Source organism: Carya illinoinensis, chromosome 5, assembly GCF_018687715.1.
Source record: "Carya illinoinensis cultivar Pawnee chromosome 5, C.illinoinensisPawnee_v1, whole genome shotgun sequence".
Lineage (NCBI taxonomy): Eukaryota > Viridiplantae > Streptophyta > Magnoliopsida > Fagales > Juglandaceae > Carya > Carya illinoinensis.
The window spans coordinates 13,225,917-13,370,095 of NC_056756.1; the positions used below are offsets into that span (position 1 = coordinate 13,225,917).

The following is a 144,179-nucleotide window of genomic DNA, read 5'->3' on the forward strand; positions in this document are numbered from 1 at the left end:
CATACATCCATAAATACATGCATATTACATAGTCATCCATACATACATATATATATATATATATACACATACATACATACACCCATACACAGCTAAACAGAAAGATATGTACACACACATACATACACACACTCATACACATACAATATACATACATACATGCACTCATACACATACAATACACATACATACATGCACTCATACACATACATACACACGCACACACTCATACAAACTTATAAACACAACTACATACAAAACAAACAAACATACACACACACACACACACACATCCATGCATACATACATACACATATAAACATAAATACATACAGACACAGATACACACATATACAAATACATTTGGGTGAGTGAAAAAATTTGAACAAGTGGAAATTGGAGTAAAGGTATGGTCCTGAAGATATTTGAGTTATAGATATATTTTTTTATTTACTTTTTATGGAAAACATGACTTGGTTTTTTTTTAGTTTCAGACAAATAGTCGAGATTTTTATTTTATCTGTCTTTTTCATTTGGTTTCTTTGCAGTCTCATGTCATCTCTTGTACACTATTACTACTCAAGTTATATTTTTCATCCCAAACAAATTTACCTTAGTTGTTTGATTTATTTCATTTCAAATTTTTTTACCATAATCAACTATTTTAATCCTTTTAATTTTTTACAATAATTCAAATGATCGAAACTGTAATGAAATTTATAGTATCAATTAATCTAAAATATTTTTGTTATTTCACTTATAACAGAAGCACCTTTATATTATATATTATTTAAAATGTTAGAATTAATAAATATTATCTTATACCAAACATTTTATATTAATAGATGCTATTTTTTCAAGATGTTAGGGAAATTTAATCGCAAAAGCCTTGGATAGCAGAATGAAAGACAGTATATATATATTTAATCAAATTACAATATATTTATAAGAATCAACTCATTATATTGTGCATTGCAAAGTTAATAACTTACGACTTTTTTCTTTGCTTTTTCTTTGTTTTACCCATATTTTGGTACAAACGTCTAATTCGATTTTTAAGTTTAATGCTAACATTATTTTAGAATAAATGAAATAAATGTGATTTACAACAAAAAACCAATTCTTGAAGAATGAATGATCATCCAATGTCAGTAATTAATCTCTCTCTTCAACTTTTGTATTTTATAAATGACACATACAAACATACACACACACAAATATACATACACAAATATACATACACACACATACATAAACACGTACATACATACATACAAACACACATGCACATTTACATATATACTTTCATGCATACATACATTATACACAAACACATATACATACATAGATGTACACACATACATTGTATACAACATACAAACATAATCACACACATACTTGTATACATATATACATAGATGCATATATACCTATAGACACACATACACAAATACTTACATACATGCATACATACAAACATATACATATGCATACATATACCCATGCATACATACCTACAGACACGCATACACACATACACAAACACATACATACATACATACATACATTTCACACATACATGCATTACATACATGCATACATACATACATACATACACACACACATACATAAAACATACACATGCTTACATACATACATGCAAATGCATACAAACATGTAATACATGCATGTATGCTTGCATCCACGCATACATTCATACACACATACATACATACAAACATGCATAAATACATACACACACACACACACAAACATATATACATACATACAACCACATACATATACACACATTCATACATACACACATAAATACAAACATACATACATACATACATGTGTACATACATACCTATAGACACACATACACAAAGACACACATACATACATACACATACATTTATACATGCATGCATGTATACACACATATAGACATACACACATACATATACATCCACATACATACATGAATACATACATACCTACAGACACACATACACAAAGACACACATACATACATACACATACATCCATACATGCATGCATGCATACACATATAGACATACACACGTACAAAAACACATACATATACATCCACATACATACATGAATACATACATATACACATACACAGATACACACTGATACACACATGCATACAACATACATACATGTGCATACATACATTTATACATACATACATACATATACATACATAGAAACAAACATACATAAGTACAGATATACATACACAAGCACAAACACATACATACATATACATACATCCATCCATACATGCATGCAAATATACGCATACACATATAAAAACACATATATACATCCACAAACATACATACATACATGCATGCGCATACATGCATACACACATACATATACACATACATACTTGCACATACTTTTTTTTTTTAAGAAGAGGACGAAACTATAATTTTATTAATATCTCTTACTTATGGTAGAGAAACACCGTGGTAACAATCTCGACACCTGGGGTTTACATATAGATATGAAAACCACCCAGGCATCCAAACTAATATAAATCAAAAATTATTTTACACATTCTAAATAAAACTATTATACTCGAAAATAAGGTAAAATTCATCTATCAGTACAAGACTCTAAATTTGACCTAGACCATCATTCTCCCTATTAAAATCCAAAGACACCCCCTAGTACCTTTCTTGGCTAAAATATCTGCCATCATATTTGCTTCATGGAAAACATATTGTACCTTTGCATTCAACAAAAATAAAAGCTCCTGCACTTCCTCCCAAAACTTCCAAAGATACCAAAATCCATACATTCAAGGCAAAAACCAACCTACCACAACCTGTGAATCTGACTCCACCAAAATATTTCTCAAACCCAACTCCAGATGCATCTTCAAGGCATCAATTAGAGCTTTACATTCAGTAAGCTTGTTAGTAGCATGGCCAGTCAAGACTCTGCCATGATGGTCCCGAACAACACCCCCACCTCTAGAAGGCACCGAATTTCTGGCAGAACTTCCATCTACATTAAGTTTATAAAATCTCATTTAAGGCCGAGTCCATGCTACCCATTGTACAGGTTTGAACATGATTGGAGCCATTGGACAATTTAAGCCTTGCAACAATAAAACATCTTTTGAATTCAATTTTTTAAAATGTCAAAAAGAGTTAAAAATATCCATGAAAAAACCTTTTACAACCCATATGACTGCCTTCCAATCAAACGAAATTCCTTTCATCCGAGCTACACATCTAGCTCGCCAAATTGCCCAAGTAATAATAATAGGAGCCACACCACCCTACTTGAGAGTTTAACGATGCCCCTAACCACCAAATATTAATTACTCCCTGCTACAACCTTACTTGTGGCAACCGAACGCCAAAAATAGCAGCAAAATAGTTCCCAACATTTCTTGCTCCCTCTCCATCACATAGCACATGGACTAAAGTTTCAACCTTAGGCGCTGCACAACAATCATATTTTGAAACTATCAACACATTGGGACCTTTGATAGTCTCATCAATTGGTAAAGCTTTAAGTTGCGCTTGCCAACAAACAAAGGACATTTTTTTTTGGTACATGTTGCTGCCACAACCACTTTTTCCAAATACAAACTGCCCCATATTGCCTGATTAAATTCCACGCAAATTTTATGCTAAAGTTCCCATCCGTCAATTTCATCCATATTAATACATCATCTCCTCCTTGAAAATGGACCTATGTGCCTCTAATTTTCTCTACCAAATCCTTACTAACCAGTTGACGCAACTTACCAAAATCCCACCTAGCTTCAAGCAGCAACTCACCTAGTGTGATCCCAAGATCACCCACCACATCAACTGCATCACCAATCGCCCCATCTCCCAACCAATTGTCAAACTAGAAATTGGCATCCCCTCAACGAATCAACCATCTCGTATTACTTAAGACGTGGTAAAACTCGCAACACTCCCTTCCAAAACTGAGAGCCTCTAGAAGATGAAGCTAAAGCCACAATATGAGAATTTTCCACATATTTAGCTTTGCAAAATTCAAACCAAATAGAGCCTCCCTTCAACATTTTCCAAGCAAACTTCATGCATAATAAACCTTGAACATCCAACAAATCTCAAATTCACAGCCCTTCCTCTTCAACCGATAAACATACTATCTGACAAGGCACCCACTTCCTTTTTTTCTCCCTTTATTCGTACCCCAAAGAAAATTGTTTTCAACCCTTTGAGAACACCTTTCGACACATTCATCGCTGAAAGCAAATGTGTCGGCATACCATTTAGCAGATGCTTTAATAACACAATCTCTCCACCAAATGGTAATAATTTACTTTTCCAACCAACAAGGTTTTTTTGTACCTTGGCAAAAAAATGGTCAAACATTCTTTATCTCAATCTCCCCACATGTAATGGCACACCCAAATAAATACACGGCCAATTCCCTTCCATAAAACCAGAAATTCTCATTACATCCTCCTTCCTTTCTGATGAAAAAAAGAGGAAAAATAAATGGAAGATTTACTCGGGTTCATCCTCTGACCAGACATATAAGATTTCAGATGGATTTCTTACCTCCGTTGGAGAACAATAAAAGATTATCGGCATATAAGAGATGGCTAATCACAGTCCCACCACACGACTTGAAAGGCTGAATATTTCCCCCTAGCAGTTCCTTTTGAATCATACAAGATAACACTTCCTCCGCCAAAATAAACAAATATGGGGACAACGGGTCGCCTTGCCAAAGACGCCTAAGCAGTCTAAAAAAAACCTTTCGACTTCCGATTTAGCATAACTGAACACACCGGCAAAGAAATGCAATTAAAAATAATTGACCTCCCTTTCTTACAAAAACCCAAGCTCCGCAACACTTCCACCAAGAAACTCCAACTAACACGGTCATAACTCTGCCATATCTATCTTTATCATCACATTACCCTCCCCCCAACCCCCCTGACATTTTCTATTCATCCCATGAACTAGCTCCTGTGCAAAAGTGATGTTATCAAATATGCTACGGCTACGCACAAATGCAACTTGTTCCGGAGATACAATTTCTTCAATAATTGGGGCCAAGAGATTAACCAAAATCTTCGATACTATTTTGTAAGCTATTGAACACAAACTAATAGGGCAAAATTGAGTGAAAGAACTTGGAATATCCACTTTCGGAATAAGAACAATATTAGTAGCTTCAAAGAAATTAGTCATAGGTATCTCTTAAAACAACTATATGCAAGCTGCAAAAGATCATCTTTAATGATGTCCCATACGAGAATGAAAAAACATGCCGAATATCCATCCAGCCCCCAACTACTATCCTGCGAAATGGACCAAAGAGTTTTCTTCACTTCCTCCATCATTGACACCCTGCACATTTTCTCATTTTCCAATGCAGATATCATCGGCTGAAGCAAATTTAATGCCTCATTGTCCCACTCGACCGGCAAAACTGTCAATAACTCTTGGAAAAAATTAACTGCACCATCATGGACATCCTTGGCTGAATCAAGAATCTATCCATTATCCAGCTCAACCCTTTCAATCACCTTATTTTTCTTTTTGACACCCAATGAAGCATGAAAAAAACTTATGTTTGCATCTCATGGCAAAAGCCACTTTTTTTACACCCCAAAATCTCCTCCTATGCAGCCATTGCACATGTTTTTGTTTATAGTATAATAATTCCTGATCTAACTCTAGAGAATAATTCGAAATGATTGATTCTTCCAGGTCTAACAACCTGGTTTCAATACTTTATTCCACTTTGCCAAACACTTCCACATTCCACTCTTGTAAAATTCTTTTTAAAGTCTTCAACTTTCCACTGATATGGACCATAGCACATCCCTCTCTCGACTCACTCCAACATCTTTTAATTAGACTCAGAAAATCCTCATGTGTGCCCCCACATTCTTTGAAATCTAAAAGGCTGAACCCCACTTATTCGAACACATTGCAAACTGGTTAACAATGAACAATGATCTGGCAAAGTTCTTGGGAGATAAGTAACTCAAGCATCAATAAAGGCATCTAAAAACTGAGTATTAACAAGTACTTCTATCCAGTTTAGCCCAAATTCGACAGCCACCTAACCTTCCATTACACCAAGATAGACGGTGTCCCTCACACGACAATTCAACAAATCCACAATCTTGGATAGATATATTAAAATCTGACTTAGCACGAGGAGCTCGAAATAATCCACCCACTTTTTCCTCATCACTATGAATAATATTAAAATCTCCCAAGACAAACCAAGGCAAATTCCTCGCATCAAGGTTACACAAATAATTCCACAATTCCTTCCTTTTACACTAGAAACAACTTGCATAAACCATAGTATAAAGGACTTGTACATCTCCACACACCAACCAACTAGTAATAGCCTAATCAGAGAGTGAAACTACCTCAAAATCAAAGTCATCCACCCAAAAAAGCCAAACTTTGCCACCAACAGCATTATTATTAACATTATTGGAAGTTGCATCCATCTTGCCCATCTCCCACATTTATTAGCTAAAAGAAAAGGTTCTAAAATTGCAACCACCGAAGGGTGATATTTATTTAAAATGTACTGAAGCCTACTTTTTGACAAAATAATTCTCCTAATATTCCAAGTATGAATATTCATTACTATTAATGAATTTTATTGGAACGAGTAGTCCTTCTCGAGACTACTAAAGAATTTTTCTTCTTTATCTCGATTTTTATCAAAGTCAAATTCATTTCCAGATCGGATTTATAACACTTCAAAGCCATGTCCTCTTTTCCCTGCACTGACTATATTCAATTGCTTCATCAATAATCTTCAAAGAACTCCTTGGTAAAGGCAGATCAACAATAGCCTCAATAAACTCAACATGTTCTTCCTTCGCTTGTGCAAGATCATACCAATTACTAACATTCTCCTTAAGTTGGCCTACCTGGGACCTATGCCCCAATTCCCATCACCCGTTCCTTCCCCCACCTTTTTGCAAAGCAACGGTTCCTTCTCAATAAATGTTTCATTCTCACAAACCAAATTCACTTGATCAGGATCCTCGATCACCTGTAGTTGACAATGATCTAGAATATCCCCTTTTAAATCCATATAAAGCACAAGTGAAGGATTTTTCTCGACTTCTCTCTGACATAAACTGATACCCTGCAGCAAAAACTCACGTCAATCATTTCTCACTAATGTCCCCTCCATCTCTTCAAGCTATGGATTTTTCTCTGTATTCCTAACGCCTACCACCTTCCACTCCTGTTTAGAATGGTCCTTCTCCCCCTCACCCTTACCACCATCCTTTGCAACAGATTTACGAAACTGCTATCTTCTACCACACCTTTGTTCTACATGTCCTTGTGTCCGACACTGTAAACAGTATGTGGGCAAAGCCTTATAGACCACCTCTTGAAAGTTTCTATTTTCAAGACCCAGAATACCCAGCTAGAACGAGCATCTCAAAGGCTTTGACATATCCATTTCTACGCAAATACATGCTGCCTCCAGCCTTGTCGCACATGTCGTATCATTATCCCTTTTCAAAAACCATCCAAAACCTCAACCAATACTCTTCAGAATTGAAGCATGAAAATAATTCAGAGGCAACCCTAGAAGCATAATCCATACTGTAACCAATGGAGAGTCCTCTTCTTCACTGAAATCTGACGTCCAATGGAACACCCTATATGGCACTCCCTCCATCTCCGCATTACCCCGAGCCATCACTGCCACAAAATCCTCTTCGTTAGACAATCACACCAAAACATTCATGGGATTCAGAAGTTGACCAACCACAGGCATCAATTTCAGCTCCCACCAATTTTTAATGAAACCCCTCACATGACCAATGATGGACGGTGTCTCAAAAATTTTAAAACAACTGAAAATCTAAAAGGTTTCGCCAATTGTTTAATCTAGTAGAAGTTCAGTCCTTGAGACAACCATATCAACAAACGGCGTGGAATCCCCTGCTTGTCCCCAACTCCTTCCTATTTTGTTTGTATTTTGCATCTCCAGACTCTCTTGAGGGCCACTAGGGCCCGTCACCAGCCCCTGGTGGGCGATAGAATCCACCATAGAAACCCTAAGATTAGGGGTGTAATCTGTTCAATCCATTCTAGTTTTGGACAAAATTTAGGACCAAACAGGTATGCACCGGTTTTGCATTTTTCAAAATCGATTACACACCAGTTACCCTCTTAAACCGATACTTTGGTTTTACCTGTTTTTCAATTTTAATATAACATATATAATATAGTATATAATACTATAGTGATAATATATTGTAGTATATTATAATATATAGTGATATATTATTAGTATAACTATTAACATGTATTATATAATATTAGTATAACTATTAATACAATAAATTATAGTGATATAAGATTTTAAAATTTAATATTATATTAATTAGTAATATATTACATAATACAAAACTATTTTATATACAATTATATATTATATATGAAAATTATATACAGTATAAAAATTTAAAATATATATATGAACCGATTCGGTCTTGTTTTAAAAAATAAAAAATTAGAACCGTACCTATTTTGATCGGTTTTAAGAAAAATAAAACCGGTACCAGACCAAACCCGTCCGGTCCGTTCATTTTACTATTCACTAGTTTTTTTACACCCATACGTAAGATAATCGCCTAGGCGGAGAGAATAATCGCCCCTGCCACTTCAGCACAATATAAAACTCCCAGTATGTTACGAATATATACATAAACACATACATACACACATACGTACATACATATATACACACACAAACAAACATACACATACAAACAAACACATACATACATACATACATCCATACATACGTGCATGCATACACAGTAATGTATACATACATACATAGACCCATACACAGATAAACACATACATACATGCACAAACATACACTCATACAAACATACACACACAACCACATACAAAACATACACACACACATACACATACATATGCATGCGTACATACATACAAAAATAAATAAATACAAATATAGATACACACATACAAAAATACATTTGGGTGCGTGATAGAGTTTAAAGAAGGAAATTGGAGTAAAGGTAATAATCTTGAAGATATTGGAGTTATGGTTATATTTTTTTTGTTTACCTTTTATAGAAAATATGACTTGGTGTTTTTTTGAGTTTCAGACAAATAGTCGAGGCTTTGTGGTTTCTCTGTCTTCTTCATTTGGTTTCTTTGCCGTCTCATGTTATCATCTCTTGCACACTATTACTACTCAAGATATATCCTTCATCCCAAACAAATTTACCTTAGTCTATTGATTTGTTTCATTTCAAATTTTTTTTACAATAGTTAACTATTTTAATCTCTTTAAGTTTTTTTACAATAACTCAAATGATCAAAGTTTTAATGAAATTTATAGTATCAATTGATCTGAAATATTTTAGTTATTTCACTTACAAAAGAAGCTGTAACACCCTGATCCCATAGGGGTCAGAGAGTTACTTCCTATAACTTAAAACTCATTTCAGCAAGATATTTACAAAGTCTAAAATATAAAGTCATTAGAATCTACTAAATCTATTAATAAAATCTGCGAATACTCAAATATCTTCTATGAGTAATCCACTATACTTAAACAATCATCTCACCCATACTTCATAATCCTGATCGTTAGCTGAACTATTCCAAAATCATCTGAAAATATTGTTGAGATAAGGGGTGAGTTATCAATAACTCAGTAAGCAGTGAACATATACCAGTGTGCAAACACGAGCATTTACACAGTTTAGAGTGCAAAACAAAGTATTTTTACTTTCAGAATGCAGAATCAAAACATGTTATTAAAAATATTAAAGCCAAAGTTTTAGAAAATATTCTTATTCAAAGTTCATTTAGCATAGCATAACTGAACATCTTCATCTTATCATATCACATTAGAATAGAGACCATGCTTAACTCCCGTGATAGGGTTGCGCAAACCCTAGTAGCTAACCGAGCATAAACAGAATGTGAATCTTTCTGTTATTATTCTCGAAACCTTGAGTGTGCACACAGGAAAGACCATACAAAAAATCATTTTGCTTCCAAAGTGGTATACCATAAACATAAAAGTTGGTACCAACCCAAAAAGATGCCACAATTTTACACCCGTGGTAAGGTCAAAAACAGAAATAGAATTCCATTCAAAGGTTTTTAAAAATGACATCATTTTATATCAGAGTATAGGCATCTTTAGAACAGAACAGAATCAGATCACAAAATATAATTTATGCACAAAATTTTATATCCGCTCTATTTTGCACAGTTTAGAATAAAATGCCAAAATAGCTCATGTCACTAGTCATGCCAAAAATTACTTTATCCTTATACATAATTTCATGAGTAATGCAAAATAAATAACTAAGATTGTTTTACAATTCTTTTCATAACAAAATATGCATATTTTTCAATGTCAACCTCGTTTCATTTTTTTTATACAAAGTCTAGCGTAGGAACCTTACTTACCTGAACTTCTTAGCTTCTCTAAATTTCCTCACAACAGTATTAAATGAATATCAATCGTCACCAATAAAAATTCATGTAACTTGAGTAAATCTTCAATTGAATAGTTACCTCGTATTTACGCCTAAAATACTTAATTTAATTCGTCATCACCTAAAATTCCCTTAACTCTAAATCACCATAATCTTCTAAATTCATCAGTATCCACTTAATAGAATTCACTAGAATAGCTTCTTGACAAAAAATTGTAACTTAGCCCAAAACTACTTTTAAAACATAAGTCTAATACACCTTAAAGCTTATAACAAACTTTTCAAATAAACCCAGCCCTAATTAAAAAATAATCCCAATCCAAATTAAGCCAACATAAGATTAAAATACTTTTAATAATCGGTCCAATCCAAGTCATAAAATTTTCCAAGAGTTGAACCTAAGGGCAAGACGTTAAATTTTCACCTACACCTCATGAAAACCTAAAAGCAACACACATAAATAGATGATCCTCAAGTGTGGTTGTGTTTATAGAGAGAAAGAAAAAGTTGTGTGGCAGCTTACCTAGCTAACTAGAACTGAGACCCTCCAGTTGCTGAGTGCAAAAACAAAGATGGGTTGATTCGGCGGCAACAAGAATTACTCAACGTGGATGTTGAGTCTGAGGAAGGTTGTATGCGGCAGTGGTGCTTGGTGCATTTGGGAACTTGGGATGGGTGTTTCTCGAAAAGCAAGGGCTACAGGTGGTTGGGTGTTTCCTGGATGTGGACTATGGCTACAACAACTTTGCAGGAGAGAGATACATGTGTGTATTTATAGAGGTGATTGGGAAAAACCCTAGAGGAAAAAGAGAGACATACGTGCATGGGAGTGGAACTAGATTCCTGCTTGGTTGAAATTTATAGAAGGCAATTTGGTAGCTAGGAGTTTTATTATGAAAAGAAAGGTAGTAACGTTTGAAGTACTCAAGGACTTGGGCTTTTGGGGTGGTCGAGTAGGGCCCATTTCAAATATTTGAACCCACAGTTTGGATATTGAAGGAAATTTATAAAAGGGTTCTTCCCAGAATTTTGGATCTCAACTCAATCTAAAAAAGAAATAATCCAACTTGTTTAAAACAATATATCAGCCCATAAAAAGATTTTTAACCAAAATATCAAACCCAAATGAAATAATAATCCACCAAAACAGAGATTTTAGGCCCATAGTTTACTAAAAAACAAACATATTTGAAAACTCAATTGGGCTTTTCGTATATATAAATCTATTTAAAAAAAAAAAATAGCATGACATTGGACCCAAGTGTTACAGAAGCACTTTTATATTGTATATTATTTAAAATATTAGAAATTATAGATAGTATCTTATACCAAACATTTTAGATTAATAGATGCTATTTTTTCAAGATGTTGGGACAATTTAATTGCAAAAGCCTTGGATAACAGAACAAAACACGGTATATATATGTATATATCTTTTAAGCAAATTACAATATATCTATAAGAATCAACTCATAGTATTATGCATTGCAAGGTTAGTGACTTACAATTTTTTTCCTTTTTTATATTTTGCTACCCATATTTTGGTACTCTTGTCTAATTCGATTCTTAAGTTTTATGCTAACGATATTTTAGAATGAATGAAACAAATGTAATTTACAATAGAAAGTCGACTGCTGCGGAATGAAATATTCATCCAAGGTCAATAATTAATATCTTTCTTCAACTTTTGTATTTCATAAACGACACACACACAAACATATAGACACACACACAAATATACATACACACACACACACACATACATATAAACACACACATACATATACATACATACATACACATACATGTTTCATACATACTTTCATGCATACATACATTATACAAAACATACACACACATACATACATATATGTACACAAACATACAAACACACTCACACACATACTTACATACATATATACATACATGCATACATACACAGTCATACATACCCACACACAAACAGATATACATACATACAACCACATACACACACACACACACACACATTCATACATTCATACATACACACATAAATACAAACATACATACGTACATACAAACAAAGATACATACCTATAGACACACATACACAAACCCATACATACATACACATGCATCCATACATATACACATACACACATACAAAAAACACATACATATACATCCACATACATACATGCATACATAGTACATACATATACACATACACACATACATACGTCCATACACACATGCATACATACATCCATACATTTATATGTACATACAAACTTACATAGATAGATACAAACAAAAATAGATACTTACAAACACACACACACAATCACATACATATACAAACATCCATCCATACATGCATGCATATACACACATACAAAAACACATACATATACATTCAAAAACATACATACATACATGCATAAATACATATACACATACACACATACATAAATCCATACATACATGCATACATACACAGTCATGCATTCTACATACAAACATACATAAATACACACATACATACACACATACCTACAGATAACGCCCGTCTTTGCGGTGGGACCTATAGAAAATGATTTTATGAAAGGCTACAGGAATTACCATTCATTTTAAAACAACTTTTCATTTCATGCCAGGATACAAAAAACTCTATATTTATAAAATAAAACATGTTTATTAATTTAAAGAGAGTTACAGTGAAAAACATTAAACTTTATAATCAAAAGTCTTTCATACAAAATATTGTACCTATGCTTCCGGGCTCTTTCCCTTCTGCCATGTCTTTCTTGACATGTAATGCTCATCTTGTCACTGGGAGGACACATATAAAACTAAAATGAGAAGAAGATTTGATGCAGATTGGATGAACTTTAAGACTGATTTTATAGAGATAGCATAACAAACAAGATAAGCTATCATTTAAGTCAAGAAGTAATGTGATTTCTTTTTGGTATCCAATGGATGAAAATGATCATTTTTTCAACAACATTAGGCAATTTTTTAAAATACCAAGCCACACTTGTCGGGTCATAGGCGGCTCCTTTTTTTCAACTATCTACAGTTTTTTTACTAACACACTATTTTTTTTAGTCCATTTACTTGTTGTGGATCCTTTTTAATGATATCAAAATGGGAAGAAGTTTTAGGCTAGAACATTAATATTATCTGAATTGCTAAACTTGTTATATATGCTTGGAATTATATTTATACTTTTGCTTGAAAAACTAGCACACATTCTCAGGGAGAGCTTAACTATTAATACAGGTTTCAGGTTCTATCAAGTATTTGTCATCATAAAAAATGGGGAGTATGTTGAATCCAAGTTTCAACTTTCATGTAATTATAAATATCTACACATGGATTTTGATAATAACAAATGAATTTAAATAATAAAAGAGTCTCAAACTCAAATTGTCTACACAAGATAGTCAAGCACATCAATTAATCAAGCATGAGTAAGAAGGGAACAAGTTGACATTAAAGTCATAGAGTAATGTTATAAATCTCTTAAAAATTTGAAATTATGATTAAGGCTAAAAATTAATATTTTATCATAAAACATTAAAATACATTTTCAACATATATATGCATAAAACATTAACAAATGCATAAAACATTAAACTACTAGACCACTGCAACTAATACACATGGATCTTTTTGGACCAAATAGAGTTGCAAGTCTAGGAGAAAAATATATGCATTTGTTATTATTGATAATTTCTCTAGATATACTTAGGTCATCTTTCTTGCTCATAAAGATGAGGCACATAATGTTTTTACCAAGTTATGTAAGAGAATTCAAAATGAAAATGGCTATACTATTTCAAGTATCCGAAGTGATAGGGGAAAAGAGTTTATTAATAAAAATATTAAAATATTTTGTGATAAAAATGGTTTTGTGCATAATTTTTCTGCTCTTCAAACTCCTCAACAAAATGGGATAGTAGAGAAGAAAAATAGACCTCTTCAAGAGATGGTAAGAACAATACTCAATGAGAACAACTTGCCTAGTTATTTTTTGGCCGAAATGGCAAGTACTGTATGTTATGCTATAAATAGAGTTATGTTAAAGTCTAAATTAGATAAAACTCCCTATAAGTTTTGGAATGAGAAAAAACCCAACATTTGTTATTTTCATGTATTTAGATGCAAATATTTTATTTTAAATTATAGGGATAATTTAGGCAAGTTTAATGCAAAATCTGATGAAAGTATCTTTCTCAAGTATTCTACTAATAGTAAAACTTATAGAGTATTCAATAAAAAGATTTTAATTGTACAAGAATCTATGCATATGGTATTTGATAAATCTAATTCTCTACTCTCCAAAAAATCCATTAATGAAGAAAAGAAGGGATAAATAATATGGAAAGTTTCAATCTCAACAAAGAGAACACAATAGAGAAAGTCCAACATGGAGAAATCAAGAAAGATCATTAAAATTTAATACAAGATACAACCAAACAGTGAAAATTTATGAAAGATCATCCAGTAGAACAAATTCTGGGATAACCTTCATGAGGTATAAGCACTCGATCTTCTCTTAGAAATATTTGCAATCATACTGCTTTTCTATCTCAGATTGAACCTAAAAATATTGATGAAACACTTCTTGATGAATCTTGAATTCTAACTATACAGGAAGAGCTTAATCAATTTGAAAGAAATGATGTTTGGACACTTGTTCCTAAACCCAAAAATCACACTATTATTGGAACAAAATGGATTTTTAGGAGTAAGAAAGATGAGTCTGAATTCATTACTAGAAATAAGGCTCGACTTGTAGCAGAAGGTTTCAATCAAGAAGAAGGAATTGATTATGATGAGACATATGCACCAGTCGCAAGATTAGAAGCTATTCGAATGCTACTTGCATATGCTTCTTATAAAGATTTCAAACTTTTTCAAATGGATGTTAAAAGTGCTTTCTTAAATAGTTTTATAAACGAAGAGGTATATGTTAAGCAACCTCCAGATTTTGAAAATCATATTTCTCCAAATCATGTTTTTAAAGTCACAAAAGCACTATATGGACTCAAACAAGCTCCTAGAGCTTGGTATGAAAGAATCAGTGATTTATTGATTGAAAAAAGTTTTTTAAGAGAAAAAATTGACACAACTCTTTCATTAAATACGAAAATGATGATATTTTTTTTATTTAGATTTATGTTGATGATATAATATTCGGTGTTACTAATGAAAATATGTGCTAAGTTTTTGCTAAGACTATGCAGGAAGAATTTGAAATGAGTATGATAGGAGAACTTACATTCTTTCTCGGATTGCAAATTTAGCAAACAAAAAGTAGGACATTCATCAATCAATCAAAATATATTAAAGAATTACTGATGAAGTTTGGGATGGAAGGTGCTAAGGAAATTGGAATACCAATGAGCCCATCCACTAAACTTGATAAAGATGAATCCAGTAAGCCAGTTGGCACAAAGATATTTCGAAATATGATTGGTAGTTTATTATATTTGACAGCCAGTAGACTAGATATTATGTTTAATGTGTGCTTATATGCACGCTTTCAATCATCTCTAAAAGAATCATATTTAATTATAGTTAAGCGCATTCTTAAATATCTTAGTGGTACAATTGGTCTAGTATTATGTACCCTAAGCACACATCTTTCGATCTAACAGCTACACAGATGCCGATTATGCTGGTTGTAAAATTGATCAAAAAAGTACTAGTGGAGCATGTCATTTCTTAGGTCATGCATTAGTTTCTTGGTTTAGTAAAAAGTATAATTCTGTTGCATTATCTACTGCTGAGGCAAAAAATATTGCTACGGGTAGTTGTTGTGCTCAACTTCTTTACATGAAGCAACAATTTGAAGATTTTAAACCCATATATAATCACATTCCAATCAAATGCGATAATACAAGTGCTATAAATCTTTCAAAGAACCCAATACAACATTCTAGAACTGAGCATATTGAAATAAGATATCATTTTCTTCGAAATCATGTGCAGAAAGACGATATAGTACTAGAGTTCAAAAACACCCACGATCAGTTAATAGATATTTTCACAAAACCTTTACCAGAAGATAGATTATGTATCATTAGAAGATAAGTAGGTATGATGCATGCTATGAATATACCTTAAAAGACACACCAGAGTCAATAAAAATAGAGAGATAATTTTTATAAATGCTTTTAAATAAATTTGATATTCTTAGCCTCATATTTGATACGCTCATTCTCTTCATACAATATCTTGTCATTTTTATCCATGGGAACTGGCAAACGGAATGAAGAATCTAATAGAGATTTCAATTGTTTATTCTTCTGCCAAAGGATTCATTCCCTTGTGTGAGACTCTTGAACAATTCACTGAAGTACAACAATTTGTTCTTTACGCTTTTCAACCTCATGGTTTCTGACTTGTAGTCGCTGAGAAAAAGCAACAATAGAGGAGGAGTAGCAAGTCCCGAGACTCACCAAGTCGTAGATAGCATCGGAATCTAACTTATTAGCTAAATTATTATTTTCTTGCTGCAACATGGTACTAATGGCAGCTGCAGAAAGGACATGAGGTTGAGGTGCAGAATACATCAATGATGGATTAGAGAAATGTTAGAAGAATGAGCCACTGAGAAAAGAATTGAAAGTTTAAAGCGAGAATGTTGAAGGAATACATATGAGTTATAGAGATGAGAAGAAGATTTGATGCGGATTGAATGAACTTTAAAACTGATTTTATAGAGATAGCCTAACAAACAAGACAAGCTACCATCTAAATCAAGGAGCAATGTGATTTCTTTTTGGTATCCAATGGATGAAAATGATCATTTTTTCAACAAAATCAGGTGATTTTTTAAAATCTCCAGCCACACTTGTTGGGTCACAGGCGGCTTCATTTTTCCAACTATCTACAGTTTTTTTACTAACACACCGTTTTTTTCAATCCATTTACTTGCTGCGGATCTTTTTTAACGATGCCAAAAGGGGGAGAAGTTTTAGACTAGAACATTAATATTATCTAAATTGTTAAACTTGTTATATATGCTTGGAATTATATTTATACTTTGGCTTAAAAAACTAACGCACATTCTCAGAGAGAGCTTAAGTATTAATACAGGTTTCAGGTTTTATCAAGTATTTGTCATCAACAAAAAGGGGGAGATTGTTAAACCCAAAATTTCAAGTTTCATGTCATTATATATCTACACATAGATTTTGATGATAACAAATGAATTCAAATAATAAAATAGTCTCAAACTCAAGTTGTCTACACAATAGAGTCAAAGACATCAAGGAACCAAGTATGAGTAAGAAGAGAACAAATTCACATTAAAGTCATAGAATAATGTTGTAAATCTCTTAAAAATTTAAAATTAAGATTAAGAACTAAACTTAATATTTTATCATAAAGCATTAAAATACATTTTCAACATGTGCATAAATATTTTGAAAAATTTGAAAGATGATTGATTGTCATCTTTCACATGTGCATGACATAATTAAGGTTTGAAATTTGAAAATATTAAAGATAATTGATTGTCATCTTTTACATGTGCTTGCTTTATTTGAATATTTTCAAAAGTGATTGATTTTTCTTTTTACTTATGCAAAAGGTAGATGATTTGTTTGAAAATTTTGAAAATTAAAGTGTGCTCCTTTTATCATATGCAAAAAGTAAAAATATTAGGTTTGAAATTTTTAAAAAGTAAAGTGTGCTCCTTTTGTCATATGCAAAAAGTAAAAAGATTAAGTTTGAAATTTTTGAAAAGTGAATGATGTTGTTTTTGACACGTGAATTTTTTAAGTTTGAATATGAAATCTCATATGCCTATAAATAGATCATTTAAGAGCTTCACATTTACAACATCAATAGCATACAACATTCATTCAAAGTTTTCATTCTCTCTTCTCTAAGCATTGAGCCTTAATCCTTTTTCATTTTGAAAGAGATATAGTTTACACTGTATTGTTCTTATTTCACTCATTGAGGAGTATTTTCTGATAACCTACCCACTATCAGCTCTTGTATCAATAAAAGGGTGTATATAACTCTTGTGCGTGTAGAAAATATTCTACATAGGGAATAGTTTGAATCACCACATGTTAGGTGATTGCAAGTGTAGATGGTGTTCTACACGGATCTTTTGTAACGGTGTTGTTCAAATGTGTAATAAGTTTCTATCTCCACTTGAAATGGTTGAATAGTGAATTTGGGGATTCTTAAAGGGTAGTTTGAGGCGAGAACGTAGGTAGTAGAGCCGAACCTCTTTAACATACTGAGTTTGCTTTTCTCTTACCTTTACTCTTTATATTTATTGTAATTTCATATTTTATTTGTATTTTATATTTTGTATTTAATTTATAATTGTTAATTTTTAAATACAACTCAATTCACCCCTTCTTGTGTTATTCATCTGGGCAACAATATACATCCATATACATACATACATGCATGCGCATACATGCATACATACATATACATATACACATACACATGCATACACACATACATACATGCATACATACATGCATACATACATAGTCATGCATACATACATACATGCATACTTACATACTCAATTCACCCTTTTTTAATTAACCCACGTTTTTTTAAATTTTCATTGGTCAGAATTTTGTCATGAGAAACAAGCCAACAGAAGAAAGCAACCTTATTTGACACTTTGAATTTCCAAATACTTTGCCAGGGGGAGTCACTTACACCATAATTGGTTAAGACATTATAATAGGAATGAATAGAAAAATTGAAATTTCTCTCGAGTATCCACATCAAACTGTCTACACTGCCTTGGACTAACTTCAACCCATATAATATGCAGAGAATGTCTAAAAATGCAGTAACATTCCGATCATTTGCATTTCTCACAAAATCAACAATCCATTGCATGCTATTGTTCAAAAAAGAGAAAGAATCTGCCACTATTGCGTCTTGCTGCCTTGAATCTAAAACAGAAAAGGAAATTCATTCTTGAGGGTTAACTCTCCACACCAATGATCATGCCAAAATCAAATTTTTGATACATCCCCCACCTTAAATATGACATGTTTAACAAACTCCCCCTAGCCATACAAATAGACTTCCATAGTCCCATCCCATGAGCACCTTTTACGTCATTTGTACACCACTTACCCTTCATATCCCCATATTTAGCATCTATTCATAAAGCATCTCTTTCAAAGTGGTATCCCAATAACCATTTCCCACAAAAGGCTTTATTAAACAACCTCAAGTTACGCACTCCGAATCCACCATTTGAAATCGGTTGACAAACCTTATCCCAACAAATCAAGTGAAATTTCTTTTCCTCCTCTTTACCTCCCCACAAGAAATTCCTATAAATCTTTTCAATTTTCAAAGAGACCCTAGCCAATAAAGGGAAGAGAGAAAAGAAATATGTTGGAAGATTGCTCTACGTACTCTTGATTAATGTAATTCTGCCCCCTTTAGACAAATATTTTTTTTTCAACTAGCTAATCTCCTCTCAATCTTCTCAATCACACCTTCCCAAATAGAAACTGATTTATGCTCTGCACCTAGTGGAAGATCAAGATATGACATAGGCAGTAACGATATTTTACACCTTTGTATATTAGCCAAATCAACAATATTAGGAACAGAGCCCAGTAGAACAATTTCAAATTTGAATAAGTTAATTATCGACTCCGACATAGCTTCAAAACATAACAAGAGAGCTCTTAAAGACTAAAGTTGTTATGGATTGGCTTCACTGAAAATTAATGTATCGCCAGCGAAAAGATGAGAAACAGTCACACAATTCTAATTATCATGGCCCACTTTAAAACCTGACAAAAAACTTTCTCTGACCACCACTTCAATCATTTGACTCAAAGCATCCATGAAAATAATAAAGAGAAAATGCGAAATCGAGTCTCCTTGCCTCAAACCACGAGAACTTTAAAGAAACTCGTTGGGTTACCATTCACCAAAATATAGCATCTTGGTAGGGGTGTAAAAAAAAAATCGATGAACGAGTCAATCGGATCGAATCAGTGGATTTGGTTAGGTACCGAGATTGGTTTGATCTAGTACTCATTTTGTTTTTCTTAAAATTGGTCAAAATCGGTCCAATTTTGATTTTTCCTTTTCTAAAACCAAACTGAATAGGACCGGACCGGTTCATATATATATATATATATATATATATATATATATATATATATTAATTTTTTATATTTTATATAATTTATATATAATATATAATTATATATAAAATAGTTTTGTATTATATGATAAATTACTAATTAATATAATATTAAGTTTTAAAATCTTATATCACTATAATTTATTGTATTAATAGTTATACTAATATTATATGATGCATCTTTATAGTTATACTAATACTATATCACTATATAGTATAATATATCACTAGAGTCTATTATACAATTATAATATATATTATAATACTATAATATATTATCACTATAGTATTACATACTATAATTGTAACGCTCCGGTCCTGTAGGGGTTGGAGAGTTACTTCATATAACTTAAAACTCACAATTCATCAAGATAAAATGCCAAAAATACACTCTTTTTGCATACTTCAGAAAATAAAATGCCAAAAATAAGCTCATGCCTACATCAGTCATGATAAAAATATTTTCTCTTTCGTCAAAATTTATGAGTAATGCCGAAAAAATAATTCTTTTAAAAAATAAACATGCATATTTTCTAAAATCAACCCCGTTTCATTTTCCTTTTATACAACGTGTAGAATAGGAACCATGTTTACCTGAACTTCTTCAAAAATTCCTCACAATAATACTCAACAAATAATTTTTTGTCACCTATAGAAAATCATATAACTTGAATAAATTTTTAATTGCACACGTAACTTATAATCACACCCAAACTACTCAAATTGCCTATTTTAATTCCTCAAAAACTTAAATTTCTCTTAACCCAAAAATATCATCACTTCGCAATTTTCTCAATATCCAACTTAATCTTTGACTAAAGTAATAAATTCTAGCTCACTTACTATTGAGGTCTAACTATAAAATATCAAATTCATTATAAGTAGAAAAGTAGAAAAATATAATTTTGATTAAATTAAAAAAAAAATATTCTTTTAAAAGGATTCAAAATAAAATTTTGTACCTACTATCCACTTCAAAAATTCCTATTTAAAAATATATATATATATATATATATATATTGCTAAATAATATAATTCAACTCTAAATTTATTTGCTTTATAAGCTATATACTTAAAAAAATAAATATATAAATAAAAGTTAAAAACTCTATAAAGCGAGCACTAGACGTATAAATATAAAAACTCACCTAAATGGATGTTTTAGGAAAATAAATTGGGAAGTTAAACAAAAAGACTTACAAACTAAATTTCTGAAACAAAAAAGGACCCAAACATACCTAAAACTAGGCTCACCAAGAGAGGGATGGATCTACTACGATAGGGACGGAGCAATAGCAGAACAAGAGGCAGTGTCTTGTGGCTGGACAACGGCGAATGAGTGGCAAGTGGCGATGACGCTAGACCTCCATCGCGCAAGGGGCTGAGAGCACAACCCGTGCTCTGTTTCGGGGGTAGAAAAACAGAGGCTTAATGGTAGTGGAGAGGGAACCGAAGTCTATTTGGTGATTGAGTGGGTGGAGGCGTTGGGCTGTGGTTCAACGGGAAGGGGGCAATGCTCTACTTTTATGTGTGCAAAACAGGGGCTGTTGTGGTGGATAAACCATGTGCTGAGTTGGTGACCAAGAGGGGGTGTAGTGGCTCATGGACACAGGAAGAGCATGCAACGTGTAGGTTGCTGCCGTGTGGTGGACGTGTAGGGTGCTGCATTTTTGTGTTGGTTGGGCATGGAGGGGTAGAGCAACGTTGTGGCGGCTGGGCTGCTTTCATGGTGTTTCTGAAGATGGGCACGGCTGGAGTGGTGAACTCTTAAGGAGTCCGGGTGGCTGAGGTTCCGTGCGTGGACTAAGCAGTGGCTACCTTAAGGTGGTGCGGCGGCAACCCTAGTCTAGAGGAAAAAGATGAATACGAGATCTAATGTGTACGTGTTCTATATATGATGGGAGTTGTTGCCGTGAATATAAATCTGTCGTGACTGTAGGGGCCGTGGGAAAAGGAATGTGCATGGTTTAGGAAGTGCATGAGAGACATGCATGTGTGGTGAACAAGGTGATGGCAACCAAGAACTAACTAGGGTTTCAAAAATAAAATATCACGTGGCTGAATAATAGGTTTAAGGATTTTAATGGAAATGAGACTCTGGAGTTGTAACCTTAAACCCTTTGAAATTGATAACAAACATTTGAAAAAAAAAAAAAATCAAAGTTTAGGTCCTCGTAAATAAATTAGGCCTCGATTTAAAACTTAAAAAAAAAACTAAACTTGTTCAAAAAAAATTTATCACGCCCATAAAAAGATTTTTAACTTAAATATCAAACCCAAAAAAAAAAAAAAAAAATCATAATCCACTAAAATAGAGATTTTAAGCCATAGTTTTCCATAAAAAAAAAAAAAAAAAAAAAAAAAAAAAAAAAAAATTGAAAACAGCTTGGCATCGGACTTGGATGCTACAATAATATAATATATAATATAGTATATTTAAACTGAAAAATCTGACCAAATTAGACTGAAAATCAGTAAAACCGGAATACCAGTTTAGGAGGATAATCAATTTTGAAAAATACAAAACTGGTGCATATCAGTTCGATCCTAAATTTTTTCCAAAACGAAACCGAACCGAACTGGTTACACCCCTACATCTTAGTATAAAAATACAATATTTTATCCACATGCACCACCTCTCACCAAAACCATAATGGCCAACGAGATACAATAAAAAATCTCAACAAACATGATCAAAAGCCTTTTCCATATCCAATTTAACCAAAACTCCAGATTCACCCATTTTAATTATGTAATCGAAACATTCATTTGCTGTTAAAACAGAATCTAGAATTTGTCTATCCCTCACAAAAGCATTTTGAGACTTCAATATAGTTTTTCTCATAAAAATACTCATCCGATTGGCCAGTACCTTAGAAATAATCCTCTAAATTCCATTAATCGAACTAATCCTAAAATTCCGCATATGAAATATTGCCCCCACCTTTTTAGTAATCAAGGCTATAAAAGTAGTCTTGATACTTTTTTCAAACTTCATAAAAGCATGAAATCCCATAAATACCTTCATGATGTCTTCCTTTACAATGTTTCCACAAGCTTGAAAGAAAACCTTAGAAAACTCATCCGGCCCTGAGCCTTGTCTTTAACCATTCCATTAACAACATCTAGTACTTCATCTTCTTCAAAAACTCTCTCCATCCATGCTGCACTTTTAGGGTTGATTACATAAAAAGATAATCCATCTAGCTTAGGTCTCCACAAATAGTCTTCCTTAAACAACTTCTCATAAAAACTTACAACATGTTCCTTGGTAGCCTCTTGATTTGAAAGCATGTTTTCATCACCTTGAATAATTTCAATAGCATTATTCCTTCTGTATGAATTCACCATTTGGTGAAAAAATTTTGTACACTTATCATCTTCCTTCAACTAACGAACCCTAGATTTTTACCACCGTGAAATTTCCTTCATTAAAGATAACTTTTCCAATTTAGCGACCACCCATTTTTTCCTCTCCAAATCCTCTTATAAAATAAGCCTTGAAAACTCCTTTTCCTCCGCACATACATACATACATACATACATATACACATACATATAGACGTACATACATACACACATACACACACAAACACACACACACACACACACACATACACAAACATCCAAACACACACACACTCAGATATACATACACACACAACCACATACAAATCTACATACACACACACATACATATACACACATACATACAGACATAAATACATATAGACAGATACACACATACATAAATACATGTGGGTGCGCGACAGAGTTTGAAGAAGAGGAAATTGGAGTAAAGGTAATGATCTTAAAGAGATTGGAGTTATGGTTATATATTTTTTTTTTTTGTTTACTTTTTATGGAACACATGGCTTGGTGTTTTATTGAGTTTCATACAAATAGTCAAGGTCTTTTGGTTTCTCTATCTTCTTCATTTGGGTTCTTTGTCATCTCATGTCATCATCTATTGCACACTATTACTTCTCAAGATATATCCTCCATCCCAAACGAATTTACCGTAGTCGTTTGATCTATTTTATATCAAATTTTTTAACCATTGTTATATATTTTAATCCTTTTAATTTTTAACAATAACTCAAATGATAGAAATTTTAATGAAATTCATAGTATCATTTAATCTGAGATATTTTAGCTCTTTTGAGATATTTTAGTTCTTTCACTTACAATAGAATCACTTTTATATTATATATTATTTAAAATATTAGAATTAATAGAAATTATCTTATACCAAATATTTTATATTAATAGATGCTATATTTTTCAAGGTGTTGGGGCTATTTAATTGCTACAATCATGTACGGCAGAACGAAAGGCGGTATATATATATATTGCATCATATTGCAATATATCTCTAAGAATCAACTCATTATACATTGCAAATGTTAGTGACTCATGATTTTTTTCTTTTTTCCTATTTTGCTACTCATATTTTGGTACTCTCGCCTAATTCGATTCTTAAATTTATGCTAACAATATTTTAAAATGAATGAAAAGAAACACGATTGCTGCAAATTAAATGATTCATCCAAAGTTAGTAAGTAATCCCTCTCTCTATAACTTTTTGTATGCCATAAACGACACACACATATATACACACACACACAAATATACATACACACACACATACATACATACACATACATGCATACAAACACACACATACGTACATACATAAGCATACAAACATACATATACATACATACATGCATACATTCATGCATACTTTCATACACACATACATGTAAATACATCCACATACATACATACATCCATACATGCATACATACATACACACACAAACATATATACATACATACATACAACCACATATATACATACACACACACATACATACATAGATACATACATACATACATACATACATACATACAAACATACACACACATACATACACACACAAACATAAATGCATACATACATACATACACACAACATACATACGTACATACATACATACAAACAAACATATATACCTCCAGACATGTACATAAACACATACACACATACATGCATACATACACACATACATGCATACATACATATATATACACATACACACATACATACATGCATACATACATGCATATACACAGGGGTGTGAGAGTGTTTGAAGAAGAGGAGATTGGAGTGAAGGTGAAGATGCTGAAGAGATTCGAGTTGTGGTTATATTTTTTCGTTTACTGTTTGTGCAGTATTTAGCCTGATTTTTTTTTTTTTTTAACTTTAGGTAAATAGTCGAGGCTTTTTGGTTTATCTATCTTCTTCATTTAGGTTTTTTGGCCGTATCATGCCATCATCCCTCGTGAGCTATTACTTCTCAAGATTTATCTTTCATCCCTGATAAACTATTTACCATAGTCTTTTGATCTATTTTATTTCCATTCCAATCTATCAGTGTAGTTGAAAATATAGAGTATTTTAATATTTTTACTTGTTTACAATGATTCAAATGTTTGAGATTTTACTGGAATTTACAGTATTATCCACCCAGTTAAAGTTTACTAAAATTTTAAGTTATTTCACTTACAATAGATGAATCACCTTTATTTTATATATTATTTCAAATATTAGAATTAATAGATATACTATCTTATACCAAACATTTTATATTGATAGATGCTATATTTTTTCAAGGTGTTGAGGCATTCAATTGTTGAGCCCAAAACTGATCTCTACCACAAAAAGACCAAAAATCTAATAAATAAACGTTTCTAATTACTTTTTCTCATGCATGAATTTATTTAACTAGTATTATTTGTTTTTATGATCAAGTTTCACAAAGACGAATTATAGAACAATCTTTTAATCTATTTCTTTTTAAATTTATCAGGGTAGTTGAAAATATGGAGTTTTTTTATTTTTTTTCTCATTTACAATGACTAAAATGTTTGAAATTTTAATGAAACTTATAAAACTATCCACACAGTTAATAATATAAAATATTTTAGTTATTTCACTTACAATAGAATCACTTTTATATTTTATAGTATTTAAAAATTGGAATAAATAGGTACTATCTCATACCAAACATTTTATATTAATATATCCTAGCGCTATCTTTTTCAAGATGTTCACATTCATTTGTTGCAGCCTTGGATAAGAGAACAAAAGAGGTATGTATTTTGTTTTGTTAATTATGGCAATATATCTGTAAGGATCAACTGATTGTAATATCATGTATTGGAGGCCGGTTAGTAACTTGATCTTCTTTCTTTTTTCTCATTTTTGATCTCCATATCTTGGTACTCTCATCTAATTTGTTTTTTAAAACTTTATGTTAACGATATTTTAGGGTGAATGAGAAGAAAGTAATGTACAACATAAGGACAATTGCTGCGGAAGGGAAGCTTCATGCAAGGTCATTCTTTAATTGAAGATCTCTCTCTCTCTCTCTCTCTCTCTCTCTCTCTCTCTCTCTCTCTCTCTCTCTCTCTCTCTCTCTCTCTGAGTGCATTGTTGGGTACAATTGTGCACTTGAGGAGAAAAGAGTGGTAGGATAACCAAAGAGGTATGGCAATGAAGCCCAGGTGAAAGAAGGTAAGAAATCATTATAACTAGGTTAAATGCACCATTTGGCAAGACCCTTTCTCGAATTTTGACGAATAGGCCGTAAAAGAGATGCAGGTTTTAGGAGCTTCCTTTGATTTTTGTAAGGCGCCCATACATATACATATATATGGGTGCGAGAGTCATTGTGGGTTTAACTAATATGAGATTGGAGTGAAGGTGATGATGCTGAAAAGATTGAAGTTGTGGTTATATTTTTCGTTTACTATTTTGGTTCAATGCTTGGTCTAGTGTTTTTTTGAACTTGAGACAAATACCCAAGACTTTTTGGTTTCTCTATCTTCTTCATTTAGTTTCTTTGGTCGTTTCATGCCATCATCCATTGTGGACTATTACTTCTCAAGATCTCCCTTTCATCCTAGACGAATTATTTATTATAGTCTTCTGGTCTATTTCTTTTGGATTTATAATTGTAGTTGAAAATATGAAATTTTTTAGGTGCCATTTGGATAGTGAATTGCACTACAATAAATCAGGCTTTTTCCAGTGCTCAAAATTGTTGCAAAAACTTATCAAAATTGCTGGATATGACTATTTCCAGCAATGAGATATTCCTTGCACGTTCGCTGCAATTATCTTGTCTGTTTTCCTCAAAGCAGCGATAAAAAAATAATCATTGCTGAAAATGCTTTTACTAGCGATTTTTTCCTTGCTAATAATCCAAACATCGCTGTAAATGTGTTTATGCCTTTAAAGATAAATCGTTGAGAAATCTCAATTGAAGCATGTCATATCGTCACAAATACTCTAGAAATTGTTGCAATAGAGCGGCGGTTATTCTAGCGAAAATTAAAAAATTGTTGCAAAAGAACTTTTCCAGCGTAACAGTGACGTTGCAAATATAACCAAAATCCCTGCAAATAATCAGAAACTACTGCAAATGGGGTAATCCATTTAAGGAAAAATCGTTCCTAAAATTTAATTGCAGCATTTTATATCGTCGTAAAAACTACAAAATCGCTGCAAAAGAGTTTCGGTTATTTCCAGTGAATATTAAAAAATTGTTGCAAAAGAAATTTTCCAGCGTAGCTGTGATGCTGCAAATAATCAGAAACTACTGCAAATGGGGTCATCCATTTAAGGGTAAATCGTTGAGAAAGATTTATTGCAACAATTTATATCGTTGCAAAAACTGTAAAAATCACTGCAATTGAGTTGTTGTTATTTTCAACATAATTAGAACACTGCAAATTTACAAAAAAGCGTTGGAAATACTCATAAATTGCTGCAAATGGTTCGATCCAACTAATGAAAAATCATTGCAAATATGTTATAAATTGCTAAAATTGCCTTTTTGGTGCTTTTTTTTTTTTTTTTTGTTTCCCCACTCTCGCCAAAGACGATGGTTATATATCTAAGTGTGTCATTTACACACTTGATCTAAAATATAATATTTATCTTATTAATATTTTTTTTATCTTGTTCATGTTAGTCACTAAATAATTATTTAATCAATTTAGTGACTAGCCTAAAATAATAAATTAACTGTTTTTTAATACCTTAAATTGCACTTAATTTAAGTCATTTAAAATAAGATTAATTCATCATTCATTGTGGAACACTTTTTAATCATAATCTACATTATAATAATCACATTGTAATCTCGCAATTTAGACCTTATAACCAATTATCCCCAAGAAATTCAAGCCCATGCAAAAGCATTAGTAGTGTATACTGTAAAGGCTTTGTATTGAAGTATTGATTGAGTTTCTAAGCCAATAAATTACATAAATGGTTTCAGATTTATATCCTATGGAAGATAAAAGAAATTAATAAAACACAGGAACTCAATCAATGACAGAAGCATAAACTAAGTGAAACTAACCCAACAATAAAGGCACAATCATCAACTTGGCATGAAAGAAAAATCTAAGGAAATACAGAACATAATGCACAAAACCTCACAATATAGATCCCAAACTATTTAGGCAGCACATTCTGTTGCAACGACTTAACACAAGTTAGAAAAGACATTCATTCCAGTCAAGCATTTTCAAGACCAATAAATCTGGTCACATTCTAGAATATTGGCTTGTGAGAGAATGAAGGAATATTAGACAGATATCATGCAATGAGTGGAGAGTAGATTTGATTCAGATATTAAAAGATGTCTATAAATATGAAAACAGATTTTAATAGCGCAAAATGAGAAAATGAGAATAATAGCAAATATCATCATCTAATATCAGTGTGGCTTTTATGCAAACAGCTTGAATCCTTTCATGTGCAACAGTTTATATATATGTCCCATTATATAATAGAGAGAAACATTACAAGTAATTTGATTTTTTAGAATGAATTTCAAAGGGTAATTTGTCGATAACAACGAAGCTAATATTGTTTATTAAGCAACTTTTGGGAATTCTTTACCCCAAATTTAGTGAAACTTGGACTCAAGATATATAAGAGTTACCCATCAACAAGTTATATGCATGCCAGAGTAAATATCAAAAATCTCTATAAAGCCGTCACGATCTTCCTTTCATCTCCATTTGCGTCACCTGTTGAACAGCTCTTAAAGTTAGTGTGCATGCCAATAGGACTTGTAATACGTCCTTAAAAAAATTAAATGTAGATACTTACGTGCTTCTCTTACCAACTTTGTTAATGACGGTACCCCAACTTTCTTAATTAACTTCGAGTCCTAGCTTATATAAAGAGATAAATTTGGGTATTACAATGATAAATTTGTAAAATTACTCAAAACAGAATTCCTTAAAAAATGAACGATCTTATGAAAACAAATCATTACGATGAGCATAAGGAATAAACACAAAGAAGAGTTAGTATCGAATAGAAGAAAGACTTGTATGATCTATAGAGAACAAAATATGCATGAATCATATGGTGCTTAGGGAATTGAAGAGGAGAGGAAAAATCTTGCCTTATGTCCTATGGCACCATAATTGGCTAGGCTGTCAACTAATGCATTACATTTGCTGTAAACATTTCTAATACTAAATGGATAGCCATGTTCTTTAATTTTTTTGGGAAGAGAGATGGTACCTCCAGATTTATTAATAGTCCTCACATTTGGTGAGAGAGTACTATGTACGAAGATAAGAACTTGGGGTTACAACCAAGTACTAAAACAAATGGAAAAAAAAAAAAAAACTATACCAGCTAACTATCTATACAACATTGAAAACTAAACTATATTAATAAAACTTTACAATGTCAAACATGATTAAAAATTACAAAGTATGACTAAACTTTGGCAATCCATGTTAAATGATCTAATTTGAATTTTGTCCATGCTAATCTAGGCAAAAGAGAGGTATCTTGAAAGAAAGCTTTAGACAAACCTTTAGCGCGAACCAATTTTTGCTACCTGGTCAACAATAGAGTTACCCTCTCTATAGGTGTGCAGCATAGAAAAAGTGATTATGTCATTCCAAACCACTCAAGAAGCGCTAATAAAGAGCCAACCTTTGGAATTACTCATGAGCTAGCCTTAAAAAAGAAGAAAATCTTGCCATGCAGATCTTGTTACTCATGGGCTTTTCTGTGTGTGGATTTGAACCAGCTAGTCTTGGGGCTATTTAATAAATTTCTAAAAATCAGAAAAAGGTAAAAATCATTCTATAGTATTTTACAATTTTGGTACTAGTATATTCAAAATTTTGTACCATCAATTGAAATAGAGATTTTATTCACTTTCTGCTTACATCCATCACAATGGATGTTCACTTTGAGAATAGATTTTTGCATGCACAAGCAAGCAAAAAAAAAAAAAAAAAAACATAAAGCAAAGGTAACTACTATTAATACCTTAAACCCAAACCCAATTCAACTCCATGATTCTTATGAGATAAAAGCTGTATGCTTGAATCTTTTTACATGATTTGGAATTAAGCTGAAAAGACCCACTTGGAGATTCAAAGAGAAGCAGCCATATATATTTTTAGAAAGAGGGTACTCATGTTTACCTTACTTTATGTGGGGGAGGGGGAAGGTGGAGCCTCCCCATGAAGGTTATTATCTACATCATTCCAAAACAGGCACCGTTTGTATCCATGAGTTATAATGTAATGTAAGAACTAAAATAACTCAACTAGAATGGATTATGTAGGTATTTAACAGATAGAAATTGTTTACAAACAGTAATAACTATCATCATGATAGTCTGAGTTCCAAGTACATATATGCATGGACGACTTCATCAATTTCAAATTATTTTTTATTTGCATTTTTGTTAAGTAGTCTTTCTTAGTACTAACAAACACGAGGTGTAGACTATTAGTCAAAACCAAGAGATTGCTATAGCCACCAAGAAGTATTTCACTCTTTTATATTTCTTCATTCATTCTTGTAGACCCTCTCCTAATAATAACATACCCTCACTCCATTAAAATCTCACAGGTCATCTCTTAATTATTCACTTATTTTTAGCTTATCAACTACACAAATCCAATTTTAGTAGAACCAACCTAAAAAGGAAAGACTGATCAATGAGAAATTCAACACAAGCTAGGCATGCAACCAAGAGGAGAGGTGAATAAATTCTAGAATTGAAAATACCACAGTTTCATCAACAAATCAAAGTTGTACTTGTTCAGCCAACCCATGAAGAATCCTTGACCCAACGTTGCTTCTGCTCAAACTTGGAAAAAGATTAGACCTGTTGCCCAGCAAATGTCATGCAATCCAGATTTTTACAACTAAGTCATACACATACCATTTGCTGATCCTGTATAACAAGTTGTAAAGTTAGGGTACATGCCAATAGACCTTATAATCATAGAAGAAAAGTGGTGGTTGAGAAACACTTACATGCTTCCTTTTTACCAGTACTGCTTAATTCCGTCACAACCATATTTTCCCTCCATTAGTAGTAAAAGAAACATGTTTCTTGATAACCCAAAATAAGAACCATAAAATCCCATATGCCTATATAAGGATATGTCAAAAGCCCAAAAACAAAACACCTGCCCAAAATCTCCCACAAAACATAACTATTTAACCTTCCAGTGAATATATATATGTATATATATATGCAAATATATATATTTATTGGCCACCCACCATCTCCTACTACCAATTTTTTTTTTTTTTGTATGTATCTCCTACTACCAAAAATGACCCTAAGAGTCCCCCAAAAAGCTATTCTCAGCATTTCTAAAGGTAAGCAGCTCAAACTAAGTCTCTGTTTGAGACGAGAAATTGGCGAAGAAACTCCTCAACATCTTGTCGGTTTCATTTTGTCTCTCCAAAAGTACTTTCATTTCTCCCCTCATTTCATCTAGCTGACTCTTGTAATAGTCAACTTCTTTCTTGTGTTTTTCATTGCCCGCAAATGTGAGATGACTTTTTTTTTATATGGAAATATGCTTTATTGCATTCATTTATAAATGAAGTTACAACTGTGACTTATCAATACAGGATAACCAGACTATAAGTCAACTAATGCAACTACTCAGGAGCTTCCCTGCCAACAAATTTATTTGTGACGGACATTATCTAAACTTTTACACCCTCTCTCCTGACAGCAATCAAAAGAAAAAGCGCTCTGTCAAACTAGAGCTAAAACAACCTTTCTTCTGAAGAAGAGAGGTGCACTCACGCTCCATCCTCCCCAGGAGGAGGAGTACAACCACACTCTCTCCTCCCAAGGAGGAAGAGTACTAACACATACCTTCCTCCAAAAGACGAGTAGGACAAACACCCACATTCCTCCAAAAGAGAAGTGAGACACTAGCCTATTTTTATTATTTATAAAACTAAAACAGACTAACTAAAAATACAAAAAAACTGATAATGGGCTATAAAGCAAATGGGCCCAGCCTGTAGGTATATAGGGGCCCAACCCGTTAGGGTTTTATCTCAACACTCTACCGCCGCCGCACATCTTCATCCCTTCTAGCCTCTGCATCTTCCCCCGCCCCTTAAAACTTGGATTTGGTGAATTAATGGATCAATTGTATTACCTAGCCCCTTATATAGTTCCCTATCTGCCAATGCACATAAAATTCTACTCAACTTAAGGATGACCTTAACGCAAATTTGATAAAATCTGCAAGTGACTTGACACTAAATTATTTATCAAATCTAATACCCACATCTTATAGCACCACAACCACAAAATATCACTCTAAAATTAATCACATCTAATACCCACATCTTATAGCACCACAACCACAAAAGGCAAAGATTCAAGGTCAAATTACCCAGAAACAATATGCCATAGATTCACAGTGAAAGAAATTCCCCAAAAAACACGAAATGCTCAATTTTTGGAAAACAATGAGGGTACTGTCGGGGGAGAGATAGATGAAGAGCCGTAGTAACTAGTTGAATGCATGAACAATATTTGCCAATATGTCGAGATTAGCATAGATACACAAAACTAGAAGCTAATTAAAAAACAAACAAAGTGACAGACATCGAGAAACTCAATCAGGCTAGTTGGGTCTACCTTTGTAGCGTTGGGCTCTCCCTATCCTCCCGAAACACATCTTTTTGCCAAAAGCTTTCTTCTTCCCCTCTTGTCTCTCTCTCTCTCTCTCTCTCTCTCTCTCTCTCTCTCTCTCTCTCTCTCTCTCTCTCTCTCTCTCTCTCTCTGTATAATGTGCGTAGTATAGGTTTCCAATCCAAAATGCTACAATTTCGCTCAAGTGTGGAATTTGAAGGTTCTGCTAGTTCGTGTAGCGAGAACAAAGCTCGGGATGGGTGGATTTGCAAAGGTACACAAAAATGGAGAAGAAGAAAGTGGATAAAAAGTGGGACTCGAGATTCTGACCCATGGAGAAGAAAGAGGGAGACGAAGCGGGGGCAGAGACACTACAAGAGAATGGTCTTCTGAAAATGGAGTGGAGGAACTAAGCTTGGGTGGAACTGGGTACTCGAGCAATTTTGGAGAAGGAAAGAACAAAGTGAAGTGGAGAAGTAGGAAAGAAATCGGGGGGGGCGGGGGGAATAAAACATTTTGCGAGAAGTTTGGCGCCCACACCTAATAATGATGATAATATGGACGCTGCAACATGTTTTTACTAGTACCAATGATCAAAATCGCTATAAATATTATGTTTTTCGCTACAAATATTCAAAAATCACTGCAATAGGTCATCTTTTGCAGCGATTTTTTTTTACAATAATATAAAAATCATTGCAAGAGCTAGTTTTTCTTGTAATGTTAAGATGAGATGAATTAAGATAAAAGTTGAAAATTGAATAAAATACTATTATAATATTATATAATATTTTTTAATATTATTATTTTTTTGGGATTGAAAATATTGAATTGTTTATTATATAATCCCAAAGGAAAGCTCGAGAACAATAGTAAATTCTTTATAGTTCTAATGGTTTGGAGCAAGGATGCAGGCTACATTTAGATGGTACAATTAAAAAAGAAAAATGAATTTTTATTTTATTTTGTGTCGAAATTTGAAAATTTTATTATTATTAAAAGGGATGGGATGAGTTGAAATCAACCCTAAATCTAAATGGAACCTAATCTTTTTACTCGTTTACAATGACTAATATGTTCGAAGTTTTAATGAAATTTATAATATTATCCATGTAGTTAAAAATATAATAGAATCGCTTTTCTATTTTATATTATTTAAAATATTGGAACTAAAAGATAATATCTTATTCCAAACATTTTATATTAATAGATGCTAGCTATCTTTTTTAATGTGTTTGGGCTTTCATTTGTTGCAGCCTTGGATGGCAGAACAAAAGGCAATATATATATATATATATATATATATATATTTATATCAACTGCTTTTATTCTGCATTGGAGGGTTAGGTTAGTGACTTGCTCTTTTTTCATTTTTTCCTTTTATGCTCCCTATATCTTCTCATCTAATTCGTTTCTTAAACTTTATGCTAACGATATTTAGGGGTGAATGAGAAGAAATTAATGTACAACAAAAGGATGATTGCTGCGGAAGGGAAGCTTCATGCAAGGTCAATCTTTAATATCAATAACAACATCCCAATTGATCTAATATACATCCCTTGGGGGAGCCATTCAGTTGCAACAGTTTGTTGAATGATTTGCACTCTGTGTAGTAGGCTTCTGATGGAGAAGTTTGACATCCTGCAGCATTTGATCAGAGGTCTGTTTTAGGAGTGTATTTGGGGATGTGAATTCCTTTTTAAAAAATGACTTTATTTCTTCCCTTCCATTGTCTCCAAGCATGCAACTACTTCTCTTCCATAGGGGAAATTGTTAAAAAGGGTTGAAAGTCATGAAATAAAGGGGAAACACAATTTTTATTTTCTTGAACAAAAATTTGAAATAATATATATGACATATTGTAGAACTATATATATAAAACGATATGCATGCTAACTAGCTAGCAGCTCTCATATATTTGGCTTCAAATAGCTCCTAAAACTAAAAGAATCAAATCTTAAATGGAGTGCAAAACCATATTATCAACACAAAAATTAGAAGCTATACATATAAGAGAAATGATATTTGCGAGCAGTCTTAAGTTGTCCAAGCCCCGCATACTCTTTTTTAAAAAAATAGATAAATATAGAACCTACATGCAAATTTTATTTTATTAATAGTAGACTCCACTTTTTCAAAAAGAATGTAAGGCTTGCACACCTTAAAACTATATCTAATACTACTCCGCATATAATCACATCGAGATTTGTTTAACTAGATTGTTGCCAATAATATATGCCAGGAAAAAAAAATTCTAAGCGAAAGCATCTGATGCTAACGCCCTAATTGAGAGATCGAGTGCTTTCCGAATAATAATCCGATCATCGAATGCCACCATCCCCTAATAATTCTCATGATTCCATTGTAACTTGTGATTCGAATTCCTCTGTCATGCATGCATGCGCGCAGCGGTAGTACTCGTGCGAACCCTGCTAGCTAGCTAGCTAGCTATAAATAGATAGAGTATGCATGTTCGGAAGATCAAGACAGTACTACTAGTCGAGGCCAAAGAGTTAGCTAATTAAGCTTGCTTTTATTTGCATAATTTACATCTCGATCGTTTATTAAATCTTTGGATCGAACAATATGGCATCGGTGAAGGCTGAAAAACCCGTGGGGACACAGCTGTTTGGGCAGGCCGTCAAGAAGGAGCCAGCTGCCAAGCCCGGTACTGATGGTGCAACCAAAGCTCCAGCATCCAAGTCTGCAAAGAAGGCCGCACCAAAGGCACCTCAGGAATCTAAAAAGAAGGTCTGTATACTCGCCAAAGCGCCATGCATGCACTACACACGAGTCACATATACACACTTGCGCACACATGCCATTCGTATCATACAGTCTATACAGATATCAATTGCAGAAGCTAGATCTAAATATATACATGTATCATCCATGCATGCATGGAACCCATGACAGCATGCATGCTATATATTCATGCATGAAAGTTACAAGTAGGGTATATATATATAACATGATATCCATAAAGCTTATTGAAGAAAGTTCTGATACTTGTGCAGGGGAAAGGAGGCAAATCAACAAAGCACTAGCCAATTAATTAACTAGCTCGATCAATGCATGCATGCTGTGCGATCATGTACGTAGTAGTCTGATGATCAGAAAATTAAGCATGCGGCTATATAATTAGTATTATAGGAAGATCATCAAAGTTACATTAATATTACAGTACTTATCCCATACCCTTTTGGTTTAGATAATTTATGTGACCACTTAGTTGATATCTATGTAAGTCGTGGGCTAGCTTGGCCTATTAAAATAACAAGGATGATCTAGATAAATATTGTTTTGAGACAGTGGGATGCACGTGCCAATTAGACTAAAGCCTATTTAGCGATCAGATGTATCGCTAGCGCTGCACACCAAATTAAACACAGCCGTACTCCTTGAAGTGAAAGCAAAAATCTCTCTTGTAATGATCTTCTTAACAACATAAGGCTCTCGTTTTCTCTAGACAATTGAAATATGAACTTCTTGATCAAACAGATCCAATGGATGTCAATTGAACGGCAAATTTAAACTTCGAGTCCAAAGAGACAAAAAAAGAAAGAAAGAGGAGAAATTATTGGGTGGAAACAATTTTACCAAAAAATCATCCCTTGTGTTCAGCATATATACTTTATTTGCAAGAAAAATAGAGAAGAATAAGGTTATGAAGGGACCTTTAAAAGAGAGATGTTCTCATGGCTTCACTTGCCATAAAAACAGGATACATATTCGTTAAGATGATGCTAAGTATTTGGTTACTAATAATATCAGAGAAAAAAGGAAAAATATCTAAGACAAGCATCCGATGCTAAAGCCTCCAAGTGCTCTCCCAATAGGGTCATGTTCCATTCTCTTCAAATGCCACCATTCCCTTATCATCCTTTCATTGTAACACTATCTATTCGAATTCCTCTTCAATAGTAGTGCCACTAATCTGCTTTGAAGAAGATCTTTATCGAGGCCTCCGAGTTAGATAAACCTTCAATTTTTACATCTCGTTTGTGTAAGAGCGAGCTAGAGAACAATGGCACCATCAGTACAAAAGGCTGAAATAACTGTGGGCAGACAACTGTTTGCAGATCAAGAAGCCTGCCAAGCTGAGTGATAATGCAAGCAGGGGTCTAGCACCCAGGTAGGGTGTAGATAAGGCCGCACCAAAGCCTCAGGAACCCAAGGTGAAGGTATGCCTTGCACGAATAACACAGACGTGCAAGTTGTTGCTGCTTTCTTTACTTCTGGTCTCGCTAGACATGCTGCGGATCCTGCGCAGATATTATGCATCTAAAACCATCTTAGTACTCACCACTCGCGATGCTTCAATCACCTCGATGGTATTCTATCAAGCGAGAGTTTGGAAAGACCACCAAATTGTGCCGTTAGAGCTAAAAAAATGTGTATTCCACCCGATACTTCTGTGGACGAGTACTGAATAGATTTACAGTCAGGTCGTAACTCTGGGTTGGGCTTTAGGCGTTGTAGGCAATACTAGTAAAAACTCTTTGCACAGAGCCAACCGTTAAGGTTTAAACTATTATGGCATGCATTAGCACCCTTTTTTTTCTTTTTTCTTTTTTTTTTTTTGGTTTTGGGGGTGGGGGGTTTTCTTTTTTTCATGTCTTTATTAATAAATGAAGCGCGACACAACTTTTAAGTGGCATCCAACATACAAATCATATTAGTAACACATCTTTGCTGAGTTTGTAACTTTGTACTGAAACAAAACCGCAATTCCACACAGAGAGAGAGAGAGAGAGAGAGAGAGAGATGAGGGTTACCTTAAGGAAATGGTGGAACGAAGAAATACAATTATCACTGTGATATATCTACAAATAGGAGGGTGAATCGACAAAAAATATGGGCTTTTAGGCTAGTAGCTGAGGGATACAATGATTAGAACGGGCTGACCCTGCGAGCCAACTGCAACATAAATTCAGGTACAAGGCGCCTTCGAGGAGGAGCCACCGCGTCTTTTGCGAGGGCATCCGCATCACCAGCATGAATGATGGCCAATAAATCTTCAAACATCTTATCTGTACCACCTCTCATGGGATCCTGTAGATTGCATGCACACATATATAACTACATGGTGGTAATAAAAGTGACGTGCACTATTATTATCATTCACTATTGTAAATGTTTCAAGAATGCATGAAGATGATTGATATAGGGACAAAAAAGACCTTGTTGCAACATTGAAAATAGCAAAAAGCAGGAAAAACTAAGCATTTGAAGCAATTTTGGTGATGCATTGAACAAAACATAAAACGTTACGCAAAAGATGAGGATGAGAAAGACTCAAAATAGGAACTATCAGCCCCATCCACAGAAGTGTCTTGTTCAGTTGAAAGGAGCATCTTACACACAGAAAAATAATGACTTACACCGCCCCAGTGGTTTTTCCAATCCACAAAAGCAGCATATTAATGAAACAAACTAACATAGAAGCATTTTAATTGCTCCCTTACCTGAAGAAACAAATCTGTGTGAGTCTTTCCTTCATACAAAATTGACTCGGCTTTTACCCCAACTCCTTGAAGAGTTTCAGCAAAATTCTTACTGCACAAAAGAAGATGATAATTAGAGCCCATAAACGTGTAAACCAATTTGCAAATACACATCGTTACAAAGCTAATGAATCAATAGAAGAAACAATTTAATGGGACATTGTAAATAAAATGTCTCGATAGAGTCTCTATCAACAACTGTAAACAAGGCCTTAGGCCCCTAAGGGACTCCTCGTGACCATGGCATGAAAGTCCCATCACATGAGGGAGATACTTCAGTCTTCAAAAGCTAGGGTGCAGAACTTTTCCCTTTTGTAACACTTTTTTAGCAAGCAGCGAGTGACTGCTCAATGGGAGGGGATCATCTTCAGAGAACACTACCAAGTCCAAGCCAAATTGAGAGGCCAAAAAACCCCCCGCCAAATCCACTCTCATCACACCCAACTAAGTTAGCTAAAGCCCTCCCCTTTCCCCCACTCCACATTAGCGATAACAACAGGAATTAAGAAATTAGCCACAACTACGGAATTAACCAAAGAAACTACATTTGCAGCAAGATTGTCAGCAACTGCCCCTTGGTATATGGGATTTGGAATTATCCAACAGGCAAGTCATGTCGGCATTATCCAAAGAAGAATGAACAATCATTTGAAAGCTAGCAGAATCCATTACCTCAGACTTGCCAAAGGACAGCCTATTCGACAGTCCATTTTTCGAACTGCAACTTTGATGGTTCCTTGGCATGGTCGCTAAAGCCTCCCTAAGTGCCCATACCCTCTTATGAATTTGTTTATTTTTAATACGTAATCGAGAATTTATCAATACAAACAATAGACACAGTATCTCTCGTGAGTTATATGACACGTGAGTCTTTTTATTGGATAACTAGGCCCTTGAGCTCTAGGCTTTAGCCCAAGAAAGATGTTAATCGTCTCTTTAGCCCAAGAAAGATTGATTGACTTATTAAAATTTTCCAGACTATGAGTCAAGACACAAGGAAAGGGTTAATTCTGCAACAAAACCACTCTTCCCAAATAGGATCCGCATAAGGAAAAGCACTTGTCATTCAGATTTTACCTCTCAGGACAGTCCACGGAGACAGAGGTCGGTAATGAAGTTTTCATCACCTTCACATCTGACCCACATCCCCTAGACCACCATCACTCGAAACCTTAGACACACTGGAAAATACTCAGTTCATATATGGTCCTTTATCTCCTCTTCCGAAGCCCCATACTCGATTCTATTATGTCATCAATAACTAAGCCCGCTACATAAGAGGGAGAGAGATAAAAGAAACGACCGGTTCAAGGTCAAGTTCAGGGAGAGAGATAAATATATAAAATAGACCCAATTGCATTCATTGAGTATCAAGTTCGGACAAGAGCTTGAAAAGATTTTTTTTTCAATCAAAAACCCCATCTTCAATCAAGAGTTCATTCATTCAGTCATATCTTTAACAAACTTGACACTAGTGTAGTAAGTACTGTTAATTTGAAGCAAGAATGTCAGCAATAAAAACTAATCTCAGCAGCCAAATGAACCTAATGCACCATTTGAATTTAAATGTAATCATATGCAATAATGGAATTCATTCCAGAGAAATTCAGACCTGGCATCTGAAGGTATGGAGTAATCTGCAGTACCATGAAATAAAATAATAGGTGGTAAGAGAGAAACAGCATTTCTAATGTTCGGATCCTGCACCACTACTTCAGGGGAGAATTGCCGCAGGGATTGTTCCCCTTCCATTATACTGTATTAAATCTTAAAGCAATCAGCTCAAAGAAGTGATTGGCAAATATTAAGCTGTAAACCAAAAGATATTTCAGGTACAACAATAACTTACAAGGAAATTAAAAAGGCATGTACCTTAAAAAAATGGAACGGTACAGACCTCGATTATGGAAGTAATCTACTAGATTAAACAAATTGTACCTGTTTGTGGATATTACAAGGAAAACTGTAAGATAATTGTAAATTTTATGTGGAAACACCAGAAACATAAGATACACAAATGTTAGGGCGTTAGTGTTGTAACACTGGCTTTGCTATTGATCAATACAATTTGTTTATTTATCAAAAAAAAAAAAAAACATAAGATACACAAATGCTTGGAAAAGATAATGCAATGGATAAAAATATCATAAATAGAATACGACAGGCTTTAGATAATCATATCTTGTTTTCAATTATAAAGTCTAGCAGCTTATGTCATTTATACTTGGATGAGCATGATATGAGGAAATTGTTGTTAAGCATTATTGCATTATGAAACCCTGAAGCTAGACCTAGGCAAGACAACATCAATAGAGTTGATCCACCTAAACACCCCAATATCATATTCAATTCTGCACCAGTTCTTAGGACTTTTGAAGGAACAGGAAGTAGGCCAGAATGATATGGTGAAAAAAAAAAGTTCACATTTGACTATGGCATTCAATCACATAAGACCAAACATGCTCCAATATGCATCAACCAATTAAAACCTCCTGACAAACCGATTGATCACCTTAATACCATGGGATCAAACTTTAAGGGGGTGTCAAATCATCATAAGCATATAATAGAGTGCGCTTGAAATACAGAAGAAGTCCCCTGCAGTTCAAGAAAACATACAACAGAACACTTACCCTCCAGATAAACCCAAATAAGCCTTTATCTGGGAGACACTCCAAGAGGTGCTTTCTCCCTCACCGCCTTCTTTAATTGCCTGCTCCAAGATTGTGCAAGCAGCAATATGTGCACCAGCTGACTGTCCCATCAGATAAATCCTACAAAAATGAAGCATTAGCAACATCTTTGTTAGCAATTCCAATCTCCCATCACTTTCCCCACCCATAAAGTCAAGTTTTAAATTTATAGAAAAAAGTGAAGAATCTAGTACCTATCAGGATCCCCTCCATATTCAGCAATATTTTTGCACACAAATGAGATACCTTGAGATGCATCCATTACCATATCACTCATGGTCCCTTGGGGGAAATTCCTGCATTAATTGTCAATTTAGACCGATGATAGTATGAGATACTGTCACAGGTGGATACATGTCAAGTATTTTACAAAGAAATCAGTCAACCATACGGTGAGACAAAAAAATCAAAAGGGTGCTACAAGGATATAAAACATGGCCAACTAAAAAGGTGGTGAGAAACAAGTTAGAAATACGGTGAGACAAAGGACATGGTAATAAATAGTGCTGATTGCTGAATGATGGAAATTGTGTACCCATCTCCAGACAGATGGCCTTATTAAGGTTTTTAGAATGTAGTAATCATTTTTTCTTGAGGAGCATCCACATATCCTAATAGCTATCATCTAATCTGCATGTTGGCAACCTTAGGACACTAGGGAGAACTCTTGACCCTTTAAAGAAATAGAATTTTAATCCTTTTCTGATAAATATCATATAGACGCAGTATCACAAACAAACAAATCTCAATATACTCAAAGAAATTCGTCCACAACAGTCTTTCTGGCATGACGAGATATACTATGTATAACAATATGCTGTTGCATGGAGGAAACCATATCACCTGTAATCTATGCATGCCACTATGATGTCTCTTTCTGATAACTGTTGTCCTAAAAGGCAACCCCATGCTTTGTAACTGTAGATATTAAAAAAAAAAAAAAAAAAAGTCTCAAAACATGTTAAGGATATAGATAAACAGGCATATGATGCACGAAAAAAGAAGTAATTTTGTGAAATCAACATAATCATACAAGACTACTCTGCTAACAATTAAACCCAATTTTATAATTACATGAATCACAAGCCAAAACAAGATTCAGACATTGAAAACATACATATGTAATTATCTTTCACAGAAAAGCCCCTTTCAGTTTGTTACTTGCTCCCAGACCTACCTACTCATACCCATTGCTCTTATTGTTTCATCATCTGCTTATACAAGTACTTGCCAAATACCATTTTAAGGTCAACGTTAGAAAAATGTATTTTTATTGCATAATTTAACTGATGACTTCTTTTGTATTGAAAAGGGAGGCGCCCCGCAATTTTATTCAACAACAGCCTCAATAATCACTCTATTAGCTGCTTAAGGGGTTACATTCTACACCAAAAACTTTTCCGCTATTAATATTTTATTAGACTTCCTACTGCCACTTCAAACATTAGCTATCAATGAAAACATCTCTCACCCAATAATCCAGGCTCCACCAGTTACAAATGCAATGACTGGCTTTGGCCCATCACTATTTTTGGGTAGATAAAGATCCAGCCTGCAGAACAAAATTTAAACAATTCATGCCACCATATACATGAATTTAAATGGGTGTATAATTTAATCGATATTACCTATTTCTTGGCTGATCACCATAAACTATGCTTCTGCGAACTTGACTGGAGAAGAAATAGTAATATCCAACTGCCAAAAACAAGCACACTAGTTATTCTCCAGAGAATTGGACAAATGTGGCACACACAATGTTGTCTTTATTGTGTGCAAGTAAAGACTTGGTATGCATGAAAAATTTTGCAACAGAACGCCAAATGTCACAGACCTTGAAGAAAACCTGGGAAAAGTAGTAAGGAGTAACAACCAAGGGCAAGAAATCTTGTAATCCATCTGTAACCTACCCTGAATAAAAATAAATGATTAGAAAGCTCCAAGTAATTTTGGCATAGGCTTGATAAAGCATCTTGAACAATTGTCAAAGCAAGCAAACTGAAATTCCAAATTCCTAGAGGACTTAAAAGATAAGAAAATGGAGTCGGAGCGACTAAAATTTTTCTCTGTTACCCTTTCATTGCATGTAAAAGTGATTGGTGGTGGTTAACTGACCCACATGTTAAAACCCCACACAATAGATTATGTCTTCTTACTAGCTCTAACAAGTTCATATTGTTCCAATATTTTACACTATTTATCTTCTTTATATCTTTCTCAATGTTGATCTTTCCTATCCCCCTTACAGAGCCTTCATATGCGTAGTCTCAGTTGCCTACTTCATACGTGTTTAGACCTTCATCATCATATTTCCATCACACAGTCACATATAAATGACACTTCTGGTTTATTCAGATGGAAATATCCAACTTTCTAGACCTTCTTCCCACTCTTGCTATCCCCTTTTTATAGGTAATCAAGAAGTTTTATTCATAAGAGAATAGGCATGGTCCAAGTACACAGGCCTTTTCCATCCCTCTTAAAGAGCCTACTTTTTATAAGCATTCCAATTGCCTACTTCAATACAACTTTAGACCTTCATTATCAGATTGCCCATGGTCTCGGTCACGTGTTCAAAACTTTATTTTTTTATTGGCACCAAATGTTTGGTAACAAAGTCTTGACTAATCTGGGGGTGCTGTCACATGTTCAAAACTTCAAATAAAATTCCCCCCTATTTACATATAGAGGTTGCTTCTTGCTTTCTTCAGATTCAATTGCTTTTCAAAGTAACATGCCACATATAATTATGTGTGGTATGTGGAACGAGAATCTCTTACTTTGATGATAAGTCTAGTCATAGTCAAATATAATCTCTCCTCAGAAAATAAATGTCCAGATTAACTACAGATAACAAGCAACCTGTTTGCAAGGATGGCCCTGATTAATAAACCCCCAAGTCATATCAGAAGTGGCTAAGCATAACTTTTTTGGGTTGGCAACGCAATTATTGTTCTTCCTATCTATGAGCTCAACAGTCTATTCAGAATTTAGAGGATGAGATTCAAACCTCAAACTCTTGAACCGAAAGCAGTGGTCTTCTGGAAACAAGTAACAAATATACGAAGGGGAACAACAAAGAGTAGGTAATCTACAATTGGGTCATTTTCCTCATCCCCAGGACCCCCCTGCAGTTTTCAAGAATAAATTCTTCTGGCACAAGCAATCGACCTTCAAGACAATTTCTATCTTATGTCTATAGAATAAACAAGATGTCAACTTTCCATACTAAATCTAAAAGAGTAATGCCATCTGCTAAAAACTGAAACATCTCAAGAAATGTATAGCCAAATCAGAACGAGGGAATGTGCTACCAAAAAACATCATTAAACCATAACGTAAAACGACCATTGCTATAGGGAAACGGAGCAATCCCCCGAGCCTACAAAAACTAAATGAAAGAATTCAGAAAAATTGTACCCAAGATATCTCAAGAGCTTCAAACTCAACCGGGTCAGCAAGAACGTCTCGGCCGCGGCGTGCCCGACATCGCGGCCAAAGGACTGGCGGCGATCGTCGCCCCTGGAGAGTGGACAGAGCGAGTTTACGCTGGCGGTCCGCCGCCGCCGCTGCTGGTAGAAGCAGTTAGGGCTAATGGTGTTGGCGGCGGCGGTGGTGGGAGGCGAATAGCTTAAGGCCCTAGGGAGGATGGGCGTTTGGGAAATGGCTGTGTCATCTTCAAACGACGAAGAAAAAAGAAGACTGCTCGTTGGGTCATCCTCTCCTCCCCTGAGTAGCATCGTGGAAGTGAAAGCAGAAGCAGGCATGGATGAAGGGGTTAGTTGTTCCAACGAGGAATGCGAAGGCAACTTGTTGGTTATGGGTAGGATCGAAGATCCCATTTTTTTTCTCTATTAAATATGCAGAGAGAGAGAGAGTCGAAAGGGGATATGGCAGCGAATCTGAGCTGGGTTTGTCCCTGTTCAACTGTTTGATTGTAGGATCGGGTAAGCGTGCAGAAGTGACGGAGCGGTGGTTCAGGATCCAACGTCAAAACCGATGCTATATGGTCGTCAAAATCCACAAACTCAAAATTGTTGGAAGTTTTTGTATGCCCTGACAGCGAGAGAGAGAGAGAGAGAGAGAGAGAGAGAGATTGTTCATTGGTGAGAGGAGGGGACAGTTGGCTGGCTATTGCCAGATGGACATGGTGTCGTGTCGTTTCCATTTTTCAACTTTGAATTTGGAGACGTTGGAATTGGTCGTCTTTTATTTCCCCTTTGTTTTCTGATTGCTTTCCTTTGGCAGAGGGAAATAAACAGAATGCAAGTAAGTAATAATTGAACTTAAATCCTTCTATGAAATTGTTAGTGATAAGATCTGAGTCAGCAATAATACTTTGGACAACTTTTCTTTCTTTTAATTCTATTTACTTTTATTTAAAAAAAAAGATATCAATCTCTCTATATTTGCATGTTGATTTAAATTAAATGATTTTTCATAATTCATCAAAAGTTAATACTATTTTTCCTCTTAAATTTTATGATTTCCAGTCAGCCATATTTAAAATAGTCTCATAAATCAATCCTTTTAATAAATTTAAGAAAAAAAAACGTATACTGTATTATTTCAATTGATAGATGATCAAATTTAGAATGAGTAAAAGTATATTATCTTCCCAGAAAATACCACTGAAAGTTTCCTTTGAAACATTTCATAAAATGTATACATAAGAATTAACTCTCTCCTCATACTTATTAATGAGCTTTTTTTAAGGCAGATAGACGTTGAAAGATATGAGTTTAGAGTGTCAATGGGCTCTTTTCTTGTGTATTTCTGTTTTGGATTTTAACGTTCTGTTTAGCAACATAATGTGTATCGAGTATTTTTAAATATTTTATTTTTAAATATCACTCAAACACAATATTTTTTAATTTGAAATATTCAACTTTTTGTCTAATCATTACAATTTTTTTAAATTAAAAAAATACAAAAAATAATATTACTTTTTTAAATTTAAAAATAAAAATTACGTTTAAATAATTTTTTAGTTTTATAATATTTTTTAATCAAATTCTTCTTTTCTTTTTTCAAAATCCAATAAAATATTTAATTTAAATTATTTAACTATTATATATATGTATATTGAAATATTCTTAATATCCAAATGGGTGTAAATGACCTATTTTTGCTCATGGAATGTGTTTGGTCTCTTATTTGCTCGATCAATCTCTTTTTAATGCTTGCCACCCATATAGGATAATTACAACACCCTGGCCTCTTCTCAATCCAGACGCCACTGAAAATAAAATATACCAAAAAAATTATTTTGACTTGTGTTTGGAGCAATGCTTTTATAATTGTTGCCAAAAAATACAAGAAAATCATTTATACAATTCCTCTAACATGCACTTACTCTATGCTCTATAGTCTAGGGTCGCTCAAGGAACCATTTGATAATTAAATAATTAGATACTCCTAATTTGAGACACCAATGTTGTGTCCAACTTTAATCCAAATTAGACAGGATTAAAAGAGCTATCTTGGTCAAATGGATTCCGCCTCGCTTGAGTATTCTTAAATTAAATATTGATGATACTTCAAACGGTAATCCTAAGCCTAATGGTGGTTGTCGTGGTGTTTTACGTTTTAATAATTGCTCTATCATTGTTGGGTTCTCTTGTTATTTGGGTGTTATTAATACTTGCAGAATTATTTGCTTTAAGATTTGGTTTAATTTTGTGTTATGAGCTAAGCATCATTGATCTAGTTATTGAAACTAACTCTCTTATTGTGATTGATTGGCTCACTAAAAGCTCATCTCCCCTTAGATTAATCAATCATTTGGGATGGAATTTTATATTTCAAGAATGATTTTCCCTTCAATATTAATCATATCTACAAAGATGGTAATGCCCTAACAAACAGTATAGCAAATTATGTTGCTTTGAGACATGCGGTAAGTTTTTCATCTCTATTTTTTAACTCCCTAAGTATATGATTGTTATGTTCTCTCTTGATCGTGCACGAATTCCCACTATTAGGCACTTAACTTCATAGGTTTTTCCTCATTTTTTTGTAATATCTATATAAGGTCTATATTTCCTTTTAGGAACTTGGATTTGGGCTTTTATTTCTCTCATTGTCACCTCAAGTTTTATTATATATATAAGGTATTCTTCCATCATAAACAAAGATAATCAATAAAATTATAGTACTTTTCTTTTAGAGAGAGAGAGAGAGAGCACCATGATTTTCCTTGAAAGTTGAGTATGTAGAAAAGGCTCGGTGGTAAATTTAGAAACGCATTGAGATTTAGAAAAAACCCAGCTTGGTTGGACTTTCTTTTAGGCTATATGAATTGGGCTGGATTGACATCTAAAGTACAAACGTGGATAGACAAGTCGATCCAATACATTAATAGGGCCTCTATTTATTTTTATTTTTTTAACTCAAGGATCTTTAACGAGTTTGCTTCATTTACTACAAACGGATGAATGAGTATAATATATTTACTTCCTTCTTATATAACCTAGAGGATGAAGTTAAAGACTAGGAAGGAGATTTGGTGTTGGAACCTGGCCTATTGAAGTAACATCGTTATCTACCAGGGACCTCTATCGATAGGGGTCTAAACAAACTCGCAATGTGAGAGTTCATAAAAACTCTTAAAATAAAAAGTTGCAATCTTTACTTAAATTCACTGAGAATATTGATGATAGGCACAAAGGTTCCAATCATAGACTTAATTGCCAAAGAATGGCCAAGTCAATTGTAAAAACAAGAACTCGTTGAGGAATCCATTTTTATCTTTTGATTAAGCATTCACTCGTCTTGTCTCTTATTAAAATTAGTCATTAAAGATATAGCAAGAAGATGATATATTGATGATCACAAGGATATATATAAAGTTACACATGATGCGTTGGGGCTGCTCAACTAGTTGATCAAACACATTACTCCCACGCAAAAGCCCTATCTATATTTTACTTTCCAAATTGCAATTTGAAAATACTTCAACCATTAGAAATGAACAAAGTAAATTGAAAACCTTGCGGGCATCTCCTTCTTTCCTGCATAAAGTATTCAAAACAAATAATTGAAGCATGGGGTCCCTCAAACACCTAAAAATTAAAGAAGGTTCAATCAAATAAAAAGAGCTTAACTATTGCTTGATATAAAAGGTTTTAAAAGGGTTTGAACACTTTTTATGTTCGCATGCATGCATTAATAATTGATTTATATACTAATTTATGGATCGTAGTTAAGACCTTTAATTTCTTCCCTTATTGAATTGCATTTTGCATCTCGAGCTATTACGATCTTTTCAATTTGTATGCCAAAGTACTATCAAATCTCAATAATTTACACTCTTAATTAAGATCTAATCGTTAGCATCGGTTCAAAACAGGCACATATCGACATTGAATATGGCAAAAATCGATCATGCATGCATGCATGACTGAGTTTCATGTATAAAAATGATGAATATGATGAGGGAAATCGTGAGGAAAAGCATTTAGCACACAAATTAATTATGATCGACGTTATGTTAATGTCTCATGATGATTAGTACTACCCCATATATATTATATATGATCAGTAATATAATATACAGTCACTTTTATGTATTCTTTGCACATTCTATTGATGTGATTGACTGCATCAATTTTTTTTAATATATAACTAATCACATCAATAGAATGTACAAAAAAATACGTAAAAATAACTGCATATAAAATTTATATATATATGATGCATGCACTAAATTGCCTAATGCATGCTTGGATATAATATATTTATATATTGCGTCTTTGTTCTTTTTACGTTGAAATTAAGATACAGTACTTTCTTTTTGGGGAAAACGATCGATCGAGAAAGAGATCATTAAATTGATCATCGTCGATCGAGTTGATAAAGACAATATATATTAATGCTTATTAGTGCAATCTTATTTGTTAGCTAGCTGGAAAAGTTGAACCAACGAACGAACGGAATTGTATTGTATTTGATGCAACCATGCTGCGTGCATGCAATATAAATGAATGAGATTTCCTTTTGGACGAAAAGCTGGACGTTCATCCTATTCAACTTTTTCCAAATCGTACGCACTCTCTACTCATGTCTGCCTTGTTCTTGATGGTTTAATGATGATAGATAGCCCCTGCCCTTTTCATCCGTCTTTTCGCCTTTGACTGAAATAATCCTAATTCGTTTTATCTGCTATATAACTTTGTATGATTTTTCTTCACATTTATGCTGCATGCATGCGTGCGATCTCGATCAAGAAATAAACCGATCGATCGAGTTGTATATCGATCTCTTCTATATATGAATCCTCATGTTGGTATTTTTTTTGTAACAATTTCATTAAATATATAGTTATTTGTATATATGTACGTACTGCGCGCATGCATTTATGTAAAGTTTTGTGAATGTTAGATTTTTGGAAGTTGTAAAAAGCCTTGAAATGAGAGATAATGTAGTGCCCCATGATAATGAGAAAAGAGGAAAGCAATTTGAAAGCAAAATGCCAAGCTGGTGTGTGCACGACGTACGTCAGTACTGACTCTTTTAAAGGCGCATTTGCAGTAGTAGTACGTACTTAGGATGAAGTTTCGGGACAAGCTAGGAATTATGGATCAGATCAAAACGCTATGATAAAAATATGATGATGGATCGATCGTAGAATGTTTAGGGGTAATTAACATTAATTAGGCTATGTTTCGACGTTGAGCTGAGTTAAATTTTTTATAAATAATGGTAGTGAGTTGAAGAATGTAATGAGTTTTATGAAGTCCACCAAAAATGAGTTAGATGTGTTTAGATATTAAGATCGATGAGTTTAGAGATATTTATAAAAAAAATTAAAAAAGATTATGGCTCTTGTGAGTTCCACGTATAAAGAAGTATTAAGTTGAAAAATATTGTGTGTTCCACATATAAAAATGTACTTTGAGTTGAGATAAGTTTAATAATTTGAGAGTTGCGTACTCGGATATTAAACTCAGTTTAAAATTAAATTGAATTGAGTTAATTTCAATTAAGTTTTACAACTAAACGGGACTTTTAATCATCATTAGTACTAGTAATGGATGTGACTCAATTACTGTTACAATTAGACGGATCATTAGTAAAAGAACATATATATGATCTTTATAAGTAAAAGGTTAGATTAATTAAATGATAACTGTTAGAATAAAAAGATCGACTCTTCAAATTAAGCATAATGTTTCTAATTAGCCAAAAACTTTCGAGAAAAAGCCATGTTTCTTGAATGAAAATGTACGCATACCTAGCTAGCTCATGTACGTTATGATCTTGGAAAGCGTTACCGTTTCATTATTAAAAGACTCATTAATGAAAATACACACGCCTGTGTGTTGCACAATTCGAAATATCTTATTCTTTTTCATATTATAAATCCGTATCTCTTTTGCTTAGATTTGATGAGACATAGCATATATTAATTATATAAACAAACTCCCACAAACTTAATTATAATATAAACAATGAAAAAGAATGCTGATTAGTTAATCCAATGAGATAAGTAGCTTAAACGCTCCTTTCAAAGTGATTGATTATACAATATAAAATGATAATAATTCATGCATCCTAGCTCGCGTGGAATAGTTCCTCCCTTAGGACGACATGGATAAATTAGAGGATCGATGAATTCATGAAGAGTACTATTTTAATGGATGCTTATTACATATGCCATTAAGCTTTTCTGGCTGCGAATAGGTAATTTGGAGAAGCTTTTCTGGCGATCGCATAATTCATGGTTGTAAATATCTTTTTTTTTTTTTTAAGAAACATAAATTCCAATAATCCATGAGACCTTAGCTTCCACATGCAAATCCAATTAATTAATATTCAGCGTATGCATGCATGACTAACACGTCAGTTCAATAAATTTTAGTGGGTTTTTCCCTAACGCATGCGAATTGCAATCAAAGAGGGATATGTCTTCCAATTAAGAGGTCTGCGTTTTGCCTGCTAATTAATAAGGGAAATAAGAGAAGAGATTATTTATAAGCTTAGACATGCCAAAAGAAATGGCCGGCAACTAAAGGAAAGTACTGCAACGTCGTGCAAGAGAACGATCTTATCCAGCTGACTCTATATATACATTTTTTCTTCGATAATCCGTACACGAAACGATTATATATAAGCAGCATGTATGATATAACTCATGCAAAGAACCATAACTAGCAAATGGTTGTCATTTGCCAATTGATCGATATAAAAAGGTCGAGGAAGAAAAAAAAGTGATAGACCATTTTTTAAAAGGTTATTCAAGTTCCAATCTGTCTATTCAACAGTCTAGTAGTATTGGTACATTTCAATCAAATTCCCATATACAAAAAGATAAGTTTTTGGAGTGCATAGATTAAACTAGATGGTAATTTACCAAACTATATACATCTGATCAAGTTACAAGGAGGCACGTTGGATTGTCCTTTTTTTATTGGCCTAAAAAGGATTTGTATAATCTGTCGACAACTTTTTTTAGAGAGAGAGAGAGAGAAAAAAAGGGAATATTACGGCTATAAAGAAATTATAAAAAAGTAATATCATAAATTGATATAATTTTACGTGATCAGTCAGATCTGCTTTACAATAAAAATAACTTTACAATCTAATAAACCATATCAAGTCATATCAGTTTATAAGTTTATTCTTGTATAATCATTTTGTGGTTAGAGTATTTTTAAAAATAAAAATAAAAATAAAAGAGGAAAGATATAAGAGCCTAGCTAGCAAATGGAAAAGATCACTTTGATGGGAATGACTTTCCATCTAGTAATGATTTGTACAAATTTCAAATCTATAAGTCTCATCCTTTTATAAAATAGTAGACTTCAACATGGAAAAAGTATAAAAAAAATTACTTTTTAATAAAGTGTCTGCAAAGCTTGTACAATGTACTTAGGCTTGTATCTAGTATTATAATTATAAAAATGCTTAATGATTTGAATATAGAGAGCTAATGAGAAATATTAAAAAAATAAAAGAAAAATTAAAAATTGTTATTGCTAATTAAAGAACTAAACTTATACTTTTTAAAAAAAAAAAAAAAAAGTACTAGGTAGCGTTTGTTTGTTCCAATTTTCATGTGACGCCTCCAAATTCCGTTTGGGATCGGACGGACATTTGAAGCGTCGAGACATGCAACATAAGGTTACATGCCCCCGTTCATGACATATAAGATGCAATGTTCCTAACATGCATCTAACAATATGCAATATTCGCAGCGGATAAATTTTTTTTTTTAGCAATACTATGCACCAAATTGAAAATATCCCAAATGCTTAAAACATACTTCATACATATAAAAACCTATTGAAAAACTAAGATCACAACACTAGTCCAAAATAGTTATGATCCTAAAAGTACTAAAGATACAACTCCATCGTACAAGTAGTAATTTACGTTAATTACTATATTAACATTGATGTCGCACCGTCGCTTAGTCAATTGTGTCTAGTTGATTAGCTCCTGATTCTCTTTCAGGTCCTGTAACAAGATCTACCATTCGGGGGGAATGGTAGTTGGGACTATTAAAGTGAGATTTGATTACAAATCTCAGTAAGTTAACAAAAAAAAAATTTTCCACACAAGTTAATGATGTATGGATGACAGTAAAAGTATAAATACATAATCAAATTCATAAGTAATTAAAGCATAACTTGGCGTACAACATAACATAATTGACATAACTTAAATTGAAACATGAACTGAACTTGACTTGACATAAACTTGATCTGAAACTTGACTTAGCATGAACTTGCTCTGAAACTTGACTTAACATGAAAAATACATACTCCACAGTTGTTGTGCCCCCATGTATTCTACACAAACTTGACTTAACATGAAAAATACATACTCCACAGTTGTTGTGGCCCCATGTATTTTACGGAAACTTATTCTTTAACTGCTTAAATACATACTCCACAGTTGTTGTGGCCCCATGTATTCTACATGTCACAATTGCTGTGTCTCACATAGTGTATGCATCACAATTGCTGTGACCCCATACATAAGTAATCAAGATGAAACGTGACTGGAATACGAAAAGACTGAAGCCCTGACATAACGTGACTTGAACATAACTTGAAATACATGACCAACTTGATATAGAAATATTTTGTAACATGGCATAACACATAATAGACAACATATTTAACATGACATACTTGCAACAGTGAATATTACATGACTTGACATACATGTAATAGATGGCATACTTAACATGATGTACTTGTAATGTATAGCAATACATGACATAATATATTATGTAACAGATAAAAACTGATGACAGAATAAATTCTGTATAACAAACAATTACGTGATGACTTGGCATGGCATGACATATATTATAACACACATACACTGTAGTTCATTTATTAACACACATACACAATAGACTGCTAGTAAGTTAAAAGCTAACTTACCTCGATTTTCGCGTTTCTTATAAAACCTCAAGCGCGATCACGTAGAACTGTAATTAGTGATTCTAAAAGTTAGCACTAAATCACTAATAACTTGAAATATGGAAAATACTAACTTAAAGAGTAAAATTTCCATTTTACTCTCTACATGTAGGAAAATGATCGTTTTACCCATAACTTAAAAATTTTGCATACTAACTCCAAAAGTCATCAAAATTTACATGCCTCATGTAAATTTTATCCTCAACTCAAATATCAATTTAGAAAAATTTAAAACTAATCACAACTATTAAAAATCCATAGGGCCAAAATTCTCATATGCTATTTCCATTAATTTTTGTTTCCAACTTGTTTTGATCAACCTTTTGATCTATGACTTATAAATATGTGATCTTTAAACCAAACCATTACATGGTTTAAAAAGATGTCCTAAAACATATATAAGCTTCTAATTCAAAATCACATGGTTAAAACTTAATCAAAACATAAATTTAACCAAGAATATCCACACTTTGGATTATTTGAATATCTCTTTGCATAAAATTTCATATCTTTGAAACTAACATCAAATATCTTCAAAATAATAATATAACATGTATATAAGATGCTTAGAATCCTCCAATAAAATTATCAAAGTCATTGGAATAGGTTTAGACCATCAAAGAGTTAAATTTTCTCAAAACAGAAACTATTTTTCCTCTTCCAGTTTCTAAGTTTCTAAATCTAAGAAAATCTTTCATCAAAACCTTTAATCATGCAAAAATCCTCAACCAATAATCATATACACATGTTAACAATACTCTATAAAAATTTTGGACCCATATCTATCCATTAGCTTGGTCAAAAACTCCAAACTATAACATATTCTCCAGTTTATCTCCCAGAATGACATTTCTATAGTTTACATAATATTTGACTGACCAAATAATTTTCAAATGGGACAAATAAGATATCCACGTAAACTAGACTAAAAAATGAACAACTTATATGAAGGAGATTTTATGATAAAACACTTACAAAAGTTTCGAAATGGGCGTGCAAAAGAACTCCTAAAATCTGTCTAAGAGAGAATGTTTGATATTCTTTTAATGGAAAGTGTAAATGAAGATAATTTCGTGGGGAGGGATAGCTGAAGATACTTATAGATGAGATATGGAAGAGATGAGGTTAGAATGAGAGTTAAGTGTAGAACTCTCTTACCCGGAATGAGAGTGGAGTGTAGGACTCTCTTACCTAATAATATCTATAAAAAACAACTCAAGATATTTTTACCCAATAATATCCACGAAATTAGCTTAAAATATTTTTATCCAATAATATACACAAAATTAGCTTAAAATATTTTTATCCAATAATATCTACCGTTTTGAACAGACGTTTCGTCCGAAATTATGAAAAGGTGTTATTGCGCCATAAGACCTTAAATAACCCTCCGAATCTAATGGCACAAACCATAATACATTTTGATACTTCTAACTATTTTCAATAATCAAAAACACATTTCCGATACCATAGTAAATAATAACACTAACTATGTAGTTAGACAAAAATCTATATGATTAATAGATTCGTGAAAGCTTATAGAGTCTTCACGAGATTCTTAAAGTCAATAGAAATTCCACAATTGAATTTCTAGCGAACTGTTACATTTCACCACTCTGCAGTATGAACTTTTATGAAAGAATTTCTCATACAATATTATCCTCATAGTTGGGAAAACTATAAAAGAAAGATTTTGCCATTTATATTCTACGTTGTGGGGTGGTGGGTATTATATATTAAAAGAATTCCACACTTTTGAAAGAATTTCACCCAAAAGTTAATATATATATATATATATATACAGAATTTATATATATATATATATATATATATAAGTGTGTGTGTCATAATGCACTGATCTATATGCTATTTTCACATGAGTTGATCGCCCCAATTATTGAAACTAAATAAATAATCTCTCAAAGGGAGATAGATATGTAAAATAAAATAAAAAACAAATATATGCAAAAAGAAGCAAGCCCACTTACAAATTGGTCCTAAGAATATTCTAAGTTTATGCAGTGGTACTCTTATATGTTTGGACGTAAGATTTTGTTTTGTTTTTAGTTTTTTTACTAAAACTTTTTCAAAGAACTTTAAAGATTATTATGGGTTCTATTTGAGACTTTTTTCTCGAAGCATCTCAAATACAACACTCGTCAATACCATTGACGTAACATGTCTAGTCTGTTACTTCAAGAATGTTACACCTTTGTCACAGTACGTAAGCTATTAATAATAACAGGCTAGGTAGATTCTAATAGCATATATTTATTAGAGGTGTCAAATCATATTAATAGATTGTATTTATATAATATTAAAATATATATATTAATATAATATTATATTATATAGGTTAATTCTAATTTGACTAGTTTATCGTGTCAAAATCTCAAATTTTAACACGACCAATTAATATAACGGATCGTATCGTGTCAACTTGTTTTAACTCATTATTAAATATTATGAAACAGGTTAACATGATACAATACGATCAGTTTCAAATTATTTATATAAATAGATTGAATATGCCCGAAATTAACCTGTTTGACTTAATTAAATTTAGCAAAATTTTATATAAATGTTAAAATCACAATATCTACAAAAATTATAAAACTAATTACAAGTCTAAAATTACAATCTAGATAATAAAAATATCGAAATTGAAATTCTAACAACTTTACTTTTAGGTATAAAGGTATAATTGTAATTTTAACTTTCTTAACGTGTTATAACGTGTTAAAACGGATTGACCTGTTATCAACCCATTAAGTAATCGTGTCTTAATGGGTCAATCTGTTTTAACCCGAACATGTTAAGACCAAATCTTAACCCATTATTATCGTGTCGTGTTCGTATTGGATTAACGAGTCGTATAAAATATTAACACTCCTAATATTTATATTAAGGGGCATTCTCTAGGACGGTCGGGCGTGTTTCTTTTAATTACGCACGTGAATGACAAGCTACCACGTAAAGAAAAAATATAATTGCAAGCACAATTGTGTACTAATCCGTGCGCCAATGTGATGTGATTGGTCAAAAAGTAGATTTTATTGAAAACAGTATTGATTTAAATTTTAAGTATGAATAAATCAGTATTGGTACACAGATTAGTGCACGACTGTACTTGTATCTAGCAAAACTCCCACATAAAAATTACAGCAAAATAGATTGTACTCCCGCATACAGGTGATTAAATTTTTTTCACAGATCCACCTCCCAACTTCCATCGTTTTCTGAAAATTAAAAGAAATATCCAAGCCAACGGAAAAGGTTACAAAATCACAAGAATGTAGTAAAACATCAAGATTTTGACCTACCAAGAAAAAATAAGATTCATGGTTAATTGTGAGAGTACTGGGATATTTACAACAATCCATGACCGTTCGAGTGAGCTAATTAGTGGTAAACACGCTCAGATGGTTTCGAATTTCCACATAACTCTACAATTTGTTTTTCAGGAAGATATGCAAATCTGAAATCTCTCTATGCAATAAATGGGCTCCCACACTCCAAGAAAACACATTCCAGGAGAGGGCACGGGTAGATAAGAGAGAAAGGGAAAAGAGAAGAGGGCGCTGGGCAAAGGAAGAGAAAGGGAAAAGGGAGTAAATCAGTAGATCATCTGGGGAGAGTACTGCACGGGAGAGGGGAGAGAAACGAGATGGGTGATTCAATACACTAACATACACCATAAATCACATAAGTCTCATATTTGTTATTGGCTGGTGTAAAAAAGAGAAACACACCCGATCGGCCTGGAGCTTTTTCCTTATATAAATTAAGGCATACGTTTAAGTCTCTTGAATGGGGAGCTCAAGAATGCATGAAAGTCTTCATAGTTACCTATCTCCCTCCCTTGTAATTTACCTATCAAACCACAGTTAGATTCTTGTTGTTTAGAGAAAAATAAAAATAAAAAAGGAACACACTTACAATGCCAAAACAACGATCATCTTAAATCTCACAAAATTTATTCTGATTCGCTTACCATAATGTTTTTAAATCCTAGTATTACGTGCATGGGACAAATGATTTTATATATAGGCTGTTCCCTGGTATATTACGCCTGAATTCTGCAAGAGTACTGGACGGGAACATACAATATTATTGGAAGCTCCATGAAAACTTTGAATATTAAATGGTCGACATATGGTACTAATTCATTGGATTGCAATCGACAGAAGATTGAGATTCTTAAACACAATATTGCAAGAACAAATCCTTCTCAGCATGCAGTCCATTCGAGGCTGACAATTACCTATAAAAAATTAAAAATTGAAAAAAAAAAAAACTAATAACTTCATGTCAAGAATAAATTTATTTATTTTTAAAAAAACAATTCGTACGTACTTGATCATGCATGCATGCTTTTGTATGCGCGCCTGCATGGTACTAATTCATTCGTTGATCAGTTACATATATATCACACACATCCAAATCAACTTTTCCCATTATTATCCATAGAAAATTCCCCCCAAACTCCATAGAAAATTCACATCTGGCAGATCAGAACCAGAATCCTTTACCTGCATTTGCCAAACAATGGTATGATCCTTCAGCATGCAAGATGCAAAGTTGAGCATATATACCTGAGAAATCCGAGGTGGCTGTCTGATCTAACTCTCTGCAAATATACATATGATTCTCTCTCTCTCTCTCTCTCTCTGAGAGATAAAGCCTAGGAAAGTAATTAAATTATAAAGAGTGCTGTTTATGCAGGGAGTATATGCTAGCTGTTCATATCCTTTGAGAAGACAATCAGGATATATGGAGGGATTTGTTTTCAATCCAATATCCAAGGAGAGCCAAGCATTATGTATGGATCATCGATCCCATAGGAATATAAATTTTTTTTCCATCATGCATGGCATTTAATTAATTTTTTGAAATAAATCATTATCAAGAACCATATGCTCAGAATAATCTGACGTTTGCTTCAGTTTGACAAGCTAGTCACCCTGCATTATATATTTGCATAGGGAATTAACATTATCTTGGAGGAGGGATGTGTGGTTCAAGAAAGGAATCTCATTCTCATAATATGCCCCCAAGTATTTATTTTTTTATGTTTATTTTTTATTTTTGGTGGCATGATGAGCTCAGGTACTTCATGGGAGCACTCAGACACTCATTTCACAGAGTGATGATCAATGTTTATCTGTTTTATTTTCTCCTTGAGATTGGAAGCAGAAAAGCCATATTTTTTTCTAGGATTAAGTCATTTCCAGTAGACGATTGATCCCCTCCCCCCTCAACCCCCCACAGAAGTCACCATCATTGGAAATGTTGAATCCAAAATATTGCAGTTGAGGATTAATATGTGGCAGCTTTTTGAAGTTTTTCTCTCATTAAGTTGATCAAGACCTCTTTTCTCTAGCTACTTGCATTGACCATCTTGAGGCCTAAGATCTTTGATCCACCAAATTACAGGGCATATGGGGTCAACCCAAATGTTTGTACACCTTGGAATTTAAGTTTTTTTTTTTTTTTTTTTGACAATATGGAAAATAAGATGATAATATAATTAATTAAAAAGGAAAAGACAGATCCAAAGGTGGGCTTGGGTCGCTCTGCAAGGGCGCACCCATATATGCTTTCCAAATCAGACCATTAGTCTCTTGGTTTGTCATTGGTTCAATGGACAAGAAGGTTAGATTTCATGGCTAGGCAAACTTTTCCTGTCCTTTCAACTGGAATTATTTGGTGGAGATACATGTTTCTTTTATTTAAAACTGTTTTATGGAGTTCCCAAAAATAACTACCTCTCAAGATGGTGATTTGGACACTGAGCTATTTTTACTTTTTTTTCATATATTTTTTGTATATTTTCTTTTCAAAAGCATTCAAAAACAAAACACATTTCAATTTTAAATTTTCAAATTTTTCATCTAATCATTATCTAATCATTATTCAAACACAAAACTCAATACAACTTTTTCAAATTTCCAAATAAAACACAAAAAACAATACGATATTTTCAAATTTTAAAACAAAAATAATATTAAAAGATTGTCTAAATATAACATAAATTATTTTGCTATTATTCACAAATCATTTTAAAGATGTTTTGAAATAATTAAAGTGTTCAAAAGAGCCATTACCCTCCATCCCATTAAAAAAAAAAACACTTTCTAAGCATAAAATTGTCTGTTTCATAACTACCTAATAATTAGTGTTTGTCTAATTAAAAGTTTCAACTTTGTAGGCATTGGTGGTGACTCATTTATTCTTATTTTATAACGCGTTATTAACTTTCTCAGAAATATTAGTATTACTTGTTATGACAAATCATTTTGATATGGTCAGAATATTAATTACTTGTTATGGTCAATAATCTCTTACATGCAGTTATTATAATCAAATATCTGCAAGATGCTTATAATGGCGGCTGTCAACTAATTTAATGCAAAGTTATGGTACAGAGTGAAGTAATTTAATTAGTAGAAAAAGGTTTTGTGATCACAAAAGAAATGTAAAAATAAATAAATAATATTATGGCAATTCATGTTAAAGTCACGAAGAGATTTCATAAAAATAAATTCAGACTCGTTTGTTTTCACAACTCTTCTAAACTCATCCCATCTCTCTCTCACTTTTTCAAATTCTCATACAAAATAAAATAAACAATTCAATTTTTTCAAATCTCAAAACATAAATAATATTAAAAAATAGATTTTAATAATATTTTATTTAACTTTCATCTCAACTCAGTTCATCTCATTTACGAAAACAAATGAGGTTATGTGATTCGTTAGGTTGGGTTTGGATAATGAAAAATGTTGAGAAATGTTGTGAAAAAGTAGGTAAAAAATAATTATAGAATATTGAATAGTAATAAATACTAGTAAAAAATATATGAAAAGTAATAATAGAATATTAAATAGTAATAGAGTATACTGAGAATACCTGGGATATTTTCAATATCTAAGCAATATGACGTACCATATAAAGACACATCAATTTATAAATTTATTTTTATGAAATTTTTTTGTAGTGAGAGCATTTGTCCAATATTAGTGCCTGCACCAATAATTTGTATAATTTGTACAAAGTAGAGTTACTATTGGTTCCTGTAGCAAAGGAATATATGCATGAAGCGTGAAATAGGTGGGACAGATAAAAGAGGAAAAGAAAAAACAAATAATGGCGTATCTTTGAGTCAGCCAGCCACCTTAGGCACGCTGTCAGTTTTCCACAATTATAATACTGATGTTGCAATCCTCCATGTCTATGAAGAAAAAAGATGAGAGAGAGAGAGAGAGAGAGAGAGAGATTTTGCAATTATTTTTATTTATTTAGGTGGAAGCTCTCATGATGAAGACAAGTTGGCAATAGATCATGAGATCAATGGAATTAGAACAAAGGAACAGAACATGGAACCTTTCTCTAAGAACCACCACTTAATGTCATTACGATAATGTTATCCCAAGTACATGGTATTATGGGAATGTTATCCATTTATATCCTTTAAGCATAGGAACAGTTGTATAAGTTTAATGGATACTAGATTGGAATAACATTTAATGGACACATAGGAATAACATATATATATATATATATGTTCTTATATCGAGTTCACCATTTTTAAAAAATAAAAACTCTGATAAATAATATTATTACATTTATTTTTATTTTTTTGGCTATGAGAAAAAAGTCCCTTATCTCAGGTGTCCTCAATTCAATCAAAAGATTCAAATATCAATAGACAGTAACGTGAAAAGCACACCCACTTGTCATTCGAGGTGGTCTCTTGCGTTGCCGCATTCAATTGGAAATTGGAAATTGGGAAAGAAAAGAAAAGAGAAGAAAATAAAAGAGAAGAAAATAAAAGAGAAGAGAAGAGAGACAGAGACAGAGAAAGCAGGACACAAATGAAGGAAAACAAACATCGTATTTCTAAAGCCACACGATGTTGGTGAATGGACGAATGTCAAACACTGATGTGGGTAGCACACAGCCACATTATATGGGGTATGCTACCGGTAATGGATGGAAATTTCCTTCTTGATTAGCAATAATTGTGCATGCTGCTTTATTTCTTAAATTCCCATATTTCTTTGTATTTATTTATTATTATTTTTTTTTTTTTTCATTTCTCATTTTTGGGTTGTAATGGATGGTACTATTCTACTATACCGTTCAAACATTGAGGAATCACCATGATATGTAATTTGACAGCTACTGATGATCTTATATAACCCAAAGTACATACTAATTAATATCAGTATAATTCCTGATAATTGAGAAATAAAAAATAAATAAATAAATAAAAAAAGCATGCATGTATGTTAATGAAAGTGGTGATGGAAAGTAATTGAGTCATCCTCTTTTAGTGGAGATTGGGGTGGTCTAATTAGAGCTCACCTTTGTGTGCTTATATCTTATATAGCCACTAAGCTTGTTTCTTAAATGAGAAGATCTTGAAGCTCATAGGCAACTTTTCTCTCAAGTGTCTAAACTGCCATTCTTGATCTAATGCTTACTACATGTGGAACAGAAGACCTTGTAGTAAATCAAAGAGGTATCATAGGCAGGGAATTTAGGCAAAAAAATGACCAATTATGCCTTCTAAAAGGTCCTTCTTATTCATGCATATTGAATTAGGCTTGACCCCACTCAAATCTGCTGTAAATTCAAACCCTCTTTTCAAAATCCTCTTAAGAACATGAGAGATTGATAGCCAGGAAGTGGTCACATCCGGTGGCAGCATGGTCATATTCCGGTGAAGCTGACCACCATACCTTTCAAGTGGGGGGAGCATAGGACAGTATAAGTGCAAAAGATATTATAGAATGTGCTGTAGAGCATCGGTACGAGCGCATCAATCAGTTACCTCCTTACTTTTCCTTCCCCATAAATAATGTCATGATGTGCTTCCATTGAAACACCCTTACAAGGAAGGCTTCACAGATCAGATACAACCACTTCCTTTTTTCTCTCTCAAAAATCAAGGCACAGAGTGAGAGTGTGTGAGAGAGAGAGAGAGACAGAGAGAGAAGATGGTGAAGTTCTCTACGCAGTTTGAAGGCCAGCTTGTGCCTGAATGGAAACACGCCTATGTTGATTACTGGCAACTCAAGAAAGACATCAAAAAAATCCATCTCCCTAACATTGACAACACAACCACCAAGGAACAGAACAACTCTTTACACAACACCCTCTTTTCCTTCCTTATGAACTTCTCTTTATTTGGCCACCAACAGAGAAACCATGAAGCAATTCATGTACTATTTTCTCTCTTATATATTCGTACTTTTCACACTATATATCATTTATATATTTTTATTATTTATTGATATGCATGGACTAATGTGGTCTAATATCAGGTTCATAAGAAACTCTCTTCATCGGCAAGTAAACGGGATATGTATGAGACTGAACTGCTTGATCAGTTTGCGGACACTGATGCTACCAAAGAATTTTTTGCATGCTTGGACCTGCAACTTAACAAAGTGAATGAGTTCTACAAAGCAAGGGAGAAAGAGTTCCTGGATAGAGGGGAGTCATCCAAGGAACAAATAGGGTTCCTGCTTGAGGTAAAAAAAACAGCATTGCAACAACGGGGCAAAGGAGTTATTGCCTCGGAGGATTCCTCTATTTCATGCACCATATCAAGTGGTACATAATCAACTTTGTCTCTTTCAATTGAAATCAAGATGATTTTTTTCCCTAAAGAAGTGCTTCAAATTCCTAATTCAAAGGGATCCTCACATGATTCATTCCTGTCGTTTACTTATCATGCATGATATCACATTTGTTAGGTCATCTGAATATATACCTGCACACAAGTATGCTTTCCCATGTACAGCCCACATATTTTAGTCAGTTACAGTATTCTGAAACAACATAACTTCTATACCGTAATTTCATGATTTTTCACCACTTTTTGGTCTAGAATCCGAAACAAATCAATCTAGTTTAATTAATGATCTGTATCTTATCTCAATTTTTTGGTCACTTGGCTGCTACAGATGAGGAATCTGTCAAGGACAGAACTGAAGAAGAACAGCTGCAAGACAACGGAGCAGATGACACTGAGAAAAATGATGTCCCATTTACGGACTCTCCTAGATCAGATGACATGGGAAAATCTATGCGGATGAAAAAAGAAGATGAGAAAATGAGGACACTCTCAGGACCTGTTATCAATTGCCAAGGAAAGAACTTGAGGATAAACATTCCTCTGACAACACCCTCTCGCACCTTCTCTGCAATTAGTTATTTAGTCTGGGAAGATTTGGTGAATCCGTCTTCAAGAAAATGCGGTCCAGAAGGCAGTAAGCTTCATCTTAACCGAACAACGTTGCATCATGCAGAGAAAATGATTAGAGGAGCTTTTGTTGAGCTCTACAAAGGGTTAGGCTATCTCAAATCTTACAGGTATAACACTCAAAACGTCCATGCTAAAAAGAGTCTTAAAAAGTTCAAAAAACTAGGAAATCCGAGCTTTACTGTTTGATTTTGATTTTAGCGAGGATCTTACGTGTTCTTCACAATCAAAATGATTTCAGGAACTTGAACATGCTAGCTTTTATAAAGATTTTGAAGAAGTTCGACAAAGTAAGTAGATGGGCGACTTTTAAGTTTTCCTTTAAATCTTCCATTATTTATGTTGGCATATGTGGAGGAAAATTAATTTTTCTTGGTTTTTTCATTCAGGTCACTGGAAAACAAGTTCTTCCCATTTATCTCAAAGTAGTAGAGAGCTCCTATTTCAACAGTTCAGACAAGGTAAAATCATTGGGCCAAATAAAAGACTACCAACCGAAATATCTTATTTCTTTATCCTGCTTTCCATGGTAAAAGAGCAACCTTGCATGATATTATGATTGGATCATGTTAAGATGTTGGCCACCATCCATCATTTCATCTGAATATTTGGAGACAATGCCAAGTGGGCATTGATCCTGTACTTTGAGTGTGCAAAAAACGGATGGCATTAGATTCATATAAATCGAGCTTAGATATTCTTGTCTGACACTTACAGTTTGAGAACCACTTAGTGATCTAGCTGTTCGATTTGCTTATCAGTCTCAGAAATGACAGGTGATGAAATTAGAGGATGAAGTTGAAGAACTATTTACTAAACACTTTGCCGAAGAAGACCGCAGAAAGGCCATGAAATACCTTAAGCCACAACAGCATAAAGACTCGCACTCTGTTACCTTCTTCATCGGTGAGTTACTTGCCCAATTTTTAGATTTGCAATATAGAAAATAAAATAAAATAATCCAGAAAGCATTTTCTTTAAGTGACATTATTTAGATAATCAACCATTGGTTGGAGAGCTTTAAGCTTGTTCACTTTTCAACCAAAATTGGATTTAAAGAAACCAAAAAAAAAAGAAGAGGACCCATGAGGCCACTAAGCTTTGAAATGAAGGGCAGTCAGTGGCTGGTCCACTTTTTTGGGTGGATGATAAATCACCCTGTTCCATGCTAAGCCATAGTTAATGTTTGGGACAATTTAACTGTAAAACATAGAACCTTAAAAAGCCCATCAACTACTACAGGGCAGCACTGATCAGTTTCCCAAGTGCGGTACCAAGTATGTTGCATGGACGCCTGAAATGAGTGTAAGCACCCATGTATGACGTGAGCTTTTGACACTAGGATGATTCCATGTCTTCCCCTGAAACACCACCAACTTCCCTTCAAATTATTCGAACGTTGACTATTGTAATCCACCATAGGTTTGCCTATGCTTCTGTTCACATAAAGTTTGTTGAATAGAACAGCTGAACATCCGCTGGTCACTCCTGGGGTAATTGAAAGGTTAGAGTAATGCTATGAATCCTCCTTCTAATCATCATCTCGTAATGTGACACCAAATGATGGAAGAACTAATTCATGTTCTCTTCGCTTATCTACCAATGATTTGATGTCACATCTAAAATGATGAAAGGATGATGGTCTGATGAAAATAATTTCTTGTCGAATAATTGATCTTTCATTACTTAAAAATAATAATAATAATAACAATCACAACATTAAAACTCCAATATTCTAAAAGAAAGATAAACGATTCCATCGTTTCATATGGCTCAAAAACTGATACAATTTCATTTTATCTCTTCAAATACAATCAGGGCTATTCACTGGATGTTTCTTGGCGCTTTTAGCTGGATATGTTATTATGGCTCGCATGATGCATGTGTACCGACCGGCGTCACATTCAGTTTACATGGAGACAGTCTATCCTGTATTCAGGCGAGCACCTCCGCATAAGATTTCTTAAAACACCATTCCTTATGCAAAATCAGATTTGCATCATCTGTGTAAAGTGGCTAACAAAACAAACTAACCATTTTGCAGTATGTTCAGCCTGCTGTTTTTACACTTCTTTCTGTATGGCTGCAATGTTTTTGCATGGAGAAAGGCTCGTATAAACTACAGCTTCATCTTCGAGCTAAATCCAACCAAGGAGCTTAAGTACAAAGATGTTTTCTTGATCTGTACCACCTCACTGACTGCTGTGATGGGGGTCATGTTTGTTCATATGTCACTGATAGCTAAAGGGCATTCTTATGAGCAAGTCAAAGCTATCCCGGGTCTTCTCTTATTGGTAATTTTTTGTTAAATATCTAGGAGATGGAAATGCATAGTTGAACAGGTCATTATTTGTTCAATATTATTCTCTTACAGATAACAGACCATTAAGTTGACCATCTTCTGAATGACAGGTCTTCTTGGCTTTACTTGTGTGCCCCTTCAATATTTTCTATCGATCAAGCCGTTATCGTTTCCTTAGTGTGATAAGGAACATCATTTTATCACCTCTCTACAAGGTACCACATTACTTCAACACACCATCTTTACATCACAATAAGATCATTCAGATACGCTTATAAACATTTTCTTTTAATAATATATAAATATATTATATAAAAAATCGTCATTCTAATTCATTTATCTTATTCTCTGCAGGTTGTCATGCTGGACTTTTTCATGGCTGATCAACTATGTAGTCAGGTTGGTTTCAGCACCAAATAAAAGCAACAAAACTTGGGAAATCTTAAAGAGTCTTAAGTATTCATTAGGTGCCTCAAAACTCATAGATTAACAAAATGCTTTGCTATCTTAAATAGGTGCCAATGCTCAGAAATCTAGAATATGTGGCGTGTTACTATATAACTGGGAGCTATAAAACTGAGGACTATACGCATTGCAAGGAGGCCAGGCATTACCGGGATCTTGTTTTTGCAGTTTCTTTCCTACCATATTACTGGAGGGCAATGCAGGTACAGTATTAATCTCTCCAGTTCACCCTAAATCAGTTCCTTGATTTTCATAAACTGCATAAAATTATATGTTGATCTCCTTTTCTCAATAATCAATTTACCTGAACTTGCAGTGTGCCCGGCGGTGGTTCGATGAGGGCCAGACAAGCCACCTTGTCAATCTAGGCAAATATGTATCGGCCATGTTCGCAGCTGGAGCAAAAGTGGCCTATGAGAAAGATGGTGGTGCTGGATGGCTCTGTCTTCTTGTGGTCATGTCCAGTGCTGCAACAGTGTACCAATTGTATTGGGACTTTGTAAAGGACTGGGGTTTGCTCCAAATGAATTCCAAGAACCCCTGGCTTAGGAATGAATTAATGCTTCGGCAAAAGTTCATTTACTACTTGTCTATGGTATATGCCGTGGCCCTTTTCTCTCCTAACTTAGGAAATTTTAGTCAGAGTCTACGGGCCATCGGCATACAATTGGCACATCCTCCAACTCCTAGATATTAGCACTCACCAAGTGATTCTGATCAGACAATCAACTTGAATATTTTAGATAATGAAGAGAGACACCACAAGGTGGACAATGAACATATTTTAAACACAGATAAATTTTTACTATTGAAAGTAAGATTCTCAAAATGGTCCATTGAAGACAAGATCAGAACAAAGAATTAGACATTTTCTGAGACTAAATAAACATTTAGAAATTTTGACTACTTTCTGGGTATATAAGATTTAGGCCCTTTCATTTTTAAAGCCAGATTTGAGTGAAACTTTGGTATGCCATGCAGGGATTAAACCTTATTCTCAGGCTTGCTTGGTTGCAAACTGTTCTTCATTCAAAATTTGAACACGTTGATGACGGAGTCACTTACCTATTTTTAGCAGCCCTTGAAGTCACTAGGAGAGGGCTGTGGAATTTTTTCAGGTACAATGACCTTCAAATATTCATTAATTTGAATTTTTTTGACTATAGCCTTTGGTGGCATCAAAATTGACATTGTAAAACTTGTATCCTTTTCAGTGTTCTAATGAACAATTGTTCGAATTGTCCAGGTTGGAGAATGAGCATCTAAATAATGCGGGCAAGTTTAGAGCAGTTAAGACAATACCACTTCCTTTTCATGAAGTGGATGAGGAAGATTAATACCCATTGGCAACAATTGCTTATGGAATTTGGTTCGGGGGGTCATAAATGTTCTTTGGACAAATACATCTCAGAAGAACCTTGTTGTCCTCAGTCAAGTTGATGCAAAAAGACATCCACTTTCTCCATTGGTCATTGGATTATGGGAACAAGGTTCATACTTGAATACAAAATTTTTATTCGACAATGAAGAGAAAAGTCATGCAAAAGCACAGTTGGCTTCACATCTAGTTGACTCATTGTTACAAATGTCTCTGTTTCTCCTCTGCTCACACAATACCATGCTTGAAACAACACATATTTGGCATCCTTCCAATACACTTGTGGAAATAAATCCATGAAAAACATGTAGATTGTTTATTGATGGTTATGAAGTATCCCGATCAAAGATTTGTACTGCAAAGGAAAAATCCAGATATTTCCCAAATTGGTAGATAAAAGTTGTAATTGCTGTCTACATTGAGATTATCACCAAGAAAAAGGAAGCAAATGAAAAGGCTATCCGAAGAAAAAGGAAAAAAAAAAAGAAAAAAGAAATCGTCACTGAAAATAACTAGACAAACACGAGATGAGATCACTTAATGAATGTCTTGTACATGGAAGAAAGTATAAATAAGATCATTTGAGATACCACACAAAACTACTTGATTTGTAATGGAAGCAAAACATTACAATAATAGAACTTGATTTCCAAGAGATTTTGAATTCCAAATCTCCCGTGAATTTAACTATTACTTTTCCACTTTGGAAGTGTCTGGCTGCAATTCCCAAATAAGCATTTTACATTTCTTGTTTAAGACAAAATACAAAAGAGAAAGGAAAAATATAGTTGCAAGCATAATGGTGCACTAATCTGTGCATCAATGTGATGTGATTGGTCAAAAAGTAGATTTTATTGAAAACAGTGTTAATTTAAATTTTAAGTATGAATAAATCAGTATTGGTACACAGATTAGTGCGCAACTGTGCTTGTATATAGTAAAACTTAAAAGAGAAAAGGACAGTAAACAGTTGCTAACATTTTGCATTTTGCCCTTGTGAAATGGAGACAATCCTCAAACAAAGATAGACAGCCTCAGAGCCAACCGGTTATCAACCAATAAAGGTAAGGGAGAACTATGAAAAGAAAATAAAAAATAACAGAAAAAAATCGAAGCCACTTGAGCAAATAATCAGTCTCATCAATGCACAACAAAGCACCCTGCTTGCTGGGTAACGTAATGCTCTCTATTTTTATCAATGGTTGAGCCTGAATACACTGTATTTTAAAACAGGGAAATCCAGTTGTGGGAAATGCAACGATGCATAAGAATTTCAGCATTATATGCAGATGTCAGCCATAAACAGTGAAATCGTCATATAATGCTCCTAGATAAAGATGGAAAAGAATCGTGACATTGGATATAAAAACCCATCCAAAGCTTTTTTCTTTTTCAAATTTCTAATCATAAACCCTTTCATATCTAAGCGAAAGTGTGTGTGAACCAGTGATTACCAAAGTAAATGCCAAAACTGAGCATAGAACAAACGTTGAGGTAGCCAAGGGTGACTTCACACACTTTTTTTTTTTTTTTTTTTTTTTTTTTTTTGGAAAGAGGACGGTACCCCAATTTTATTAAAAAGCCCTCACTTTTGGCGGAGGAAAACCGTGGTAACAACCCGAAGCCTGAGGGTTACAAAAACACAATAAATCCAAAACCCAGGCATCAAAAACTATAATGGCCACATAAACATTACAGGACAGACCAAAGCACAAACTAACGAGAGAAACACGATCAAGAACCTGCAAGAGAAAAGCACAGAAAAACCAGAGGGTAAAACAAAGAGCTAAAAAGAAAGACAAACCTGGGAGAGCACTACATGGTTCGCAGGTAAGGAAGACCAAGTCTATCCATGCGAAGGAGTCCCCGAAGAGGGCTGGGCAGAAGATCATGAGCATCAAGCCAATCCGCGTTAAGTCCCCCAGCTCCCTGCTTGGCAAGAAAATCAGCCACTGCATTTCCTTCTCGAAAAACATGTTTCATCGTATACTCCATATTAGAAAGATTGTCTTGAAGCTCATCCCAGAACTCTTCTAAATACCAAATGTTGCAGCTCCCTCTAGTAATCCAGTTTACAAGAAGTTGGGAGTCGGACTCAATCTCTATGCGGTAAAAACCAAGATGATGACATCGACGAATCCCTTCCAGAAGACTTCTCATTTCTGCATAATTATTAGATCCCTGACCCAAAAACACAGAAAAAGCCCCAAGTAATTTTCCATCTTCGTCACGAATAACTCCTCCTGCTCCAGCCGGGCCACTCCATTGTAACAACTACTCCTGAATTAGCAATGCTGCATAGGTTTAAATAATTTTATCTTTAAAATTTTGTAAAATTATAAAAATATTCTTATTAAAATGATATTTTGTCTCATTTAATAAAAGACTGTAAATACATTCTCTAAATGTGAATTGCAAATAAAAGTTTTTTTTTATATGATTTATAATTTGGAAGAAAGAGTAAGAATAAAAAACATATCTAAATAAATATAAATTCAGAATAAAAAAATATAAAGAATGATTTAGTTTGCCAAATTCTAAAATTAAAAGTTATTTTAGGGAATGGATGTAGCTTACATTTTTTTCACTTCTCATGTTTTATCCCTGATGCTCTTACAAATGGGTCCTCTTGGGCCTCCGTTCAAAAAGCATAGCGAAGTCCAGCAACACCTCCACGTGCTTGTCGCATGACAATTAGAGGAGAGTAATCGGGGTATTGGAAGAGAAAACCTATTCATTATTTTAATTCTCATCATTTTCTCATGATTTTATGATGTGACATTATCTAGTTATTATAATTTTTTTAAATTTTTAAATAAAAATCAGTTCTACTTTTTTAAATTTTAAAATAAAAATTATATTAAAAAATTATATTCTAATAATATTTTAATTTTATAATATTTTTTATTCAATTTTTTATCTTCCCTTTTCTAAAACTCAATAAATACTTGAAAAATGATATTAGCTATCAAGAGTTGGGTCCCGATAGAAGTCACAGACTGTTTTTTTTTTTAATAATTGTGTGAATTTAAAAAAAAAAAATGTTAAAGGCTATGAAAAAATGTATGAAAAAAAAGCCCAAATGGCCTTATTTGGAGAATTTTTCAAACTACGTACTTTCAGGGGATATGGCACAAGACAAATACTTAACTCAACGTATGTTACTATTATTCATAAATCAGTATATCACTATTTAAAAAAATTTCATCTCGTCTCATTCCCCGACTGCCTTTCAACTTTTCCCATATTGTTCGTGATGTCAGGCATCTGTTTTCAATCTTCTCTCGGCTTGCATGGAAGAAAGCATTTTCATTTCCAGGTTTCTCTCTACGTGTTGTATGCTGATGCCTTGGACTACATTAGAACACAAACTCACCTCAACCTATTTCGAATTAATTATTAATGAGATTCACTATATTTTTAATTTTTCATAAAAAAATTAAACACATCTCAACTTATTTAATATATTTTAACTCTCGATTCCAAATAACAAAATGTCATCGTTCAATCTGTGAGAGCATCCATGCCCTAGAACTGCTGTTGAGATTTTATTGCTTTTGGAGAATTTAGTTGCACTTGTTTAAAAATGTATGCTCCCTCTCTGTGAATATACATATGTTGCTGTTCCTAGAAACCATGCAGCATGCACTTTCTATGATTTTTCGTTTTGACCCATTTTAGTTTCCTGCATATTCTCCAACCAGGGGGCAGAAAATAGTGACAGAAAACTTCCGAGAAGTTTGCTTGTACAATTCACTTGGGATGTGTGGGATGAGAATGTCAATGTATAATAGTAGTCTACATTATATTTGTAATAATATACAGCTGTAGTATTTTAGAGTGTATATAAGTAGGCTAGTCAACGCCACTAAATAGAGGCAGGTTGCACATGGTGCTGCTGAATATCAGGCGTAATCTAAGGGGTCATAGTTAGGTGATCTTCCCGCTCAAAATTACAGTACACAAGCCATGTAAATATGTTCTATATAAGTGGGAATAAATCCTCTGAAGAGGATCATTGAATCCATTTAACATGGTATCAGAGCTTCCTTGAAATTTTTTGTTTCGGCCTATCTCTATTGTTGTGGTCCTACAGAAATTTTTTTTACAGAAATTCTCACCGAGCTACCGCTGAAGCTCTTCAGACTTTCTTTTCAGCACCTCTTCAGAAATCCAGCTCTTCAGAAACACCTCTTCAGAAATCCAGCTCTTCAGAAACACCTCTTCAGAAATCCAGCTCTTCAGAAACTGAAGCTCTTCAGAATTTTTTTTCAACACCTCTTCAGAAATCTAGTTCCTGGTTCTGTTTGTATCTTTCGGCACCATCATCTCAACAGGTTCTCAGGCAAGTTCTCGGCACCATTATTTGGTTGTCGCCCGTGTAATTTTTTTTCCTCTCCTCTCGGTTTCGTGTGTCGGCGTTGGGTCTTTTATTTTCGGTCTCAGTCAGTGCTCATTTTCACGTGTTGGGTCTTTATTTCTCAGTCACGTGTTGGGTCTCGGCGTGCTCACTCACTTTCTCAGTCAGTGTGTCGGCGTTGGATCTTTATTTCTCGACTCTCTTTTTTTTTTTTTTTTTTTTGCTTTCGGTACCTCACTTTCACGTGGCTTGATTTCCCGTGGTTTGACTTCGGCTCTTTTATTTTCACGTGACTCGGCGTGTGATTCTTCTATTATTTCTCGGCTCTTTTATTTAGCTCTTGGTACAGTCTAATATTTTTTTTTGTTCTATTATTTTTTCTCAAGTTCAATTTTTTTTTTCTCTCGAGTTCAATTTTTTCTCTATGGATTCTGCACCTGTTTGTACCAAGTTTACGGGCAACAATTATTCTACGTGGGCATTTCAGTTTGAACTTTTTCTTAAGGGAAAAGATCTTTGGGATCATATTGATGGAACTGATTGTGCACTTAATCCTGATAAATCTAAGGATTGGGCTATGCTTGATGCTCGGATTATGTCTTGGCTTCTTAGTTCCGTTGAGCCACATATTGTCACTCACTTACGACCTCATCGCACCGCTCAACTCATGTGGACTTACTTAAAAAAAGTATATCATCAAGATAATGGTGCTCGTCGTTTTCAGTTAGAGCATACGATTGCCTTGTTTTCTCATGACAGTCGTTCCATTCAAGACTATTATTCGACCTTTCTGACTCTTTAGAACGAATATTCTGATTTGATTACTGCGGATGTTCCTGTTACCTCTCTTTCCACCATTCAAACTCTTCATGAAACTCGTCGTCGTGATCAATTTCTTATGAAACTCTGCCCTGAGTATGAATCTGTTCGCTCTTCTCTCCTGAATCGCTCTCCTGTTCCTTCTCTTGATGTTTGTGTTGGTGAGTTACTTCGTGAATAACAAAGACTTAGTACTCAAGCTTCTTTGGAACACTCTCATGGGAGTTCAGGATTCACTCCTGTGGCTTATGCTGCTCAACGAAGAGGACCGCTTGTACATCCTAGCACTTTACAGTGTTTTTGCTGCAAGGAATATGGGCATATTGCTGCTAATTGTCCTAAGAAATATTGTTCTTATTGCAAGAAAAATGGTCATATTATCAAAGACTGTCGTATACGGCCTCAAAATCGTCAGGTTCAAGCATTTCAGACTTCTATAGCACATGGCTCTTCCTCAGGCGCTTCCTCTGACCTTGCACCTCCTGCAACAAATTACTGCACACCAGAAATGGTGCAACAGATGCTAATTTCAGCATTATCTGCAATGGGGTTTCAAGGTAAACATACAACTAAACTCTGGTTTGTAGACTCAGGTGCGTCTAATCACATGACGAATACTCCAACTGCTCTATGTCATGTTCGGCCCTATGCTGGTCAATCTGCAATTCAGACTGCCAATGGTAGTTCTTTGCCAATAGCTGCTGTCGGATATGCCTCTTCTCAATTTACTGATGTGTTTCTTGCTCCTCAACTTTCCACAAATCTTATTTCTGTTGGACAATTAGTTGATAACAATTGTGCTGTTCATTTTTCCGGTGATGGTTGTGTTGTGCAGGACCAGGTAACGGGGGAGCCGATCGCGAAGGGACCTAAAGTGGGGCGTTTATTTCCACTATTTTTACCTGTTCCAGTACTTTCTTCAATTTCGTCTATAAAGTCTTTTACTTGTCATAATGTTCCAGATCTGAGTATGATGTGGCACCGTCGTTTAGGTCATCCCAATGCTCAGATCTTATCTCATGTATTGCACTCAAATTTTCGTAATAATGAAGAACGTTCTTCCTTATCTCTTCAGTGTGATTCTTGTAAACTTGGTAAAAGCAAAACTCTTCCATTTCCTTTGCATGCTAGTAGAGCTTCTCACTGCTTTGATCTTATCCATAGTGATGTTTGGGGACCTTCCCCGGTTAGTTCACATGAAAAATTTAAATATTATGTAACTTTCATTGATGATTATAGCAGATTTACTTGGGTTTATTTTCTTCACTCTAAATCTGAGGTTTTTCGTACTTTCACCGAGTTTTTAGCGTACATTAACAATCAATTCTCTGCAACTATTAAGACATTACGCACAGATTCTGGTGGTGAATATTTGTCTATTGAGTTTCAGGCATTCTTGGCTTCTAGAGGTATTATTCATCAACGTTCATGTCCTGCTACTCCCCAACAAAATGGAGTCGCCGAACGCAAAAATCGTCATCTTCTTGATGTGGTACGTACTCTCTTGTTAGAATCCTCTGTTCCATCAAAGTTCTGGGTCGAGGCTCTGAAAACTGCCACTCACTTGATTAATCGTTTACCCTCCCAAGTTTTACACATGGAGTCTCCCTATTTCCGCTTGTTTGCTAAACAACCTAATTATGATAATCTCCGTATCTTTGGTTGTGTATGCTTTGTCCATTTACCTCCTCATGAGCGACATAAATTATCTGCTCAATCTGTTAGATGTGCTTTCTTGGGATATAATGTGTGTCAAAAGGGATTTGTTTGCTATGATCCTACTTTACATCGTACACGAATTTCTCGGAATGTTATTTTCTTTGAAAATCAACATTTCTTTCCTGTGTCCTCTATATCTTCTTCTTCTACTGTGGTCCTTCCTTTTTTTGAACAGCAGTTCTCAGATCCTCATCCAGTCACCTCTCGTTTTAAACCGGGTGTTGTATATACAAGACGCTCCCGCCCACAGTCTCTTCCGGCGGCTTAACCGATATCTGATTCTACCATGCTCCAGGACCAGTCAATTGCAACATCTTCAGAGCACTTGGTACGTCGCTCTTCTCGAATGTCAATACCTCCGGATAGGTATGGGTGGTTTGCTTCTGCTCTTACTGCTACATTATCCAACTTTGATATTCCCACATATTACTCACATGCTGTCAAGCATGATTGTTGGCGACAAGCTATGCAGGAAGAAATTGCCGCTTTAGAGGCCAATCACACCTGGGACATTGAGTCATGTCCTCCCACCATTGTTCCTCTGGGTTACAAATGGGTTTATTCAATCAAAGTTCAATCTGATGGAAGTTTGGAACGTTACAAAGCTCGGCTTGTTGCACTTGGAAATAATCAAGAATATGGTGTCAATTATGAAGAGACCTTTGCTCCAGTGGCTAAGATGACTACTGTTCGTATGATTCTAGCTCTTGCTGCTTCCAGTGATTGGCCACTACATCAAATGGATGTTAAAAATGCTTTCCTTCATGGGGATCTTAAGGAGTGTATTTATATGAAGCCACCCCCGGGATTGTTCGCCTCTCCGACTTCACAAGTGTGTAAGCTTCGTCGCTCCCTTTATGGTCTCAAACAGGCACCGAGGGCCTGGTTTGATAAATTCCGCACAACTTTATTACAATTTTCATTCAAGCAGAGCAAGTATGATACTTCATTGTTTCTTCGGAAATCAGATATGGGTCTTGTTGTTCTTTTGGTTTATGTTGATGATATTGTGATCACTGGTTCCGATTTTGTCTTATTTGGTCAGTTCAAGACTCATCTCTTAGAGTTCTTTCATATGAAAGATCTTGGATCTCTCACATATTTTCTTGGTCTTGAGGTGCATCGTAACTCTTCTGGTATTTCACTCAATCAACATAAGTATGCTAGTGACTTGGTAGCTACAGCTGGTCTACAGGAGGCTACTTCTGTTGATACTCCTATGGAATTAAATGTCAAGCTTCGCAAAGAGGAGGGTGACTTACTTGCTGATCCCAGTTTATATCGAAAATTGGTTGGTAGCCTTGTTTATCTCACTATTACTAGACCAGACATTTCATTTGCTGTACAGCAAGTCAGTCAGTTTCTTCAGACTCCTCGTCATCTTCATTTGGCTGCTGTTCGAAGGATCATACGCTATGTTCAGGGCACTTCTGCCCGTGGTTTATTCTTCCCGGCCAACAACTCTACTCGTCTTGTTGCTTATAGCGATGCTGATTGGGCTGGTTGTGCAGATACACGTCGCTCCATCACTGGTTGGTGTGTGTTCTTAGGTAATGCATTAATCTCTTGGAAGAGTAAGAAGCAAGACAGAGTGTCTAAATCATCTACAGAATCTAAATACCGAGCGATGTCTTTAGCTTGTTCTGAAATTATTTGGCTTCGGGGTATGCTTGCTGAACTCGATTTTTCTGAGACCGATCCCACACCTCTACATGCCGATAATACGAGTGCTATTCAGATAACGGCCAATCCTGTCTATCATGAGCGCACAAAGCATATTGAAGTTGATTGTCCTTCTATCCGTGAAGCATTTGAAGCTCGTGTTATCACTATTCCACATATTTTCACTGAACTACAAATTGCAGATATCTTCACCAAGGCTCTCACTCGTCATCGACATTGCTTCCTAAGCAGCAATTTGATGCTTGTTGATCTACGGGCATCAATTTGAGGGGGGCTGTCAATGTATAATAGTAGTCTACATTATATTTGTAATAATATACAGCTGTAGTATTTTAGAGTGTATATAAGTAGGCTAGTCAACGCCACTAAATAGAGGCAGGCTGCACATGGTGCTGCTGAATATCAGGCGTAATCTAAGGGGTCATAGTTAGGTGATCTTCCCGCTCAAAATTACAGTACACAAGCCATGTAAATATGTTCTATATAAGTGGGAATAAATCCTCTGAAGAGGATCATTGAATCCATTTAACAAAGAAAACAAAGAGGCTTGTTAATCGATTGGCCAATGAGATGTCCTTACTTACCTACAAGTATTGATCCCTATTTTCTTATTTAGTGCTATCATGATGGAACTCGTGGGTAAAAATTATGACTTTTGGAGAGTGTGTTCTAATGTACTGATCAAAATGTAAATTGATGTTTACCATTTTGGAGAAGGTGTTAAATAAGATTGCAAAGTGCAAATCCATTTATGTCTGTCTTTCGGGTTGGCAGCCAAACGTGATATGACTTTTGGAAGACAGTACAAAAGCAATATCAAGCAATGGGAAGAGGCCCTAGAAAATCCATCTATGTTGAATATGTTTGTCTTTGGATTCTTATGTTGTGACAAAGATTATCAGCTCTAAGTGTTGCGTGTCGGGTTTGGATAATGTCAAGATAAGTTTAGAACTCAAATAAATTATCCTTAACTCCATGCATTCAATTGATTAAATGAGTTAAACTCCTCGACTTCATCTTTAACTCGCTAATTTCGTGTTGAGATCCTGTATTGAATTCACATATCATATAAACAATTAAAGCCCCATTTTAAGTTGATTGATGATCTTTTTGGCATGGTCGCATGAATTCTCATTTAAATAGTTCCATGTATGTGGATGTAGTTCAAACTCCAGCTTCATTAAACAACCCTTCAAAAATTGGAACTACAAAAGCCTCACAATTTGGTGTGGTCTCCTTATTATATCTTTTATTCTTTGTAAGAAATCATCAAATCTTCAGATTAACAACCAGTCTTCATCATGCAATGTTGCTAGGAATTGTATCATGTAATGGCCAACAGAATGGCAACTGCAACTCCTGCACTCGTCCACCTTCCAGACATTCCTCCCTGCTGATGTACCGCATGTCCTTTACTCTGCTAATTAAGGGGAAAAAAAGGAGGATCACTAAAAATAACTTTGATGTGATCATAAATAATCCTTTAGCCTAGTAGTTCGTTTTCCTCACAGTTAGATAGGAGGTTCAGGATTCAACTTGCCGGAGGTGTAGGATTTGTTTGGTTAAGGGATTCTTCTATCGATTATAAATTTTGTTTCTAGGAAAAAAAAAAAAAGATGTGAAATATAACATGATCAAATTCTAATTTTGTTCCAAAAATTTTAGTTGACGAGACGAGTAGAGCAGGAGTTTTATTGAACTTATATTCTGACAAGACTGAAGGCATTACCGAATTTGGTGATGGTGCTGGTGAATCTGTTTCCTGATCTGTGTTTTCCACTGTAGGAGGCGCTGGGGGGCTGCGAACTGTCCGTGCGTGCGTTGGTGCTGGTGCTGGTGCTGGAGTTAGTGCTACTGCATGACCACCATGATGTTTCTTGTGCTTGTGTCTGTGCCTCCTCCTGTGCTTGTGCCTTGCGGGAGGTGGAGGCGTTGGGGGCTCTAAGATGGGTGATGGAACTGGTGCCTCTTTAACGGGTGCTGGTGCTGGTGTTGGTGGTGTTGGCACTGGTGATGGTACTGGTGTCTCTTTTGCAGGGGCTGGTGCTGGTGGCGCTTTCTTTGGTGATGGAGATTTCTTTGGCGGTGGTAGGTGTGGCGGTAAAGCTGGTGGTAGAGGTGGTGGTGAAGCAACTGGTGGCGGTGGCAATGCCGGTGGTGGTGTCCTTTTTGGTTTTGGTGGTGGAATCTTAGGGGGTGGCACCGTTGGGCTTAAAGACGGCGCAACTTTAGAAGAAGGTGCTTTTACCGGTGGCTTTGCTGCAGATAATGGGGAGGCAGAACGAGGTGCGGTTGCAGTGGGTAACTTAGAAGGTGCAGATGGTACTGTTGAAAGAGGTGATTTTGCGGCTGGCAATTTGGATGGTGCAGATGGCACGGTAGAAGCTGGTGGCTGCTTTGCTGTTGGCAAATGAGATGGTGCAGCCGGTATTGTAGTTGGTAAGGTAGACTTTGCGGCCCCTGGTGCAGCTTTTGCATTGCCAAGGAATGGTGGAAAGCAAAGACAAACCAGGAAGAAAGCGCACAACATTATAGCCATCTCTGTGGAGATGAGAACTGGTAGGACATACTGATCATGGCAACATAATACATATATAGGGCAGAGAGAGCGTTATGAGAGTCGAAGACAGGTGGGGTGTGATGTTGGAGGGAGACAAGGGAGCGATGTAGAATTCATTTGATTGCTACTTCCCTTCTAATGATTTCGCAAACGAGTTTGTTAAACTTATCAAAAAAAAATTATATTCATCATCTTTCCAACTATAATCGTTTCATCAAGAGCGGTGATATAATGGTCTTTAGGTTACTCCTATATGATTTAGCATGTACCGAATCCTTGATTCAAACTAATCCGAATATAAATTTGGATAAATTTTCAATTAATAGAATGTTATTATGGTCACATCTAAATAAGGAAGTCACATCTCGTCGCCTCCTCCTATCCTTACTCACAATAGAGAGATAAATATTATTTTTCATTTTTTATTTCTTTATCCCCTGTCACGCTTACCACGTGACACATTTTAAATAAATCATTAGTAAGTAATCGAAATTTAGGATAATAAAATGCAGGATGATTTAGGATAATAAAATTTAGGCAGAAAAGTAATATTGAAAAAAAAATTAAAAAAACCATTATGATTTCATCATATCTTGATAAATAATAAATAAATTTTTAATCATTTGATGTGGAAAGGAAGATGACGTATATCATTTTTCTAATCTTATAGACCCCTTCTCACCTTGGATAGCTCGTGAAGGGAGCCTTGATGAAGCTGAGCTTAATGATCCAGCTTCAGCCTCACTATATTGCAAAAGCCTGGTTTTAATCTACAAAATAACCATCGCCTATTGAAATGTTTTAATCAATCTTTTCTATCATCGTTACTGATATTATTTCTCTGTCATCAGTATGATTACTGGGGCTGAGTAGGCATTGGCCAGCCCCACATTTGCTAGGTGCCCGACCGAGAAACGTCAAATAAAAAAAAAGAAGTCGCCGTGTACTCATTTGTAAGACTCGCTGCGCAAAGGAGTTGTGAATTTTCTGGCCCAACCATCCGAGCCCTTGGACCGATTACAAGAACACTCCTTTCAGGGACTATATTTTTCCCATTAGAACACGATAACCTCATTTATCATGGCTCTTTTGACAAAAGTAAAGGTCATGAAGGGGAGTGAATTAAGTAGATAGCATGGATTTAGCATTCTCAAGCGCTAAAGAAATCTTTACCAAACTTTTTTTTAACATGTATATGTCACCGTATCGATCCCAACATTTGATCTAAACGCTGGTGACCAGTCCACTTCTAGTAATTGGATGAAAGCAAGTCTCTAGATTATTAGAACTCCTTTTTCACCCAATTTCTATCACCCAGAAATGATATGCAAGCCGAAAAACTCATATTTGCTGCAAGTAAACATTCATTTTCCGTTTCATGCAAGCTTCCAAACGAGAAAAAAACAGAAGAACAAACGCTTAGACGTTCGAAATTGTAAATGTCATAAATTGATTCCCAGCCCCAAGGTAACCTGCTTGATACAGAAGGTGATCAAAGCAACTCTTTCACTGCCACTGCTAGCCAATTATGTGCAAAAGGAGCCCACAAAATAAATTCTGGGACACCACGATGTCATTTCCTTCTTCCTATTCTATCAGAGTCGCCTCGAGTCTGCATTTTAATTCTAAATTCTCAATCCATCCAACATCAGATGATAAATTTTGCAGTCAAGGAGTCATCAAACCATAATAATACCAACTTTTTTTATTTTTAAGGACAGACATCTTTCTCAACAAAATTTTTACTGCTTGAAGAAATACGGGGTTCAGTACCATCCTTACAAACAGAAAACGTGGAAGATATCGTGCATCTTTGTAAGGAATTTTGCTGGATGGTGCGAACCAGAAAGTTGTGCAGATGGGGGAGGGGGCTCTTCTTTCTTTTTTTTCTTCCTTCTCAGCTGGAAGAATTGCTGCATTACATCTGCACACTCCGATGCCAACACCCCCCGCCGGATGGTCATTTTCGGGTGGAATGGGTGGACTGGAGCAGCTGGCTTATCTGACAATTCCGAGCCATTTCCACCTTCACCTCCATCAGGAAAAAGTCTGCAAAAAATAAAATAAATGTCAAAACTTACAGGATATTTTTTCTTTTCTTCCTCACAGTTGCTAATTATAGTTATCCATCCATCACCTCTATGTTCAATATACAAGTGTCCATTAACCCGAAGAAAATAATAAAATAACAGGCTTATCAATCCATTAGAAGATTCAGCATAAGTTTTATTTCAAAATCCAAATGCTGACTGGTTTAACCATCACTTTAATGACCAAAGGAGAAAAGAAGCAGAAATAGCATGCAAGTTTCATACCTAATCCAGCTGCCATCAGCTCCAAGAAGCTTATTGGGAGCTCCCCATACAAGAGTGTTGACTCTAGCTTGAAGTATTGCTCCAGCACACATGGGACATGGTTCAAGAGTTACATAAAGAGTCGTCTCCTGAGGATGGACGAGATTATTAAGCTGAAGCAAGGTTCAATCAAATAGCTTGACGGGGGAAACATAAATCCTATAACTAAAACTTCATAATAGATTGTTTTCTATAGAGACTAGATTCTACAGAGGCCATGGTTCTTGTTAACTTTGTAACCAGAATGGCAGATAACGGTTAAATAACCAAAGCATCGGAAAGTGATACTTATCATAACCAGTAAAGACAGGTTTTTTCTTATTTTATTTTAATTTATTTTTCTTTTATTATTTTAGTTTAGTTTTTGGGGGCTGGAAAACAAGTAGAGTCGTCATGATGGTAATTATCAGCCATGCTCCACGTTCAACGAATTATCGTATTTGAAACACATTGATTGTTGACACACTTTTCAGTTTGAGGTTATTGGATGAACCACAGAATGCAAATTGACTCTAAAATCAAACGTGACACATTCTTAAAACTTCAGAATGGGGTAGTTATAAGCAAAGAATCATTATTGGAAGTTAACTACTGAATGAGAGCATGACTTTCTTCATCTTCCAAAATCTGACTGATGGTAAGCCAAGGGGCCAGTTCAAATCTCTAATTTATGGGGGCAAAAAAGATATCCTCTTAACCCCTAGGGGTTGACTCAATTGGTAAAGGCATTGGGCTTGAGCGAATGCTCCCCCCGAGTCTAAGGTTCAAATTCCCTTGAGTGCAAACAATCTTTAGGGGCCCTAGGACTAGGGGATTTTCCCCTTGAATTATGTTAAATACACAACCATTGATCCAAAAGCCCTAGGACTGTTGAATACTAATTTGGTTAAACCTTTAACCCTCAAGATCATAACATTCCACCACGCTTACAAATTCAAAGTCCACGGCAACCCACTCTATCAACGCTGATCCGGTGGTAGTCATTTCTCTTTTGACAGCTTCACTCATCTATCAATATTTAATGATGTAACACTATGCCCATACATATTACCAAGGCATTTTAATCCATCCTATAGGTCACCCCCTCCGTGACTTGAACTCGTGACATGGTCCCTACTCTAATACCAATTGTTAAATACCCAACCATTGATCTAAAAACCATAAGACTATTGATACTAATTTAGTTAAATTTTTATCCTTCAGGATCATAACAAATTACCCAAGGTGCACTTATGAGAAACTCTTTGCCAAGGGTCTGTGCACCCCTAGGATTAGTCGAGACACTGTTCCCAAACACCTGGTGCCAATAAAAAAATAAAAAATAAAATAAAATAAAAGATATGCACTTCATGTGAACCACAATGAAGAGCATCACAGAGAACACCATCTTCCAAAAAGAGGAATGGGCACCAATGCTGGATTTTTCTTTGGAAGCACCAAGGTTTATAAGTTGTTACGACAGTATTGCTCTAAGGGTTAATAATAATAAGGGGGTACTGTCCTCTTCTTTCAAAGAAAAAAAAAGGAATCAGCATCATTGAGAACATTTACCTGGATTGTATCAGGAAGTTGGAAGTAAGAGAAGACCGCAGTCTTTATGTCAGCAATATCAGCTTGTTTATTCAGTTAGTAAGACAATTGCTCACCAAAAATGATTTTTTTTTTTTTTTGATAAATCAGACTTTTTTTATTGGCACTGGGTGTCCAGGACAAAGTCCCAACTAATCCTAGATTGCACAAGCCCTCGGTAAAAAGTTTCCTGTAAGTGCACATTGGAAAATTAAGGGGAAATTCTCCCAATCCAATGGCCCCAAAAGTGTAAATGCAGAGTTTCGTTATTCAAATCCACACTTCAAGCAATTAATAAATCTCATATTTACTTATAAAAGAAAAACTAATGAATCTCATATTTTACTTCGCATTCTATATCATTATCAGCATTCAATACATTGTGGATGCATGTTTAATGCACATGTTAGCTTTATATACATATTAAAAAAAATGTTTGCTTTACTATCGTCATTATTTACAAACAATTATGAGAAAAGTGCAATGCAAAGTGCTCGGTTCTATGTCATATAGGAAACGCTTGCTTCTATTATACCATTTTTCTCATATTGCCCCTAAGATAGCAGTAGCTTCAATTTCCAACCTAATCAGCAGCATAAAGAAATTATAATGTCAGTTTGGTCCTTCAATTTTAAAGAAGCAATTAATCCAAATGTTTGGTTCAATCCCATATGAGAGTAGGATAAAGATGATGATGTAACAAACCATAGGTGCAAAGTGCGAGGGTTCAATCTGAGGCACATTTTCATCTTATCATATAAGTGAAGATGAGATTTAAAATTTTAGGAACAAAAATAGAATCGAGTTCTAACACATGAAATTACCGCAAGCCTCCAAGTGCGTAGCACATTTGAAGCCTCCCGTATGCAAATCATTTCTGCATGAGCGGTGGAGTCTCGTAGCTCTTCCACACTGAAATACATATACCCATATAAATATCCAAAAGAAAATATCCAACCAAACAATAGAAAAATACGCTCGTACAACTTACAGGTTACAACCACGACCAATAATCTTCCCATGCTGCACAAGTACAGCCCCAACAGGCACCTCCCAAGAAGCAGCAGCCTTCTTAGCTTCCAAAAGTGCCTCCCTCATAAACATTTCATCCATTCTTCGCTGCTCGCTTTCAAGTTTATATGCTTCCTCCCATTCATCAAATCTATCTCTTGGGATTTGCTCTTTCCGCTGAAGTTTTCTTTTTTTCAATTCCCCATCCTTTCTCTCAGTCCCTGAGATTTCAGTCAATCTCACACTAACAAGTTCCTTCCTCTGGTCCATGGAGGCACTTCCAGATGCAGCAGTTACTCCGGTTTCAGAAAATTCTTCTACAATGGGAGGCCTTCTTATGCCTCTAGAAGGTGAAGATAATGATAATCCCACTTCTTCAATGCTAGAATGGGTTCCATGAAGACCTTTTGTATCTTCATTGAAACCTAAATTTTCATTTCCAGAGGCCAAGGAAATACCTTTTGACACTGACCCACTTTCTGATATAGTTAAGGAAGACGAATTGTCAGCTTCGAGATAACTGAACTTATCCTTTGATCCCATTGTGTCAGAAGCTTCTCCTTGAGGTTCAATAGAAGTTTTCCCACATAGTTTCCGATCAGAAGGAAAAACTTCTGGTGGCATGCTTCTTTTTTCCCTTTTTGTATTCTCATCATTGTTCTCCTCATGCTCACGACCAGAAAACCATGTCTCACTGCCAGCAGACTTGTATGATGAACTCCTTCCACCTGACCTTGTGACCAAATTAGTGGATTCAGAATGTGAAACCCACCTTAGTCGAATTACATCAGCAATGATACCCCACAAGGACCTGCCAGTTCTCTTCACAATGGCATCCCCAGTAGTTGTAGTTTCCTGTGGTCCTTCTGCCGGGGAAGTTTGCTGAACAGACGAGTCCATTACATCCCACATTTCATCAGAAGGCCCCTTTGTTCCAGAACCCCCTGATGAACGTCTTGAACCACACTGCTTCAATTGCGAGTCTTCAGAAACAAATTGACTTGAGCTCTCTTGCCTGTACTCACCAGAAGCCAGCTTCATTTCAGAAGCTTTCTTCTCCTTCTGGATTTGAGTCGTCAAAACCTCATGCCTTACCTTCTCAACAAACTCATCCACATGGTGCACGGATGATTTCTCTAAACGATCAGCTGAACCCAGAGTATCTTCAGGGGTGATAAAGTTTAAAGGCTCCCCATAAGTCTCAGTACTTTCATCTTTACCATATGATTCATGTTGCAAAGCTGAGACTATGCCTCCTGAACCTGAATAATAGGCACTAGAGCCACTTTCTGATGTTTCACCTGAAACCTCTAGGGTTGCATTCCCTCTAGTCATCTCAACATGCAGAGAGCCTCTAGATACCAATTGAGATGGTGGAGGAACTAACAGTGCCTCCAAGCTACTCTTATCCTCCTCCACATCAATATGTTGTACTTGACCCTGGGAAACCAAATTCACAGCCACTGGGAAACTAGAGGCCTCTCCTAAGGTTTCTTCATGAAAAGTTGGTAATTTAGAAGGTCTTTGACCCTCTCTCATTGATTTAATTTGCTTGACCATTTCATCAGTTTGATCATGTCTTTCTCTTGTTTCCTCGACTGGTTTTGTAAGTGATGTCAAGTTACTCTTTTCAAAAGTTCTTCGATCTGTAATTGCTTCTGTATCACTAGCTTGAACCACTGATATACGAGTGTCATCTTCAGAACCTTTTTGGGACTGGATTCTCTGAGGAGCTTGTTTATTTGTTTTGGGATGTGGCCACTTCACTTCTGGACTTAAAGTGGAAACCAGATCTGAGTTCTCTCTCTTGTTCTTCAACCTAGTTTCTGTCTGTGTAATGGAGGCTCTTTCAATATTACCTTTATGGAATTCTGATATTCCAGCGACTTTCTGGGATTTTCTTCCTGAGTCAATCTGTTCACTGATCCATTCACCTGTTTGGAGGTGTCGCTTCTCTTTCTGCTGAATTGAACTCACAACCAAATTTGAATTTTCTTCTTGGTTATTCATTCTAGTATCAGATTGCCTTGGCCAATCAGAGGTTCTCTCAGCATTAACATCTTCAATTTCTGACATTTCAGTGAGTTGATGGAAGTTTCTTTTTTGTAAGGAAGTTGTCTCTACATCACTGGCAGGGAACTCTGGAAATTCTGTATGTTGCTGGTATTTTCTTCTAGGCTTGTACACCCCGAAGGCTTGATTCTCGGTTTGACCATATTGCTTTCCTGTTTCCTTGTCCATATTTACCATCAATTTTAAATTCTCTTCCTCATCCTCAATTTTCTTGTGGGAACTGGATGTCTTTCCATGATTTCTTCCATAGGCTCTTGACACTGGTGAATGCATTTGTGAGGATTCATTCCTAGACTCTGTTGCTTCAACTGATATTTCAGTGAGCTTCTTCTCCGACTTTTTCCTCCACTCCAACTCAACACCATTTCTCACTGCAGCATTTCTCTGTTGAGGGATACCACCCTGTGCCTCTGCATCATCTTGATGCATCTTATACTCTATACCCACTTCCATTTCTGCCTCAAATTTATCGTTCCCACTATTTCCTGAGTCCCTATACACACTTGATGATTCTTCCATGAATCTGCCCTGCTTATCCTGAACTTCCATGTCACTCTCAAAACCTCCCAAAGATGAAAACGAGTAATAAGATGAACTAGAACCTCCTTTTCTTCTTCTATGATTTTCATTTTTCGAAAATGTTCCCCACTCCTCATCCTGCGCACAATCCTCCTGCCTCGACTCAATTGGGACCGTCTGCAGTTCATGCCTTGAATGTAATTCAAGGGAAGCAGCATTTTTCTTCCCACTATAACATTCACTACCATAACTCTCCCTCTCTTCCAGCTCCGCTTGCTTAGATGAACTCACAGTTCTCTCTCCACGATTAATATTCCCCACCTTAAGGGCGTCCCCTCTCTTCGATGACCTCACATATCTCTCCGTCCCACCACTATTCCCTCCCTCCGCCACCTCAGCTCTCCTAGATGAAATGGAATTTCTCTCTCTACCACCAAGATTTGCTCTCTTCCCCACTTCCACTCTCTTACAAGAATACCCACTTCTCCCTACATCAACAAAAGATTCCGCCCCCACTTCCTCACTCAACAAACTCAACAATGATTCCACGTCGTCGAAATGACCCCGACGGTGCATTTCATTTTCCTCCTCAGAAATCATACAACTACATCTTCCATTTATTCTCCTACTACCATTACAGACACTCCTCTTCTTCAGGGCACGAGAACGACCATAACAACGTCGCTCCAAACCATAAACCGGAAGCCCGTAATAGTACCGGTCTCCACCACCCAAGATCAGCCTTCTAGAAAGCGACCATTGAATCAGGGTGGACTGCCTCAGCCCATATAAGAAGCTATGACTTGTGGGCACCACCGCCTGGGTAGAAAAGGCATAACACCGACAACAACCACAACATGATGGTGATCGTGATGGGACTCTATCATACCTCTCATTCGAGAAGTAGGAGTAGTCATTGAAGGAAAAAGGAGTGTTTTTGCTCCGAAGTGGGTATATGGTTGAATTAGTAAAGATGCTGTGCATGTCGAGAGAGAGAGAGGTGCTTACCTTGATGTGAGAAACGGGTTATGGAGGGATTAGAGGATTGTTGAAGCCGAAGCTGAGAGTGACACACACCATGTAAAGTCTGTTGTGGATCAAATATTACTCAGAAATTCTGTTGAAAATAGAGTTTGGAGTCCGACGGAGGGACAGATAGAGACCGAGCGAGCGAGCGGGTCAGACTCGGGTTGGGCAGCCGAAACTCCGATTTTCTTTTTAATTTCTCCTCTTCGTTTTTTTCAGGCCGTAAAATAAAAGAAATGATATGGGCTCTTGAAATTGGGCGGCTTAAGTTGGGCTTGAATGGGTTGAATCCTCAAAAGCTCTAATTATGATACCTTGAGCCCAAAAGTGAAATTGGGATATATTGGGCTCCTCTGTTGATAATGTTACAAATCCCTAGATTCGACTGAGCCCAACCAAGCTCACAATATCTATATTCAGCCCAACTCGACGAGATTTTCTGTTTTCCTCGATATTCATTCCAGTTTCCACTCCCTCGGTTCAAAAACGTTGGCATTGAGAAATGAGAAGGGAATCGAATCCTAAATACATATAAAACTGACAAACTGTGGCATCGAAAAGATAAATTATTTTAAAATAAAGTTTAAGATATATAAACAGCAGATTTTTTTGTAAAAAAACGAATTATATAAGATTTTATCAAACTATATCAAATAACAATAAATTCTGTAATTTATTGAAGATCAACCAATATCATGTTTTTATCTATAATTACTTTTCAATGATTACAAAATACCCATAGAGATTTTTATATCGAAACAATCACCTTTTTTTTATTTATTTAAATAATTTATGCTATTTGTAAGTTTGGTGTGTCACGCATCATTTATCGTGAAACTCACTATTTTCTTAAAAATAATATTAAAATATCACTAATTTTTTAAATAAGAGAAGTGTTATATATAAATAATACAAAATGATTACACAAAAGTAAACTTACAAACTGATGTAATTTCATATGATCCGTTACTTCTATTTTACTATAATAGCAACTTTACAATATATATAATGTAACACATCAAATCACATTATTTTATAAATTTACTTTTATGTAATTTTTTTTATAATTAAAATATTTTTTAATAAGTTAATATGATAGGCTTACGCATGAGCAATATGTTGAATGTGATAATGGATAAGGTCCTAAATATTAAAATGAGCATCAAATTTCAACGAGATAAGCATGATCATCATCTACTTTGTAATTAATCCACGTCACGTAAGTATAGTACTACATATGTCATACAATAATATTTTGTGGCTAGCAATGGATAACCAATCCATTTGGTTGTTCCATGAACATGCAACCCTACCAAGAACAATTAAACCCATGCATTGAATTTCTAATGGAAACCCTACTCATCAGCCTGTGCATGCCCGGCCTTTTAAGTTATCTGGTAATGTTATATTGGAACATCAGCGTACGTGCTAACTTCCATTAAATCAAACGTCAATGCTAGCTTAAATTACCTAAACCACACCCTACATGTTCTATCTCTTATAAGTAATTATATTAAATAAACAAATAAATAAATCTTTAGAATGGTGGGAGTTGTTGGACACATGCTTATATGCAGCAATTATATATATATAATAAAAAATTCTATACACTATATTATTATTTTATTTTCATATATATATATATATAATTTTATATATACAACAACTGATGATGAATAAATCACATCTTACTTAATAAGATAAGAATATGATGTATATCCTTACTCATATATATAGTATATAAAATCTGTGACGTTTACTATATATAGAGATTACTTCAACCAAGATATTTATGGCTATCCTTGATGCGATCATTATGTGATATCCTTTTCCATCTTCTTTTTACGGGCCGGCCGATCGAGCAGCTGGCATTCAAGGGGGATGAGCACGAAAAAGAGCATCCTTTAACCCCATCCGGACTTCATTTCTATTAAAAAAAAAGTTATGAAAGATTTATTTACCCACAAAAGTTTAAAAGATCATTTAACTCTCAAGAAACTACATTGATCTTATTTTGTTACTAAAGTTTCAAAAAAAAATTTATAACTTATCACAATTTTCTTTTCAAAATCATTCAAATATATAATTTTTTTAATTATTCAACTTTTTTATCTAATTATTATAATTTGTACAAATTTCAAAATAAAATATAAAAAATAATATTTTTTCAAACTTCCAAACAAAACAAAAAAAAAAAATTATAAAATTATATATTCAAACAATTTTGTAACTTTGTAATATTTTTATTTAACTTTTTTTCTCACATTTCTTAAAAATCTAATAAAATATCTTAATTCAAATCATTTTATTAATATTCACATAATTATAAAATATTTCAATTGTCCAAATAAGCCGTTTTGGATCTTTATCACACTCAGCATGCGCTTCTTTGGTTCATCAAGATTCAAGACAAAGAATTAGCCCCTCTAAACACTTTTTAATTTTAAATATTCAGCCTATTTATCTAATCATCATTACTTAGTCATTATAATTTTTTCAAACTCTCAAACAAAATATAAAAAAAAAAAATAGTACTATATTTTTAAATTTAAAAAAAAATAATATTCAAACAAAATTTTAACATTATCATATTTTTATTCAATTTTTTTCTCAATTACTTCTTAAAATCAATAAAATAATTTAACTCAAATCATTTATAAATATATTAAAATATTCTAAGTATCTAACGAGGGAACAAGATGTCAAGTTGAACTTAAAAGATTTTAGGGGCTAGCTTTAATAAAACAATAAAATACAAAAAGATCCATAAAATTTATGTTATTACATTTTATATATTAAAAAAAAAAAAACACTCAGTGCCCCCAAAATTTATTCTTTTATAAAAATCTTTTGGGGCCCCTGTCCTCTGATCTACATTCGTCACAGATTCCATGCATCTTCAATGAGTTTGAAGATAATAACACCTTGATTTCTTTTCATTTCTTCTTTTATTTTATTTTTTTTCCTCTATTCATAAATAGGTCAAGAATTTCGGAGCAATAAACTACACAATTAATGGTCGACAACCAACCCAACCTACCACCATTCGCGTGGCTCACCGGTATTGAATTGCCTGCTGGAGATCAAGTCTTGGTAGGGAAACCAAAGGATAATAATAAATTATTATTATAACAGTAATAAAAATAATAAAAACTATATAAATAATTATATCAGCTTTATAATATCATTTGTATGGATACCAAATGCAGTTATCAACCCGAGTTTAAAATTAAATTACTCACTCACCCGTATATATATATATATATTTGAAGGCGTGTACCAAATTAAAATACAGTACTTGGAATCCGAGCTTTTTTTTTTTTATTTAAAAAAAAAATGTTACGGCTAACTTGGACAGGTACCCAGATTTAAAAATTAGGTTACGATTAACCTGGTCTATCCGAGTTTCGAATTATAAAATTCTAGATTCTTTTGGGTTAACTTGGACAGGTACCCGGACAACATTGCATGCTCGGATTTGAGTTCGGGTAGCTGGATCCGTATTTGGATGATCATCACTACTAAAATGACCAAATTCAACAAAATTATATACTCGTTAAACTGCATTATGTATTTCTGACTTAGAATGATATACTGATGTGTATCCCGTGACTCCCTATAATAGTCAATATTGGGGCCTCGTAATGTTATCTTACTTTCTGGCTGATTAATCCAATAATCCAATAATCTTTCTAGAAAAAATTAAAATAAATAAATTACGAGAGTCCTTCATGCACGGCAACCTTGACTATCTTTCGTCAGTTTTAATAATAGCTATCAATCTGTCAACTCTTCTGTGATTTTGATAATGAGTTTCATGAACTTCTATATATTTAATTACGTATTTATTATATATATATATATATATAATTTGTGTACGTCTTTGGCCTGTCAAAGTTCTGGCATTTTTCTGTATGGCCTGTTCTCTTTGTCCAATTACACAAAAGGAGACAGTGGATCGAATTGATGCCAAAAATAAGTGTCACTGATGATGGATTGGATCAGGTAGCACGCAAGCAAAGGGCATATATGCAAGCAATTAAAATTGATCATATAAAAGTGTTTAATAATATTGATTAGTCAGAGATATTGGTTGGGGGTGTTTCAAAGAAAGGACAACCCTCCAATTAAGATCGACAATGCATCATACCTGTTAAGAAAATGACCCCCCAGCTAGTTTTTTATATTTTTATTTTCAGCCTCAATAATAATAATACATCATGACAAATACTGATCTTGTAATTTATTGGTCCGAAATATATTTTATATTCTTTAGGAATATTATGATCTGTTTGGTAGGGTTTTTATAAGATCATGATTGCTTTTAGGAAAAAAGTTTCTATTTCAAGAAATCTGTAAACTTGAGATTTTTTTTTTAAGCTTTTTTTAAAAAAAAAAATTATACTCATCATTCATATACCACATATTTGTTTTTATTATTTATATTTTAATTTTTTTTTAAGATTTACTACTCATCGTCTACGCATACACCACATATCACATACACACTTTTTATTTTTATATTTTTATTTTCTAGCTTTATTCCTATTAAATTAATTAAATTCTTCTTTTCATCATTTCTACACTACATTATAAAGAAAAAGGATAAAAATATAAGTGACATGTGATATAGAGATTATGAATAAAATTTTTTTTTTTTTAATAGATGTATGATGTAAAGATGATAAGTATTGAATAACTCTTTTAAGAAGATTGTTTGGTTACGAGGCCATTTAAAAAGTCGTTTTCTAACAAAATTTTCGAAAATCAATTGGTATGGAACAATAAAATGGAGAACATGATGTGGTGATGTATTAATATTGCTAGCTAAATAATTAACAAAAGTAATTAGACAGCTCAAAAAAATGGAAAATAAGATTTAATGCAGTATTTATATGAATAATATTATATATATAGTCGTAAAGTACATAAATATCGTGCAGTTATTTTAAAAATAGTAGGCTTTACTATTAAAAAAATATATCATGCTGAAAACGGCACCATTGACTCAGCTTCCGGCTGAATTACCGCCGACAATCATGCACCTCGGATGTATGTATTTTCTGAAAAATGACGGCAATTTAATTAACCCAGTCTTTGTAATATTGTCAATTACCTGGCTTTAATTCCCCTTCTGTTTTAGACCATGCCATCATGTTCTAGATCTCCACGACCAGCTCTTGTTGCTTGACATGCTATTTGGTCTTAAAGCTTTTGGTATATAATTAATTTCTTTTGTTAATGCTAGGTACATTAATCATTTGAGACATTTTTTTCGATTATTACTAAATTGTTGATGACTTTTCTTATACAAATGTTTGATTCGCCTTATATCAATATTATAACTTTTTTAGAAAAATCATCTTATAAATTAATATATCTTAATATGATATGTCAGATTGTATCATATTTTTTATTATAATATATATTTAATTTATCAAATCAAATCACATCATTGAAATACAAAATTTACTTCCACAATAATTCTTATTATAGATTTAATCATCTTCCTTTTTTTTTTTTTTTTTAAGAGAATGGAGCTGTAAATGAACTTGACCTCCAAACACCCTTGGTAAACGATAAAGACAAGATCAGGACACAAAGTTACGTGATCCTTATCACGATTAGGAGTTTGTTGACTGGATTTGGTGAATTATCCGTGCAATGAATATGACATTTAACTAAGATACAAAATTATATAAAAAGTAACAAAAATAATTTTTTTAATATAAAATAATTATTTTGACCAATCATATCAATAGAATACTCAACAAATATATAAAAGTGACTATATGTAACAAGACTCAAAAACTAAATATTATTAAGATTTGCAATAAACATCACGAGTCATATCTGTGTCTTATATTGTTATTGTTGTAGCATCTTAAAATTATATGTACAGTCACTTTTATATACTATTTATTCATTTATTAATGTAATTAGTTGTGTTACTTTTTTTTAATATAAAATAACTGTTTTGTCTAATCATATCAGTAATATACGCAAAGAGTTCAAATTATATATATCAAACCTGCAATTTTGTATATTTTATAAGAAAATTCATTTAAAGAAAATCGGTGCAAAACAAACAACTAATTTTGTACATCTTTAATTAGAACTCTGTAGCAAATTTAGCAAACGTTTTAATTGCAAGTTCTCGATCACGAAATAAATAAGGAAAGTAGTATAATTTGCATGTATAAATATTAAAAATAACATAGAAAAGTTAGCTTCTTGTCACGTGCAAGAAAGTATATTCTAAATCGTACAAATGATTTGACCAATAACGTCTTTCAAACACCAATTTAGCCAAAAAGAAAGAAAATAATAATAATAATAATTAACAATAATTCGGATAAGTATATTCCAAATCATGCTAAGGAATATCTACATAAACGTGCATTCTTCCCTTGTCTTCACTTATACCTAATATTGGGGAAAAAAACATTTGCAAATAATTCTTGTAGCTCAGCAAAATGCTCACCGCCTCTCCTAAAACTGATGATACCCTGTTACTAACGAACATTTTAAATTAAAAAATAAAAAAAATTATTAATTTAAAAAAATCTAACAATTAAATAAATATAAAATTAATATATAAATTTTCACAGAGTTTAGAAATAAGAATGAAACATTTTTACATGTCAACTTTTGATTACCTCGTGAAAAATTGATTTATTTGATATTAATGAAAATTTATATTTAATATTATTATTATCTTACTTACATCGTATTAAGTAAGATGAAATATATTTATTATCATTAAATTATTATTTATTATATATTTTTTTATTATCAAATTATGATAAATATGTCACATCATATAAGATATAAGTGAGATTATAGTGTGGTGTATAACATTACTCAACATCAATATTGCATGCTAGCAATTCAATAAAAATAAATAAAAATTGTTTCCATGTCAACATCATATGCCACGTGGCAATTAAGCTATTTAGTATTAAGACAGGAGATTGATACAGGTACTTAGATGATACCTTTGATTCTCAATATCGATATTGTAAAAGTATAAAAATGTAAAAAAAAAAAAAAAAAATGTAATCTCCATTCGTAAAAGGTACTGATAAAGTAACGTTGTTACGTATTACACTCTATTCGACTTTAATCTTATTTTATAAATATGATATTTTTTTTTATCACTATTATATCATCTTTTATTATTTTTAAAAAATAATTTAAATATTAACAGATAATTCAAATATTAATAATAATATAAAATTTTAATTGTTCATAATACTAAATCATTACGTGTTAATCATTTTTCTTAAAAAATGATAATTTTAATTATGAGTACGTATACAATATATATTTACTTTAAAAGAATAAAATAAATATAAAATTTATATAATAAATTAATTTTTTAATAATAAATTTTATTAATTTAAAAATAATTATATATTATTTATAGATTTTTGACGGCTATATATAATATTAATTTTATTTATAGGCGGCTTGATTAGACCAAAAGGCCAAAATCAATACTTACAAATATATATAAAAGAGCCGATCAATAACATATGGTAACGTGTCACCAAATGTATGGATGGATTCGAAAGGTTGAAATCCGTTGAATTATTTTTCATGATTAAAGTCATTCACTTGCCAAATTTGAAACCCCACCAATTACTCTCGATCATTGTGTATACGACGGGTCAAGATAATATTCGTTTTGGAAAGTCTTCAGACAATTTAATACTAAAAATATTATTTTAAAAAATTCTAAATAATAAATAAATAATTAATTAATAAAACACTTCAATATTGTGTTTGAAGATGTCAAATATGACATAATTTAAATAATTTTATCGATCAATTATTCAAGTGAATTGTAATTAATATGATTAAAATTAATATAAAATCCAAATTAAAAAAAAAAAAAAAGTTTTTACACGAATAACATATGATAAACGAGTCTCTCCGTAATAAATTGCACGTGATGACGTGATAACTAGTGTCGAGTTTGCGTGACCGCGGTAGAACCCATCCAATACGCTGCATTGCGCGTACATTTTTACAATTTTCCCCGCCATGACGGCGTAATATCTCCAATGCCCCATTCTTCACACTCTTTGCGTCTTTTGAATTTTCCCTTTTTTTGGTATTTTCACGAATTTAATTCATGTCAAATACCTGTATATTGTGATTTTCCAGCTAAAGTATTTATCTTCTGTATTTTATAAAATTATTATTAATATTGTAATATTGATCTGTTTCGTTTCTATTTCTGCTAGCTCCTTTTCTTTTCTGTTCTTCCATCAAGTTTCTTATGGCGAGAGCAAAGAATTTATTTCCCATCGGTACGAAGAGGCAGCGCTGTATTTATGAGCTACCAAGATTTCCCGCGAAACTGGTATTCTCTTTTGATCAGTCTTCCAGAAACCCATTTTGCCTTCTAGGTCTCTAGCCTCCTCTTTTTTCAATCATTTTTCAATTCTTCCTACGTCTCCTATTTGGTTTTCACATGGTAGGAATTGTATTTTATGGGGAGTAGTTTTGAGTTTGAAAGTGTCGCATTCTCAGTTCAAGCCAAGAGAGAGAATGCGCGTTAACGAATCGCGCCTCAGCAAAGTCAAAATACGAGATCCAAAACAAGTCTGCTTTCAAACCTTCCCTTTTCCATCATCCTTCGGAGGAAAGTTCAGACGTAGGAATCTTCGTACGTGTCCCTGGTCGTCTGGGATATATTACGTGCTCGTGGTGCGGCCTTTCATATAAATTGGCTGATTTACGAGGCTGTATGAGAGATTTTATGCTTCCGGGTGTTGTTGGTTTGGGGCGGAGATTACATTTGGTGTTAAGGATACGTGGAGTCGTACAAGTTACCCGTTTTGTCTGAACCCGTCTACTCTCTCTTCCATTAGAGACTCTCCCTTGTATTCCTTCCATTTTGCTTTGTTCTCTCAAAATATTTATTTTCTTTTTTTCTGGTGTGTTTTTCGGTCATATTTCTTTTCTAGTACTTGGTCGTCGGGGTCCTGGCGTGGAACTTTTTCTGGGTTCTGTTTTTTATAGACTGATATTGCTTTTTTTCCCCCCTTTCCCTTTCTGGGTTTTTGCGTTAAAAAATTGCGTCTTTTCGGGAGGATTGTACTAACTGGGTACTGCTTGTGGAATTTTTTTTTTTTTTCCTTTTTCTTTTGGGTTAAGTAAAGAAGCTGTATTATCCATAGAGGAAATACTCTTCTAGGGAGGGAATTTGTGGTCTTCTGACATTTTTGGGGTTTGGTGTTGGTATTTGTTACGATACTGGAAGTCGAAGAAGCTGAATTTAGCAGTGAGGGAATTTGGTTTGAAAGGAGCAAATTGTTATCCTTGCTCGTGGGCTCTGTGTTTCTCTGACATTGGTGTGGGAGCTGGTGAGAGCTTGCACTTCTAGTTGTAGAGAAATAAAGATGAGAGGGGGTAGAAGGAGAAAGCTGCATTTCAGCAAACTCTACTCATTCAGATGCGGGAAGGCATCTTTGAAGGATGATGACCATTCGCAGATTGGGGGTCCGGGGTTTTCCAGGGTCGTTTTTTGCAACGAACCGGACAGCTTTGAGGCCGGGATTCGAAAGTATGTGGGCAATTATGTTAGGACTACAAAGTATACCGTTGCCACTTTCTTGCCTAAGTCTTTGTTCGAGCAGTTTAGGAGGGTGGCTAACTTTTACTTCTTGGTTACTGGCATTTTGGCCTTCACCCCGCTCGCGCCTTATACAGCCGTTAGTGCTATCCTCCCTCTATTTGTCGTTATCGGAGCAACGATGGTGAAAGAGGGTATTGAAGACTGGCGGCGCAAGAAGCAGGTACCATTTTTGGCTCATCAAGTTTGTTTCTGTTGATTGATCTTCATATTGTGTTCAATTGCTTCAGGAGCTTTTCTTTCTCATTAAATTATATATGAAAATTTTCTTTGAAAACTGCGTATCGAGGAGTGTCCCGAGGCTGCGAGGGTATCAACGACTTTGATGGAAATTTTCGTGATAGTTACTATAAGGACTTGTAAGGAAAAGTCTAGATCTTTGTGAAATGTATGCTACTTTTATCATTACGATTGAGGCAAAGAACATTTATTTTAATCTTGTTTATAACACACCGCCGAGAGTATATGGATAACTTCAAGTCGTTTGTCTAGATTCATGGCGCATACGTTGCGTTAGTTAGGTGATGTGCAATTTGAAGAAGTATTAATATCACATGATCTGTGTAGGACGCTAATATTCTCTCCTTCATTGTTTATTTTTACGACCACATCTCGAAACTTGAATGATTTAAAAAAGGGTAAAAAAAGAGTTCGATAAAAAGAAAGAAAGCAACTTATGTTTCTCTGTTATTTGGACTCGCAAGATTATTGTGGATTCTTCTTCAATTTGCATGGTACTAAATATTGAACCACTATGTTATCTTCTCTTTGGTCACGGACCAAAATTCTGACAATGCGTCATTCTTTCTGGCAAGCTGTTAATCCAGGATATGTAATTTTGCAGGATATTGAGGTGAACAATAGAAAGGTTAAAGTGTATCAACGTGATGGAGTTTTTGATTATACTGAATGGAAGAACCTGAGAGTGGGAGATATAGTAAAGGTGGAGAAGGACGAATTCTTCCCGGCAGATCTTATCTTGCTTTCATCCAGTTATGATGATGCAATCTGCTATGTTGAGACCATGAACCTTGATGGGGAGACAAATTTAAAGCTAAAGCAAGCGTTGGAGGTTACTTCATTCTTACATGAGGACTCCAATTTCTTTGATTTTAAGGCTCTTGTTAAATGCGAAGATCCCAATGCAAATTTGTACTCTTTTATTGGAAGTATGGAGTTTGAAGAGCAACAATATCCTCTCTCTCCCCAACAACTTCTTCTTAGAGACTCTAAACTCCGAAATACAGAATACATATATGGTGCTGTTGTCTTCACTGGTTATGACACAAAGGTTATTCAAAATTCTACCGACCCCCCTTCAAAGAGAAGCAAAATTGAGAAGAAGATGGACAAAATTATCTACTTCTTGTTTTGTGTTCTATTTCTGATGGCATTCGTTGGATCTATTCTTTTTGGCATTGCAACTGAAGATGACTTGGAAAATGGGAGGTCAAAAAGGTGGTATCTTAGGCCAGATGATTCTACAGTTTTCTTTGATCCCAAACAAGCACCACTTGCAGCATTTTTGCACTTTCTGACAGCCATGATGTTATATGGTTACTTTATTCCAATCTCCTTATACGTGTCCATAGAAATTGTGAAAGTGCTTCAGACCATCTTCATCAATAAAGATATTCACATGTACTACGAAGAAGCTGACAAACCAGCACATGCCCGTACCTCAAATTTGAATGAGGAACTTGGCCAAGTTAACACGATACTGTCTGATAAGACCGGGACTTTGACGTGCAATTCAATGGAATTCATCAAGTGTTCTGTGGCTGGGACAGCTTATGGTCGTGGTGTTACAGAGGTTGAAAGGGCTATGGATGGAAGAGATGGCTCACCTTTGGTTAATGAAAAAGCAAATGAACACAAAAAGGATTCTACTGATTCAAAGTCACCCGTAAAAGGCTTTAACTTTAAAGATGAAAGAATCATGAATGGAAACTGGGTCAATGAGCCTCATGCAGAAGTCATTCAGAAATTTTTTCGGTTGTTGGCAATCTGTCATACTGCCATACCTGAAGTCGATGAAGAGACAGGGAAGGTTTCATATGAAGCTGAATCTCCGGATGAAGCAGCATTTGTGATTGCAGCAAGAGAACTTGGTTTTGAATTCTACAAGAGGACCCAGACAAGCATATCACTGCATGAGTTGGATCCTGTGTCTGGCAACAGAGTTGAAAGGTCAGTGTTTTTTCATTGCATGCCATATAATGTGAGAGGCTAGAATTAGTGTTTGCTATGCTATTTGATGCCATTTCCATGCATATGGATCCATCTGAATACCCCGTTCAGAGGGCCCATTTGTGATTTTGCACCTACTTGCTACTGAGCATATCCAGTTTTCACTACAGTGCCCAATGGAGAATAGATTGAGAGAGCAATGGCTGCTTATCTGACAGAGCTTCCTCTATGCTTATTTCTTGTGATTGCTTCCTCAAAAGATTTGAACTCAAAAAGTAATTTGTTAAAAACCTTCAAACCATTTAATTGCTCTTAGAACGAAAATAAAGCTGCTTTTGCATTAGTTAAATCTGTATTTATACCTTTTTCCCTCAATGTTTCTACCCTCTGAAGTTCCGTGGGGCCCTATGAAATGGTTTCCTTCAACCAATTTTGCTCATAACGTGCTGCCCTACATTCTGGTTGTGATTGTGATGTTCATCTCATTTCGGATGTAAATGCTAGAAAATGGAGTCAAATACTCCCTCCAGCCACTCTTCCTGTGGCTGCACAAACTTGTGCATGTGGGGCTACTTTCTTTAGTTTTGCCAATTCTTAAATTCTAAAGGACCAAATCTTCAATGAATAATTTCCTTTTGCAGGTCATGTAAACTTCTGAATGTTTTAGAATTTAACAGCTCAAGGAAGCGGATGTCTGTGATAATAAGAGACGAGGAAGGAAAAATATTCATACTTTGTAAAGGTGCTGACAGGTATGTGACCATCCTGAAACACCGTATGTGTCATTATCTCCTTTTATCACCCTAACTTATTTCCCATGCAGTGTCATGTTTGGAAGGCTTGCCAAGAATGGTAGGGAGTTTGAAGAGGAGACCAGGGAGCATGTTAACGAGTATGCTGATGCTGGTCTGAGGACTTTGCTACTTGCCTATCGTGAAGTTGGTGAAGAAGAGTACAAGGAGTTCAACGAGAAATTCAATGAGGCAAAAAACTCTGTCAGTGCAGATCGGGAAACGCTGATTGATGAAGTAGCAGACAATATTGAGAGGGATCTAACTCTTCTTGGTGCAACTGCTGTCGAGGACAAACTCCAAAATGGGGTGGGTTGAAAGCACTAATTTCTAATGAAAGTACCCCTTTTATTTTTTTATAAGTAAAATAAAAATGTATTGAAACAAATAAACAGGTGTTCCCAAGTACCCCTTTTCTTTTATAGAGTGTGGGATTTGGACATGATGTTTCTTCTGTTGTGCTCATCAGGTTCCTAATTGCATTGACAAGCTTGCCCAAGCAGGAATTAAAATTTGGGTTTTGACTGGAGACAAGATGGAGACTGCCATCAATATTGGGTATGGTTTCTGCTTTTGATTATAATATTGACTTTGAGGTGAGGCCTACTTCTCATACTATTTTTTGGAGATATTGACTTAAAGATACAAATTTGCAGTTTTGCTTGTAGTCTGCTTAGACAAGGAATGAAGCAGATTATAATCAATTTGGAGAGTCCCCAAATTCAAGCATTGGAAAGGGCAGGAGATAAGGCTGCCATTTCTAAGGTAAGTTCGTATTTCAGCCCTTGGTTCTCTTTTAGTCTCCTTTAAGTTAGTTTACTTTTCAAGGGTGGAACTTAGTTTTTTGTCAGAAAGTGATCTTGAATGATACAGGAGGCTTATGAGATACCATGAGCTTAATGTGACTCTGGCTGACCAAGTTCTGATGTGTTATATACAAGGAAATGCCAGACTTTGTCAACCTAAAAGATTTTTTGCTTCACTTTGAAGCCAACTGGATGCAAAGTGTATATTAGCCGATTGTAACATGGTGGTCGAACACATATCATGTTTTTCCTTTTCTCCCTTTTAGCCTATAGTATATATTTTCAAAGGCAGGCTACAGTCGATAAATCAACAAGAATCTTTTGCGTTTTCTCCCTTTTTAACCTTTATTTGGTAGTGCCTGATACATTTATTTTGTTGGGTCACCACTTTTATATTTTGGGGTGGTATTGCATTGCATTATTCTTGGTTTTTTTTGCTCCACTGAGTTTCTCTTTTCCTCCAATTTCATCTCCTCATGCATAAACAATAAACGGAGATGGTGCCGATTTGGCATTCTGTGTGGAAGTAGAAAGATTGATGTCTGAATCCCTATAGTTTATGATTGGACCTGTGTTATATGAAAATTCAATTCTGCAAAAAGAGATATGAAAAAGGTAATCTAGCAGATAAGGAATACAAAAGAATGCGAGTGTCGACAGAAAAACCTTCTTGCTTGGCTTAAGACTTTTGAACTGAGGTGTATATACTTTGTGCTTACCATGAGATCAATGAATTTGGTGCAAAGCTTTAAGGCTTCAGTTATTAATTCTGTCATACTTGGCAGAACTTGAGTTATGATATCTATAGATCAATGTGCATTAAATACTAATAAGATAGATCTGTTTCATTCTTTAGGCATCGAAGGAAAGTGTCCTCAGTCAGATTACTGAAGGGAAGGCTCAGCTTACTTCATCAAGTGGGGGATCTGACGCATTTGCTTTAATAATCGATGGGAAATCACTTACTTATGCTTTAGAGGATAATATGAACAAAATGTTTCTAGATCTTGCAATTCGTTGTGCATCTGTTATATGCTGCCGCTCATCACCCAAGCAGAAGGCACTGGTGGGTTTATATTTTTTCAGAGACTAAAATTTCTACGAGATCTTCTCTGGATCATCTTTTGTTTGTTTATTTATTTATTTAATACATAAATAGCATTTAGGAGTAACTTGTATTTCCTGATGAAAAAAGGTTACAAGGCTGGTTAAATCTGGAACGGGGAGAACAACTTTAGCAATTGGTGATGGTGCCAATGATGTGGGAATGCTTCAAGAAGCAGATATAGGGGTTGGAATCAGTGGTGTTGAAGGAATGCAGGTGCTCAAGAGATTGTTGTGCATTTTTTATTTTGAATAGGGTGGGAAACCTTTAGGTTTTATTGTTTTTTCTCATTCCTTGTAATCTCGTGTTTCAATTCAGGCAGTCATGTCAAGTGATGTTGCGATTGCTCAGTTTCGCTATCTGGAACGTTTGCTACTTGTGCATGGACATTGGTGTTACAGAAGGATCTCGTCAATGGTAATCCATTCTTATATTTGGATTTTGGCTCAAAATCTGGAAGAAGTGCCTTTTCTAAATTTTATCACAAGTTTAAACCTCCATGTGGCAATCTATTTACTTTCTTCATTCTTCAATTGGCAGATATGTTACTTCTTCTACAAAAATATTACATTTGGTTTCACTCTATTCTTATATGAGGCGTATGCATCATTCTCTGGGCAACCTGCGTACAATGATTGGTTTTTGTCGCTCTATAATGTGTTCTTCTCGTCAATTCCAGTGGTTGCTATGGGCATTTTTGCTCAGGATGTTTCTTCTAGGTATTGTCTCAAGGTATGTTAACAGTCAAGTATATGGATTCACTTACGTCCATTATAATGGTTAATGACAATATATCTCATGTGACCCATATATACATGATTAATGTGTGTGTAGGAAGTACCATAATCCATTTGGTGGTTTTTTATTTTTAGGGTGGGGGTATACCGGAAGGAAGTTGTAACATTTCGTTTTTGTGAGAAGGATTAGAACGTTAGAGATTTATCATTTTTCCCCCTTTAGCCACTAATTCCTCTTAAGACCCTCAGGATGGTGTGAAATATGTTTTCCAAGTATGGCGGCTTCAAGTTTTGTTCTTACATTGAGATCACTTGAAAAACCCCCTACCAATGCCATTGTTCGAACAGGCTATTGGTGGCTTTAAGAGCTATAAGTAATTTCAAGTGGCATGTAATGCTCTATGCCCATTTTATGGGACAATTAGATTACTTAGTGGAAAACTGAAGACTAAAGTATTACCAGAATTCACATGGTGGAGATGCCACCAGTGTTGTTGCATTATAATGTCTCAGAAGTAAAACCATTGAAAATTGTTGCAATAGGAGGTGCCTCTGGTGTTGAACAGCAAAACCGGCCTTAGTTATATCTGTAGCAACATATACTTAGCGTTGAATTATTACATTTTTTGTTTGTATGCCTTTGTGGTGAATATGCCTTCTTTTCCTTTGCAGTTTCCTTTGTTATACCAAGAAGGGGTGCAGAATGTCCTTTTCAGCTGGCGAAGAATACTTGGCTGGATGTTAAATGGGTTTTGCAGCGCCTTAATCATTTTCTTCTTCTGCACAAAAGCACTGGAGCTCCAGGCTTTCAATAATGATGGACAAACTGCTGGAAGGGATATTTTAGGGGGGACAATGTACACATGCATTGTTTGGGTCGTAAACTTGCAGATTGCACTTGCCGTTAGTTACTTCACCTTCGTGCAACATGTTGTCATCTGGGGTTCAATTGCTATCTGGTACCTTTTCCTCTTGGCATATGGAGCCATGTCTCCCACAACTTCAACCACTGCTTACAAACTCTTAATTGAAGACCTTGCCCCAGCTGCCTCTTTTTGGTTTGTCACTCTCGTTGTGGTGATCTCAACCCTAATACCATACTTTTTGTACTCAGCAATTCAGATGCGCTTCTTTCCAATGTACCATGAAATGATTCAGTGGATAAGGCATGATGGCCAATCAAACGATCCTGAGTATTGTGCTATGATGCGGCAGAAGTCGTTGCGGCCAACATCTGTAGGCTTCACAGCGCGCTTAGCAGCAAGGACTAAATAACCACCACAGGTGATATTTGTGAATTTGTTCCGGCATTGTTAGCTGTCAAAGAATGCAGGTCATAAACATCTTGCAGAAACTTTGAAATTTGCCTTCTGCGTGCAACTCCACTTGATATGAGCTATTTATTGGCTTACTAGCACTTCGATTTAAGGTACGCCGCAGAGATCACAGCTGCAAGATGACCCTGTACAGAAGAAGCATTACTCATCTGTAACATATCTTGGATGGATAAAATGGCCCCAAATATTGTCACAAAGTTTCTACTTCTGGCCACGTGAGGTTACATCTGTTGCTTAAACCATACGTTTTTGTATATAATTGTTGTAAGAAAATGTCATACAGAACGGAGCAAATTCAATGTAGGGTTGGATAGTGTTGCTCCTTGTTATATAAAGAGAAAGAAGCACCCTCGTTTTTCCTGTAATACTATTTTTTTAAGTTCTTAGAACATGTACTTCTGCTTCAGGAATCTGGTTTGTGCCATACGTAAATGCAGATACATTCATTTGTTCACGTTGCTTTCTGTTTCGAGAGTCCTTACTGCTCTGTAACTGAGGAACTTCCTTGAAATCCATGGACAAATCAATAGCATTACAATGAAGGACCTCTGCGCTATGCTATGCCTTCACCATATTTAGGCTTTGAGAACTGTCCATTTTGTCCATTTTGTTGCACTCTTCAATTGTCACCATATCTAGAAGATGTAGACCCAAATATAATTATTAACATATAATATTTATCCAATTAATAACTTGAATGAGGATTGGTATAAGTTACAAAGAAATTATAAAAATAATCTTACAAACTGACGTGGTTTCATGTGATTCATTAGATCTAATTTATAATAAAAGTAATTTTATAATGACCAAATAATATAAAGTCATATCAATTTGTAAGATTTATTTTGTATAATCCATCTGTGACAAAATATTTCTCATCTCAAATTTGCAGGAACTCCTACTGCTTTATCAAGTCATCATGTCGTGTTATGTGGACTTGGGCATAGGACATGGCAAAGGGCCATTGACTGATTTAAGTTTTGAGAACTTTTATTATTATCTCTTCTCTTTGTTATTTATTATGTGGCATGACCACTAAGTTTTCAAAATTCTTACTTAGCTCCCCAATTGAAAAGTAAGTAACAATTTTACCCCCTTTTAACATTCAATTCTTAATTATCTATTTTCATCCACTTTAATGATGAATAAATTACAATTTATATTTCAAAATGCGGGTAAGTGATGAGTTTTGATTATAAGTTGGGCCATAAAGCAAAATATATAATATTATGGGAGATATGTGTAGTTTTCCTTTTTGAATATTTTGTACAACACGTTTATGTATTTCCCTTTAATGATTTTTGGGGAATTAAGTGTTAAATGATACAAATATTACTGCCTAAAATCTCGTTGGCTCCCCTGTTATCAGGTCATCAATTTTCTTGACCTTCCGACGCTAGGTAGGTTGTCGGAAGGTGTCAGCTCTCACATATCATCTAATAAATTTATGAAAACCTGTATTTTTGATAAACAATCATCCGAGTCTAATCACTACGATCCTCTTTGTGAGGAGACACCCCTTCTACGATCCCATTTGTAAGTTCCTTATAGAAAATTGTCTCGTAGAATAAGAATATTTTTTTCAAAAACAAAAGTCCAAACATTGTTTTCATATTATCTTTTCAATTTTTTCCATAGTTTTAAGAGCATGCTTACTTATCACTATTTCTCGAGTTTTCTCAAAAGAAAAAGAAAACAACTTCAATCTAAACATTTTTCAATCTCAAGAAAGTATTCTACTTCAAATTTTCATCCAAACATTCCGCTAGATTTCCATGGAAAAATAATACAAAACAAATTTACAAAAACAAAAAATAAGTATATTAAAAAAAGTTATATTTAAAGAAATTTTCAACTTGAACCATTTTTATAAAATCCAATATAAATTATATTTAAAAAAAACTTTCATTTAAATTTTATAATCTACTTTCTCAAAATCCAAAATGCGTGTCAAGTTAAGGTCTTTTGACCATATAACAAAAAGCCTCGTCTCCAAATAGGAGAAGTAGGTTTGAATTTTCACCTCCTGTATAAAAATAAACAAACAACCAAACAAATAAACAAAAGCGTGTCAAGATTTTTCAAAAATTTCATACAATTCTTCAAATATTCTCAAGATTTTTATTACTAACCCTACAAAGAACATTAACGAGAATAATTAATTTTTACAGGAAATGTCTACAGAAACCTCTGATAGGGTAGATGTCAGATATTATGATGTTCATGAGCTGATCATTGGTTGTTCCACTCAATGAGATTAATTAATTAAACATAGAGAAAATGGTCAAGGTGACCAAGTCAAACCATCCATCATCTCTCACCCCAATCATGTTCCTATGCGACCGCGAGGCCAAGAAAATCGGAAGCGGACTTGGCCATGAGGGCCGTGAATTCGTTAAAGCTAATGACGCCGTCGCCATTGGTGTCGGCCTCGCGCATCATTTCGGAGAGCTCGCGGTACGTCAAAGGGTGACCCATTCTGGCCATGGAGCCGGCGAGTTCGGCCGTTGTGATGTAGCCGTTACCGTCGCGGTCGAAGGACCGGAAAACCTCCAGGAGCTGCTCCTGGTTGATGAGCACCTGATCGCTCATATCGGGCAAGATGGCCTGGACAAGCTCGTCGAACTCGACTGTGCCGTTGCCGTTGGCGTCCATGTTGGCCAGAAGGACGTGGAGCTGGTCGCCGGAGGGCTTGAGGCCGAGTGAACGAAGAAGGGCCGCCAATTCCAGCTGGGTAAGGCTGCCGTCGGAGTCCATGTCGAAGCGCATGAAGATTTCCTTGAGCTGCTTCAGCTGATCCGATTGGTGCTTGGCCATCGTAAAGATAATCGGAACAAAGAATTGGGGTTTGACTTTTCAATCTTGGACGCGTTGCGTAGTTATATTATGTGTCAGACCAGACAACTCGTTTCCAACTTTTGTACTATTTGATAAAGCTCTAAAATATGACATCATCCGAGGTAGAGCGACGATGCTTTAAATTGAAGGTATTTGCGTAAAATAATTTTTATTTTTTTATAATTTATTTTATAAAAATTCTCCACATTTAAAATATGAGTGTGTAAATAATTTTAAGTATCTTATTTTTCAAAGAACAATAATAGTTATAATCGTGAATATGTAAGTGTCATTAAATCATTTTGAAAAAAAGTAAATAAATCAGAGACATATGTGAAAGGAAATTAATTTTTTAACAGTGAACCTTATTGTTCTTCAAAACGACTGCATAACATTTGCATACTACACGACTATATGTAGTACTCTTATTTTAAAGATTTAAATTGATAAATATAAATGAATTTAAATATTTACGTGTGTGGATTAAATTCGTATGTCTAATATATGTGTATTATTTAATTAAATGTGAGAATGGACCAAACCGATCAATCCTTGAGATATTTAAGGACATAATAGGGATAGTAAAGTGCAAGGCTCGCCCACTAATCCTTTGGTGGTGTTGCATCACTTGGAAAAGGCTTTAGTCTTGGTGGACTCCCTTCATGTTTGATGTTCAAATGTGTCGATAAAAAAATAATAATTCTTATGAAGAGAGGGAGTGACGAGAGTCGCCAAAAAGCATTTGGTACTTGCAAACTGAGAGTATTTTGGTTGTTGTAGTCAGTTAATGTGGCCTGTCCAAAGCAGAGAACACACACTCTTAAGACAATCGCTTGACAGAACCGAACTCAGGATATCCTTACCATAAATTCAGTTGCTGATTAAGATGTTCTGCGTTTGTCTTATGGTTGGTGCTGCAAGGTTCATTTTCCCAGCATGAAACTGAAAAGCTTCTAAGTACGATTCAAATGTTGATTTATGAAAGGGGTAATCAATATCAGAGAAGAATCAAACAGCATCCCAATTGTTATGCAAGTCTCCGATGAGAAAACTGAAAAATAGCTTTATTAACACTAACCGTGGAAACAGATTTCCATCTCTGATCATACAAAAAATACAGAAGTACAAAAGCCTCATACGTATTGGAGCTAAAAAAGAACCTAGCTTCAAGAATCAAGGGGTTTCAGTCTCTACAGCTGATGATGTCTATTGATTGATGGGCGATAAGTACACTCTCTCGGTTGAGCCAGACTCCAATTAAATAAACTTGAACAAGCCTCCAACCCGGCTTGGCAAGCCCTCCTGGTTTAATTTTATAATCCCTCTCAATATTTACCACATCCTCTTAACTATCCAGGCTACTCTGGCTAAAAAAATCTGTACTGTAATTTTGACTGCCAAATGCCATTCTCTGGAACAATCTAATTTCCGCAGACTGTTGTGCAGAGTTAAATACCTCACTTTCCCCCACTCTCATTCCGTTGGTTAGATCGGAAGTAGCAAAACCATCAAAGGCTCTAACCACCTGAGAAGAATAAGAATGCCAAGAAAGATGATTTCCATGCATCTGTTTTTCAATACCAGGAATGAGAATAGTAAAGGAAATATTTTCAGATGTTTGCATCAGCAAATTTCATTACCTGTCCCATTCGTGGCCTCTTGGTAGCTGAATGTCGTACACAAGCAGCAGCTACCTCAATCATATGGAACATTTCACTCTCAACATAGTTCATGTTGAGCCTTGGATCTGCCAAATCTGTAAATTCCTCATTATCAAGTGCATGACTTAGCAAAGGTCGGGCCTGAAATATAAAGTGCTTTTTGCTCAGGAAAGTTTGGCTGTAAAATATTACAATGTGGCTGATGCACACAGTGGCGAAGCCAGAATTTTGATCTACAGGACTTATGAAAAAAGAAAATTTATTAAAATATTAAAGAATATAGCTAATGAAATAAAATAAAAAAACTCACAAAATTCATTATTACTTAAACTATATAAACATAATTTGTAATTTATTTTTCACTCGCAGTGTAAATTTGTTTTCTGCTCTGACACAATCTCATTAAGAATTTGACAAAGGTTCGATAGAACAATCATTCTCTATATCTCAGGTAATTACAGTAATATATTTCATATAAACCCCTAGGGGTTCACTCAAGTAGTAAGGGCGTTGGTCTCGGTGGTATGCTCCCTCCAGGTCTAAAGGTTTGAACCCACAAGTGCAAACAATTTCTAGAGGCCACATCCCATAAATGAAAAACCAATGATTTACCTAATCTTTGCGATTGAGACACGTTACACAAATCCAGGGTTTAACCTAATAAAAGATATGTTGCATTTCCACGGTCTCTCAGATTCCCCGTCATTAAAACAATATATTTCTTACAACTAATATATAAAATATATATAGTTATTGACACATTAAGTTGAAAACTTTGAAAAGTTTATATATTTAAAAATAACAAGTTCAGATGCGTTGGTATTCAGCCGTGGAAGAAAACTTGGACCATATTGAGGGAATATGTTACCCATTCAACTAGACTCTCATCTCCCAAGGGTTGGGCTGTGTCCACAGGCTTCCTTCCAGTAATGAGTTCCAGCAGCACAACTCCAAAGGAGTATACATCAGATTTATCAGTCAGTTTTCCACTTGACGCATATTCAGGGGCCATATATCTGAAACCAATAAATAAATACAATCAACATATACTGCATCTGAAAAAACAAATGTTTTCCTGAAGCAGGTTTACTTTAACTAGTAGATGCCCCCAGCCCTTTATGGTCACATGGACTTATAAATATAAATGGTCTGCTTACCCAAAAGTTCCCATGACACGGGTGGTTATATGTGTGTCTGCATCAAGAGCTAATTTGGCAAGCCCAAAGTCTGAAACCTGTAAAGTAAAAAATAGAAAATATAGTCTTCAGATTTACACAGAAGAATATTTCTCAATCTAGCTTGAGAAAAAATAGTGCATACCTGAGCTTCGAAATTGTTATTTAAAAGGATATTTGATGACTTAATATCCCTGTGAATAATACGAGGATGACCTGCCGTATGTACAAAATAAACAACCTCAACAACAGATATGGCAATAAAACAGAATTTGGTTAATAAAAACCTTCTTTTCAACCATCTCTAGTGCTAAAGCTTGTGCATTTGTCAAGGTAATATCGTATGGTTATCATGTTTTAATTATCAATAGTTTGGTTGTATAACTATACAAGTCAAGCCCACGTTCTGTGTATGCTTCTGAAAAGATAATTCCCCAAAACCTTGGAGGAATATTGAAAATTGGAAACTTTATCCCAAGATCATAGTGACTTCTAGAATTGATATATAGATAACTGGGAATAGCATACTCTTGTTTGTCAACCAATATTAGAGAAAAAGCAATCGTCATTTTGGAACTAACAATAAGAAGGCCACAAATCCTTCCATCCCCCACCCCTCCCAATCTTCTTTTATTTGCCTGGATTATATTCATTGGAGAATGTCCTTCCTCATTATAGTAGTACGTATGTATTCTTATGTTTGAACAAATGTACTGAAGCGTGCCCAATATGCCATTGTTCCAAACATCAGAGCCCAATCATTTCCTGGGACTGTATCTGGAAAGGCTGCAACTTATAGATCTTGCTATAGAACCAACATAACAATACAAAAGGGTCCTTGTGTAATGGGACCAGTGTGAAGGTGAACATTATCTATCAAAATCTAGAAAAAAGTACAGATAATTACAATCCTCATGGAGATATGCGATTCCACGAGCTGCACCAGCAGCAACCTTAATACGCGTTGCCCAGTCCAGAGCCGGCCTGCCTTCATCTACAAAATGAGAGGGCAAAGCAAACGATCAGTAACCCATTATCAGAAAAAAAGTGCTTCAGCTTAGAAATGGATTTACCATGAAGATGGAAATAAAGGGTATTGTTTGGAACATAGTCATAGACAAGCAGCCTTCGTTTCTCAGAAATGCAGTAGCCAACTAATGAAACCAAATGACGGTGGTGTATCCGACTGATAGTCTCAACTTCAGCCTTAAATTCTCGCTCACCCTGTCCCCCACCAATTTTTAGCTGTTTTACTGCTACCTCCCTCCCGTCTGGTAGGTTTCCTTTATACACAGAACCAAATCCACCTTCACCCAGTAGATTCTGATTTGAAAACCCATTTGTGGCCTTGAATAGTTCTTCATATGTAAACCATAACCTTGAATTGCCTAATCCACCTGGTTCTGGGGGAGAATACACAAAATCGCTGCCTGAACCACTTTGTACAAGGGGAGCTGAAGAATGTGTCTTTGTAATGGTTGAATCTGGACAAGTTATACAACTTCTTAATTCACTTAATGCCTTCACAATCAAAATCATGTAGTTCCATATTGTTTGAAAGAACCAAAATGAACTAATTCCAATCTAAAGATTATAGGTCTCCAATAACTTTTAACTGCAGTCTGACCTAAATATAAGGTTTGACTATGAGTTTCACCCAACTTTGTTCCTTGCATCAATTTCATCCCTGAACATTTAATTGTGTCAACTTCGTTACCGCATTTCCTAGATCATGTCAATGTTATCTTTGCTGTCAGCTGGAGGATGGAAATTGCTGACACGACTCACAGAAATTGTCCAAGCCATTGCTAACATGGAATTATATCACACCATTTAGATTCTGGAGGTAACAAGATCAATTTGATGAAAGTTCCGCAAGAAACAGTGATGGAAGAAAAGATCAAGTTCATGTGAAGGCTTTGAAGGTCAGTAATGGAAAGAAAGTAAGAGGGAAATGCATGCATTATATGATATAAGAATCCATGTCGAAAAAAGTGATGACTTGGAAAATTCCATGAAACATGTAAGCAATTCCTGTGCTCCAGGAGACGGTTAAGGAAATATTGACATGTTTGACCAAATACGAGGACGAAATCGATACAACTAAATATTCAGCTAGAAAATTGACAAAACAACCAAGGTTGGAGGATAAAAGTAGAAGTTTGGTTATGACTCCTCTAATAAAAAGGCTCATATGAACCAATCTCTGTGTAGAATATTTCAACCTCTTGATTTTGTTGCAAAAACATAGATTTCCCTTAAGACCTTCCGTATTCTGCATATCCTATATACATATTACCCCAGATCATCATTGATAAAGAATCAAAGATGGAAGCTAGAACAATATCAAATACCAGCAAAACCCTGAGTATTATTATAAAATTCTTACAAATTCATTCTCTACTCCAAACTCTCAAACCTACACACTCTATCTCCATGCACTTGTTAACCTTTTTTTTTTTTAATCAAAATGAAGCATAATCCTGACATTTTGTTGAACGAAAAGGACAGAATTTTACTTTCATTCTCTGTTAAAAAAATCATCTTGGACTAATGCGGAACTGTGCATATTTCATCTAGGTGCACACATTTTATACTATTCTTTTCTCTCAGAGAGAGAGAGAGAGAGGAACTAGGAAAAAAAGAGCAAAAAATGACTCAACTTCTCATAATTTAACCAAAAATTTTCAATTAAATGAAAAATACATTTTGATACTAAGACAGCTGTCTAAATTCACGGTACTATCCAGCCATAATCCTACACAGAGGAAGACAGAACATCTAAGAAGTGGTACAAAATGGTAGTTCAACCGAATATCTAGGGCATCAGTATCCCGTATAGATACAACAGGCAAGAAAGGAAAAACTGGACGGCTAAGCCAATTACATTTAAAACATTATTTATTAACATGTACCTGATTTTGCAGAGGAGACCAGAGGGGATGGCACGATATAGCCGCCAAGTCCGGAATATTGTTTTCTTTTCTTCCTCATGCACCAGACAGCCACTCCAATGAGACTAAGCACTATGATTCCCACCGCTACACCAATAGCCACTATGCCAGTGGTACTAATGCTTCCACTACCAGTGGAGTTTGATTTTTCCACTCCATTAGGACTAGTACTGTTAGTCTCTGAATCATTTGATGGTGGGATTGGACTGTTAACAGGAGATGGGGAAGAAACAAATGCAAGAGGAGGTGGTGCCGTGGGTGGTGGGGGTGATGATTTTGGACGAGAACTCGATGGAGGAGTTTGATCAGAAACGGTTGGAGGAGGAGTAAGCCCAGCCGGTGGAGGTGCATTACCCGAGGGTCTTGATGCTGGTGGCGGAGGTGAATTTTTGGGTGGCCTGGATGGTGGTGGTGGTGGTGGTGGATTTTGAGGGGGCTTTGATGGTGGTGGTGGTGGTGGTGGTGGATTTTGAGGGGGCTTTGATGGTGGTGGAGGTGACTTCACCGGTGGTGCTGATGAAGGAGGAGGTGAGATTGGGGGGCTAGGTTCTTCAGGTGGTGGAGGAGAACTTTTTGGAGGACTTGATGGTGTTGGTGGTGGTGGAGAAGTGGGACTTGATGGAGGTGGATCAGATTGAGGAGCAGGAGGAGGAGGAGGAGGAGGTGATGTTTTAGGTGCCAATGGAGGTGAAGTCTCAGAAGGTGGGGATGATGATGTAGGTGGATCAGATTGAGGAGGAGGAGGAGGAGGTGATGTAGGTGCCAATGGGGGTGAAGTCCGAGGAGCTGGGGGTGGTGGGGCCCGTTGGGGTGATGCTGTGAGCGGAGGGGGTGAAGGTGAAGGGTTAGGGTCCGGTGGATCAGCAGTGTTCTGAGAAGGTGGGGAAGTTGTAGTGGGGACTGGAGGAGAAGCAGTTTGTGGGGGTGGACTAGTGCTGGAGGATGGTTGTGATGGTGACGAAGTGGTGGGGGGCGGTGGAGAACTGGTGGAAGGAGATATAGTGGTAGAAGGTGGTGGCACGGTAGAGGGAGATGAATCCGGAGATGGCACTGTGCTTGCCATCTAAATCTCTCGTATTTCGAAATCGTTCATGAATTCACAAAATCCACTTAATTCTCACTCAAAAGCTAAACTTTGATCCAACCTCAGCGATTAATTTCCAATCTTACGCCAAACCCGAGTTTCATAACTTGAAGAAATTTTCAAATCACCGAACTTTTACCAACCAGACCCCAAAGACCACGCACTCTCCACTCTCAGCTCATAAACCTCGTCCACTGCAAAACCCAACATGTCTGGCTAGGTTTTGAGCACAAGTCCGATTACCAATCACTTCTAAAAGCAAAACCAGTCGGCCTATTACTTCCAAAAGCAAAATCCGGATCGTCAAGGAGTGTTTTTGAGCAAGAACCCAGATCAATGAACTCAAAAAAGTAAACGATATTCTATAAAAAAATAATCGTAATGAACTGATTTAACTTCAAAAAAAAACAAAGAAGAAGAAAAAAATGATTATACCTACACCTAAGGTTTATCTATGAACACACGAAATAACGAAAATTAACGGAGCAAATGTAGCAACTTCCATTCCGTTTGAATTGTCTAGAAAGACGAATAACACCAAAAACCTCACCTTTCTTTCCAGAATGTCAGAAGTCTATTATCTCTTCAGCTATTGAATTCCTAACTGCATTTTGCTTTAATTCGCGGTCAATCTTCAACCTTCAAAACCTCTCTCTGTCCCTCTCCTGCATGGATAAACGGACGGCACGACACGGAGACAGATTGTGGGGTCTCAAATCAAGGATAGCGACCCAAAGAAACAGTAGAATCTCTATTCACATATGAACCATTGAATAAAGTCGCTACAAATCATTCTCGCATTATTTATTAAAAAGTTCAAAATATTCAAACAATCTGTTTCATTTTTCTTCCTTTTTCGTAAGCTGTAACTGGGCACTTCAATTCAAGATTTAAATATATCATTGGTAGTAGCAAGGAAACTACGAAACGTAAACGCACTGCATCTCAAATTGTCAGCGCTTGCTCTATCTCTATCTTTAGTTCCTTTCACAATCGTTTTCTGAATAATGCATTAAAGTTTTGTAACGTGTAACAAGGTTCTCAAAGACTCAAAGTTTGCTCTTTCTTAACTGCTGTTTTGGATGAAAAATTTGATGTTCCTGTTCAGACAACTTTTTTTTCTTTTGTTAAATTGTTTATGCTCAAACATGGTTGGCAGAGATGTGATCTATACATAAATAGAAAAATATTTTAATTATGAAAAAATTATATAAAAATAAATTTATAAAATAATATAGTTTGATGTGGTATATCATATTATAAAGTTATTTTTATTATAAAAAATATTAGATATATTTGATAAAATCATGTCAGTTTATAAATTTATTTTATTTATTTATTTATTTGTTTGTTTGTAGTAGATCCCATAAAAATATAGATGTAAAATGAATATTATTCATTTAAAATAAAATATGAATACGATAACCATCCTCTCTGATTTAGGTTGAATGAATAGGATTTTATTACAAAATAGACAAAGATTCTCTTAATTTTTAAATGAAATTGCTAGCATAATATATCTTGTATAAAAATATAAAATATTTTGATCATTTCAACATAAATAAATAAAATTCAAAGGACCCTATTAGGTTGTATTAGAGGTGCTCTATTATATTTATTATTGTCTTTGCAAATATCTTTAATCATTGGAAATATTTAATGAATTATGATAGTAAAAAAAAAAAAAAAAAAAAACAGTATCTCTTTGTTATTTTGTGCCATCAAGCTGATTTCGTCTTTGTAGGACCGTTTGATATTATAAATTATTAGAAATAATTTATAGCCCTCCTGTGTTTGACGGTGATATTTGAAATCCTAAACGTCTATTATAATTTTATTACAAAATAAATTTAAATTATATTAATATATAAATTTATTTTTATAACTATAATACTTATTAATATATATATATATATATTTATATAAACACTGAAAAATGGTTAGTCAACAGGTTGGACAGATTGGCAAAGGTTGTCGCATCGTATGATAAAGACCTCGTTAAGAACAAAGACAAGCATGGCTTATAAGGTGGGTCACCCCTGATCTGATCCCCGTTTAAGTTAAGATAACATGATTAGTTTAAAAAGTGGGTTTATTGGCTAAAGAGAAAAGCTATTGCCACCTATGGGTTCGGCTTACCTCCACTTTATCATTAACACGACATCTTCTGTTCTGATAATTTAATGTTGACACGTATATATTTTTTTTCAACAAACGGTGAAGATTTAAATTCAATTTTAAATTTTATTTTTCAGGCATCGGTTCCCCTTAAAGAATATATACATGTACATATATAATTCACTATTTTAAGAGCATAATTATAAAATATTATAAAAATATTGTTATTTTATATAACTATAATTGATTAGAGTTATATAAGATCAACCAAATAGTCATATAGTCTTGTGGACATTTAATTCTATTTTGTAAAATATTGTTATTGAAAAAAAAAAATCTAACTGTATAATTGAAATAATTGGTAAAAAAAAAACGATATAACTAATTATATTAATAGAGTGTATAAATATACAAAATTTACTATATATAAAATTTTTAATGTTTTTGCCTTTTTGTGATGGGAGTGCCAATAGGAAACTAATTATAACTATTTAACTTATTAGTGACACTCTTAGTTCATGGCAATTAAGCTTCTTTCAGAATACTTCAAATATAAATAATAATAAGGAATAATTTATAAATAATATAAAAATATCTGAAAATAATTATATTTTAAAATAGATTCTTAAAGTTGTATTTGATTGTCGAATCAAACTCAACTCATTTCATATCAATTATTGATAATACTCACTATTTTATCAATTTTTTTTATAAAAAAGTTAAACTTATTTCAACCTACTTCATATATTTTTAATATAAAAAATTAAATTTATTTCAATTTAAAAAAATTAAATCTATTTTTATAAAATCAACAAAATATTATTATTTACAATTCAACTTAACTCAATATATATGTTGATGAATAAGTCACACATTATTTATTGATAAAGTCTTGAGCATATTTATAAGATTAGAAAAAATTTCTTTTTTTAAACCGATTTTATAAGATTGTTAGGCTTATGAATTGTTTTATAAAATATCAGAGTATGCAACGCTCACACTATTTATCTTGTGATAAAAATAAAAAAAATATTAATATATACGTGAAAAAGAATATCATAATAAGATTTTGAATATATTTATAAGATTAAAGCTAACTTTTCTCTCTAAATTGATTTTATAAGAGAGTTAAAAGAACTCATAAATTTCTTCGGTATAAACGGAGACTGTTGTACCTTTTCTCGGTTAAAGTTTAATGTTGGCGGGCCGAGTTTGCCAATAATTTAATGATCTTAGGCAAGCCGTGAAAATGGTTGCTTTTCAGAAGATGGAAGAGAACGTCCAGTTTAACCTCGATGATTCATGTCTTGTCGTGTGAAAAACTGGTTGTACGAAAAAGTCAATTACTTTGGTTCTTGTGATTTATTTTTATTTTTTACTCTTTTATTTGCTGTACTTTTTGTCTTTATCGTTTACGCTAATGTTGGGAGGTGTCGGTGGTGGCAATATTCATATCCGCAAATGATTTCCAAAGCACACATAACCTTCTACGTTTGCATAATTGAATTATTGAGGTGCACTCTTGCTAGATCACTTCCCTCCCCTGCAGTCCACACTGCATGCGCGCCGACCTTTTGGGTAGTAGAGCAATCCACAAATCTTGAAGACAGAGGCGAAGTCCCATTATAAATTTAGGAAGGTGGTTGAATATTTTTAGGTTAAAATAAATAATTGAATTGAGATTTTTAAGAATACCATCAACCTCTAAAGTGGTACATTAATGAACAAACAAATAAAGTGAGTAAAAATATAGAAAAATGAATTTCTTAAAAGATAAATAATATTATAAGCAAAATCTACTCTAATTTAATGATGACAAAAATGACCCACTTCAAAACTTATGGACAATATAGTAATGTACCCCTCTTAACTTTTTACGAAGGGCGTAGGCTTCGTCCCTGCAGTTGAGGCATGGAGTCTGTTGCATGGACGCGAGCATGGCTTTGGTGCTGCGCCCCTTCTGAAATGTGTGTGTCACTCAACCCATGGCATGGGATTTGGATCCATATTCCTCTCACATCCCACTATAGCATTTGATGGTGGAAGTGCTATTAAACCCAAACTAAGGCCATGGCCCATTCCACTTACTGTTTTTTTGGTTTTGGATGAGTTCAAAGCAATATTGGTATTTTCAAAAGGCTCAAAATTAAATCATTCATTTTGAAAAAATATGAGGTTTATTATTAAAATATTAATTTTTTTCACATGAATTTTATATTTATTTATTTTTTAAAATGATTGCACAATATTTATACAATCATGATTGCAGCTAGAATTTCTCATTCTTAATTTGCATGATCTCAAAGTCAAGTGCTCAATAGTATTCCTAGCCCTGATGTAATTTCTAGACATTTGTTTGTACGTACAATGATCTTGCACCACTCCAATCATGATCTATTCTCTTGATCACTATTGCAACATGAAAATGCTCGACCTAATCTGGAATAAACCAATTGAAGTACTCATGACCAAAGCTAGCTCCAATTCAACTCATAATTTTTAAGATGTTGCCATGGCCTTAAGGCTTCGTCGTTCGAGAGTACTAGACAATTAAATACGTACAATTCTCATGAAGATCGATGTCATTTGGATTGATACCATGCAACACGTACGTACATGTAGGTTGGCTTTGTACGTGTTAGCTAGGTTGGTAGAGTACTTTGGAGTACTGCCTAACGATCACGCCGACGTCTGCTGACGATCATGTTTGAGTTATATTATTATATACATTAAGAAGATTGAGGGTTTAATTAATTAATAAGCTAGCTGGAGATGCTGCGCGCTAATCATCCTAGCTAGCTAGTGTGGCCTGACTATCTTGCCATTTATTTCTCATTCGACCGCCGATGACTGTAAATTATCGAGCTTCTAAACAACAGTAATTTCTTTCAAATGGTATTCAAACTTTTAAAGGGACCATATTGAAATCTTTCTTCCATGCATACACATCATGCACGATGAAATAGTACTAGTGTTTGAAGGGACCATGCATGCAATATGCAAGGTCCCAGGTGATCTGTCTAGCTAGTCTAATATTTTTTATCGACTTGAATACACATGACATATCGATGAAATATGCTAAAAGAAAATTGTTTATTTACGATCATTTATTTTTAACGAAATATCTATTTAAAGTTAAAATAAAATTATTTTCATCGTAAATAATTATTTTTATTATATAAAATTAATTATAAATATTTATTTTTCTTGTAATGGAGTGCGTGTATGATATATAATAAAAGCTGACATAATAGATCAAAGTATGATATTATTAATTAATTGTGGTTGAGAAAAAAAGAAAAAGGAAAAAAATTTACATTTTAGGTACGTACGAATATATGCCTTCAAATATATTAGAATACCTTCGCATTTTCCTCTTAAATATTATAAATTGTTTACTTCACTAATCTTATGATTTTTTTTTTCTTGATTATCTGATAGAAGCATATTATATAGTACTATATGCATGTCATGATAGAAGTGATGTATGTCTTAAAGCAGATCTCCAATCCATCTAGAATATTCACTACAACAAAATCTGCTTGTTGCCACCATTTTTTTTCCGGCAGAAGATAAATTGCCAGGAAAGACATATGTATTTTCACAAAAATACAGTCCCCAAAAATGTCCAATGAAGTTGACAGTAAAAGTGGGTATTCTCGGCAAGTAATGCACACCGAAAATATTTTTGTCACAATAAGTCAAATTCTGCCCAGCAAGTGTTTGTTATAACGACATAGAATCCTCACTGAAAGCTGTATACATTAAGTTGATAACTGATTCCTTTTGTGACAACCTAAAGTCGTCACAATAGCTGACTTATATAAAAGGGCCCTACTTAGCGCCTTATTTTCCCTCTCTTCTCGCCAGCCGACCCTCTATCATTTCCATACCATAATTTGGGCGAAACCCACAGCCCTAGCTCCGAAAATCACAGAACCAAATATTATCCTAGAGGCCATAATGCAGTTGCCGAAGTTATCCATCTTCTTGATGAACCAGCAACCTCCAAATTGTCGTCGACGGTGACAATATTTCCAGCCAATACTGATTGATTTTGCTGGTTTCGATTGGCAACAGTATCGGCATACGTCCATGGTTCCTAGCTGGACCACGCAGGTCAGCCCCTTCCCTTCAGAATTTATACTTACAAAAATCTCCCCTATGTTTTGGCTCCCTTTATTGTGAGCTATCAACAATGACTGCAATGGAGCTACGGTATGTATAAACTATTATTCGTTTTGCTGTGCATTGCTGCCCCTGTTATGCTATATTTTTCCGTTTGTTTGGCTTTAAATTGTTGAGATGTAAGATGAATGGATAGTGATTTGTTGAAGAGTAGATTTATATCACCCGAGAGGATTTGCATGTAAAGTGGGAAATACGTGAGAAATGCAGTGAGATTATATAGTCTAGGACACGGGGAGCCCTGTTTGTGTGTGGTTTCACAGTTGCATACACACTAAAGGGGAGCCCTGTTTGCCAAAACATTAAGTGCATGCTATATAATATCTGTTTTGGGATTGTTGTGTTTTCTTTTTTAGTAAACACATGGTGAGGAATGCAGGAACGAAAGTTTGCTAACGATGTTTTGAATTTTGGGGCCGACATCGTTGTCGGAAGGCACAGTTTTTCGGATTTGTCGGATAACACAAATTGTCAAGAACTAGGAATTACAAGTAGTAGTGGGGGTAGCAAGCATGATGACGTTCAAGAAAGTTACTTACCCTCCTTTTTTGAGTCAACAGGCAATGGATCGAACAGATATATATATATATATATAGACTGCGTCCAAATGCTAGCCTCCGTAGAATAACAGATACAACGCTCAATTGAATCAGTTAATGTAAAAGCACTAGCTAGACATTATAATTGTTATAAGGTCTTTTCCACAAGATTTTCCAATTTATCATTCCCACCCATTACAGTATCTGCAATTAAAAATTATGAGGAATGGGAAAAAATAAAAATAAAAACCCTGAAGAACTTCACAGAATTGTGGTCTTAAGATTATGCAGGCCAGCGGCCATAATTATAGCTAGCTGGCAGTAAAGCATGCAAGCACCATATATCATTGGGATTGAAGTGGAATTCACTTTCATGCTCCACAGAACGCATGCACAGAAGGGGTCCGGTCCTAAACATAAGCTGGTTGCTGGCCCCATATATACTTGGTTCCTAGTTGCACAAAGTTTCATCTCGGAAAGCACGTACCCGCACAATTGGTAGCTAGGTTCTCTGAAAGATGGCCTGGATTTTGAGTTGTCTGAAAAAGAAGGGATGATTTTCTAAAGATAGTGGATTTCTTCAACAAACTCTTGAAATGCTCGATCTGATTCCTAGAAATAATGTTAACTTCTGATCTGCTACTGGATCCTATATGCATGGTCTCTATTGAACCACCAAATCATGAAATTCTCATATACATTTTCCATGCAATGTTGAATAATTCAATCCTGAAACATAAGCCATTAACATTATTATGATTATATATATCGAGAGTTGTAATTTCTTATTATATGGAAAGAAAGAGTTCTTCTACTGTAAGATACAAAGAGGGAGGATGGAAGTCTAGAAAAGCACTCATTTACAATGAGGTCAAAACATTGAAAAACAGCCTATGTTCCCCTTGAGACTGAATCATCCTTGGGAAGTGCGACATAGTTTACAGGAATTATGTTCCTGCCATCTCTATGTTCCTTCCCAGCTGATATTCCTTGGCGGCCTGAAGGGGTTGTCACACGACGACCAGTGGGTGTTCCAACCACAGTGTTAGCACTGGTGCTTTGTCCCAGCGGCTTCTTTGGTGTAGGCCTTGAACCAAATCGGGCCTCTTGTTCTGCTGCAAGTTGGTCTTGCAGCCGTTTCTGCTCCTGAGATAAAAAAGCAATTGCATATATTTTCTCAATCATATTAATATTACTGTGGAATATAGGCGATATCAAGGATTGGCATCCTTAATAAGCTATAATTTCAAGACCCTTCATCTCAACCTTGTTCAACACACCTTATGACACGACACAATAAATAAAGGTACGTATGGCTATCAAACACACTGAAATGGTTGAAATTGCTTTAAAAAACACATCTAACTTGAATGTAACCACACCATACATCCGTATACAAATCCATCTAACAAAGTCAGCATGTTTTCCGGTCCTATATATCATTCACCATCTGGATCAAACACATTGGGAGACCATTAATGACAACAATTTCGTACTATTTCTAACGTATCATAAATGCAGGCCAGTAGACCTAAGCTATGTGCTGATTCCACTAATAATGTGAAGATTTCAAGACATGACTGATACTTTTTTGGGATGAAGAATTTCGTCCAAAGAAACGTATTTTTGTTCATGTAGTGACGCCGAATGAGTATGAATTATTGAGAGTCGGATTTTTCCACATTATTCAGAATTTTTTAGGTGTTCATGGCATTTTCCAGATAGCAAATGGTTCAATGCAGTTGATGGGGGGGAAAATTCCACGGTATGCAAATGAAAATAACAGCAACCTAGACTGATTATAAGACAATATATGCTATCGTGTGCTATAGACTTATCACAAAGCAGTAATTATCAGCATACCCGAAATTTGATTGTTTGACCTCTTCTTTTCCATGGCGTAGTACAATGTAGTCTTCCAAGCTATGCAAGATGGAAACCTGAACTTGAAATCAGTATTTTTATTATAACACCTATTGAATACAATCGTTTACCTTGCTAGCTTGCATATTAACCACATATGTTAGGATTTGTGTAGAAGATTATATGATTCTGGACATTTCAGAACAAAGTTCATCATCTGGCATTCATGGCTTTGGCCTAAAATGGGGTCTGTCTAGATGGACTGCATTTCCAGCATGTTGTTGGTACAAGTAATTGGGGTTTTATACTGCAGAATTGGATAAGCATGCTGTAGCGAATAGGGGATGTATTTTGCTTTGTAATGTATATGTCAATGACAGTGCACTTACATTATTGTTGAATAAATCCTGACTATAATGCTAACCCCTCTTAATGATTACATAAGCCAACTTGAATTCTAAAGTTGCATAGTTTCAAGCAACTGTAACTTGTTTTTTTTTCCCCTCTGACTGATTTGTCTGAACAGCAGCACCTCCCATAGAATGCCACTTGTATAACAGCCAAAGTCCGTATTTAGTTAAAATACGTCCCAAAAATTAGATACCATGTATATTTGTCCATTAGTTGGTAAAAAATGAACATTTAGGAGGTTGGATACTTACATTTTTCATGACATAAATGTACAACCTCCTTCATGGCTGGGTTAAGTTCTTGCATGCTTCTTACTCAAGCATCATGGACTGCAGTTACTGTTGTGCCTTGCAGTAAACTTATTGCAATAGAGCCTCACCCATGCAACTTCACTTTTGGAATGGTTCTGTTTTTTTCCTACGTCATGGCTGAATATTGTTTTATCCATTTAAATCTGTCAGGGACCAACCATTATGAATAGGTCTTGAAAAGTCAACTTCATATTAAGTTATATTGGGAAAGTACGGACTGTCCTTTTTTTTGTTAACAAGAATTAAATGGATAAATCTTGGATGAATATTGAAGATAGATTGCGGTCCCATGAATATGCCAAAGGAGTAAACCATTTCCTTGCCTTGGCGCAATCCACCACGCCAGCCAGTGACTCCATTAGGTGCCCCTGTCGGATATGTCGTAATAATTTTTTCCAACCATTTACTGTTGTGAGGGATCATCTATTCTTGCGAGGGATTGATGGAAGTTATACGCACTGGATATTTCATGGAGAAGATGATCCTTTTCATGCCAACCGGTCATATGATTTAGAGGATGATGGAGATGAGGTTGGCGAGTACATTGATGACGTTGATAAGATGTTAGATGGGTGGGATCCTTCGTGGATAGAACAGAAGGTTTAAATGCTGGTGGCAGCGACGATGATCATGCTGAACCTAGCAACGTCCGGTCATCAAGTCACAATACATTTGAACAGTACGTTGAGGATGCACGACGTCCGCTCTATCCTGAGTGTACTAACTACTCAAAGCTATCATTTATGGTGAAGTTGCTGCACATCAAGACTATCGGTGGTTGGAACGTGAAGTCATTTAACATGGTGCTTAAGCTATTGAAATCTGCCTTCCCGATTGCTCTCTTGCCTGAAGACTATAATGATGCATGCCAGCTAGAGCGTGGGTTGGGATTTAGTTACACCAAAATCCATGTATGCCCCAATGACTGTATCTTGTTTTGGAAAGAAGATGAAGAGAAAGATGAGTGCCCTAAATGCAAAGCATCTAGGTGGGTGTCAATGACAAGTAAACAGCGGGTACCGCAGAAAGTGATGCGTTATTTTCCATTGAAGCCTAGGCTGCAACGACTTTATATGTCGAAGAAGACAGTAGAAGCGATGCGATGGCATAAAGAGGGGCGTATTGATGATTCCAGCTCTATGAGGCATCCAGTTGATTCCAAAGTGTGGAAAGATTTTGACAGGAAACATGATTGGTTTGCCAAAGATGCTCGTAATGTACGTCTTGGACTTGCGAGTGACGGATTCAACCTGTTCAATAACATGAGCAAGCCCTATAGTATATGGCCTGTCATACTTCTGCCGTACAACTTACCACCTTGGTCTTGCATGAAAGACCCATACTTTCTATTGACATGTTTGATACCTGGTCCTAAATCACCAGGAAATGATATCGATGTCTTCTTGCGTCCTTTAATTGATGAATTGAAAGAATTATGGGAGGTTGGTATTGAGACATATGATGCATTCAGTTCCGATGTTTTCCGATTACATGCATCTTTACTCTGGACTATAAATGATTTTCCTGCATATGCGAATCTTTCTGGGTGGAGCACCAAGGGGAAGTTGGCCTGTTCTGTGTGCAATGTAGATACTGAATCTATGTGGTTAGCCTATGGGCGTAAACATTGTTATATGGGCCACCGTCAATGGTTGGCGCTGGACCACCCTTGGAGAAAGAATAAACGTGCTTTCAATGGTGCGAACGAAGATCGGCTACAACCATCATTCCCTACGCCCCAATCTATACTTGAGCAATTATGCATGGTCTCCGACGTCCAGTTTGGGAAAACTTCACCGAAGCGGAAACGGGCACCACAAGAATTGAACTGGACAAAGAAAAGCATCTTCTTCGATCTCTCATACTGGCAAGACGTGGAATTGAGGCATAACCTAGACGTAATGCATATTGAGAAAAACATCTGTGATAGCGTGTTGGGCACCTTGCTGAGTATTGATGGAAAGAGTAAGGACACTGCAAATGCGTGAAGGGATTTGGAACATCTCGGACTGAGGAAGGAATTACACTTACGTCCGGGTGGTGATCGTTGCAGAATGAGTCTTGCATGTTACACACTAAACCATAATGAGAGAATATCCTTTTGTGAGTGGGTGTCAAAGGTTACTTTTCCAGATGGCTTCGCCTCTAATATTGCTCGGTGTGTGAATATTGGTGAAGGCAAAATTTCTGGAATGAAAAGTCATGACTGCCATATTTTTCTCCAACGTTTGCTTCCCGTCGCTATTGGTGGTTATCTGCGGCCCGACATTCGGCTAGCTTTGACCGAGTTAAGTACATTTTTCAGGGAATTGTGTGCTCGAACATTGACTTATGAATCATTGCATCGGCGAAAGGCAGATATTTCTATCATCCTATGTAAACTTGAGATGATATTTCCACCTGCATTTTTTGATATAATGGTGCACCTCGCAATTCATTTGCCGGACGAGGCATTACTTGCTGGACCAGTGCAATACAGGTGGATGTATCCTTTTGAGAGGTACCTGGGGAAGTTCAAGCGGTATGTCCGGAACAAAGCCCGCCCTGAGGGTTCAATTGCTGAAGCATATGTTCATGTTGAGTGTCTGACGTTTTGCTCAATGTATCTCAACGACATTGAGACCAGATATCAACGGGTTGATAGAAACTCAGACATTCAAGAACAACGTATTGAAGAATTTTTCTCTGTATTCTCACAAAGGGTACGTCCGCTTGGGGCGGCAAACATTCACATGCTAGCCGAGAAATTATTCTCAAGAGCCCACTGGTATGTTCTCAATAACTGTGGCGAGATCGAGCAATACCTCGAGTAAGTGGTATCAAATTTTGGTTTAAGCCCAAAATACTACTCGGATACTGATTACACTGTGTAGTGATACGACTCTATTTTGCAGTGACCATTATAACATGATTACAAGGGAAGGAGCAACCAACATTGCTCGCAGGCACCAAGCTCAATTTCCTGGGTGGTTCAAGAAACACGTACATATTTCTCTTGATTCATACAACCTTCGCGATATGTACCCCGGTTATGGAGGTCTGTGCCAATTGAATCCATAAGATAAAAGATGGTCAACAAATTCTATCTTAACTGTTGTATAATATTAGTAAAAATGGGACGAGGCCACATTTTTGAACCAAAATGTTGTTTAATTGTCAATTGGATTTTACACACTAATGTGATTGGTTTTGTCTTTTCATTGGAATATAGATTCGAGAGAAGCGTGTGATGGATCCAGATAGTGTCAAAGATGAAATATATGCACTTGCATGTGGTCCCGACAAGTGGGTTGCGTCGTACGCTGGCTGCATAATGAATGGAATTAGGTTTCAGACAAAGGATCGTGAGAGGCACCGACGAACTCAAAATAGCGGTTTGGTTGTCCGTGGTGAACATCAATCTGCTCCCGTTGACTTTTATGGGATTTTGAAGGATATTATAGAATTAAGATATATGGGTTGGCGTAAGGTCTATTTGTTTCAATGTGATTGGTGGGATGTTGGTGATAAGCGAAGAGGGATTCGCATTGGCGACCATCTAACAAGCCTGAACACTTCTAGAACATGGTATAAAGATGAGCCTTTTGCTCTAGCCTGCCAAGCCCAGCAGGTGTTTTACTTAAAAGATATTAGTGTGGTGGGTAGTTGGTATGTGGTCCATAAGATAACGAGTAGGAATGTATACAACATTCCTTTAGTTGCGTCAGTTGACGATGCGGATGATGGTCCAGAGTCTGGTGACGATGACACTTTCCATGAAGATGATACCATTGCTGATGATGTGCCGCATGCCCAATGTAGTGATCCAGACTTGATGAATCCATTGAACAGGGTAGACGAAGAACCATTATTGATTGACCCTTCGACCATATTAGAACATCAACAATCTGCTTTACCTGACCACGAGGATGATGGCGGTGCTGATGATCTGGGAATTGACGATGCTAATGGTAATAGTAGTGCAAGCGATGAAGACAGTATTGAATTCGCCGATGACGCAACCCCGGATTCAGAAGATGGTATGTGCTAAATTAAGCTGTTTTTATTGGGTTATCTCATTGTCTTCATGCTCTCCTTATGTATTTATTATTATGCTTAACTTTTTTTATGTTGTTTAACAATAAACTTGGTCAAGGTATCAAAAGGCGAAAAGATCCAGACATAAGGTCTAGGATAAAACAGCTTCATCATAATGTAGCACCTGTTTATTGGTGTTTATAAACAGCCTTTAGGTATCATTTAACAAACCTGTACCCACAACCCCAACCCATGTTCCTGTCTTCACATGACAGGAACATCTTGAGTGCATGCAGAAATGAATGATTTTTATAGCCCGCTAGTGATAATATTAAAGCTTATGCTGCCAATTTACATTATGGTTGAATGTGGTAAACATCCTTTTGCAGAATGATGGGGGCTGAGGCGGGTCAGCCACAACCAACTACTTTGATATGCTATTCATATGCTGCCATATGAATAGCATTGAGCAAAGTTTCAGCACAAAGGTTCTCTCCTTTTCGCTTATATTACAAGTCTTATATATAAATTTTCTGATGCTTCTGATGTTTCTACACCTATGGGTTGAAGACCATAATTTGGTATAATGACTTACTCTCTATGCTATCCAGAAAGAGAGCTGAATGATGCAAAGAACAGCCAGCTTTCACATAAGACAATGGATAATGGGAGCTGCAAAAACACTTTCCTTTTCCCCTATGGTGAGCAGTTGTTATGTGAACGTATAAAGGTGCTCTTCTACATATACATAGAGTTAAGTGGTATTTCAGAGCAACGAACTTGCTCATGTTTTGATAAACTCTTTTCAATGATTAGCCAAAATCTAGTGTGATTGCTATAGTTATAAAGTGACATGAGAATATGAAGCTTATGGGTATGAGAAGATTATGTCAGACACTATGTTGTTGTTCATTTGGTAAGCTATGTATATTCACTATTGCTTGCTACCTTCCAAGTTGTGTAATGTGAATCTAATAAGTTGAAGATGGAATGACAGGTATCAAGGAAGTCAACAAATAACAAAAATCCCTTTTACCACAATCAGTTTGCTTGATGAAGGACTTACTCCCTGGCATGCGCCCAATGATTATAACATACACTGAAAAGAGGTATACATGAAGTTTGGCGAACATCCATATCAATCCTCCTAAAAGTGATGGTGTAATGCACTGCCATTAGGTATTTATTATCAATCCAATAGACTCAATCCGAGTAAATGGGATTGATGAAATGGTAGACCAATTAATAGGCTAAATTGAGAATAGCATAATCCTGCACCTGTGCAGCAGAAGTGATTTCACTAAACACCTATGAGATACATGAATCCTACAAAGTAGCAATACATATGTGATAATATACTCGGCTTTTGTAAGACACTGCAAATGCTTACCCATCACTTATTCACCTCAGTAAATAATAGAGAAGCAATAGCTGGTCATATATCAAACTTCCAATATATTGATTGACAATAACTTCATTGCAAATATCGGAACACGTTCAAGAAATCACATATTTGTTGTCTCAATGCATATCGAGGGGGGGATATAGATGGACTAAAAACTGGAAAAAAGAAGCAAAATATGGTTGTTTCCACTGTGTGTCATAGATATATGTATGGTGCAGCTGTGCTATAATTCCGAACCTATTAATCTGCCAATACAGGGTTGCAAAGATGACCATTGCTCATAAAGAGGGTCTTGCCTTATAGATTTATAAATATGCAGATTATAAATCCAACACCTGTCCTAAAAGTTGACACATCTAGCAAATTAAAGCATTAGACACCTATATTGAGCAATAATCTGACACTTGTATGTAACCTGGCACTGCCATGTATATGGGCAACTTTAATAATCTGCCACTTCTAATTCAGCTGACACCTGTGTTGCATGATAAAAGAGAATATGCCACTTGTATATAGGAATTGACAGGGGGAATTATATATTTAAAATAATCTCCTTGTATAGGAAAACCTATGCAGAGGGATAGCTTAAGAAAGCTCATGGCCTTGTTTAGATCATTAAATGCTGACCAAGATAGTATTCATCAAATCTTTTTATACAACCAGCGAGGGAAAAGCGATGTAGATTATGTTAGATATGGCAAATGCAGATAGGGGTTGATGCATAATAAAAATATAGTAATCCTAAAAAATCTCATCGGCGGGAAGGGACTGAAAAGAGGTGGGGTTGACAAGCAATGTTGTCAACTCAAAAGCAGTACTAAACACCTGTTTACGCCTGCCAACTTTCTAGGAGCCCGTACCCAATTGCTTCAAAAGGATATATTGCAACTAATATTGTCTCATTGCTCACAGAACCCAGAGAAGGCATACCCAGGTGTTTTGTGAGAGAGGAGACCAACCGAGGTGAAAGCAGGCAGTCATTTTGAAGTGGAGCTTTTCTACAAAATCACATGTCCGAGCCTTTTCCACTACACTTGTGATAATCCAAGCAGCGAGAGGTCCATAAGAATCTTCTAATTCATACTTTTTTTTTGGCAGTTTGGGCTAAGGAATAGGTCAGCTTCCTCTCCTTTTCCTCTAAATTTTTCTCACCTCTTCTCAACTCGTAATGCACATGTTCTGGGGTTAAACATCTGACTGTCATTTTTTTCTCTGCAACTTTAAATGCTTAAAAGCATTGCATGTAAGAAATTCAAATAAGTCGACACAAGGGTTAGTTGAAGGTATAATATTGTCCAACAGTTCCCATGACCTACCACATTGTAAGGTCTATTACAGAGAAAACACTATTTTTTGCCCATGTTGCCAGCCTTAGACTAGGTCAGTATGTCACGGACCTTTTCCATTGCAGTTTGTAGTGAGGGGGTAAACCTCGATGAAAAAGTCATGGCTCTCTCTATGTTTTTCATAACAAAGCCTACATAGAGTAAGTAATGCATGCAAAGTAAGCTACGTGTATTCTGGCTGGGTGAAGACATTTATAGAGAACTAAGAAAGCTTACTTTTTTTGGTTTCCTGTTGCAAAGACATAGTCACTCATGGACAGAATAAGATTTTTTTTTTTGTTTACAGTTGAAAGTATGTCACGGAATACAGCTCTCACTCTCATTTATTCTCTGAGTTATCCTTTTTAGATTTGAAGGTGAGTAATGATCATGCTTCTTTTACTGAGTTGTTAGTAATAGGTGGGAAACCAACTTGAGTAAAGTTGGAATGCTATCTTCAGTTAGTAAACCTGTAGGGCCATATTGTGAACATTCTATCTATAAAGATAGAATGCAAATATATATTTTTCCTGCTCCCTTATCTAAACTGGGAAGACAATTAGTTTTGTTTCCTTTTGCAGTTTGTATAATGACATGGTAATACTGCTCTAACTCATTTCTAACTGGACAGTTTGTAGTGTGTGACTGTAAGGAACATAAGATTTGTAAATAAAGCTTATACATGTGTTAGACGACACACCAAATCAAGACAAATGCTAATTGTCTTCAGAAATGGTCAGTATCTGAAGGAATGATAAAAGATGCTGATTTTTCCTGCTGCCATATATATGTAGAATGGAAGTCTGGAATGCATAGTCCTGTTGTAGCAATACCTGGGGGGGGGGGTACTGTTGTTATGGGGGATATATGTGTTCTGATTTTTCATTGCAAATAACTTTTCAACGTAAGTAATGCATGACACTTACAAGCAAGCAGCAAAGAACAATACTTCTTTATAAATGATATTAATTCCCCTGTTGCCATATCTAGAGTAGAATACAGCTCTTTGTTTTTTTAATGAATAGGAGTGAGGGGCAGTAGCAGTAGCATCTAATGTTCGCTGACCGAGTTTTTTTGTGTTACATTTGAATGTAACTAATACAAATGGTCTGAGCCTAGGGTTCATTAGTCAAATTCAATATTGTCAACTCATTGACAATGTGCTGCATTAGTTCCAAAATGTCAATTTCTTCCTCATGCTGCAAGTTATTTCAATGAAAAATAACTTGCTTAACTTGTGTGTGCATGTATCGTCCAGGATTGACATTTAAAAAAATTCTCCAATGGTGAGATGGGTAAGAGGAAGGCTCCCTGGACGATATGGACGCGGGGGCCACTGTCCACGGCTACGTCATGGGCCACCACTGCTGCGTGATACAGAACAACATGAAGTAGTAAACGAATCCACTCAACGTCCAAATGTGGGTGTAGAGGAGGCCAGGAATGATGCAACTCCTGTTGTAATTGCAGAAAACAATGCACGTAAGTTCTGTAACTAATTATAATCATTTTTCATTTTTAAGATTATAGTGTTTTACTAAACTTGTAAACACTGTGGTTATAACTCAACCATTATTGTATGATGTTGGTGGATAGAACCAGCTGATGCACCTTCCCGAAAACGTGCGCGAGGCCCAGCAAAAGACACTTTGTTTGAGAGAGTCCGAAAATTTGGTCCGATACCCCTGATTATTAAGGATGGACAAAGAGGTCCATCGTGCGAAAATTACAACATATTTTCTGGACGGGTGACCACGATCGTGAGACTTCATGCCAACATGATCCATGCAAGCTGGAAAGCTGTGCCAAAAGAGGAGAAAGAAGAGCTCTTCGACCGTGTTAAGGTAAGTAAGGGGTGCAAGAGTGCTGTGTTTGCACCCCTCATAAGGGTTTTTTTTTAAGTGAAGCTCAACTTCTATACGTAATTGTGTGCGAACTTTAATCGAATAAAAGAGTTTAGGAGGTTAGTTCCATGATTTGACTGTTTGACCTCATCGTAGGCTGATTTTAAATTGGATTGGACAAAAAGTTCGCATCGTGAGTGTGTGACAAACGCAGTTGCGCGGAAATATAATGGATTTCACTATTTACTGCGGAAGCAATATATAAGGTATGGGTCGAAAGAAGCGGCACTTTCTGGCAGGACATCGTGGGTGGAGAAGCCGGTATGGAACCATTTATGTGCAATGTGGGCAAGCGAGGATTTCGAGGTATATACTCATCTCTATAATAATACAAATGCTTGAATGATTTAAGAAAATGGAAAGCTGCCTTATATATTCTCAGCCAGACACAGAAATCCATACTTTAGCGGTTTGGGTGCTACTGCAGAATGTGGTAAATGTTAAAAACTGAAATGATGTAAGGCACATGGTATCAAGGTAGCATTCAACGATGACCATAAAACAGATAGAATGGTTGTTTACTTGCTTAACTTTTGGCATGGTACAAAACATTTCCTGGGTCACCAGATGTATTATCAATTTCTATGTCTTGGGTGCTACTGCAGTTATGTAAATGTTAAAAAGTGATAAGCTGTAAGTCACATTTGTCAAAGTAGCATTCTGTTTAGGTTAAACTTGAAAGAATGGTTGTTTAGCTGAATGCCGATTTCGCATGGTAAAAAACATGTGTCATACCAGATGTATGGGTGGTAGACATGGAAATCTGATTTTCCACTACACTCGGGTCCTACTGCAGTTAGTTATTTCATACAAAGTGTTTTGCTGTAAGTCACATTTGTCAAAGTAGCATTCTGGTTGGGTTTAAAAAGATAGAATTCAGGTTGATTTGATAAGCGATGGCATGTGGTACAAATTGTTACTTGTGTCAGACGGGAAGTATGGGTATGTGTATGCCTACCACTTGTGTAAAAATGAGAAGTGGGAGAAATTATGCAATAAGGAATTTAACCAGAGTTTCTGTTAAGTACACTAATAATTGTGTGGAATTAATTGCAGAATTGGCATGTAGAACATCTACTAAAATTAGGAGGCAATGGCACTATTGAAAATATTGATGTGCAGTCCTGTGTGCATGGTGTTTATAGAGTCCATAAAGTGTTATGTCCATTACACCCATCCTTAATTAAAGTTGCAGGTTAAAGTGTTAAAAATAAATAGCTACTCCTCGAGCTTTATTTATAAAACTGTAACAGTAAATATCAAAGCAATGTTTTCCTAGCTTACTTTTAAACTGAATAAGGGTTTAAAAGTATAGCTCATTAAAGATTGCTTCTCAATGCACCGGCTAGAAAATGTCAAAGAGAAACCAGAGAAATAGGCAGAAACAAAATGTGAACCATACAGGAGGGAGAAAGCCATTCGTACGAATATTGGAGGAAATGGTTAGTGGCACTGGAATTTCTGATTCTATTTATGCTGATGATATTTCCACTTGAATCCTAACACATTAACTTAATTCATGATGCCATGGTCCAGAATGAAGAAGACCCGAACTTGATTATGTTTTACAAAGAAGTGCATTGGTCAAGAAAGAAGGGCTGCTTTGTAAGTGGCCAAGCAGAACAGAACTACGTAAGCAAATTGAAAGTTCCTTTTCGCTTTTCATGTCGGGTCTATAAATTCATGTATAAATGCTTGCATTAATGGTGTTTTATCTGTTTTGGATGTAGAAACTAATGCTTGAGAGATTGGATGAGACTGAGGTGGATACAGAAAACAACAATGAGAAATGCAATGCAGCTTTCAAGGAGGTGTTAGGATATAAACCAGGCTATGCAACAGGACTTGGACACTCGGTTATACCTGAAGCTTCGATAGCAATGCGAAAAAATAGGGACTATGTTAGGATTGTTGAAGAGAATGAAAGGAACAAGAATGAAGCAAATTTGTACAAGAGCTAGTTAGAAGTACTAAGAGATGAGCTGCATAGTTTCAAGAATCAATTTAAAGACTACGAGAAATCGATGAACAATCGTGTAGCTGACCTGGAATGCAATCGAAGAGAGTCTCCTCAGGAGACAGGCATGGATGCCTAGGCATCCTGGGTATTCTGCTGTTTTTTTGGTTGCCCAGCTAATGATTTTTGGGAAGTCCCTGTTTTGGTACAAGTAAGGTTAAGATGAAGGAGTAAATGTATTTTGGTACTTTTTGTTGTGCATGCATCTGGATGTGGGGTCTGTCTCTAGTTTCTTTTTAAGTATTAAACTGTTAGACTATCATATCCTTTCAAGCTGGAATACTTGCTGCCATGAAGTCTCCAACAAAACCTTGAGTAAGGTATGCAATTTCCACACCATTCTTACAGTTAATAATGATGAGTGAGTCAATGTAGCACTTGTTTGATTTTGTTCCCCCATCCATTTAACCTCTGTGAGGAATGGTCAAGTATATAGAATTTGGATAGTGAAATGAGCCTACCATTAGTTGGTTTAGATCAAATTGAATTCCTGGACTTCCAAGCCCAGGAATTGGTGGCTAAGCGTGGGGTCACTTTAATGGTTGTTTAGAGTAGTTAGTAAGTGCGTTATTCTGAGTTGTTTGGTCATTTATTCTTCCCTGCTATTTAAGAAGGGACTGATTCAGAAAAGATTATATTTCCATGATGCTATTATCAAAATATATGTGCTGATGTATTTTGTATTCCTGGGCGTATTGCTAACTATGTTTAGATTAACATAGTTATAGTTTAATACATGGAGACTAATACATGCAAATGGTGGTAATAGTACTGGAGATGAATTGCATGATGCCATAGGGTACATTGTAAGTGTCCAATAAATAGGGTTCTGGGGTTAATTAAATGGGAGTGCTATATAAGAAGTTTTATATGCTGGCAGAAATGGTATAAGCTGACTCTATGTAGTAATCTATGTGCAGGGAGAGATACCAGACTGGCAGCAAGAGGAGCTTTGAAGGCATTGATTCTAACTGGACACAATGAGGCCAACCTTGCCATCTTTGTGGACTTATGGAGGTCTGTGATTTTTTGAGTGAAGATGGACACAGAACTTTCATATGACAAAGGAGGAGCGTAGAGGCATTAACTAGTATCTATTTCATATGTTAAGTTTATGTTTTGGGATATAGAAATGGGACTCATAGAACTTTCATATTGGCTGGGCATGTCAGATTGAACAGGATGTACATTTTGGCATCATCATGTAATTAGCAAGTGTAGGAGTTATGATTAAGTGAAATGTGTTGATCTGATCATTAGCAGTTTGTGGTTTAACTTGCCTCGATATTAACTAACTGAACTGGGTAGTTGTTTGGATGGAAATTGTATGTGAAAGGGAGAACTAAGTGATAATATTGTAGATGATGATCATCTGTCACTTTAATTGGTTGGGAGTTTTGCCATGGGAATCAGTTCTTTCTGTCCACTTGATTTGAATTGTATATTATGGACAGGTACAGCTTTAAATTAAGGAGGAAAGCATTGTGTATATCTATAAAACCAAAATGCATGCATGTTGACAGTTGTGGTTTTATAGTACTGCTGGGCGAACAATCTCCTGGCAGTAACCTAAATATATGCAGTTTGATCTATCATCAGTTGCAACATGCATGGGATTAACGATGATCAATTTTATATACCAGGAAGGATTAATTTATGCATCAAATTGTGGTTTAGGGATCATTGTTGTGAATGTAATTTTATAAATTACAGATATATGGAATTTAGGTATATTGTAGTGGAAAAACGGTAAGGTATATATAGGAAAGTACGTACGAGAAAAAGATGCTAATTAAACTTGCACATGCGCGGGGTATGCATGAATCTTGATATGCATTTATCAAAGATTGTTGGGTTTTGACAAAAATGAGCATTTCTGGCAATAATGCATCATCAGGACACTTCAATCTCAGCCAAAAAAATATAGGGATATATATTCGGAATATATATAGCTGAAAATACCTTTGCATAGACTGTGCTATAGCAACGATTATAATGGCCATTAATATCTTATTTTGGCTTTGGTCAATTGCCGAAAAAGCAAGATCTAGAGAATATAGGTGTGAGCCAAAGTTGCTGCGCAAAGGTATTTTTCAGAATACATAGTCGCCAATACATCCCTATTACCATGATTTCTAGTTCTACCAAAAGGTCAGTTGTGTCAGTCTGAAGTTCTTGAAGGGCATCGGAAAAACTATTATTGTGACCCTTAGCAGTTGCCAAAGCTGTATTTTCGTGTCGACATGAGTTTCCAATATTATATGTTTCCTACAATATATATGTGTAGTAAGTAATCAGTAGCCAAATTATAATTTGAGGATTTTGCATATTAGCGGCAAGGTTACATTCTAAGAATTGAGTTTCCTGTTCGAGATTAAGAGGGTATGTATGATGTATTTCTGACAATATAAATTACCTATGTCAACGGCATATAATTGCCAAGATAAGTAGATACTTGCGTCAAACATGAATATTGCCAAAAGTAGTAGCTAAATTGGCAATTTATTATCCGCAAACCTGTGGCCATACTTTTATGTGGCTTTATAGTCATTTGTTGCAAAAGTTTCAATAATTGCCGCCAAAAGTTTTTGCCGAAATTGTAGGTATTTGTTGTAGTGATTCATGATCATCGACAAACAGCACTAGGAGTTGAATATATATGATTTTTTTTTTTCCTTTTACAATGGAAATGATAATAGCACTAGTACTAGCTGTGTGGCAAGATACCCATGAGAGAGAGAGAGAGAGAGAGAGAGAGAGAGAGAGAGAGAGAGAGAGAGAGAGAGAGAGAGAGAGAGAGAGAGAGAGAGAGAGAGAGAGAGATCATGTGAATATATACATGCAGAGTTATATGATCCTGCCCAAAGCTGGCTGGTCCAAGTAATAATAGCAAGCCCCCTTCAAACAGATGACTGACGGTCATAAATAAGCTAATTAACTAGAGTACTCAGTACTAGTCCTCCTACAATATTTGCAAGGAATGACCAACATATATTAAGAAACTTAATCAAATATTATATATTTTCTGTATATAAAAAGTATGTATGAAACAAAATTTTTTATTTTAATAAAAATGTTATTTTTACCGTTAGTTTTATTCTTTCTGTTAAGCAGCAGTTAAGCTACCGTTTATGGTTATTTGTGTAATTTCATAAACCTTGAATCCCACCACATTCCATTTCTCCCTTCTCATCATTGTGAAAACCTCATGCAGTACTAGCCGTGTCCTTTGTCAAACTCAAAGAACCATAGAAATGATGAAGAAAGTAAAAAAAATCGCAAACCTATAACAGTCCTAAGGAAACAATAATAAGATTGGCAAACAAAAGGAGAGTGAAAAGGAGTTATTGGCAAGGGCTGGTACAGTAGTTTAACATTGGTTGGGTAGGCGTTATCGGCAAGGGCAAAAGAATCTCAAGCTCAACAAGAGAGGTGGTTCCTTTCTCTTTGCCAAGAGCTACACGACGAATGAAAGGGGTTTGAGTTCATAGAGAAAGCTCGAGAAGATGAGAGAGGGATTTGTCAACAAGAGAGGTGGTTCCTTTCTCTTTGCCAAGAGCTACACGACGAATGAAAGGGGTCTGAGTTCATAGAGAAAGCTCGGGAAGATGAGAGAGGGATTTGTGTGAAGTGAAATTAAAATTTAAGATTTCGGATCGTCTTCGAAGTCTTCTATTCCGCAAGTGAGCAGCGGAATATGGAGAGAATGAGTTGACATGGTCTTGAACAATCCCATAGGCTTTGGACTTTGATGACTACTTGAAGGACGCAGATTGGGAAGTTGGAACCTCATGGGTAAGGATAGGGAGAGTACAAAAGAAAGCAGAGGAAGAAGAATAAGAAGAAAAAGGAAGCAGTGGCACTAGCAGAAGGAAAGAAAGAAGAAACAAAACCCTTAGTGCTAGAGAGCAAACGGTGTCGTTTTGGGGGAGAAATGGGACTGGGCTTAAGGCACACAGGCTGGGCTCAAAAACTGGAGGAATTTGGTCCAAAAACAAAGAAAAACCCACTAGAACAAAGCCCACTCGAAATTAAAAATCCAATAAGATAAAAAGGCATAATAAAAATCAAGAAAAATCAAATAAAAAATTTACAATTAAATATTAATAAAATAAAATAATCAAAACCCCCCAACAATAAACTAATTTAAACTAGAGTGTAATTCAAATGTAAAAATAATTATTAATATCAAGAAAGTATATTATTTAAATTTTACAATTTAAAAATTATAAAATCGTATTGTGAAAATCACGTTTGATCTAACTAGACAAACGTATTTTGCACATTGCTTTGACCTAGTATATATATATATATATAATTAGAACCATTATAAGTTCTCCTGCCTAACAACTTGCGCATTACAAAAGATTAAGAACCAAATCAAATTGATCAGGAAGCATCATTGATATCTATAATATGTAGTATATATAGACTACATGCATGTATGCATGGGTTTGCGCATAAACATAATGATCATTTACTAACGTAGCCACCATCTCTCACGATTATCGGATCTGTTGGAATAGAAATTAACATAAAGAACTTCCACTCCGGCCTGCAGCTCATTAATTATTCTCGCCGGAGCTAAAGAATCACGGCATATGGGGCAGGTTGGATTTATATGGTTCATGTGTCCAACCCATCTGTCTAAGCAAACTCTGTGAAAGATATGCTGACATCTCAGCACTCTAATCTCGTCTCCATCTTCCATCGTGCACAGACACACAGCGCATTGCACTTGGGTACAATCTCCTCTGCCAGGCTGGTGCTCGTATTGTTCTATGTTTAATTCTTGACGATGATGACGATCACCAATCTCTGGCCACGGTACCTCAAGCTGCTGCGCGTTATAATTAGGCTCCTTGCAGAAAGCACGGTAAAGCAAGCAGTTGCATGCCCATTTCAAATTGGTGAATATAAGATATATGTAATTCCACATGATTGATGGGCGAGGGATGATCAGAAAGTTGAGATCGATCAGATAATCATGCTAGAAGAATTATGGCAATGCATGGAAAAGAAGAAGAAGAAGAAGAATTGCTTTTAAAGACATGGACGTGCATACGTGTACAGTGATTGGTATGCTAGTTAGCTTGTACTCGTTTGTGTTTGTGTGTGTGTGAGAGAGAGAGGTGCATCCCAGCATCTATACAGCTAGCTAGCTAAAGAATTAATAACGGAAATCTTAAGTTTCCCGAATGGATTTTCCTAACTATACTCCATTGAATTGAAACTAGGCTAAAATATTTAAGTAGTTCTCTTAAATTATAATTACTAAAATAATGAAAGAAATTAATAACATATGATTAAAAAAAATCCCCCCTCCCCAACTTTTTATTTATTTATTATTATTATTATTAAATTTTGTGGAGGTCATTATTCGTCCTTCATCATGTCGTGCATATTAATTTATAGTTTAAATTACAACCAATCTCATGAGATATATATACTCTTCTGGCCGTGACAATTTTATATAATATATTGAACGTAGTGTGTATATATTATATAATATATATAATCTTTGGACAGAAAGCTAATTAATTTGTTGAATCCATATATAGTTCTGATGACAAGAAAGTTGTGTTATATTAATTCCTTTTATTGCCATTTTCACAATACACATATATATATTAGTGCTATATATATAATTCATTTTGATGAGAAAATTAAGAATATTCTTAAATTTTTTATATAAAATTTGATAATAAAAAACTATATACGTACATAGTAACAAGAAGTTAATTTGAAGGTATATATTGTGTATTTATCATCATCATCATTATTATTATTTTGCGCGCCTTTGGGATGAGAGGAGATCATGATTTTAATTGATCATGCTAATTAATCTTTCATTCTTTAATTTTGGCAATTTCTTTTCCTCACTCATGAATTGGTTTCTCGCTTGAGAATTTCGGATGGCAAATCGTTTATTTGGATTAAATGTTTAATTATTTTAGTTCACAAAAACTAAGTAGCTAGCTAGGAGCTAGCCCAACAATTTCAAGCAAATAATTATTAAATAACCGAAAGTGTATATATATATACACATTCACTAGCTAGTACGTAGCTAGATACGTGCCATCCTCTTAACTTTGTATACATGTAACCGGTATATATATAAAAGCTAAGCATTTCTAGAACAAGTAGGACGTGATTTTAACACTACTAATTAATTAAGCTTGAAATCTAGTACCAACTTGGCGATATTTGGGTTTCATATATATATATATATATATACACGTACGTACGTACCCGCAATTGATGGAGGTGTGCCGGTTAATTGGACGATACGGTATTCGGTCCGAGTAAGATCTGAGCCACAAATTATATATATATATTGAAGTAATGAAGAAAAGAAACACACAAGGTGTTTGTGTTAGTGCCGTAGAGCAAGGAAGAATACAAGGACAATATAAAATGATTTCTTTTCTCATTGATTCAGTGATAAAGTAGCACTCCTTATAAAGGCACAATCGTATAACAACCTGAGGTGATTGGCCATTTACAATGAGACACGTATTGAGCTCAATATTCTGTTACATATTTATTCTAGAAGGATCATTCAGTGAATTCTTCTTGAATGTTCTCAGTTGAGGTGGATTGCTTAGTGTGCACAGAGTGTGCTTGAGCTGAGTCAGATTTAGTCTTAATATCCCCTCGCGATGCAAGCGGCACTGGACCCACAGTGAGGCTGGATCGAAGCTGATGAAAGCGTGCAGCTGATAAAGGCTTAGTCAGAATGTCTGCCAGCTAGTCTTTGCTGGAAATGAACGAGACTTGAAGAGTTTTGGCTGCAACTCTATCTCTTACAAAGTAGTAATCAAGATCAACATGCTTCATTCTAGAATGCATAACAGGGTTAACAGCTAGATATGTGGCCCCTAAGTTATCACACCAAAGAGTTGGGGGTTTTGGAAGAAAAATACCAAACTCTTGAAGAAGAGATTGGATCCATAAAAGTTCACAGGTGGTATTGGCAACAATTTTATATTCTGCCTCTGTAGAGGATCTAGCAATGGTGGGTTGTTTCTTAGAACCCCAAGAGATGAGATGAGAGCCAAAATAGATACAAAATCCACCCGTTGATCGACGATCATCAGGGCATCCAGCCCAATCCGCATAAGAGAAGGCAGCCAAGCTGATGAAAGATGAGCGTGAAAATAGAAGACCAAAGGATCGAGTGTTGTTGAGGTAGCGAAGAATACGTTTTATGGCTTGCCAATGTGGAAGCCGAGGATTGTGCATATACTGACAAACCCTATTGACAGCAAACAAAAGGTCTGGACAGGTGAAGGACAAGTATTGGAGACTCCCGACTACACTGCGATATAAGTGAGGTTCCTCAAAGGAGGGTCCATCTAAGGTAGTAAGCCGAGAAGAGAAAGCCATGGGAGTGCTAATTGGTTTAGACATATGCATGTTGGTGTGGTGTAACAGATCAGTGATATATTTAGATTGAGTGAGAGACAGCCCAGATGAAGTGCGAGTGACTTCTATTCCTAAAAAATAATGAAGAGAACCCAAGTCTTTAACCGGAAAATACTGACCCAACGAGTAAATAAACTGAGAGATCAATGATGAATTAGAGCCTGTTATGATAATGTCATCAACATAAATTAAAATGTAGATGCAGTCAGTAGCAGTTCTAAAAATAAATAGGGAGTTATCTGCATGAGAACCATGAAAACCCAGAGAATGTAAACAATCTGAAAGTTTAGCAAACCAGGCCCGAGGGGCCTGTTTGAGACCATAGATGGACTTACGGAGTTTGCAAACATAGGAGGGATGATTGGGATTCACGAACACAGGTGGTTGCCTCATGTAGACTACTTCTTCGAGGTCACCATGTAAGAAGGCGTTTTGGATGTCCAGTTGGTGAAGAGGCCAGTTGGAGGTAACGGCTAAGGAGAGGAGCAACCGAATGGTAACTGGTTTCACAACGGGGCTGAAGGTTTCAAAATAGTCCAAGCCGGATTGTTGATGGAACCCCTTGGCTACCAGACGTGCCTTGCGTCGCTCAAGGGACCCATCAGCTCGTCTTTTGGTTTTTAGAACCCATTTCGAGCCGAGGACATTGAGCTGAGGCAAAGGTGGAACTAAATCCCACGTCTAATTGGCAAGGAGGGCTTGAAACTCTTTGTTGCATGGCAAGACGCCATTCGGGATATTTGGAGGCTTCCGAGACTGAGGTAGGTTCTTCGAGTATGGTGAGTTCGGTTTGAGTTGATAAAGGGAGAGGGGTGTGGGTGATAGATGCCGACGGTTTATGAGGAGGCCAGGATTCGGTGCCATCGGTACGAATACGGGGACAATGAACATTGGACTTAGATCGGGTGACCATTGGATGAGTAGTTGTGGTGGGACGAGATACCGGTGAAAGTCGAGCAAGGGAGGCATCAGAAAACAAGGAAGGCGCCGAAGAAGAAGATGGGGAAGGCGATTAAGATAAATATGAAACCCTAGAAGGCACTGATGGTGAAGGGTCGGGCTGTGAATATGGGCTGAGAAAAGTTTGAGTGATGGGCTCAGATGGAGGGGATGATATACACGGAATGAAGAGAGGCCCATGTGTTTGTGATGTGGGAGAGGATCGGGTAGGAAGAGAGCCAGGCGCAAACGGGAAAGTGGACTCGTGAAAGGTGACGTCCCTAGATGTGTATATGCGGCCTGTAGGAATGTGAAGGCAGTAATAGCCTTTGTGATCTGGGCTATAGCCCATGAAAACACAAGGAAGTGATCTGAAACTTATTTTATTTTTATTATAAGGCCCGAGGTTGGGCCAGCAAGTGCAACCAAAGACTTTAAGAAAACCATAATCAGGAGTGTGGCCCATGAGAAGTTCATAGGGGGATTTATTTTTGAGTAAGAGCGTGGGCATTCAATTAATAAGATAGACAGCGGTTTGAAAGGCTTCGGCCCAATAGTGAAAAGGCATGGATGCATGAGCAAGAAGGGCAAGACTGGTCTCGACAATGTGTCAGTGACGACGCTCAACACTACCATTTTGAGGATGAGAATATGGACAGGTAATGCGGTGTTGGATGCCATAAGTTTGAAAGATTGAACGTAGGGAATGAAATTCACCACCCTAGTTCGATTGGACTGATTTAATAGTGGTGGAAATTTTTTTTGAACAAAACGTAAGAAGGCAAGAATAATTGTAGAAACATTAGATTTAGTTTACATGGGAAAAAGCCAGATATACTTGGAATAATCATCTATAACAGAAAAATAGTAGCGATATCCATTTGTAGAAAGAAAAGGAGCAGGGCCCCATACATCAACGAAA

General features: G+C 35.2%; 9 protein-coding genes and 1 long non-coding RNA gene across 15 annotated transcripts; 4 read left to right on the forward strand and 6 right to left on the reverse strand.

The window, feature by feature from the left end:
• The first annotated feature begins 35,593 nt into the window (after positions 1-35,593).
• On the forward strand, positions 35,594-37,013 carry LOC122310780. The gene is made up of 2 exons (XR_006242675.1): positions 35,594-36,468; positions 36,735-37,013. It is a non-coding gene; the product is annotated as an uncharacterized LOC122310780 (long non-coding RNA).
• A 1,352-nt stretch (positions 37,014-38,365) lies between these two features.
• Positions 38,366-46,019, reverse strand: LOC122310779 (probable isoprenylcysteine alpha-carbonyl methylesterase ICMEL2). Of its 2 annotated transcripts, none has more exons than XM_043124915.1 (11): positions 45,338-46,014; positions 43,752-43,828; positions 43,546-43,615; positions 43,389-43,469; positions 42,761-42,835; positions 42,112-42,213; positions 41,858-41,998; positions 41,097-41,162; positions 40,837-40,980; positions 39,186-39,276; positions 38,366-38,772 (listed from the first exon to the last, which is right to left on the reverse strand). In XM_043124915.1, the coding sequence occupies exons 1-11, from the start codon at positions 45,757-45,759 to the stop codon at positions 38,611-38,613; spliced, it is 1,431 nt and encodes a 476-aa protein (XP_042980849.1). In that variant the 5' UTR covers positions 45,760-46,014; the 3' UTR covers positions 38,366-38,610. The 2 variants fall into 2 exon arrangements, 1 of the variants encoding a protein (XP_042980849.1); XR_006242674.1 differs by having other exon boundaries at positions 38,638-38,772; positions 40,871-40,980; positions 45,338-46,019.
• A 16,819-nt stretch (positions 46,020-62,838) lies between these two features.
• Positions 62,839-68,973, forward strand: LOC122309004 (phosphate transporter PHO1 homolog 1-like). Its single transcript, XM_043122325.1, has 14 exons — positions 62,839-63,584; positions 63,687-63,978; positions 64,332-64,740; positions 64,872-64,920; positions 65,020-65,091; positions 65,407-65,536; positions 66,449-66,569; positions 66,675-66,924; positions 67,043-67,147; positions 67,287-67,331; positions 67,448-67,600; positions 67,714-67,992; positions 68,379-68,515; positions 68,644-68,973. The coding sequence occupies exons 1-14, from the start codon at positions 63,360-63,362 to the stop codon at positions 68,732-68,734; spliced, it is 2,358 nt and encodes a 785-aa protein (XP_042978259.1). The 5' UTR covers positions 62,839-63,359; the 3' UTR covers positions 68,735-68,973.
• Positions 68,974-70,509: 1,536 nt separating this feature from the next.
• Positions 70,510-70,935, reverse strand: LOC122310097. Its single transcript, XM_043123983.1, has 2 exons — positions 70,617-70,935; positions 70,510-70,517 (listed from the first exon to the last, which is right to left on the reverse strand). The coding sequence occupies exons 1-2, from the start codon at positions 70,933-70,935 to the stop codon at positions 70,510-70,512; spliced, it is 327 nt and encodes a 108-aa protein (XP_042979917.1).
• Positions 70,936-78,485: 7,550 nt separating this feature from the next.
• Positions 78,486-79,929, reverse strand: LOC122311235 (lysine-rich arabinogalactan protein 19-like). 2 transcript variants are annotated; one of them, XM_043125694.1, is made up of 2 exons: positions 79,086-79,929; positions 78,486-78,776 (listed from the first exon to the last, which is right to left on the reverse strand). In XM_043125694.1, the coding sequence occupies exons 1-2, from the start codon at positions 79,893-79,895 to the stop codon at positions 78,681-78,683; spliced, it is 906 nt and encodes a 301-aa protein (XP_042981628.1). In that variant the 5' UTR covers positions 79,896-79,929; the 3' UTR covers positions 78,486-78,680. The 2 variants fall into 2 exon arrangements, with proteins under 2 accessions (XP_042981628.1, XP_042981629.1); XM_043125695.1 differs by having other exon boundaries at positions 78,494-78,773.
• A 1,604-nt stretch (positions 79,930-81,533) lies between these two features.
• On the reverse strand, positions 81,534-88,641 carry LOC122309696 (tRNA(adenine(34)) deaminase, chloroplastic-like). 2 transcript variants are annotated; one of them, XM_043123270.1, is made up of 4 exons: positions 84,831-88,640; positions 84,664-84,751; positions 82,232-82,359; positions 81,534-81,965 (listed from the first exon to the last, which is right to left on the reverse strand). In XM_043123270.1, exons 1-4 carry the CDS (start codon positions 88,424-88,426, stop codon positions 81,695-81,697), a joined length of 4,083 nt encoding a protein of 1,360 aa, XP_042979204.1. In that variant the 5' UTR covers positions 88,427-88,640; the 3' UTR covers positions 81,534-81,694. The 2 variants fall into 2 exon arrangements, with proteins under 2 accessions (XP_042979204.1, XP_042979205.1); XM_043123271.1 differs by lacking the exon at positions 81,534-81,965 and having other exon boundaries at positions 82,325-84,422; positions 84,831-88,641.
• A 7,926-nt stretch (positions 88,642-96,567) lies between these two features.
• On the forward strand, positions 96,568-105,534 carry LOC122309398 (putative phospholipid-transporting ATPase 9). Of its 2 annotated transcripts, XM_043122880.1 has the most exons (12): positions 96,568-98,277; positions 98,959-100,304; positions 100,946-101,056; positions 101,128-101,404; positions 101,565-101,653; positions 101,752-101,860; positions 102,758-102,967; positions 103,097-103,222; positions 103,325-103,423; positions 103,547-103,738; positions 104,416-104,702; positions 104,858-105,534. In XM_043122880.1, exons 1-12 carry the CDS (start codon positions 97,882-97,884, stop codon positions 104,889-104,891), a joined length of 3,276 nt encoding a protein of 1,091 aa, XP_042978814.1. In that variant the 5' UTR covers positions 96,568-97,881; the 3' UTR covers positions 104,892-105,534. The 2 variants fall into 2 exon arrangements, with proteins under 2 accessions (XP_042978814.1, XP_042978813.1); XM_043122879.1 differs by having other exon boundaries at positions 96,571-98,277; positions 104,416-105,534.
• A 1,603-nt stretch (positions 105,535-107,137) lies between these two features.
• LOC122309399 (probable calcium-binding protein CML16) lies at positions 107,138-108,011 on the reverse strand. Its single transcript, XM_043122881.1, has one exon. The coding sequence runs from the start codon at positions 107,895-107,897 to the stop codon at positions 107,415-107,417; it is 483 nt and encodes a 160-aa protein (XP_042978815.1). The 5' UTR covers positions 107,898-108,011; the 3' UTR covers positions 107,138-107,414.
• Positions 108,012-108,961: 950 nt separating this feature from the next.
• LOC122310531 (proline-rich receptor-like protein kinase PERK9) lies at positions 108,962-115,602 on the reverse strand. 2 transcript variants are annotated; one of them, XM_043124484.1, is made up of 9 exons: positions 115,343-115,602; positions 113,670-115,065; positions 111,828-112,238; positions 111,662-111,748; positions 110,900-110,970; positions 110,737-110,813; positions 110,448-110,595; positions 109,559-109,720; positions 108,962-109,443 (listed from the first exon to the last, which is right to left on the reverse strand). In XM_043124484.1, the coding sequence occupies exons 2-9, from the start codon at positions 114,769-114,771 to the stop codon at positions 109,264-109,266; spliced, it is 2,238 nt and encodes a 745-aa protein (XP_042980418.1). In that variant the 5' UTR covers positions 114,772-115,065; positions 115,343-115,602; the 3' UTR covers positions 108,962-109,263. The 2 variants fall into 2 exon arrangements, with proteins under 2 accessions (XP_042980418.1, XP_042980419.1); XM_043124485.1 differs by having other exon boundaries at positions 113,670-115,071.
• Positions 115,603-124,965: 9,363 nt separating this feature from the next.
• Positions 124,966-126,210, forward strand: LOC122310098. The gene has a single exon (XM_043123984.1). It carries the CDS (start codon positions 124,966-124,968, stop codon positions 126,208-126,210), a length of 1,245 nt encoding a protein of 414 aa, XP_042979918.1.
• The last annotated feature ends 17,969 nt before the right edge of the window (positions 126,211-144,179 follow it).

Bases quoted from the DNA above. Each gene is read 5' to 3' on its own strand.
- LOC122310779 (XM_043124915.1), bottom strand. From the start codon at position 45,759: ATGGGATCTTCGATCCTACCCATAACCAACAAGTTGCCTTCGCATTCC. The intron at 43,616-43,751 runs GTCTGTGACATT...TGTTTTTGGCAG, and splicing joins TTTCCCAGGTTTTCTTCAAG to TTGGATATTACTATTTCTTC. The intron at 41,163-41,857 runs GTAAGTGTTCTG...ATCCACAAACAG, and splicing joins TATTTGGGTTTATCTGGAGG to GTACAATTTGTTTAATCTAG.
- LOC122309004 (XM_043122325.1), top strand. From the start codon at position 63,360: ATGGTGAAGTTCTCTACGCAGTTTGAAGGCCAGCTTGTGCCTGAATGG. The intron at 66,570-66,674 runs GCGAGCACCTCC...ACCATTTTGCAG, and splicing joins ACAGTCTATCCTGTATTCAG to TATGTTCAGCCTGCTGTTTT. The intron at 67,601-67,713 runs GTACAGTATTAA...CTGAACTTGCAG, and splicing joins ATTACTGGAGGGCAATGCAG to TGTGCCCGGCGGTGGTTCGA.
- LOC122310097 (XM_043123983.1), bottom strand. From the start codon at position 70,935: ATGAGAAGTCTTCTGGAAGGGATTCGTCGATGTCATCATCTTGGTTTT.
- LOC122311235 (XM_043125694.1), bottom strand. From the start codon at position 79,895: ATGGCTATAATGTTGTGCGCTTTCTTCCTGGTTTGTCTTTGCTTTCCA. The intron at 78,777-79,085 runs GTAATGCCTTCA...CCCCTTAATTAG, and splicing joins CAGCACCATCACCAAATTCG to CAGAGTAAAGGACATGCGGT.
- LOC122309696 (XM_043123270.1), bottom strand. From the start codon at position 88,426: ATGCACAGCATCTTTACTAATTCAACCATATACCCACTTCGGAGCAAA. The intron at 84,752-84,830 runs GTAAGTTGTACG...TATGTATTTCAG, and splicing joins ATTGGTCGTGGTTGTAACCT to TGTGGAAGAGCTACGAGACT. The intron at 81,966-82,231 runs GTATGAAACTTG...TATTTTTTGCAG, and splicing joins GCTGATGGCAGCTGGATTAG to ACTTTTTCCTGATGGAGGTG.
- LOC122309398 (XM_043122879.1), top strand. From the start codon at position 97,882: ATGAGAGGGGGTAGAAGGAGAAAGCTGCATTTCAGCAAACTCTACTCA. The intron at 102,968-103,096 runs GTGGGTTTATAT...TGATGAAAAAAG, and splicing joins CACCCAAGCAGAAGGCACTG to GTTACAAGGCTGGTTAAATC. The intron at 103,739-104,415 runs GTATGTTAACAG...TTTCCTTTGCAG, and splicing joins CTTCTAGGTATTGTCTCAAG to TTTCCTTTGTTATACCAAGA.
- LOC122309399 (XM_043122881.1), bottom strand. From the start codon at position 107,897: ATGGCCAAGCACCAATCGGATCAGCTGAAGCAGCTCAAGGAAATCTTC.
- LOC122310531 (XM_043124484.1), bottom strand. From the start codon at position 114,771: ATGGCAAGCACAGTGCCATCTCCGGATTCATCTCCCTCTACCGTGCCA. The intron at 112,239-113,669 runs GTACATGTTAAT...TAACTTGTCCAG, and splicing joins GGTCTCCTCTGCAAAATCAG to ATTCAACCATTACAAAGACA. The intron at 111,749-111,827 runs GTAAATCCATTT...CTCATTTTGTAG, and splicing joins CCTTTATTTCCATCTTCATG to ATGAAGGCAGGCCGGCTCTG.
- LOC122310098 (XM_043123984.1), top strand. From the start codon at position 124,966: ATGGTGAAGTTGCTGCACATCAAGACTATCGGTGGTTGGAACGTGAAG.